This window comes from Melanerpes formicivorus, unplaced genomic scaffold (assembly GCF_026170545.1).
Source record: "Melanerpes formicivorus ecotype bairdi unplaced genomic scaffold, bMelFor1.0.p_v2 SCAF_3, whole genome shotgun sequence".
In the NCBI taxonomy this organism is placed as follows: Eukaryota; Metazoa; Chordata; class Aves; order Piciformes; family Picidae; genus Melanerpes; species Melanerpes formicivorus.
This window is the reverse complement of record NW_027142355.1, coordinates 40,375,394-40,516,022: the sequence shown is the minus strand read 5'-3', so window position 1 is coordinate 40,516,022 and position 140,629 is coordinate 40,375,394. Positions and strand designations below refer to the sequence as shown.

Here is a 140,629-nt window from a genome sequence, read left to right as displayed (position 1 = left end):
GTGACAGCAGTTTTCAGCTGCTTATTTATTCCCAGTTTCCTGCAGCCCACAAGGCAGCCACCTGTTTCTCATGTCCCTTACAATTCCTCCTCCTTTTGCCTGGCTACACATTCCCATGACCAATCAGGCCATGGTTCAAGGCATTATTCAAATCGCCTATCTTTATAAATTCCAGTATGCACAAAGTCACACCTCCATCCAAGCACACTCCGCTACCCTAAAGGCACAGAAGTTTGCTACTGGAGGACTGAAGGACGCAGGGAAATTAAGCATCTGACAAAATAACACAGTTGTTTCAGGTACAACCAAAAATAACATCCTCCCAGCTGAGGGTTCTGGCCCAAAAGGAAACTCCAGAGCCCTATGGACAGCCTGGCAAAGGAGACATACAGCAAGACTGTCATTCCCCCAGAGAAAGAATTATTTTGCCAGTGAAATACTCTCACAAACAGCATTTCAGAGTGAACTGTGTGTAGGACACTAGTGCAATAGTCTGCACTACTGTATGACACTAACATCCAGCCAAGACATCACCCTTCCCTCTGAGCAGCTTGGCCAGGAGTCACTCATGAGTCATTATTCTGAAGCACAATCTCAGGTTTGCTCCATTTTCTACATTGCACAAACAGGACAATACAAAAAATCCCATGCAAGGGGATTTACATTCTTGGACAATACCTGTCCAAATACTTGTGTGACAGCTTCCTTCCTCACCAAGCACTTCCTCCTCACCAAAAGCCAGTGTCAGCAAAAAAAAAAAGGGGGGAAAAAACGGGGGGGGAGGAAAGAAAGAAGCTATTTTCTCCTTAGGCTGGGGAATGGGAGATCATTTAAAGGAAACACATAAAGGGAGAGACCCAGGAAGTCCCATTTTACTGTTGAGGGGTTACCACCAGTCAGTGAAAACCTAGAATTTGACATGATCAAAGTCTTTGCCAGCTTGATTTCAAGAGAACTCAGAAAAACCTCACAGGTTTACTCTACCGCCACAGCTAAGAACAACTGGCCCTTACAAGAAAGAATGCTGCTAATATAACACCAGCTGTGGCCATATGCTTGTCCTGATGCCCAACAGGGGATGTGCCACAGGCTGGATCACTGGGACTCAAACGGCTCAGTTAACCTCAAGTGGCTGAGTTGGTAGTACATGAGACCCTTAACGGGCAGGTCGTGAGTTCAAGCCTGCAGTGGGCAGCAGTGTCCTCCCTCCTCTAGTCATGAGGTCTGTGGTGACAGGTTGGACTTGATGATCTTTGAGGTCTCTTCCAGCCTTAGGAATAATGAATCTACTGAACCTACTGACTGTTTTGAGCAAAGAGCAGATGAAACCTCTGCGTTAGCCACCTGAACCCATACAAGACTGGGATTACTTTCATCAGTACTGCACTCAAGGAAAAGCCTTTACATTTGCTGTGCTGCCAGTGTCCAACACACCCTGGAACAGCCCAGCCTCTTTCAACTGCATTGCATCTGCTAGTGAAGTCCAGACATGTACAAATCTGAAGGGTAGGATTACAGCTGACAACCTTCTGGTTCATGTACAATTTCTATTAAGCACCACTCCAAAAGCTCAATGTTGTGGGTTGGTTTTTTTTATTAAGAGAGCTCCCCAGTAATAAATCACAGCACAGGGAAAAGGAGCACTCATTCACGGAGAAGAACAATGTTCCACGTCAGGTAACATTCAACACACAATGAATGGAAAACCCCTGAATATCTGAAAGTAGACTTACAGCACAGAGTCTGTCTCCCAGGCATTAAGGAAGCTTCCTAGTATGTTCCTCCCAAACTTTAACAATATTTATCAATTTTCAAAGCTCAGCAAATGCTGTGACAATTAAAAGTCCCTATGACAACCTGAGTTACTAACCTCAAATCCTGAGAGGGGTCCCACTTTGTGACTCTGCAATGGTTGGGGATTAGCAAGGGGAGCACCAGCAGCGACAGTGCTCAGAAACAGCCACCACAGAACAGAACTCTCTGCAGACAGACAGCCACGCTGCTCCACAACCACTGCAGCTGAAGGTCCATCATGCACACAGCTGCCCAGGACACAGAAATCTATGGTACTTTTCCAACTGCAAAACACAGCACCTGGGGGAAATGCTTGGCAAACCACAGTTCAATCATAGAATCACGGAATGGTCCAGGCCAGAAGCAACCTCCAAAGGTCATCTAGTCTGATGTTCAGCTCTCTTCTCCAGATGGAGAAACTGAAGATACAAGGCACTCCTGTGGTGACATATAACCCATTTCCACACAGGTATAGACAGACACAGCTCCACAACCCCTTTGTGCAACAGCCCCTCTGTGCAACAAGCTAAGCAGTCCTTCTGAGGTTTTCCTTTCAAGTCTTCATGTGGTGGAAGAGAGGGGCAATGCTGTCCTACTACCATGATGAGCTGATGTGGATATGTGCTGAAACACAAGTGGAAAGGAAGCATTGCTATGTTCCCCTCAGTGACCAGAGTTTTTCCCGTTCCCTGTTTCTATTGTTACATTTCTATTCCTGCAACTCTTCATTTTCATCCAAACACAGTAAGGTCAAACATGCACTGACAACAGCTTTTCAATGGATGCACTCCCATAGGCATTTAGCTTTTGTGGAGGTTCTTATCCTGGTTTGTTTAGTTTCTTTGCCACAACACTTCTTTCTTTTTGTCACTGTAATTTTGTTTACATTACAGTAAAACACTGAGATCCAATCCCATTGGAAGAATAAACAGGCATACAGGAAGCAGAAAGACTCATTTCTCTTTGTTTGCACAAACTTTCCTTATATAAAAGGTAAAAATAAATAAAGGGAGAGAGAGTAAAAATAAACTGGGGGGGGAAAGACTACAGCAAGCACTGGCAGGCAAACTGATGTATAAAGGTCAGACAGAGAACCAGGGAGGTTTCCCCATGCCAATCCACATCACAAAGCCAGTAAAATTCAAATCAAAATGCACTCTGAGTTTTATAAGCCTCTTAACAGGAGACTTTAGGAACCTTATGAATAAGGAAGAGCCATTAATAAAGGCCACACAAGGAACAAGAGAAGTATTGCACATCAGTGTTCATAGTTTAGAGCCCTAATCCTGCAAGGACTTCTGGGCATCCATCAACTTAGTGCACAGGTTCATGCCAGAATACAAAAAAAGTTTTGAATAAAGGAGAAATCATTCCTCACATCAAAAGCTCACGTTATGATCTCTACTGTTGCAAATTAAAAGTCATTCTTTCCATTCATTAGCTTAACCAGAAGAGCTTCCTGATGAAAAAGGACTTGGGTTAAGGGAGCTGTTGTACCCTGCTGTTGCCTAAAGTCAACTGAATTTCAACTTCAAACTTCTGTTTTGCAATGCATAGGCTATGCCAAAAGCTTAGGGATGTGTCATGTAAACAAGCAGACAGAAAGCTAAATATTAAAAACATTAAGTGATGACCAAGGACCACAACCTTATGTGCTTATTAGACCATAGCAAGCAGCGTGAAGTCATTTACTCAGAGAAGGGAGGTTTCTGACTCAGAAGAGGAAAAAAAGACTACCGAGATCATTTGAGAGCCATACAATCGCACGTACTGCCCAGAGTAGCTAAGAAATGTGTTCTGTTTGTATTCCGAAACACCTAATACGTGGTTTAGACTTTAAAAACCCCGCAAGGGTCTGATTTGCGTAGTGTCTTCTGAGCATTTTCCTCCAAGGGCATTTCAGACAATGAAGCAGACAGCTGCTCCCTCCAGCTCCTGGGGACTTGGGAAGGAAAAAGGGCCCATCCCCACGACAACAGCACCGCCCGGCATCACACAACAGGTTTCCAGGCCACCACCACGGGCTGCACTCGGAGAACCAAGAGACCGGCCCGGCTCGCAGTCGTCCAGGACACCCGCTCCCGCCGGGGGCCGCCCGGCCCGGGTGGGGAGGGGGAGGCAGCGCTCGGCCGCCCGTTCCTGCCCCCCACACCCCGCCCAGCTCAGGCTGGCGGAGAGGCCCCGGCCGCCGACTCACCGAGGCCGCTGATCTCCTGGCGGAGGCCGGCGCGGCTCCTCTCCTCCGCTATCGCCCGCAGCATCTGCTGCAGGGAGCGGTCCAGGTCGCCGTTGGCCTCCTCGTCCCTCGGCCCGGCGCGGCCACCGCTCCTGGCAGAGGCCATGCTGCCGCTGCCGGCGATGATCTCATGTCAGGCCGCCCCGCGGAGGCGGCCGCGGCACCCGGCGCTGCTGCTGCTGCCGCCCCCGCCGCCCACCGCGGCTCTCCCGGGGGCCGCCCGGCAGCAACCGCAGGAAACCTTCCGGGTCCGGCTTCCTCCGGCTTGGCGAAGGGCACGACCCTCCCTGGCTCTCCCTCAGAAAGTTTCCCGGGCGCTGCCGGTAGCCCCCCGGGACGCCGCGATCCGTTCCATAAGCGCTACTCAACCGTGCTCGGCCGCTTCCTGCTACAGCAGCCGCGGGGGCGGCCCCGCCGGCTTCTGGCCCAGCCCCCGCTCCGCCCTCTGGGGCCGGGCCGGGAGCTGGCGGGGCTGCTCCCGCGGCGCTTGCTCTGCCGTCCCTCAGCGGGATACCCGCGGCCATCGCTTCTCCAACGCCCCGCTAGGGAAAAGTAGCTTTTCCTAGAGGGAGAACCGAGCTCGTCATGGGACCTCAGAGACATTGCGCCCTCAAATCCGTTACGCCATCAAATCCAACCGTCAACCCAGCACGACCATGCCCACTAAACCATAGAATCTATGGCTTGACTTGGAAGGGATCTTAAAGATTATCGAGTTATGGACTCCCTACCATGGGCAGAGACACCATCCACTAGACCGGGTTGCTCAAAGCCTCACCTAGCCTGGTCTTAAACACCTCCAGGGATGAGGAGTCCACAATTTCTCTCAGCAACTTATTCCAGTGTCTCACTACACTGGTCTTCTTGTAGTGAGAGCCCAAGACTGAAACCAGTATTTGAGCTGTGGCTTCCCTCAGTTTAGGAAGGAGGTTGACTTGCTGGAGTGTGTCCAGAGAAGGGCAACAAAGTTGGTGAGGGGCTTGGAATACAGCCCTGTGAGGAGAGGCTGAGGGAGCTGGGGTTGCTTAGCCTGGAGAAGAGGAGGCTCAGGGGTGACCTTATTGCTCTCTACAACTACCTGAAGGGAGGTTGTAGACAGGCAGAGGTTGGTCTCTTCTCCCAGGCAACCAGCACCAGAACAAGAGGACACAGTCTCAGGCTGGAGGTCAGGAGGAAGTTTTACACAGAGAGAGTGATTGCCCACTGGAATGGGCTGCCCGGGGAGGTGGTGGAGTCACCGTCACTGGAGGTGTTCAGGAGAAGACTTGACTGGGTGCTTGGTTGCATGGGTTAGTTGATTGGGGGTGTTGGATGATAGGTTGGACACGATGATCTTGAAGGTCTCTTCCAACCTGGTCTGGTCTGGTCTGGTCTGGTCTATTCTATTCTATTCTATTCTATTCTATTCTATTCTATTCTATTCTATTCTATTCTATTCTACTCACCAGTGCTGCGTACAGGGGCACGATCACTTTGCTACTCCTGCTGGCCACACTATTCCTGATACAACCAGGATGCTGTTGGCCTTCTTGTCCTCACAGAGCCAGAGAGATTCCCTGCCTGTTACAATGACGCTGACATGAAGTAATGAAGAGCTTGACAGAGCAGGGCTGCCCATCCTGAGCCAGGGTGGCTCCTCCCTTTGTCCGGCCCTCCTGCCTTTTAGAGCTTCACACACAGAGGATAGACACAAGGCACGCTTCTGCCCTCGGCCACACAGGCAGAGATTCCCCACCCTCTACAAGGGTGCTGACACCGAATTAAGTAATCAAGAGCCTGGAAGAGCCTTGGGCAGGGGTTGCCCATGTTGAGCAAAGGTGGCTGCTCCCTTTGTTTGTTATCCTGCCTTTTAGAGCTGCAGACTCAGACAGGCTCAGGACCAGACCGGAGAGCATGTTTGTCCTCAGCCACACAGCCAAAAATGTCTGCAGCTTTCAAGAAAGTCATTGAGCTAGGGACAAGGAAGCCTGCAGAGCCCCAGGCTGCACTGCGCCACGGTCCCGCGGGCAGCTGGAGGCTCCCTTGTCTGTGGACTGGCAGATCCTCCACACCACCTCTGCTGTGTGTTTGAAATCAACTTCAAGATAAAACTTTCTGATTCATGAACCATTGCCTGGTTCTTCTGCTTTGTGTGGTCTTTCAGGGGAAACTTTCTAGGCCTTCTCTTTTTCATTCTTACTACACCGAACTGAAAATGACAGAGAGAGGCTGAGCAATGACTTCTGCTAGCTCCCTCAGTGCTTGCAGGTACATCCCACCAGAACCCATGGACTTCTGGATATCCAGTTTGTTTAACTGATCTCTAACTTGATATTCCTCAGCCAAATGAAACTCTTCCTTTCTCCAGACTTTCTCTGCGACCTCTATGGACTGAGGGCCAGTCTTAGCAGTAAAGACTGAAGCAAAGAAGGCATTCGGTAACCCCACCTTCTCTGTATCCTCACCTGGGGCTTCCACACACACTTCCAGGCTGGGGACTCTAGCCTCAGCCCTGAGGTTATACCTGAACTATGATGAAAGAGTGTCTGGCTTGGTTTTTCCTATAGCTGTGTCTATGTTTGGTTATGGAGGCTGTTGACCCGGGCCCTAACTTACAGGCTGACCTCAGCTTGGCCATTGACCTGCCTTTTCACCATGGAGGTACCTTTTGACCTAGGTTCTGATTTATTCTGTTCCCTTGCTTAGGTTCTCTGGAGCGTAAGGCCCCCAAGGGCCCTGCCAACTTGGGAGTCTCCTCCTTGGACTTTCCAGCCTGCACAGTTCTCTGACAATAGATCCCTGGGTTTGTCTTATATAATAATATAGTTTGTGTCCTAATGTAAAATACATCTGCTGATTAACAAGTTGGAGAGGCTATGGATCAGAAGACAGGCTGGATGCATCATTTTAACTTAGGATGTGTGTTCTAGACAGCAGAAACCTCAACCAATGCAAAGCCTCAGGTTCATTATAAGTAACCAGTTGACTTAATGTTGTGAAGTATGTCTCTTGAATAGCAATAGTCAAGCTTTGCTACACCTACACAGAAGTCAAACAATTTTAGCCTTATTTATGTAAGGCTAATAGTGTAAGTCTGCAGGGCATAAGACCACATGATGTATCACAGGATGTTAGGGGGCTGGAAGGGACCTTAGAAGATCATCCAGTCCAATCCCCCTGCCAGAGCAGGATGACCTATACCAGATCACACAGGAGGGTTCTGAATATCTCCAGAGAGGGACATATCTGAAGATTAAAATGAGTTTGCAAGTTAGCAGACATGGACTTAGTTAATGCATTTGAATGTATTTCCAATGGATGAGTCCTATACTACATATGCCTACACAGGTTCTGACCTTGTCAAAACCTGTGTAGCTGCTTATAGCCTGTCAAAGAGATCCTTATTACTTATGTGCTTAAAACTCTGTATGTGCCTAAACTTTGGCCAGAACAGAATTTGTGATTCTGAAGCTTTGAAAGTCCTATTCAGCCCGTTACAAGCATGCAAATTACCCTCATGCTTTTAAGGTCTTTACTGATAATAGTAAAATCAGATTTATAACAGCTTCATGTGGCAAATGAATGCTATATTCACTTTGAACATACAGAGCATGAAATGTGGCTTTGTGCTGAAGAGATTAAGCCATTTGCTTTAAAAATCCTATTCATATTTTAATCACAAATTGGTGTATTTCCATCTTCAACTGTCTAATTTCTGCTAGGGGAATGCTTGTGACTCAGTGGGCTGTCCAGTGATTTTACATGCAGAAATTAATTGTGCCATCCATACTTAATTGCCTTCCTAACTGCATCAGGGCGTTTTGACTTAGGACACTAAGTATTTTGGAGCCTCCCATTATAAATTGTATTGAGTTGGTTAGCTGGAAAGATAATTCAGAGTTACTTCTGCAGTTTTCCAGAGTGCAGCATAGGATTAATTCTGCTCCCAAGATTAAATCTACAATTAAAGCTTCTGAAAGTTCTAACTGTAGAATGATAGAATGGAATAAGATTACTTTCTTTTTGCCAGCTAAAACTGTTCTTTGTAGCTATTCCTCTGAATGCAGAGCAATTAAGGTCATGTACATCAGGAGTTAGAGGTGTTCTACCACTTCAGTTTTCTTTTGTCCTTTCCCCTTTCTTTGTACTATTCTTGTATCCCTTTCACTGCTTTCATCAGTTAATTCCTACAGGGTATGCTGACTGGAAACCAGAGATGCTCAGACTTGCACTGTAGGAGTAGAAACCTGTCTGAACTCACATGATTATCTTTTAGTCCAGTCTGACTCTTCTGTTTTGCAACCCAAACCACTGAGCCTTCTGCGCCAGAGCTTTTTATCCTAGGTTGCTCCTGTGCTGCTCCTGAAAGTGTAATTATCTTAATAGGATTGAGATATGAGCTGTAGTCTTTATGATAACAGGCTTATGGGTTCTATAAGCCACTTGGGCACAATTCATGTTTCATTTTTTCCTATGAGATGCACTCATGTTGCATTCAGAAAGACCTCACTACTTAAGAACCCACCCCAAGCCCTCCATCAGTGCAGCAAACTTGAAATCCAAGTAGGAATTCGTTATTTTTTTTATCACATAGCTAAACTCTTGCCTAAAGGGGAATGGGGCAGTCCCTTGGTAAGGACATGCTCCTTGCAGGAAGGCAGGCCCTGCCAGTTTGGTTGTGGCTTTTCATTCAGGGTACAGGATTTCACTGAAAATCAGAACTGACTGGGAAGATGCTGCCAAAAGCAGAGGTATCATGGAGTTTGCACAGCTCAAGCATCTACTGAGATGTCTGTCCAAAGTAGTGACAAAGTTGGCACTGCTTGTCATTTGAGTGTTACTTCATGCCAATATATTGCTAAATTCCTTTAAGTGTTTATACTGTCTGTGTCTGGTCTCTGTGCCTCTGTGCTCTTTAGCCTGTATCTGTGTTTCAGGCTTTGAGTCTGTAAGCAGAAATGAAGAAATGGTCACTGCTTCTTGGGGACAGAGGATTTCTGAGCTGTGAATGTGCAAAAGCGTGCTCAAGCATTACCTATGTCATCTGAGATGACAAGTATGGTTGAAGACAGCTGTCTGGTGAGTCTGCAGTGATTCAGCAAGAGCTGACCTTGAGTAACACCAAGCTATGCCGACCTGCCTGCTGCTGCCAGGACCTCGTGTATTTGCTGTCCGTTTTGGATAATGCTGACGGCTTACTCAGGATCTGTTTGTAACCACAAAGAACAGGTTCCAGCATGCCTTAAGAGGAGACTTAAATCCTAAGAGGCTGTCATAAAGAGTATAAAAGAAATTACTCATTCAGAAAAGTGATCAAATTGTGCATAGCTAATAAAGAATGCAGTCATTAGCCTCTTAATTATTCTGGGAAAACATGTGTAATAACTTTCAAATGATAAAGTGCATTTTCAGCAGTATGTTCTTAATAATTATATTGGAATTTGGAAATGAGATTTCAAACTCCTGAATATCTGTATGCACTTCTAGACACATTAAAGTATTAACATTAATTGATATATTAAATAAGAAAGAACATAGGAGCAAAGAGCAAAAGAAACTGCACTCTCTGGAAGATCTGCTTTTATAGGCTGGATTGATGGAATACATGGCACAAGCAAGCAGATCTAGATAAAGAACTTGGTATGATGGGGGTTTTTGATTCATAGTCACTTAAGCAGATGTTCAAGATCAACTACATTTAGAGGACCCACAAGAAAAGGTGGAGGGTCTGTTGAGAGCTGTGAAACTTAAGGGCAGCCTTGGCTGCATTGACCATGTAATAAGAGTTTAAGATCCTCAAGGCATCAAAGAGGGTGCAAAACAAATTCACTACTCTGGATTTCAGGAGAGCAGAATTCATCTTTTCAGGGATCTGCTTGGCAGTGTGTGATGGGATAAAGCCCTGGAGGGAAGAGGGGTCTAAAAAAGCTGGTCAGTATTCTCAGACCATCTGCTCCAAGCCCACAAGAAGGCCAAGAAGAAAGAAGGCAGGCAAGAGTGCCAGGAGGCCACCATAGATAAACAAGGTGTTCTGGACTTACTTGGGCAAAAAGGAGAGTCTATAGGCAATGGAAAAAAGAATGGGCTGTGTGGGAGGACTATCAAGCAGGTGTCCAAGCAGCCGGAGATCAGGTTAGGAAATTGAAAGCTCAGATAGAATTAAGATTGGCTCTGTGTAAGATTTTCTTCAGGTACCTCTGTTAACAAAAGGAGGCTAGAGAGGGTGTGGGGTCTCTCAAAAAAGAGAATGGAGACCTGGACATGAGGAAAAGGCTGAGGTGCACAATGACTGCTCTGCCTCAGGGTTAATTGGTAAGGCACTGGAATGGTTTGCCCAGGGAAGCTGTGGATGCCTCCTCCCAGGAGGTGTTCAAGGCCAGGGTGGATGAAGCCCTGAGCAACCTGGTCTAGTAGAAGCTGTCCCTGCCCATGGTGATGGGGTTGGAACTAGATGATTTTTAAGGTCCCTTCCAACTCAAGCCATTCTGTGATTCTAAGAAAATTTAGGTAATTTTCAACACTTTACACCAGGATAACATTTTTCTCTACAGATCACTTGGCTGAAATCTGCTCAGACCCTCTTCTTTCACTGATGCCTAATCAGAAGTTTTCTTCACCGTCACAATTATTCAGGTACTCCTATAAATACACATTGCCTAAACACATGAATTAGGGCAATCATGTTTCAAATTAGAGAACTATTTGCTTAGAAAAAACAATTCTGATGAGAGGAAGTTGTTGGGTGAAATTTGGCCTTACTGGCTCAGGTTTGTAAAAAGAAGATGCCAGTGGGTTTCAATGAGGCCAGGACTTTGTCTTTTGATTTTTACACTTACTCACTACTTTTTCTCCGTACCTCTGTAGAAGGTAGATAATAAATGTCTTACAAGACATCAAGTTATTTACATCTGCAAGGAACAGAATGTGAAGAGAAAGTTCTTCACAGAAAGAGATGTTGGCCATTGGAATGTGCTGCCCAGGGAGGTGGTGGAGTCGCCATCCCTGGAGGTGTTCAAGAGGGGATTGGATGTGGCACATGGTGCCGTGGTTTAGTTAGTCATGAGGTGTTGGGTGACAGGTTGGACTTGATGATCTCTGAGGTCTTTTCCAACCTTATTGATTCTATGATTCTAATTTTGTGATGCAGAGGTTGTGTTCGATTTGCAAAATAAAACAAGCAGAAAGCTCAAGAAGTTATTGATGGTTCAAGCAAAGAGTATGAAATGTTGCTTCTTTCTCTCAGAGCCAAAATGTAATGACCTTTGTTTGTTAGAATTGGAGGAAGGAAACATGAAAACAGGAATTTTGTTTTGAATGGGTATCTTTAGCTGTTGCTGTACATTGGTGATTTTGAGTATCTTAGTCATGATGATGATATACATTCTTCTGCACACTAAGTCAAGGTTAGATGCTAAGATATTAAGCCCACTCTTCTGTCTTCATGAGATTTTCCTCTTCTACCAGTGCTAATGAGTCACCAGTGGTGAATTGAGAACATATAATTAGCCTTAAGCTGTGAAAATGGTCTCAAATGTTTAGTGGCTTGTAAAGCATTCTGTCAGTGCCCGGAGTGATTATTACTTCAGGGAACTCTTAGCCATACTCTTTTCAATAAATATTTGGAAAGGAATTTCATCCACAGAAAGTGGAAATTAAAGAAAATAGGTAAATGGTTCTGGCAATCCTTAAATCCTGATAAAGCCTGGATTTTCCATGAAGCCTTGGATTTTGCTAACCCAAGAAGAGTACACACCTACACAAAGTTGGTCCTTACTAAACACAGGACTCAGAGAGAGAAGGGAAGCTCAGCAGAGGGAAAGACAGTGACTGTGGAGATCAGGGAAAGCTCTGATTGTTTTTAAGATGGACACAGGAATCATAGAATCAACTAGGTTGGAAAAGACCTCAAAGATCATCAAGTCCAAGCTGTCACCCAACACCTCATGACTACTAAACCATGGCACCAAGTGCCACGTCCAATCCTCTCTTGAACACCTCCAAGGACAGTGACTCCACCACCTCCCTGGGCAGCCCATTCCAGCAGCTAACAACTCTCTCTATGAAGAACTTTCTCCTCACCTCCAGCCTAAACTTCCCTTGGTGCAGCTTGAGACTGTGTCCTCTTGTTCTGGTCCTGGTTGCCTGGGAGAAGAGACCAACCCCCTCCTGGCTACAACCTCCCTTCAGGTAGTTGTAGACATCAATAAGGTCTCCCCTGAGCCTTCTCTTCTCCAGGCTAAACAATCCCAGCTCCCTCACCTAGACTATAATATTAGTCTGGATTACTTTAGACTAAGTTTGCCTCAGTGGCTGGCACTAAATCCATAAGGTGTGAAAGTGCAAGAAGCTTTATGCTGGCCTTAGTGGCACAAATTGCCTATACTGGCTTATTCTGAGACAGAAAATAGCTTTTTTTTATGTGGAAAAAAAAAATAAATCCAAAATTCCAGCAATGGCTTTGAAAGAGAGCTGGACTAACTTAGCCTGTTTGGAGACCACCTGTATATAGTGAAAGAATCTGAAGAGTAGCAGGTATGTTTCAGCACAGGCCTTGGTTATTTACACAGGCATAATCAGTGACAACAAAGGACACAAGCTTCTGACAGAGCTAGAGCAGTGGGCTGAGAGGCAAAAAGCACAAGGACTCTTGCATTTTGTCACTGAGCTACTACACATCTGCACAAACCACAATGACAACTCTTCAGTACTACCCACTTTTTTTTGGAGCTCTGGGTTCTCCTCCACATAAGTGTGTTACCAATCGAACACTTCATTAACAGTTGCTAGCATGCTTTAATTCTCATCAGAAGCAGACTGTTAAGACAAAGGAAATGTTTTGAGCAAATAATTCTGAACTTAGCAGAAACAGTCAGCTTCTACTGAACAAGATTTCCATGGCCTGTTCTCACCTCCTAACTTTCCACAGCCTATTGATATGAAAGGATCTCAGCTAAGTTCCCAGCATTTCCTGTCAGCCTGGTATTTACAGCTGGGGGCAACACTCGGCTAAACTTCCCAGTGGGGTTGGAGTGGAACTAATGCTTTCAAGATCTATTAAGATGTCTGGCTTTAAACATTCAATCAATGTCCAGACAGCTAAAAAAATGCTATCCTAAATCATCAGAGCAAGTAAATATATGGCTGGCTTATACCTTTGTCTATCAATGTTCCAGAAAGTGTCTTTTAATATCAAAATAACATACTTGGTCTCATTTCTCCCTGTTAACATCACTGCTTGTGCTTCTCTCAATCAATCACCAAAATCTTTCTTCCTCATTGTCTCCATTTTACTTCTACTCTGTCATTTCCTTTTACTCTTTAGTAATACCGCTCATTCTTTTGAAAGCCACATGGTGCCAACTCCTCAAATCCCACATCTTCTATCAGTGCCTTATTTCTTCCTTTCCAAGACACTGTTCCTTGCCCCGAAGTGCCTGTTCTGCATACAATTCCTCAGGTGCTTACCTTTAATCATCAGATATTAAACAATGACCAGACTGAAGTGACAAACATTAAGTAACATTGGCTTATTCCCTCTGCTTATCGTGTGCATGAGCATGGTTTGGTTGGTACATGGGTTCACCATAATGATGCTTTAACTGGAGCTATAACTGCTATCTGCTGAACAAGCAGAGAATTTGCTGCTCTTATTTGTTCACCTTGCTGGTTTATAGTCATGGGTTTATCAGCAGAGAGTTTTCAGGACAAAATGATCCAATAGCTCATCTCCTGTTTGCCTATACACCACAGGCCATTGAGTTTCATGCAATAAACCCTGCACTAAGTTCAGGAAAACCGAAGGAAAATGTTAATCCTTTCACTAAAACATAAGTCTGGAATATATAATGTCTTATCCAAGGGTCCACCAATCTGAACTGTAATGAAATTAGTTTAGTCTTCCATTTTTATACAGATGTGCTGATAGTTTACATAAATCAGAAGTGATTTGAAAGACAGTACAGCCACTTTCTGAGGTTGGGTATTAATGGTTTTACCTCTAAAGGGGGCTGTGTGTGTGTGTTTTCCTAATGTGTCTAGACATTGTCACCTATTAAAGGCAATTAATATACAACTACACACATTTTAACAAGGAATAGAAAGGAATAGAAAAGACCAGACCAGGTTGGAAGAGACCTTCAAGATCATCGTGTCCAACCTATCTGCCAGCACCACCTAATCAGCTAAACCATGGCACCAAGCACCCTATCAAGTCTCCTCCTGGACACCTCCAATGATGGTGACTCCACCACCTCCTCAGGCAGCCCATTCTAAGGGCCAATCTCTCTTTCTGTGTAAAACTTCCTCCTAACCTCCAGCCTAAATCTCCCCTGGTGCAGCCTGAGACTGTGTCCTCTTGTTCTGGTGCTGGTTGCCTGGGAGAAGAGGCCAACCTCTGCCTGTCTACAACCTCCCTTCAGGTAGTTGTAGACAGCAATAAGGTCACCCCTGAGTCTCCTCCTCACTAGGCTAAGCAACCCCAGCTCCTTCAGCCTCTCCTCATAGGGCTTGCATTTCCTGACCACTCTCCAGCCACTCTGACCCCAGCCTGTAGCTCTACATGGGGTTGTTGTGGCCAATGTGCAGAACCTGGCACTTGGATGTGTTCAATCTCCTGCCCTTGGACTCTGCCCATCTGTCCAGCTTGTTGAGGTCCCTCTGCAGAGCCTCTCTACCCTCCAGCAGATCAACTCCTGCCCCCAGCTTGGTGTCATCTGCAAATGTACTGCTGATGGACTCAATGCCCTCATCCAGATCATCAATAAAGATGTTAAAGAGGATGGGGCCCAGCACTGATCCCTGGGGCACACCACTGGTGCCTGGCTGCCAGCTGGATGTGGTGCCATTCACCACCACTCTGGGCTCGGCCATCCAGCCAGTTCCTAACCCCTCAAGGGCTTGTGCCCTTCTTTCTCAATGTACAAAGAATTCCCTACATGGTATTTTGGAGGGATTGTGTGCCTTAGAAGTTTCTTTACTATTTGTAGACAAGCTTACTCTCTGCTGTGGGGTATCTGCATGACACCAGGAGTAAAGTGTTAGTGACAGGTTGTTCACTGGTCAGCTGTACACTCCCAAATTTTCCTAAGGAATGTTGGGCTTGAATGAGTTATCCTGTCTGTGATGGATTGAAATTACCCCCAAAACAAAATTTGCCAGACCAGCTCAGTTGCAAGCAAATGAAGCTATATTTACAAGCAAACTAAAATCTAGAAATATGAAATACAATGAATAAGCACAAAAATATACAATATTTACATGCATTGACAATTGATAAACAACACAAGAATCCCCCCGGACAAAACCAGGGGTTCACCAATAGCTTCCCCCTGTACAAGGGAAAAGAGAGAAAGAAGAGCAGAGAGTAGCTGGTTAGTACTTAGCCACAACAAAGAAATTCAGCCAAGGTCAGCAAGCCAGCAGAAGCAACCAACTAGTATCTGCTAGAGCAGAGAGTCAAGAAAGAGGAAAGTGCTAGTTTACACAATTAACTTTGTTAGTTATCAGGCCAATTGGATTATTTAGACCTTATTATTTTTCCTTTGCATCCAATGGTGATTTATTTACATTCTATCACTTTCTACTCAAAATCTGTGGAAAATTTCCTAGACATCAGCCTAAAACTACCACACTGTCCTGGGAACTATATTTTGCCAAGATTAACAGAAAAAGCAAGTCACTGTAAGTTAATTATTACAAGAGATGAGATGCTGTGACTGTTCTGAAACTTTAACAGCTTGTGTCCGTCTCTGCTTGCTGCTAGTGGGGAGGAGTGAGGTTAATGCCAGACTAGAGCAGTCAGAACCAGAAGAAATGGTTTATATCATGAATGGAGTCCAAGGTCATTTTCGGTTTCCCACATGTCTTGGTCTGGAGAGGGAAAGAGACTGAGTTCTTTTGAATATTCCTGTGTTGTGAGATTAGAGGCACAAACAAGGCCAAAGTATCAACAGCTAGACTATTTATTACATAAATGAAGTGGAAATAAGAATGGGAGAGGGAGAAAATAGAGAGGGAGGAGAGGAAAGGAATTATATTGCCACACCCCTCACCCTCCCAAAACAGTTTGAGTCTGTGGAGGAAAGGTGTTGCAGGAGATGTTGGGTCTGTAGAGAAAGGGTGCTGAGGCTTTGGCTGGAGAAGAGCTGTGGTCCTCTGGGCAGCCCGGGTCTGTAGAGAAAGGGTGCTGAGGCTTTGGCTGGAGAAGAGCTGTGGTCCTCTGGGCAGCCTGGGTCTGTAGAGAAAGGGTGCTGAGGCTTTGGCTGGAGAAGAGATATGGTCCCCTGGGCAGCCTCTTCAGCTCCATGAGTTGCAGCAGGCAGAACTTAGGACACAGAGAGAGGGTTCAGTCTGCTTCTTCCATGCTCCATGGCCTCTTTTCTCCAGAGCAGCCTTGTCCCAGGCTTTTCCTTCTCTCATGCCTTCTTTCTCAGCAGCATTGTCCTTCTGCTGTGTTTTCCTTCACCTGTGTTGTTGGTTCTATGTTTTTCTTCTGCCGAGCCAGTAGTTGCTCAAGTCTTTTATACAGTTTTTAGTCCTTAGGTATGTGTCCAAGTATTGCCCCTCAGGAAATCAGGGGCCAGGAAAACATACTTAAGTAAGTATCCCCAGGAAATCTTTCTGTGTATTCCTGTGTGTTTGGGCAGAAGTCTGGATGGAGGTGGGGAGGGAGGCTCTGCCTCCTCCTTCTCCATCTACACACCCCCACACTCATTACACATCAGGAAACAGGTGGTAAATCCATTGTCTCACCCTTTCCAGGGTACTTTATGGGTGGAGATTATCTTGTCTTATGCATATTCCCAAAGGTGGCCTCGGTCCATTGTTGTGAGGCCAGCTGTGGCCCAGTGATCGATGTTATATTTGCACCTTCCAGGAGTTGTTCCAGTGGTTCTGCCCAACACACATCAGCTATTGTCTGGGCAAGCAGCAAGTGATTTTATCTTTGTTGAGTTACACCAAGAGAGACAAACTTTTAGTCTCTCACACCACAGCACATCATTCTTTCATTTAGTGGTGTTCCTTAGCCAAATATTTCAGATTAAAAAGTGCTCCCCAGAAAAACTTAAAAGGTAGAGGCATCTGTTAGGTTTAGAAGCTGTTATGTGCTTATCTCAGGCAGAAGGCAAGGGGATTTCTTTTCCTGACGCAGCGTAATGGAAAAACAGGCAGTTGAGGAACTTCAGAAGGTGAGATGTCTCCTTCCACCAAAAGGCAGCTTATTTTAGCATATTTTACATCAGTGTGCTTAAAATCACCAATCTGAATCTCACAGCTCTAATTATTTGTAGAGCACTGAGTCATTTCTTGATGTCATGAACTCAAGCAGAAACTTCACTCTTGAAACGGGAGTTTGATTCCTAAGGCCAAAAGCAGCAGTGTGTTGCAAACATGTCTTTCTTTTTCAGTTCACCCAAAATGTAGTTGTCAGCTTCTCTCCTTGAAAATCCTTTATCTAGTAAGTGTTGCATGTCAGGAGTGCCAAGGGGTGCTGCTGTGGCTGCTTTGAGTCAGGCTTTACTGTGCATGTCAACTCTTCCAGTCCTAGCTGCTTACAGGAACTGCTGAAGCTTTATGAGATTCAGATGTCAAATGCATGGAAGCATTTCCTGCATCTTTCTAGCTCTTTGTGGAAAGCTTAAGGTAGAAAACACATTTCCTCTCAGGCAGAGGTAATGTGTCTTTAAGTGCAAGTATTGTGCCCCTGCAAACAGTGGTTCCACATGCTGTATCTACTTTGCAAACTCAATCAAATAAATGTAAAGACTTGGTAGGTAATTAGCTACTGCTTCATTGTCTGTTCAGGGATGCCTGGCTGTACATTAGCTCTGACAAATGCTTTCATTCAACAGTGTAATTGATAACCTCCACAGTTTCTCTTAATGAGCTGGTTTGATGTCATGCTTTGTTACTAGTGGCTTGCTTGCACCTTTGCAGATAAGCTTGGGTCAGGATTCCCATTGTACAGGCCATATGTTCTGAGGCATAGCTACAGCTCTAAGTGTTTGCAATAGGTAGAAAGGGGTAATTCCATTTAGGAAGATCATATTCATTTGTTGGGCAGCTTGAAAAGACTAAGGGTAGTATTTGCAAATAAAACTAAAGGGGAAAACACCATCTATGTAGGTTTGAATGCTCCAGTCTCCTACACAACTTCTAGGTGCTCTAAATTATGGTGGATCTAACTACTGTGCGTGCACAAAGAGATAGCCTCTGTCCTGAAGAGATTAAACTTGTTTCTTATGCATAAAGCTTTAGAAATTAGATGCCATGAGCCTTTCAAAAATCAGACATAGCAGCAATCAAGATAAAGATGCTGTCATTACAAAAGCATCTCAAGGTGTCAGATCTTTCCCATAACTTGAATGTCACCTTGCATCTCATACACAAAAATCTGCCTTTCATATAGCTGTCTGCAAGCCTCACTCATTTCTCTTGTCATCAGCCCCACCTCCCTCCCCCCACCACCCCAGCCCCATTCTCCTACGTTTTTTGCCAAACCTAGATTAAACCTCCAACCCACAAGAGAAAGGGAAACTGTTTACAGCTTAGTCTGTTCATTCCTTAAATGTTTTACCACATCTTTACTAGCAAATCAAGCAGCCATAGGACTGGTCCTGAACACAACTCTTCCATACTGGTAATAGTCACTAATGCAGCTTTTGTCTGGGGACATGATCCCCAGCTGTGGTCTGGGGGCAGTCATTTATGGGGCTGATACCTTGTTCTGAAGGGTAAGAGAGTTCAGCTGTCTGGATGACAGTTGTGCCAGTTTGTCTGAGGGAAGGATCTGTGGGGGTATGATTATTTACCACTAATGGATTCCTTGGTACAGGATATGGCTCCCCTCCCTGGGTCACACAACAATCCACTGGAAAAGTCAAATATGGATTGTGAAATGTAGTGCACCACAGCATGAGAGCATCCTCTCAATGTACCTGGTTCCTACCTCCCCTCTTCTCTGCAGGCAGTAATGACTCTTTCCTGTGTAGTGAACCAGAGCATTGAGGCACATCCTTCATATACCTGGATCCTAGCCCCCTCCTTATAGTCTTGGAACAAAACCAGTTACCAGTTGACCTTCTTATGACCTGGTACGCTTGGCCATGGCCCAAAGGGGACCCAAGATCCAGCAGTTTCTGGGCGCAATTGGTGGAAGAAATACTGGAACCTTAAAATGCATCAAGTTTTGAGCACTCCCAAATCAGAATATTCTATCACTTGGGCTAGGCTGAGATGGGAAAGTAGCTGACAAAAGTCAGTTATCTCTGTCCCTATAAACAGTGATCCAAAATGAGAGCCTCTGAGCTCTCCTGGGTCAGCAGGCTACATCCAACGTGCCCCTTGAATTTGGATATTTTTCAGGACCATCTGTCAGCAAAGTTAACACAAGGCCTGGGTGAGACCACCTCCACAAGGTTCAACTCCTGTCCATTGGAAAGTGCTGATGCAGTGTATCTTCTGTGAACTCAGAGGGAAATTTTTCCTTTAGCCTAGCCTCTTTTACCTCCTTAGCTACCAACTCTGTGCATCTACTTTTATGAACATAGGCAACTGTGTATTTAATTTGATCCAAGTATTTCTGTCTACAAGTATCTATGGTTTATGTTTATTCATCTATACATTAATTTAAGGTATCCTATGGTAAGTTAGCTTGAAACTTGTCATTCTCAAACCTGTAATGAAGTTGTTGGCTTACTTCACAAAATCACTTGTTGATCTTTAATCTGGTTAATCATTAAGTAGTGATTAACTCAACTTTTTTACTTACCCTACACTATCAATACATTTTGAACTGCTGTTAGAACAAAAATAGGTCAAATGATTAGCTGCAGTAGTGGCTTTGTCCTGGTTTATGTCTTGCCTCTGAGGCTGCAGAAGAGTTTAGAAAGAATTCAGGGTAAAAATACCTTCAGTAAGGGAAGTTCAAACTAGTGACCAACAGGACCTATTGAATATGTCTCAAGGCTCTTCACTATTACAGAATCACCAATGTTGGAAGAGACCTCAAAGATCATCAAGTCCAACCTGTCACCATAGACCTCATGACTAAACCATGGCACCAAGTGCCACATCCAATCCCCTCTTGAACCCCTTCAGGGAGGGTGACTCCACCACCTCCCTGGGCAGCACATTCCAATGACGAATGACTTCCTCAGTGAAGAACTTTCTCCTCACCTTGAGCCTAAACTTACCCTGGCACAGTTTGAGACTGTCCTCTTGTTCTGGTGCTGGTTGCTTAAGAGAATTCAATCAGGAAAGCACCAAGGAATTGCATCTTCAGGAACTTGTTATAGTTGACTTCAAGCACCATGTACCACCACCTCAAATTTGGAGGTACAATCACATAATTACACAGAATATTAGAGGTTGGAAGAGATCTCAAAAGATCAGCTAGTCCAACTTCCCTGCCAGAGCAGGGTCACCTAGAGTAGGTCACACAGAAAGGCATCCAGACAGGTTTTGAATGTCTCCCGAGGAGGAGACTGCACAACCTCTCTGGGCTTGCTATGTGCATACATAGTCAATAACATGGGCCAGGGTCCACTTTTGGGGGAGTGATTATTATGGCACAGTTTGCACTCAGTTAGTTACTTTGCCATTCAAATATGGGCACTTCCAAATTTCCCTACTAGGAGCAAGCTCAGAGCTGCATTATCTCACTTGTAGTGGCTGAGAGACTGCTGTTGGTCAGGGCTGAAAGCATGCAAATGTCTGTATTAATTTAATTGTATGGAAAATTACGTGCCAGTGCTCAGGTTTATATCCTCATCCTATATACTTACCGCCCACACAAATGTTATGTTTGTTCCTAACCAGTCTAGGCTATGGATTTCTATACCTGTTCAGTGCCTTTCTGTGGCAATATGAGGTGTAGAAAAAGTAGGTGAGGTGTAGAAACAACATCCTGAGCTTGGGAACAAATCAAGTCTCTCTCTGGTTGTGATTTGTACACAAAGTTCACACCAATACAGACAGCCATGGCACAGTGCACTTCTGAAACTGTTCTTTGGCCAGGATGTTGAAAGCTCACAGCTGAGTGGGGTTATCAAAAGTATTCCATACAGCTGGCAGTGATTCCTTTTGAAAGAATGATGACAAATGCCTTAAGTGTGAGTTATGGTTGCTGAACTCTGAAAAAGGTTAATGAGTCTCTGGTATCAGGCAGATAAAACTCTGCATTTCAGCAATACTGAAAATCTGCTAAAATTTTGAAGAGCTTACTGAGACTTCTGCTGAGTCTGAGGCATGAGAACATTTCTGCAGTAAAGTAAACCTCTTGGTATAAAGTATAAAATAGAATAAACCAGGTTGGAAGAGAACTTCAAGATCGAGTCCAACCTATCATCCAACACCACCTAATCAACTAACCCATGGCACCAAGCACCCCATCAAGTCTCCCCCTGAACACCTTCAGCGATGGCAACTCCACCACCTCCCCGGGCAGCCCATTCCAATGGGCAATCACTCTGTGTAAAACCTCCTCCTGACCTCTAGCCTGAACCTCCCCTGGCACAGCTTGAGACTGTGTCCTCTTGTTCTGGTGCTGGCTGTCTGGGAGAAGAGACCAACCTCTGCCTGTCTACAACCTCCCTTCAGGTAGTTGTAGAGAGCAATAAGGTCACCCCTGAGTCTCCTCCTCTCCAGGCTAAGCAGCCCCAGCTCCCTCAGTCTCTCCTCACAGGGCTGTGTTCCAAGCCTCTCCACAGCTTTGTTGCCCTTCTCTGGACTCGTTCCAGCAAGTCAACCTCCTTCCTACACTGAGGGGCCCAGAACTGGACACAGTACTCGAGGTGTGGCCTACCTAGTGCAGTGTACAGGGGCAGAATGACCTCCCTTCTCCTGCTGGCCACACTGTTCTTGATGCAGGCCAGGATGCCATTGGCCCTCCTGGCTGCCTAGGCACACTGCAGGCTCATGTTCAGCCTACCATTGTCTAGCACCCCCAGGTGCCTCTCTGTGAAAGGGTACAGCAGATATGCCTTTTCCTCAGTGTCTGCTATAATATACTCATGGATTTCATTATGGTGATGAAACAACTAGGTCAATCTGCCTTTAGGTCCATCTGATGCAAAGATTATTGGAAGCCTAATCAGAGTAAATGAATATACTATGAAGCAAAAAAAGAACAACTTCCATCCATGTGGCAGACAGCTGCATATAGAGGAAGGCCTGCCAAAGAAAGTGTTGTGTAGAAAATGTTAAGACATGACAGTAGAGTGTGTATAAAACCAGCTATGAAAGTCAGGAGAAAGCTTTGTCAAGTATTGGTAAGAGCAGGACGAAACATGGAGAAGCACAACTGCTGTGCTTCCTGATCAAAGAAGTGTTTAACTATTACTTCCTAGATGAGTTTTTACAGATAAACAAAATTGCTCAAAAATCTACATTCTTTGACATCAATATTTAATTCAAAGGGAAATAAACCTGCAGCTCCGAATTTCAGCTATTTGGGAAACAGCTATATCCTGTATGCTGAGAGACAAAAAAGTTTGTAGTTTCCAAACAACTGAAAGAAACCAGGACATAACTGATCATCTCTGGGCATATTCCTTCACTTCAGGAGGTTGATGGAAAATAGAATTGTAGAACTGTTAGGGCTGGAAGGGACCTCAAGGGTCATCCAGTTCCAACCCCCCTGCCATGGGCAGTATCACAGTATAACTTAGGTTGGAAAGGACCTCGAGGATCATCGAGTCCAACCTATCAACACAGTCCCCATGACTAGACCATGACACCAAGTGCCACGTCCAATCTCCCCTTGAATGCCTCCAGGGATGGTGACTCCACCACCTCCCTGGGCAACCCGTTCCAATGACGAACGACTCGCTCGGTAAAGAACTTCCTCCTCACCTCAAGTCTAAACCTCCCCTGGCACAGCTTGAGACTGTGTCCCCTTGTTCTGGTGCTGGTTGCCTGGGAGAAGAGGCCAACCCCTTCCTGGCTACAACCACCCCTCAGGTAGTTGTAGAGGGCAATGAGGTCACCCCTGAGCCTCCTCTTCTCCAGGCAAAACAATCCCAGCTCCATCAGCCTCTCCTCATAGGGCTTGTGTTCAAGGCCTCTCCCCAGCCTTGTTGCAGGGACACCTCACACTAGATCAGGTCACCCAGAACCACATCCAGCCTGGCCTTGAAAACCTCCAGGGATGAGGCTTCTACCACCTCCCTGGGCAACCTGTTCCAATGTTTCACCACCTTCATGGTGAAGAACTTCCTAATATCCAATCTGAATCTACACATTTCTATTTTTGTTCCACTCCCCCTAGTCCTATCATTACCTGACTCCCTAAAGAGTCCCTCGCCAGCGTTCTTGTAGGTCATCTTCTGCACTAGATAGGTAACTAAAGAATAACAGTGCTGAATCTGGCTTATAATTCTCCGAGACATTTCATGTCTACAGCATATAATCTGTAGAAATACCACAAGTGGCTTGGAAATGCTAGTTCAGACTTCATGGCAGAAAGTGCTGCCTCAGCAAGTTCACCCAAACTTTGTGCTCGGTTGGAAGCTGCTCTGGCATGTGTTTCACTGAAACCTATCCAGACCTGCACAGCTGGCACTTGTTCAGACCTGAGCAGCATTTATTTGGCTAAAGGGCACAATGGCTCTCCATGTTTTCTCATATTAGCTGCTTATAAAAATCAGAATTTATAGCATGACAAGATCACCAAGAATTGAGGTCAGAACTTGATCAAGCTCATTCTCTGGATAAGTGCATTTTAAAAGGCAGAAGGCATTTTGTCTTTTCCATTTTCTCTGACTGACACAGAGCAGGAAGTTCATGTGCTCTCCTGGCATTGAAGCTGAACTCAGAACACTATCTCTGCTACTGTCATCTGCATCCAGTTTCAAGGCATGGCTGCCTTCCAGTGATGGTTCAGCATTTGTCTCCCATCTTAACAGGATATTATAAGCTTAGCCTGTGGGCAGTGCAGGAAGTGTTTTCTTCCTGCTCTCATACCACCAGTATGATAAGCAGCCCAGAGCAGTACATAATTGCCTTATGACATGCATGCTGCATTCTAAGCATGGCTTTAGAGAAAGGACGCCATGTAGCTCTGCAGCATTTCAACTACTACCCTGCCTTACAACTAAGGCAGAAAATCAGTCATGCTAGACTTTGTGTTAGTTTGTCTGTGCAACACAAGGAACCTGAATGAAAAAGACCAAGTGGATGAGGCCCTCTATAGAGCAGATAGGAGGAGCTTTAAATTCACAAGCCCTGCTCCTCATGGGAGATTCCCATCACCCAGATATCACACTGTGTTAGAGGTTGGAAGGGACCTCAAGACATCATCAAGCCCAACCCCCCAACAAAGCAGGATCACTTAGGGTAGTGTGCACAGGAATGCATCCAGGTGGGTTTTGAAAGTCTCCAGAGGAGGAGACTCCACAACCCCCCTGGGCAGCCTGTTCCAGTGCTCCGTTCACCCTCAGCTGAAACTGAAGTTCACACTTTTTGTGCCTAGAACAAACAACACAAGAGAGAGGAAAAAACCCCTTATATTCCTTATTTTTTCACATAGATGGGATATTCCAGATGAGTGCATTTTTGGGTGATTCTTGGTTGTGTGGGTTAGTTGATTAGGTGGTGTTGGTTGATAGGTTGGACACGATGATCTTGAAGGTCTCTTCCAACCTGGTCTATTCTATTCTTTCTATCCCTCAGCCTTCCAATGACAAAATGAGTGTTTATCACCCTTTCACGACAATCAGATAGACATGATGAAAACCCTAAGAATGTGTGCAAGAATATTGATTATTCTGTGCTAAAATGAGTTTGAATTCAACATAGTAAGAGTCAGGGAAAGGTTATCACATTTACTGATCACAATTCACCTTGTTCTATGAATGAACTAAGAGTCCAAGAATGAACAAAAGCATGGACTATGACAGACATTGAAATCTGAATATTTCTGTGCAGTTTTGCAATTAAAATGCTTTCTTGCTATAAACTTTGAAAATGCAACTGTAATAAATTACTTCAATGCAAAACCAGCACATCTATCCACCATTAACATTGTTTCATACAAAGACACCTAAAATGAGGGCTTTTCCTTTATGAAAAATAAAATAGAAGGAAAAGAAGAAAGAGTGAAGAAAGAAAACTTCAAATGTGATCGTGGTTATTCTGCATTTTACTACACTGCAAGCAGACCACTGCAGTATAGTATTAGTGTAGTGGCTCCTGTTAGGAATGACACAGGTAAAAAAAGAAAAAACCTAAAAATACCACCGAAAGAAAAAAGTGGTTACATTAGAAGGTGAGCTTCTGAAACAGTGCGTTGTTTTATAGCTGTTTCACAAGCATCTTAAAAAATCAGCTGTGACATTTTGCTCCACCTTCAACAACCACCAAGCCCCAAGAACACTGAGTTTACTTTCCACACTTTTGTTTCCTCCCTTTGCCCAAGTCTTTCCAATACACCTGCATCCCTGTCCCAGTCATCAATTGTCTGCAGTGAGAAGGGTACACAACAGGTACAGATAGGAGACAGGTGTCAAGGCTGGAAACCCTACTGCTTAGGCTGGTAGAGCTGAATTGGTATTGGCAGCAGAGGGAATGCTCTCCAGGATGGTCTCAAGAGTACAGAACACCGCAGGGAGCAGTGCCTTTTCTTCTCAGTGCCCTGAAGAGCAGATGGATCTGACGTGTTTATTGCCTTAAGCTGGCTTGTTTGATCAGCACCTCAGATGGAGGTGCTTGACACATGTGCCACATAGAAAATACAACTAATCCATGCCCTGTTGTATAGCTTTTAGCATCTCTAGGTCCTGCTTTGAACTCTTCCCTTTGTTGTCCAACTTAGCCTGTGTATAAATGAGGAGGTATTTTCATTTAAATTAAGGGAAGACAGAAACAAATAAACTGTTACAAGTGCAAACTGATATGGTAAGCTTTAAAAGCATCTCTTGGCATCTTGGTCTTTTTGGTTCAGAGCTTCTTTCTGAGATAGGAAAAATGTCAGAGTGAATGCAGAGGCCAGGTTGAACCATACTGGCAATAGTGAAGCAAGGTGTTTAATCCCAGGCTGGATGAGGCTCTGGCCAGCCTGATCTAGTGTGGGGTGTCCCTGCCCATGGCAGGGGGGTTGGAACTGGATGATCCTTGTGGTCCCTTCCAACCCTGACTGATACTACGATTCTAAGTGGAAGAGGCCAAGCTTTTTTTCAGTGGTGCACAGTAATAAGGCAAGAAACAACAAGTTCAAACTTGAACAAGGAAGATTTCACTTCAACTTGTGGAGAAACTTCTTTACAGTGAGGGTGACAGAGCCCTGGACCAAGCTGCCTGGGGGGGTTGTGGAGTCTCTTTCTCTAGAGACTTTCAAAACCCAGCTGGATGCATTCCTGTGCAGACTACCATAAGCAATCCTGCTTTAGCAGGGGGTTTGGACCCAATGATCTCTTGAGGTCCCTTCCAGCCTCTAATATACTGTGAAAAGCTGATTTCAGCATGACTTACTCCAAGCAATGCAAGAAGGCACAGCACAGTCAGAGGAAAATGACATCACTCAGCTTTCACAACACAGGGTTAGATGTGGGCATGACTTGGATTTACAGATGCACCTGTGCTGCTCTAATTTTAGAATACACCCTGGGGCAGGCTGGGTGGTTAGTTATGGGCAGCGAGCCATGGCTGCAAACGTGGCCTGTGAGGTTAGCAGGGCTATTGCAAGAATCCCAGACCTGGCTTCTGCCTGGCCACGCTTGACCCACCCAGGTATGACACAGGCTGTAGGAGCACGTTTGTGCCTTGCAGGGCAGGGACATGGTCTTTTTTATGTACAGCATTCACTCTCTCTCTTATGTACCTATCTGATCACCAACAGTACCAAGGTGGGACATTTTTCTATGTGGGCTTTATTGCTTTCTCTTGATGACTACTAATAGCTCCACATCTGAAACAGATGTTTGTTTGTTTTTTTCTCTCCTTTCTGAGCTGAGATCCAAAGTGTTACACTGATCTCTCAGTCATGCCCAGTGGAAAAAACAAAGACCTAGTTTCCCCTTTCCTGGCTGTAAGGATGGAATTAAATGGCTGGGGAAGTAATAACGTAAAACCAGTCAAACCCTCAGTTCTAGTCCAAGAAATAAAAGCAGTGTCTAAGAATGCTGTGTGAAAATAAGATCTGGCTGGGTATGTGCTCCCTTTTCATTTGGAAAGAACTGCCAAACAGTGCTAGTTCCACGCAGCCTGAGCAGCGCTCTCAGCCTGCTGCTGTGCAGCTTTTGGATGATTTCAGTTTCTATAAAAAGATGATGATCTCATCCTCAGTACTTAAAGATGTATCACCCTGTCCTTCCCCTTGCCCAGCACAAAAGGAAATTTGAATTTATGAAGCCTGAAGGGACTATAAATGGATTGACCTAAATGACAGAAAGGCATTAGCTTTAACCCCTTCCCCACTTGCAGCCTGTTTGTGCTTGTGTCCTGGCAGAAAGAACAGTCCCTGAAAGCAGCCAGGAATTGAGGTTCATGCAAGGTTTGCAGGATGGGCTGCAGAGACACTGCATTGCTCCACTGCAGACAGCACTGCTCCCTCTGGGCTGTGCTATCACTGACCTGTGGCAATACTTGGGTGAAGTCGGTGGATAGCTCTAGACAAAGACAGGGGTAGACCATCTTGCATTCCCTGGATGGACTCTGAGAGTACTGGTAGCCTTCCAGGAGAGCTATTCTCTATGACAGATATTTATCAACGTTTTTAGAACCAGGAAAATGCACTTGAACCCTGAAGTCACATTCTGGAATGTCTACTGTGATATGACTTTCAGAAGTCCTATGACATCTTTAAGTAAATGAGAAATGTTTAGGGTGCTTAGGCTTTCAAACTATAGCTCTAAGGACTAGACACTAAATGCTTTTTAGGCTCCAGAAACCTCTTGATAATAAATTTAAATAGAGGATTTAAGAACCTAACTCGAAATATTTTGGCTTGAGGGGGTTGTTTTGGCCCCTGGGTGTGCAACAAGGCTGATTGCAGAGCAGCTGGTTCACCTTAGCTACCTGCTTGCAGTTTTTATAACACAAGATTGCTGTTGTTTTTTTTTTGCAGGGTCATTTAGCAGAATTAGTCTAATTCCAAAAATGTTTAAAAGAGAAAAAATTAATGTAGAAAAGACAGATACCATGTTGAGAAAAAATGTTGTGCAGAATGCTCTTTAACATCTTTATTGATGATCTGGATGAGGGCATTGAGTCCATCATCAGTACATTTGCTGACGACACCAAGCTGGGGGCAGGAGTTGATCTGCTGGAGGGTAGAGAGGCTCTGCAGAGGGACCTCGACAGGCTGGGCAGATGGGCAGAGTCCAAGGGCAGGAGATTGAACACATCCAAGTGCCAGGTTCTGCACATTGGCCACAACAACCCCATGCAGAGCTACAGGCTGGGGTCAGAGTGGCTGGAGAGCAGCCAGGCAGAGAGGGACCTGGGGGTACTGGTCGATGGTAGGCTGAACATGAGCCTGCAGTGTGCCCAGGCAGCCAAGAGGGCCAATGGCATCCTGGCCTGCATCAGGAACAGTGTGGCCAGCAGGAGCAGGGAGGTCATTCTGCCCCTGTACACTGCACTGGTTAGGCCACACCTCGAGTCCTGTGCCCAGTTCTGGGCCCCTCAGTTTAGGAAGGAGGTTGACTTGCTGGAACGAGTCCAGAGAAGGGCAACGAAGTTGGTGAGGGGTTTGGAACACAGCCCTGTGAGGAGAGGCTGAGGGAGCTGGGGTTGTTTAGCCTGGAGAAGAGGAGGCTCAGGGCAGACCTTATTGCTGTCTACAACTACCTGAAGGGAGGCTGTAGCCAGGAAGGGGTTGGTCTCTTCTCCCAGGCAGCCAGCACCAGAACAAGAGGACACAGTCTCAGGCTGCGCCAGGGGAGGTTTAGGTTGGATGTTAGGAAGAAGTTCTATACAGAGAGAGTCATTAGCCATTGGAATGTGCTGCCCAGGGAGGTGGTGGAGTCACCATCCCTGGAGGTGTTCAAGAGGGGATTGGATGTGGCACTTGGTGCCATGGTCTAGTCATGAGGTCTGTGGTGACAGGTTGGACTTGATGATCTTTGAGGTCCCATCCAACCCTGGTGATTCTGTGTGATTCTGTTTATTAATCAGAGCTGTGCTTTCCTTAAGTGTTTTATACTGCTGCCTTTCAGAAGCTCTTTCAGCTTTTGTGAGGGTGATGATTCACATGTCTGTTCATTTCTCCTAGCACTCCTTTTTCCCAATGTATGTTATATGAGGGGGCTTTTGCCAATTTTTTTTCCCAGAGGCATTTTTGGGACATGGTTGCTACCTTCAGCTTGCAGCTTTCACACAGCCTTACGTGTCTTTACTCACCAAAGTTTAGATTCATGTCTAGAAAACCATTGCAACTGCTAAGGCTTCCTCTTTAATGACACAGCAAAGATGCTGTGTCAATTTCTTTATACTAGTTTAACCCTCTCAAAACTCATCCCATTTTTAGCTTCAGTTTTATATTGCTTTTGTAATGCTTCTCTGTTAACTTCTGCTCCCTCTGTAAAAGAGCTTTGAGATTCAATCTTCAAAAATACAGAAATCCTCCAATGTCACCAGGCATTAGCTGCTTCTGCTTTCCACATCAGTGCCTGTATATGCTCAGACATTCCTGGAGGGTTTCTGCAGTGAACTTTTCCAGGGAAGTTCTCTGTATTCATTACAGCATTTTGGTTTTGAGGGGTTGCTTTTGACAAACACTCATTCCCTGCTCACCTTCACAGATGTACATGCGGCCATAAGAGACAACAGGCATGCAGTGACAGGCAGAGATAGCACAAAGGGTGGTAACACCTTTTTAAGGTACAACACCAATTTATGTCACCTAGGAGAGTGAGTGGAGCTTTGGTGTGAGGAGATGGTCCTCTCAGCAGTGATGTCAGTCAGGAACTGAAGGCAATACTACTGCTGATCATTTGCCTCAGCTCCCCCCTCTGTGAATGCTCACCACAGCTCAACTCCTCGTGTGTGTCTCATGGCTGGTGTTTCATGCAGGCCTAATCAGGGCTTTCACAGTATCACAGTATAACAAAGGTTGGAAAGGACCTCGAGGATCATCGAGTCCAACCTATCAACACAGACCCCATGACTAGACCATGGCACCAAGTGCCATGTCCAATCCCCTCTTGAACACCTCCAGGGACAGTGACTCCACCACCTCCCTGGGCAGCACATTCCAATGACAAACGACTCGCTTGGTGAAGAACTTCCTCCTCACCTCGAGTCTAAACCTCCCCTGGTGCAGCTTGAGACTGTGTCCCCTTTTCAGTGTCTTTGATGGCTCTTGGATTGGAAACACTTCCCTGTTCTGAAAGTCCTCATTAATGCTAGTTCTACAGAGCTGTGCTTCCCTTAATTTACACCTCTCAATGACTTTCTTAATCAGCTTCTAAAAGCGATGTCTCATAATATTCGGACATCTTTTTGCTACCTCATGACCTAGTCTGCTCACTGCCTCAGGTCTACTTTGCTTTGTCTTAAAAATGAAGGAGTCTTAATGCTGCACTTACCTAGTAGCATTTACAGGCTTATTATCCAGCCTGACAAGAGAAGACTCCCTGCTCTCACCAGGCTGCTTGCCAGAATGGCTCTCTTACTGTGTTCCTGTATCTTAATTTGTTTCTACTGAGGCAGTATGTGACCTTAGGGTTGAGCTTATGACCTTGACAACCACTGCATTTGTGGTCCCTAACCTCAAATTATCCACTTTGCACAGCTCTGTCCAAGCTAAACGTCCTGCTAGCACAGAAACAGGTAAGCATTTTCACTGTGACAGAAAGCAGTATGTCTTGAGCAGCGTGATTGCTCTCCTAGAAGAAAAACTGATTACAGCCCTTTTGTAGCAATCTCTCTCATCTGTTTGGAGTAAAGGGACAAAAAAATTCCACCCACTAAAGTTCTTGTTGTTTCCTTTTCTTCTCCTCTTTCGTTTTTTTATTAGCAGAAGCCATTTGTGAAAACTTAAAAGCTGTTTGTTAGGCTCATAAAGTCAGACCCAGATCTGCTGAGGTGTACTGGAAATATTAAGCATGTTTGTGCAGGTTCAACCACCTTCACCTGCATCCCACGTTCCCTTCTCAGAGTCAAAGTTATACTCTGCAGTTTCTATCTTCCAACATGATACAAACTTCTCCATATTTTCTTGCTAGAAAACAAATGCAGTTAATTCATACAGCAAGCTCAGCCAAATACCTTATTAAATATGAAAGTTAGGGCTGCCCATAAAAATATCTTGGGAAGTCTTTTGGAGAAAAATGACTCACTGTCAGCCCTGAGCACAGACAAGCTAAGAAACTCCAACTTGTCAGCCAAAAAGTATCTTACCTTAAACAAATCATATACCAAACAAATAGTTCTCCTGTCAAAATTTGGGTTTTTGTAGAAGTGTTCAGCAGCCTTTATGCAGGCAAGTGACTCTCTTTTTACAACTCCCACTTCCTGCCCACTGCCTCATCTGCTGCCTGCTCACATGATAACCTGCGAGTACCCTATACAGAGCACAAAGGGAAGGCAGCAAAGGACAAGAGAGTAGCACAGGACTCTTCTTGGCATGGTCTAACTTTACCTCGTGAATCATAATGCTTCAGGAAGTAGAAAGGAGGCAGTGAGACTTCATTTCAAAGATAGTAAAATGCCTTTCTATCCCTCCCTGTTCTGGCAGTGATGAGGCTGACCTCACACACAAAATGCAGAAACATGGAAGTAGTTAGTCTGGAGTTACACACACATGGCTGCTGCTGAAACTGAGGTACTCTGATTTTCACAGGGAACCTTTACAACCTGCATCTTCTCTTCTCCCAGGCAACCAGCATCAGAACAGGGGAACACAGTCTCAAGCTGTGCCAGGGGAAGTTTAGGCTCAAGGTGAGGATACAGTTCTTCACTGAGAGAGTCATTCATCATTGGAATGTGCTGCCCAGGGAGGTGGTGGAGTCCCCATCCCTGGAGGGGTTCAAGAGGGGATTGGATGTGGCACTTGGTGCCATGGTCTAGTCATGAGGTCTGTGTTGATATGTTGGACTCGATGATCCTCGAGGTCTCTTCCAACCTTAGTGGTACTGTGATACTGTGAAACTATAAGCTTCACAACTGCTTGAGATGAGAGTATCCCCCCCAAAAGCAACCTGCTCATGAGCCTCTTTCCTCAGGCCTTTTCAGAGGAATTTGTTGCCAGTCATGGTCAAAGCCATAAGCAAGAGCCTGCTCAGGAAAACACTGACTGGAAAAAGGCGTGTAGAGGTAGCACGAAGGGCTGAAGCCTCGCAAACCAAACCCAGTCATTAGCCTTCATGCTGTGGTGTACCAAGTGGAGAGGGCAGCCTCCATGGCAGATACATGTGCTACCAAACGCTGACTCAGGCATGAAGAGGCAGAAACCTCCTCCCTGAAGTCTTTGGGAGAAGCTGACAGAAACTCCATGATGACTGCTTGGAGCAACAGTTCAGACACCCAACTGTTCCAGAAATATGTGTCTTGTTAAGATGGGAAAGGGCTGGGATGTTCTATTACTGAAATTCCAATTAGCTAAAATGGGGCTAAAATTGGTTAATACTTAAGCTGATTCAGCCAGCCATCGTAGCCAGAAGAGTAATCATTTCAAGCATGTCCTCAGCCACACAATCATGACAGCCTGGGGATAAGCCAATTCAGAAGATGCATCCAGTGAAGCCCGTCAAGAGCTGGTTGACACACATAATTTGCTTTCTATTTTGGCTTCTCCCTCTTGAGTCAATCATTTCCACGTTGAGAAATTGGAGTGATACACTTAAAACACTGACTAACTGCCATTAACCACATAAAGGTGTATACCTCCCTTACATACCAGCAGCAAAACATTTTTCTTTTGATAGAGCCTCGGTACCTAGGCATGTGACCTCTCCAGTGTTTGTAGCTACCTCACTGTGGTAATGAACACATATAACTGCAGTTTTTAACCTCCTCTCCAAGTCATCCAGAAGATGAGTCAGCTCCCTTTTGGCAGCTGCTTCACAGGATTGACATGACACAGTGCCTGAGCTAATCTGCCTGGTTCTCTGCAACCCCCTTCCTCAAACTCAGCACTGCATTCACAGGTTACCAGTCCTGTGTTGAGCACACACATTATCCTTGTTCTGAACACAAACTGGGTACATATCCCACTCTTTACAGAATCACAGAGGCAACCAGGTTGGAAAAGACCTCAGAGATCATTAAGTCCAACCTATTACCTAATACCTCATGAGCCAGCAGTGCGCCCAAGTGGCCAAGAAGGCCAATGGCATCCTGGCATGCATCAAGAATAGTGTGGCCAGCAGGAGCAGGGAAGTCATTGTGGCCCTGTACTCTGCATTGGTTAGGCCACACCTTGAGTCCTGTGTCCAGTTCTGGTAGCCTCAGTTTAAGAAGGGCATTGAGACTCTTGAAGGTGTCCAGAGAAGGGCAACAAGGCTGGGGAGAGGCCTTGAGCACAGCCCTGTGAGGAGAGGCTGAGGGAGCTGGGATTGCTTAGCCGGGAGAAGAGGAGGCTCAGGGGTGACCTTACTGCTCTCTACAACTACCTGAAGGGAGGTTGTAGACAGGCAGAGGTTGGTCTCTTCTCCCAGGCAACCAGTACCAGAACAAGAGGACACAGTCTCAGGCTGTGCCAGGGGAAGTTTAGGTTGGATGTTAGGAAGAAGTTCTATACAGAGAGAGTGATTGCCCATTGGCATGTGCTGCCCAGGGAGGTGGTGGAGTCACCATCGCTGGAGGTGGTCAAGAGGGGATTGGATGTGGCACTTGGTGCCATGGTTTAGTAGTCATGAGGTGTTGGGTGCCAGGTTGGGCTTGATGATCTTTGAGGTCTCTTCCACCCTTGGTGATTCTGTGAAAAGAAAAAAAGACTTAAATCTGCAGGCTGACAAAAGTCTCTTCATACCTAGAAGAGCAGACACCCTCCTCTTCAAGATATCCCTTAGCTGCTTACTACAGATGGTTTGTACATTTAGAGAGTGTGTGTTTTGTTCTTAGTAGCATCTTTGACTTCTTCCTGTGGTTAGCATCTGTGTTTACTTTTTGAACCAACTGATGTGTTCTTGAAATGCAGTGAACCTTCCAAACGTGCCATTACCCTTGTAAAATATTTCATGTTCATTGCTAAACACACCAATTAAGCTTTGAGAGATGATTAAAGGTGCCATATGTTAGTTTATCATCCAATTCCTCCACAACTGTTCTTCACTCATCTGAGATCCTGGCACGCTGTGGCACATGTTTACCTGCTCCAGAAGCTGTTCTTCAGTTGGCTCTAACACGTAGTATATTTGGAAGTGCACAAAACCATTGTGTTTACATGGCTATGTTACATCATATATTTATCTACACATTCATCCTGAGTAATAGCCCTGTGGTACTGCACACTACTAGCATACATTGATTACCTTTCGTTCTACATTATCTGATCTATACTCCAACACATCTTCCTAAACAACCTTTAAACTAGAACGTGTCAAGTATGACATGGAAGATGAAGCTTCTCTGTCTGCCACAGTGCAATTCACTCCAGCAAATCACTTATCAACAGCCATTTCCTGTTTCTTTTCTTTTTTAGTTTATTTAATTACATTTGCTTTCTCTAACAAAGATATAATGTCCCATTTAAAGAGAGATTAGGTGCAGCACAGACGCTACACTGCTGGAGGGCTTGAATCTGCTGTCTAACACTGCCGCTGACTGCCTGTGACCCTTGGGATTTATTTCTTTAACTTTTAGGCCTTACCTCTCACTTTCTTCTCCTATCTTCCCTTTGTGATATCAGCTAAGACTACACATTAAAACAGTCTCTTGCTTACTCTGTGCATATGTGTTAATTAAAAATAGATTCTTGGGAAGTGATGAGCAAAGGAAACGTTCACATATTTTACATGCTTGGAAAGATAGGATAACGCAACCAGCACTACACAATATCACCTTGTAAAAGCTGATTGTTCTGCTCCTTCTTCACCCCCTCACATGATGCTGTGGCATACAGAAAGAGAGAATTTGTGAGTCAGTGAGAGAGAGTACGTTGATTGTCATTTGGAGAATCTGGGCGCCGTGCTCACTGCTGTTAGTTCCTTCTGTGGGTTGCTATTTAAAGATTTCTTCACGGCAGAAAGCAGATTTCTGCTCTTCAGAATTCTATCAAAGTCCTTTTTAATTTCCCTGGAATGCTCCTGATCGTTTTAATAGGTCACGTTGCCCTGAAATATACGAGGTGTCCTAACCCAGATGCTTCACAGCTTCATGTGACTTCTGGAAGCAACAGCTTGGGAAGTGTCAGAGCTGAGTAAGGGCATGCGAAAACAAAGGGATGAAAACAAAGCAGAACAGGAAGAAAACCCAAAGAAGGGGGCAAAAAAAAGAAAATAGCCTTTTGTTTCTTTGTTATTAAAAAAGAAGTAACACAGCAATAGCCACAAATCCACTGTTTTCAGTATGCTTTCCCTTTTAACCACACCTCATGCAGATTACACACCATTTGAAGAGCTAGAAGGTGGCGATACAGAAGTATCACTGTGGTGGGTTAATGCCCATTCTGAAAACAGGGTGGAGGGGTTGAAAGTGCTTTGCCCTCCCTGCAGGGCATCTTCCCCCTGGGAAACTGAGTCTGTTCCACTCCCCACTCCCTGCCCAGCTAGGGTATAAAAGGGAAGGTGTTGGAATCATGAGGTCTTCTTTTGGCTCCTGCCTCTCCTGGATGAGAGCTACTGTGGCTGCTTTCCTGCTCCACTGCCATGCAATCAGGCCTGATCCTTCCTTTTCCTTTCATGGAAAACTGATAGCAATACAAAGTTATACTCAGCCCAGTGAAGGTGCAGCAGTCCCACCAAACAAGAAAGGAGTCTTCAATAGCAGAAGAAAGAAAATCAGCCTTAATTTCCTGCTTTATACTGAGTGTGATGCTCATGGTCCGGGGTACACCTGTGAGCTAACTCAGATCAGCTATCTTGGCTGACTCAGAACTGCTAATGGTTTGCAGTGATGAGTGACCTGGGATTCTGGCTCAGCAAAACCAGGACACCTCCATATCACTTAGAACTCTCATTTCTCTTTCTCCTTGCCAGAGAAGCAGCAGAAACAGGGTCCTTAGGCCTTGACACTCTTTGGTTTGTGTGGAAAGGCAGAATAAGAGTTTAACTGGAGCACTCACAGTCCCCTCCTCAAGCCCATTCTTATCAGCATAAGTCCAAGAAGCCTAATGGTTTCTCATGGTGGCTGCAGGAGTAGGGTTTGGTTGAATGGCCTGGTACAGAACATGAACTACAGCTGCATATAGTCAGATATGGATGCCTTTCAAGCTTTTCTAAAGCCTCAGGGATTTAGATCCGAGTGGTTTGGTCTGCAATTAGTATGTGGCAGTACTGAATCTGAAAAAGAGTTTTTAAAGGCTGTTCTGGCAGAAAACAAGAAAAATTGGAATCCCAATGGTTGCCCAGGTGTGTGTCTGCAGGGAGTGCAAATCACTAGAGGGAGACATTGTTACTTCATAGCAGTTAGCAGCTCCCGCACCAAAACCAACCAGAGGCGACAGAAAACATCTGGTACAGAATGCAGCAGCCTTCTGATGTCCTCTGAGTCATTAATTTTCTTCTGTATGACACAGAGTACCCCTGCCTTTAGAAGAAAGGTAGGATAAAAGGCAGAAGGATTTTCTGAGGGGCTGGCAGCCAGCTGAATGCTGGATGCAACACCAAGAGCTAGGCTCTTCTGTACTTTGATCACTCACCTCACTCCCATTTGAGACTCCAACTCTTTTAGTCTCTTTCCATCTAGTTTTAGTCCATTTTTATACATGATGCAGTTGAGATGCAGAGTATGCACTTTCTTCCTATGAAAACCACATTACAACCTTCCCTGGAAGAACTCTGTTACACTCAAAGGTGTCACTTCCTGAAAACTGAGATGAACAGTGATTGCTTTTGTTAGGCAATAGCTAAACCTCCCCCAAAATCTTGATCAGTGAAAAAATAAACGTAACTGTAATGAAAAGCCAACTATTGCCTGCCGCAGAAGTAACTCAATTACAGTATCACAGGATCACAGTATCGCCAAGGTTGGAAGAGAACTCGAGGGTCATCGAGTCCAACCTGTAACCACAGACCCATGACTAGACCATGGCACCAAGTGCCACATCCAATCCCCTCTTGAACACCTCCAGGGATGGTGACTCCACCACCTCCCTGGGCAGCACATTCCAATGATGAATGACTTCCTCAGTGAAGAACTTTCTCCTCACCTTGAGTCTAAACTTCCCCTGGCACAGCTTGAGACTGTGTCCTCTTGTTCTGGTGCTGGTTGCCTGAGAGAAGAGACCAACCCCTTCCTGGCTACAACCACTTTTCAGGTAGTTGTAGAGAGCAATGAGGTCACCCCTAAGCCTCCTCTTCTCCCAGCTAAACAACCCCAGCTCCCTCAGCCTCTCCTCACAGGGCTGTGCTCAAGGCCTCTCCCCAGCCTTGTTGCCCTTCTCTGGACACCTTCAAGTGTCTCGATGTCCTTCCTAAACTGAGGGGCCCAGAACTGGACACAGTACTCAAGGTGTGGCCTAACCAAAGCAGAGTCCAGGGGCACAATGACCTCCCTGCTCCTGCTGGCCACACTATTCCTAATGCAGGCCAGGATGCCGTTGGCCCTCTTGGCCACCTGGGCACACTGCTGGCTCATGTTTAGGCAGCTGTCGATCAGCACCCCCAGGTCCCTCTCCGTAACGGCACAGTAATGGATACAAAATAAAGTGTGGTGGTTTGGTCCTGCTGGGGGCCAGATGCCTACCAAAGCCATTCTTTGTCACTCCCCTTCTTAGGTGGACAGGAGAGAGGGATAATATAACAAGAAGTCCATGGGTCAAGATAGAAGCAGTTTAATAGGGCAAAAGCTAAGGCCACACACTGGAGCAAGAGCAAACAAAAATATTGTTCTCTACTTCCCATCAGCAGATGATGTCCAGACACTCCCCAGGAAGCAGGGCTTCAACTGAGGCATTACCATGCTGAGATCTTTCTTCTGCTGATCAAATTACTAATGTGCAGAATCCAGGGTCTCCCACAGAATCTCTTAGGTACCAATGCAAAGTATTAAGGTTGTAAATTGCAGTAGAAATGTCATCCAACTATAATGAGTTTATCACCTCTTATTTTTACAAGGAGCAGAAATGCAGCGGGTTTTACTTCCCCTGCACTCCACATTGCTCCTGAGAATGTCAAAGCATAAGGAAAACAGTGGGGAAAAAATGAGGGTAGCCAAGCCAGATGGCAAAAAAGGCACAGAGAGACCAGCTGCAAGAGGGGGGTGAATGCTGTCTATCAGATATTATTATACTCTCTATCTGTTGACAAGTTCTGTGATGTCTGGTTGGTGTTGGCTTTTAATAATGAAAGTGGACTCACAATGCAAAGCATAAGGACTAGTGGCAAAGACTAGTGGCATTCCTGGGACACAGCAGTTGAGGCACATCACAACTAAGTGACTTGCCAAAGCCGCACAGAAAGCTAGAACAGAGCCAGGAATGGGAGTTCTCAAGGCCAAATTTAGCATCTTAGCCAGAAGTTCTCCCTGTGTGACACCCCTTTCCTGCTTCTCCAGGGCCCATGACATGGGGTGGAATTAGGACCAGTCAGAAGAGAGTTTCATCATTCCTGCCAAAACACGTGACAACGACTGAAGGAGATATTTGCTTCCCAAACACAACATGGAGAAGCCATTTTGCACACAGTAAGGACAGGTGGGAGGGAGGCAGCAGGGAGACAAAGATTTGCAGGGACAGGGGGAATAGAAGCAGAGATGAAGAAAGAAGCTAAATTGAGCATGGAAGAGGGGCAGATGAAGAGGAAGCTTACTGTTGCTGTGGGAGAATAAGAAGCAGCAACATATCCTACTGCAACCACTGTGCACCTAGAGAGCATGAGTTACAATTTATGAGCCTGGGAGTTTATGAGAGCTTTTCTGAGCTTACCTGTGCTTGGCCATACAGCAGAATTGCTTGGTGCCATGGTTAGTTGTTTAGGTGGGTTGGACTGGCTGGTGGGTTGGACGCAATGATCTTGAAGGTCTCTTCCAACCTGCTTTATTCTATGTAATTCTATGTAAAAAGGTCTCTCCACTCCTTTCCTGCAATGGTTACATTTCCTGGGTTTCCCTTTTGTTTTGCCTCAGAAAACAATATAAAGAAAAATCTCAAATTGAAGGGGGGGGAAGAGGGGGAGAGGAAGGGGAATCCTCCAACCCCCTAAAATAATCCAAATGTAGGGCAGGCACAAAATCACCTTAACTTGAGCAAAGCCTTTGACACTGTCCTGCACCACATCCTGGGCTCCAGGCTGGTGACACATGGGTGTGATGGGTGACCACTAGATGGATAAGGAACTGGCTTGATGGCCGCACCCAAAGAGTGGCTGTCAATGGCTCCATGTCCCAGTGGAGGCCAGGGACAAGCGGAGTCCCTCAGGGATCAGTCCTGGGACCAGGCTTGTTCAACATCTTTGTGGGTGCCATGGACAGTGGCACTGAGTGCACCCTCAGCAAGTTTGCTGATGACACCAAGCTGTGTGGTGCAGCAGACAGCAGGAGGGAAGGGAGGCCATCCAGAGGGACCTTGACAGGCTGGAGAGGTGGGTACAAGCCAACCTCATGAAGTTCAATAAGAGCAAGTGCAGGGTCCTGCATCTGGGTCGAGGCAATCCCAGGCACAAATCCAGGCTGGGCAGGGACTGGCTGGAAAGTAGCCCTGAGGAGAGAAACTTGGGGATGCTGGGGGAGGAGAAGCTCAACAGGAGCTCTCAATGTGCACTTGCAGCCCGCAAAGCCAATCAGCTCCTGGGCTGCATCAGGAGAAGTGTGGCCAGCAGGGCAAGGGAGGGGATCCTCCCCCTCTGCTCAGCTCTGGTGAGACCCCACCTGGAGTACTGCCTCCAGTTCTGGAGCCCCTATTACAAGAGGGATGTGGAGGTGCTGGAAGGTGTCCAGAGAAGGGCCACGAGGATGAGCAGAGGGCTGGAGCACCTCTCCTGTGAGGTCAGACTGAAGGAGTTGGGGCTGTTCAGTCTGGAGAAGAGAAGGCTCCCAGGTGACCTAATTGTGGCCTTCCAGTATCTGAAGGGGGCCTACAGGAAGGCTGGGGAGGGACTGCTCAGGATCTCAGGTAGTGATAAGACTAGGGGGAATGGAATGAAGCTGGAGGTGGGGAGATTCAGGCTGGAGGTGAGGAGGAAGTTATCACAGTATCACAGTATCACTTAGGTTGGAAAGGACCTCGAGGATCATCGAGTCCAACCTATCAACACAGACCCCATGACTAGACCATGGCACCAAGTGCCACGTCCAATTTCCCCTTGAACGCCTCCAGGGTCGATGACTCAACCACCACCCTGGGCAACCCGTTCCAATGACGAATGACTTGCTTGGTGAAGAACTTCCTCCTCACCTCGAGTCTAAACCTCCCCTGGCGCAGCTTGAGACTGTGTCCTCTTGTTCTTCCCCATGAGAGTGGTGAAGCCCTGGAATGGGTTGTCCAGGGAGGTGGTTGAGAAGAGGAGACTCAGAGGTGACCTTATTGCTCTCTACAACTACCTGAAGGGAGGTTGTAGACAGGCAGTGGTTGGTCTCTTCTCCCAGGCAGCCAGCACCAGAACAAGAGGACACAGTCTCAGGCTGCGCCAGGGGAGGTTTAGGCTGGAGGTTAGGAGGAAGTTTTACACAGAGAGAGTGACTGGCCATTGGAATGGGCTGCCCAAGGAGGTGATGGAGTCACCATCACTGGAGGTATTCAGGAGGAGACTTGATAGGGTGCTTGGTGCCATGGGTTAGTTGATTAGGTGGTGTTGGAGGATAGGTTGGATGCGATGATCTTGAAGGTCTCTTCCAACCTGGTCTATTTCATTCCATTCCATTCCATTCCATTCCATTCCATTCCAAGTGTAGTAATTCAGGCAACTCTGGAACAGTCATGGTTGTTAAGATCTCCTGATTTATGGGTTTTTAGTGCTTCCTAGTTCTTAGCCAGACATTTAATTATCTGAAGCAAATTTCCCTTCTAAGGTTTTGCTCCACAGCTCTTCAATGTGTTAAGTGCTACGTTGCAACATTAGCAGGCAGAGCCTTCATTAGTCACTGTGTATGGTTCTAAGTACGCACCTGTGGACAGAAAGGTCACCACTGGCAGGAAAAAAAGTAAAGCAATCCACGAACATCTCTCCTCAGAATGCTGGCACCGTAATTGATCTCCCCTGCTGTTTGGTTTTTATCACGGTAGTAGCAGCAGCTGCCAGTACTGCCTTAGAGGCTAGATTGCTGCCATCTGCAGGCATCGTGCAGAAGGACAGGAGAGATCATAGAATCAATTAGGTTGGAAACGACCTCAAAGACCATCAAGTCCAAACTGTCACCCAACACCTCATGACTACTAAACCATGGCACCAAGTGCCATGTCCAATCCCCTCTTGAACACCTCCAGGGATGGGGACTCCACCACCTTCCTGGGCAGCACATTCCAATGGCTAACAACTCTCTCTGGGAAGAACTTTCTCCTCACCTCCAGCCTAAACTTCCCCTGCACAGCCTGAGACTGTGTCCTCTTGTTCTGGTGCTGGTTGCCTGGGAGAAGAGACCAACCCCTTCCTTTCAGGTAGTTGTAGAGAGCATGAGGTCACCCCTGAGCCTCCTCTTCTCCAGGCTGAACAACCCCAGCTCCCTCAGCCTCTCCTCACAGGGCTGTGCTCAAGGCCTCTCCCCAGCCTCATTGCTCTTCTCTGGACACATTCAAGTGTCTCGAAGTCCTTCCTAAACTGGGGGGCCCAGAACTGAACACAGGACTCAAGGTGTGGCCTAAGCAGTGCAGTGTACAGGGGCACAATGACTTCCCTGCTCCTGCTGGCCACACTGTTCCTGATGCAGGCCAGGATGCCATTGGCCTTCTTGGCCACCTGGGCACACTGCTGGCTCAGCACCTTCCTGCACCTAGTGCCTGGCTCAGCTTCTTGCTGTCTGTGCACTCCTCAAATCTAGAATTCATTGAGAAGAACAAACTCAGGAGGCTTCCCTCAAAAAAAAAAAAGAAAAGAAATAACCAAGCAGCCAAAAACCAAACCCCAAACCACAGCCCAGAAGCTTTTATTGACCAAAAGTTCCATGCCTCTTTGCTCAGCAGGAAAACAACCACAGCAACAAGGAGGGAGAATAGAACACAGGCAAAAAAAGAAAGGAAACAACCAAACAAAAAGTGCTTCTGCCACAGATATTTTTCACCTTTTTTTTTCCTCCTCTCCTTTGTCTCTCACAGTGCAGATTTTAAAATGGTGAAGTTTCCCATTCCTTTGCTTTGTTTTTCCCCTCAGAGTGCAGCATCAGTCATGAGGTTCTTCTTTAATATCTGAAGGGAAAAAAAACACACCAACCAGATAGATAAGCAACAACCCAAATGTGCTCTCTCACATGGAGAAGTTGAAGGGATTTTGTGTTAAGTGGTTTATATTTCCCATTTAGACCTTCCTCCCTCCCTCCCTCCCAAACAATGTTCAGGGCATAACTCAACTTTTGACTTTCCTAGCCGTGAGGAAATTTCATTTCCAAAACAAAAGGCTGAAAATGAAAAGCCAAAGAGGAAATTCTCTTTCCCTTGCCTCTCTTCTTGCTCAAGAGGTTCTGCCTCTGCAAGTCTTAGAAATGATCAGTAGTGAGGAGCCACCCTGATCACAGCAGGTGGTGTCTGGCAGAGACCAGAACTTGGACATCTTTTTTACTGACCTCTTAAGTCCCCATTTGCAAAAGGAGTTAAAGGCAAGAACCAGCTCCAGGGTAATGGGACAGCAGCTCAGAAAAGAAAAGAACAGCTCCTTTTCCATTCATGCCATGGTCTTGCTCTGGGAAGTCTTTCCTTATCCCCTCTCCCTTCTCCTTTCAGTTACCAACAATGGCCTCTCCTTCCTCTTTCTCTCCTCTGGCAGAAGACAGAACTTTGCCATCTCTTTTACTGACCTCTTATGTCTTGTTTTGCAAAAGGAGCTAAAGCCAAGAACCAGCTCTAGGATAATGGGACAGCAGCTCAGAAAAGAACAGCTCCATTCCCATTCATGTCACAGTCTTGCTCTGGGAAGTCTTTCCTTATCCCCCCCTTTTCTCTTTTCAGTTACCATCAACAGCCTCCCCTTCCTCTCTTTCTCTCCTCTGGCAGAAGACAGAGCTTCACCATCTCTTTTACTGACCTCTTAAGTCCCCATTTGCAAAAGGGGTTAAAGCTAAAAACCAGCTCTAGGATAATGGGACAGCAGCTCAGAAAACAGCTCCATTCCCATTCATGCCACAGTTTTGCTCTTGGAATTCCTTCCTTATCCCCCTCCCTTCTCCTTTCAGTTACCAACAGCAGCCTCTCCTTCCTCGCCACCGCTCTCCGTTTCCTCTCTTTCAGCAAGCGATGTCAGCTCGGCCTCTCTTTGGTGCTTCTGGTATGAATTCTGCTCTCCTGGTGTCACTCCCTTTTGCTTCCCAGGGTGGGGCATGCATGCCAGTGTTGCTCCATTGGGCACTTGAAAATAAGGAGAAGAGTGCAGGCAAGGTGCATGGCTGTAGGAGAGGTGCTCTGTGAAGTAGTGTCCTGCGGCGCTAGCAAACGGCATTCGTGGGGGCAGCTGGTGGGGGAACAGAGCTTCCTGCATGTAGAAATCATTCCAGGGGACAGCTTGGTGGGCAGTAATGTCTGCTGAGGGGGGAAAAAAAGGCAACAAAGACAGAATAATGACCAAAAAACCCCAAACAAACAGCAAAGCAGGGTTGAAACCATGGAGTGTGTGTGCTGGGGTTAAAGGAGTACTCAGTGCAAATACAGCTATGCCTTACAGAACTGAAGGATAGGGCTTGGAAGGGACCTTCAGAGATCATCCCATCCAGTCTCCCTGATAAGGCAGGTTCACCTAGATCAGGCTGCAAAATATACACCCAAACCCTCACTAACTAGGTAATTTGGTGTTCTCCTTGTTAGCAAGCAGGTGAAGAAAAGGGCCTCCAAGGGAAGTCTGATCTGGACAATCTGAGCGGCTGGAGCACAGATCCTACTTCATCTTAGGGCCCCAGAAAGAATCTGTGACATTTGAGGGGGCCTGAACAAACAGGCATGTAAACAAAAACATCCAGGACAGCTGCAGAAGATAGTTACTCTTGTCTTTGAACAGTCTGTCTTTTGACTGTTCATAAATGGAGAAATCTTGAGTCCTGTGTCCAATTCTGGGCCCCTCAATTTAAGAAGGAAATTGAGACTCTTGAACATGTCCAGAGAAGGGCAGTGAGGCTGGGGAGAGGTCTCGAGCACAGCCTTATGAGGAGAGGCTGAGGGAGCTGGGGCTGTTTAGCCTGGAGAAGAGGAGGCTCAGGGGTGACCTTATTGCTCTCTATAACTACTTGAAGGGAGGTTGTAGCCAGGTGGGGGTTGGTCTCTTCTCCCACGCAACCAGCACCAGAACAAGAGGACACAGTCTCAAGCTGCACCAGGGGAGGTTTAGGCTTGAGGTGAGGAGAAAGTTCTTTACTGAGAGAGTCCTTGGTCATTGGAATGTGCTGCCCAGGGAGGTGGTGGAGTCACCATCCCTGGAGGTGTTCAAGAGGGGATTGGATGTGGCACTTGGTGCCATGGTTTAGTAGTCAGTCATGAGGTGTTGGGTGACAGGTTGGACTTGATGAGCTTTGAGGTCTGTTGCAACCTTACTGATTCTATGATCTCTCCTACAGTTTCTCCTCATGGCCTCAGCCTTACCTGCTCCAGCCAACAGACAGCCACAGCTGAGGGGTCAGCCTCTGCACTGCTTGTGTGACTCCCTGGCAGGGATTCCAGCATGCTGCTATCAGTCAGTGCCCTCCAGCCAGCAATGTCCCTTTCCCTCTGCTCAGGACCTTCCAGGTCAAGTGTGTGCCTAACAATTCATTGCCTTAATGGGGACTGGAAGAGAGCAGGCATCAGACACCTGTGGAAGTTGACTTTGGTGGTCACACTGCAGTGGCTTTCTCCAAAACATACTTTTAGGAGGAAAAAACTCAGGAAGCTCATAGCCCCCTCCCTGGAGGTGTTCAAGGCCAGGCTGGATGAGGCCTTGAGCAACCTGCTGTAGTGGGAGGTGTCCCTGCCCATGGCAGGAGGGTTGGAACTGGCTGATCTCAAAGGTTCCTTCCAACCTAAACCATGCTATGAATCCTGACTGTCTCAGGGCACTGTTCAGTAACTCCAAAGCAGTGGGATGCCAAATCATTTCAGAAAGGTACCTGAGGTTCCCCGTGGCTGCTGTACCAGGAGCTCTCCTGCAACGTGGGTTTGGGCATAGCCTTGTGTGGATCCTGCTGCCCCATAGGTTACAACTCCACTGCTGTCAGGTAAGTTGAGGAAAGCTGTATGGGACTCAGTGGAGGTTGTAGGAGAGAGCTGCATGCTGGAGAGTGCATTGCTGTCCAGGTGACTTGGCAGAGGGTGGAGCTGGGAGAACTGGTGCTGCTGGGAGTATTGGGGCAGCTGGTAACTCCCACTCTGGCTGCTGTACTGACAGTAAGGGATCTCTAGGCTGTCTGATGGCTCCAGCTGCCCAGGGTAATTGCAGCTCACTGGTGAACTAAAGCTGCAGAAAGCAAGGAGAGAGGCAACTCAGAGGCTGAAGTTGGGTGAAGAGCTACAGCAACCTGTACAATAAACAATTGCTGCCTTTTTCTCTAGACAGCTGTTCCAACTCTGACCTGACTCCAACCCTCCCTCCCAAATGTCAGGCACAGGATGAGGGCAACAAAACCCATTTCAGCCAAATGCTTTCACCAGAGGATGCTTTGAGCATCCAGAGTATTGGAGCAGGGATTACCATTCCTTCAGTTCTTCCCACTCTCCAAAGCTTATTCCAGTGCTTAAAAGATCTGAAAGATTCCTGTTCAGTGTGCTCCTGGACTGCACTTGCACATGAGAGGCTGCACTGAAAGCACTCTGATTGCAGTATTGCTTTTCTGACAGCAACTGCCCTGTCCTGCTGTGCTCCTGACACACTCTTCTCCATGCTGCATTTAGAAGACATTCTCACTCCACATCCAACCCCTCACTTAGGCTCTCACCTATTTCACAGAGTGCCTCAGGTTGGAAGGGACCCGAGAGACCATCTACTCCAACCTCCCCACCACGGGCAGGGACACCTCTCAACTAGATTCAGCTGCTCAAGGCTTCCAGGGAGAAGGCAGCCACAACTGGGTAGCATATTTCAGTCTCACCACCCTCCTACTGAAGAAGTTCTTCCTATGATCCAGTCTAACCCTGCTCTCACTCAGCTTCAAACCATTTCCCCCTGTCCTGTCTCTAGACACCCTGATGAAAAGTCCCTCTGCAGCCCTCCTGTAAGATCCCTTCAGCTACTGGAAGGCAGCTCTAAGGTTCCCCACCCAGAGTCTTCTCTTCTCCAGGCTGAACACCCCCAGCTCCCTCAGCCTATCCCCATAGCAAAGGTGCTCCAGCTCTTGCATCCTCTTTGTGGCCTCCTTTGGACTCACTTTCCTTGTCCCATGTCCCACCTTCACCCTCTCAAGGCTTCTCCCAGGGTTCAATTTTCCCATCACCCTCCAAGCAAATCTTGTCTCTTCATACCCTTGATTCTGGATGCCGTAAGTGAAGGCCTCCCTGGCGCCGTTTTGCTGCCTGGCCAGGCTGCACTCGCTGCTGGGAGCGTCCAGCATCAAGGGAACGATGTGACCGTGCGGGTTGAAGGACAGGCTGCGAGGCAGGCTGGCCCGGCGGATGGGTGGAGGGCTGGGAAAGGCGGGGCAGCATTCCACTCTGCTGGAGCTGGAGCTGAAGCCGTGCTCTGTTACAGCCCTGGTCTGAGTTGCTTCACAACGTCCCACCGCTTCTGCCACTGAGGGGTCTGTGGAGGAAAAGAGAAGCTGTCACAGGATGCTGGCACAGTCAAACCGACACGGAGCAAGCAGGGGGAAAGACAAGGAGTGGCAGAAGGGAAAAAACAAGATGCCAGGGAGATTGTGGAGGCTGACTGATGGAGAGAGAAAAAGTAATCAACCAGAAGCATTGCTGCTGGGAAACAGAGAGGAGCAGTAGGAAGATCTCCAGAACAAACAGAGGATGATATTTACAGGTTAAATAAGATTACCTTCACTAATTCAGTCTCTGCATACCAGATTGATTCAGCTCTCAAGGAGGTGACAGAATCACAGAATCAGAGACTGATAGAATCATAGAATCAATAAGGTTGGAAAAGACCTCAGAGCTCATCAAGTCCAACCTGCCACCCAACACCTCATGACTAACTAAACCATGGCTTCAAGTGCCACATCCAATCCCTTTCTGAACACCTCCAGAGACAGTGACTCCACCACCCTTGATGGCAGCACATTCCCCTGGCCAATTACACTTCCTGAAGAACTTTCACATGAAGCAAAGTACTCCCTGGACAAAAAAAAACAGGAATGGGTTCCCCTCCCCTCCCCAGCCATCTTCCATCTCTACTGTTCGCTGGGAAGAGTGTGCTGCAGAGAATCACCTTGCTGAAAAATTTAGTTGTGGTTTGAAAGAACTCAAAAATGTGCCTGTAGAGATCTGTTGGCTTGGTCAAGGGTTTTTTTCTCTCCTGGGTTGGCCTCTTGATGAGTCATGCCAAGGAAAACTAAAAGAAAGAAAAGAAAAAAAAAAAAGGCAGAAAAGAGAAGGAAAAAAGAAAAGAGACAGAAAAGAGAAGGAAAAAAAAAAAAGACAGAAAGAGAGAAGGGAAAAAAAAAGAAAGAAGAAAGAGAGAGAAGGGAAAAAAAAGAAAGAAGAAAGAGAGAGAAGGCAAAAAAAAAGAAAGAAAAAAAAAAGAAAGAAGAAAGACAGAAAAGAGAAGGAAAAGAGAAGAAAAAAAAAGAAGGAAAAGAGAAGAAAAAAAAGAAGGAAAAGAAGAAAAAAAAAGAAGGAAAAGAAGAAAAAAAAAGAAGGAAAAGAAGAAAAAAAAAAGAAGGAAAAGAAGAAAAAAAAAGAAGGAAAAGAAGAAAAAAAAAGAAGGAAAAGAAGAAAAAAAAAGAAGGAAAAGAAGAAAAAAAAAGAAGGAAAAGAGAAAAAAAAAAGAAGAAGGAAAAGAGAAGAAAAAAAAAGAAGGAAAAGAAGAAAAAAAAAAGAAGGAAAAGAGAAGAAAAAAAAAAGAAGAAAAAAAAAAAGAAAGAAAAGAGAAGGGAAAAAAAGAAAGCAAGCAAAAATAATAAAAAGAAAAAAAGTACAGAGTCAGCTGAAGAGCCTCAGGAAAAGGAAGCTGGGAGATGAAAAAGGAGACCAAGCCCATCTGGTTACTGGAATCTCGTTTGGTGACCAGTTTCCTCGGTCAGTGCTGGGAAAGGAGAGAGGGAGAGTTTCCTACAGCACAGCCTCTGTGGAAAGAGGGCAAGATAGGAACTGGAACGGTCAGAAGCACGCCTGTGCTGGTGCTCAGATGTTCCAGAAGCTTGCACACCAAGCCAGCCAACAAGAGTCTCTTTTTTTACAGCAAAATATTTCTCTCCTGAGCGGTGTGCATGGCACCACTAGAAATTGTTTCTCAAGCCTGGCTAGGCTGAAGCAGCACAAGGCTGAAGCAGCAGAGGTAAAACAACACTGCTCAGGTAAAGCTGGTCTAGTCCCACACACTTGAAAGCATCCAGGGGAAGCACGGTGAGTCTCCAGCTGGGCTTCACCCCTGCAGGCATACAGCATAACATCAGAATGTCCTCCACCAGGTGTGAATCAAAGGAGTTAAAGCATGAAACCTAAACAGAAAGTTGCCACAGCAAACAAAAGCAACCCCTAGGGAATTCTTGGATGGATGCCCAGGGAGCTGATAGGGAGATTCCACTTCAGCACCTTGCAGCCCTCTTTCTCAGACTCCTGTGTTATTTGTGCCTGGTTTATTGCATCTTCTCACATGCTTTTTTTTTTTGGTCAACTCATTGCAGCTCTGGAAAGAGGGAAAACGATGCTTCAAAGGAAGCTTGGAGAGCCCTGATTTGGGGCTCAGGTAGAAAATGAGAGCAGGATCTAGGGTGGCATCTCTGAAGCATTCACGTGCCCAGGCAGTTGTAGGTGGCTTGCTTTTCCTGTTTGAACAGACTGTTTCTCCACACTATTTCTGCTGGAGAAGAGAAGGCTCCAGGCAGACCTAAGAGCAGCCTGCCAGTAGCTGAAGGGTGCAAGAAGGCTGCAGAGGGACTGTTTGCAAAGGCCTGAAGTGACAGGACAAGGGGCAATGGTTGGAAATGAGAGAAGAGCAGCTTTAGGTTGGATATTAGGAGCAAATTCTTTAGCATGAGGCTGGTGGAACACTGCAACAAGTTGCCCAGGGAGGTGGTTGAAGTCCCATCCCTGGAGCTGAGGCTCTGAGCAACCTGCTCTAGTGGATGGTGTCCCTGCTGACTGTGGAGGGGAATTGGACTAGATGAGCTTTGGAGTTCCCTTGCAACTCAGACCTTTCTATGGATACAAAGATAATCAATTTACAAGGCAAATCCAACTGCTTAGTCAGTGGCTCTTGTGCAAACATCTCCTGGCAGTTTCCAGCACAATAATCTGTGACCTATGTGCAGTGGTGCCATTGTCCCCGGGCACTGTGGGCTAAGCTGTTCAGGGGCTTTCCTTGACAGCTGTGTGTTGAAGCACTTTAAGCAGGACAAGCCAATGACTCATCTGCAACTAGAGCAACTTGCTCTAGCTGAGGGTGACCCTGCTGACTGCAGGGGGGTTGACTGGATGACCTTTGGAGGTTCATTCCAACCCAAACCATTCTAAGAAACAGGAAGAGATGGAATAAACAACCACATAAACCAATGCTGTAAGTCAATGGATCACAGGTAAATATACATCTATATATGCATGCATGAAATCTTGGACAAGAAAAGCTTCAAATAACTGCCAGTGTCACTCCATGAACTGAAGGCAAACTGCCTAGCAAAAGCACAGAATGTTAGGGGTTGGAAGGGAGCTGGAAAGATTATCCAGTCCAACATCCCCTGCCAGACCAGGGTCAGCTGGAGTAGGTCACACAGGAACACATCCAGGTGGGTTTGGAATGTCTGCAGAGAAATAACTAATAATAAATCAATTCTAGGATTGAAGTAAGCTCAAGCTTGAATTTTTTTGAGGGACAAAAGACTCTTATGGCAGTAGTGTAGCTAATAGCAAAATCAGAAGCAATGAGCTGCTAGCAAGGTAGAGAAAATCTCAGATGCAGCTAGCTGGTGTGTTTAAACCTGCTTGTTTGGAGAGCTGCACACAAACAGTGGGGGGAAAAAACCACCACAACCACCACCAAACAACAAAGCAAAGAAACAAACGCTCCCCCTCCCCCCCCAAACATAACCCCCAAACCAACAGCCACAACCAGTGGCTAGAGCAAGGAAAACAATGGCAAGGGCAGCACTGAACACTCCCCAAAGGTGGCTGGTAACAGTTTGTACCCTCCTCAAGCAGGTGAGTCATTGGCTTGTCCTGCTTAAAGTGCTTCAACACACAGCTGCCAAGGAAAGCCCCTGAACAGCTCAGCCCACAGTGCTAAGAAGCTGGGTGCAGTTTAATCATCTGCTTCAGAGTTGTTGCAGAAGCAGCATGAAGATGGCCCTCAAAAGGAGCTGGGCTGCTGGAAGAAGAAGGTAGAGAGAAAGGAATGCGAGAAGCTGCACAAGCCCTGAGCAGACACGAGGGGGAGCGAGAGGCTGCGGAAAAAAAAGCTCTGAGATTAACTCTTAAAAAGACAAATGGATGAAAAATGAGTGGGTTTGAGGAGTACCCAGCTCTACGGGCACCTGTGAGCATCCTGAGCAGACACTCAGCTATTCTGCTGATGGTACCACACTGGGAAGAGTGGCTGACACCCAGCCAGGCCGTGCTGCCATCCAGTGAGACCTGGCCAGGCTGGAGAGTTGAGGGAGAGGAACCTCATGAAGTCCTGGATCATTAGAAAATGACTTGCACAGGACTGCCATTCATACTAATCACCCTTTCTATTCAGAATCCAATGAGAAGGGGAGAAATAATGGCATAGGATTTATTTAAGCATTAATTACCCTGGGAAGCAAGAAAATCCACAGAACAGTGCCAGCTGTTAGCACCTCTAAGGCTTGGGATATCTGTCCCTAAGGAAGTGATGAACATATATCCAAAACGATGAAGGGTTTCCAACTGTGCCAACTTGGAACAATAAAATCTATCTAGGAAATACCTTCGGGGATATTCCTGGCCCTAGGAAACTCTCTGGCACTGCACACACGGCTACACAACCCAACAAATCCTCTCTTTTGGTCACAATCGACCTGTGAAGGCTAAATGCAGCTCAGCAAGGCCAACAGCACACCCCACTGATTGTCAGCAACACTGCAGCAGAACTCAGCTGCCTCACACCCTCGGTGTCTTGCAGATAACAGCAAACTGCACTGGCTGGAGAAGTCACAGGATCACCAAGGCTGGAAGAGACCTCAAAGATCATGGAGTCCAACCTGCCACCACAGACCTCATGACTAGACCACGGCACCAAGTGTCACATCCAATCCCCTCTTGAACACCACCTCCAGGGAGGAACCTCCCCTGCAGATTTAAAGCTGTGGAGCAGCTGAGGGAGGCTCTACAACCCAAGGAGTTTCCTCAGTGCACCGGCTCTCATACAGCTTACTCAGCTGCAGGTTGCAGCCAGAATGTTGCAGCCTAAACCAGAATGTGGGATGTGTGTGTCTGCCATGAAGAGCAGAACCACAGAATATCTCTTGTTGGAAGAGACCTCCAAGATCACCCAGTCCAACCCTCAAGTCAGCACTAAACCATGGCCCTAAGTGCCAGGTCTGCACTCTGCTTGAACATCCCTGGGGATGGTGACTCCAGCACTGCCCTGGGCAGCCTGTCCCAGTGTTTGAGAACCCTTTCAGTGAAGAAGTTATTTCTTAATATCCAGCCTGAACCTCCCCTGGTGCAGCTTGGAACCATTTCCTTTAAGCCTGTTGGAAGTCATCAAGAAGAGGCTGCCCACTCCTCACTCCAACCTCCCTCCTGGGAGTTGTAGAGTGCAGGGAGGTCTCTCCTCAGCCTCCTCTTCTCCAGACTGAACATCCCCAGTTCCCTCAGATGCTCCTCACAGGCCCTTCTCCAGCCTCATTTCCCTTCTCTGGCCACACACCAGCCCCTCAATGTCCTTCCTATAGAGAGGGCCCCAGAACTGAACACAACACACAAAGTGTGGACTCAGCAGAGCTGAGCACAGGGGAGTGATCACCTCCCTGGCCCTGCTGGCCACAGTGCCTCTAATCCAAGCCACGATGCCATTAGCTTTCTTGGCCACCTGGGCACACTGCTCACTCATGTTCAGCTGACTATCAACCAACACCCCCAGGTCTCTCTGCAAGTTGCAGCTTTCCAACCACACATCCCTACATCTGTAGCTTACCATGAGGTTGTTGTGACCCAGGTGCAGGACCTGGCACTTGGCCTTGTTGCACTTCATACAATTAGCCTTGGCCCATGGGTGTCACCTGCCCAGGTCCTGCTGTAAAACTCCCCTGCTCTCTGGCAGATGGACACAGCCACCCAGCTTGGTGTCACCTGCAAGCTTCCTGAGGGTGTACTCAATCCCCTCACTCAGATCATTGATAAAGGTATTAAAAAGAGGACAGGCCCCAGCACTGCAGCAGCACAGAGGCACCACCACACTGGTATATAGCTGGGAGATGCTCCAGTAGCTAGCAGCTGTCAAACTTCTTTACTGATGGCATAGAGCAGTCACAGAACCTTCCCTAACATGCTTAGGAACCTACCAGCATCACCAGCCAACGCTGCAGCTATGCAAAATACTTGTGCTGACAGAGAGTCTCACCTGAGGAGGAGGCAAGGGGTGCAGGGTGTCCACCAAGCTGGCTGGAGTAGCTCCCAGCTGCGGTGTCTGCACTCAGCATGGCAGATCCATCATGAGCAACGGCAGGAGGTGGAGGTGCCCTGGAGGTACAGAAAGGGGATCAGCATGAACCAGAGGACAAGACTAGGCATTATGACAAAGCACACACTCTAACTGCCCTACAATGGGCAAGCCCTAGATCATTAGCAGGTGGAAAGGGAAAATGCTGGCTGAGTGAAAGAAGAAACAGTGCAAGGGATGCTCTATCACCAGCCCTGGGACACTGGGAGAGGACAGGCAGCAGGCACAGGGTGGTGAAATCAGACAGGTGGTTTCCAATCTTTTTATTGTTATATAGAATAGAATAGAGTAGAACAGAATAGAATAGAACTAACCAGGTTGGAAAAGACCTTCAAGATCATAAGTCCAACCTATCATCCAACACCACCTAATCAACTAAACCATGCATGGCACCAAGCACCCCATACAGACTCTTCCTAAACACCTCCAGTGATGGTGACTCCACCACTTCCCTGGGCAGCACATTCCAATGGCCAATCTCTCTTTCTATGAAGAACTCCTTCCTAACATCCAGCCTAAACCTCCCCTGGCACAGTTTGAGACTATGTCCTCTTGTTCTGGTGCTGGCTTTCACTCAGCTTCTCTTTTCATTCTGTTTTCTCCACAGGAAGACTCTAACTCCAGATTGCCATAAATGCCTCCTCTCTGGAAACTGATTTTCACCCAAGCCTGCTTGTTGAATGACCATCTGTCCTGTCATGTACACCTTGCCCCCCCAATAGATGTCCTCTGCTCACCTAGAAAAGGTTCTAGCTGGTATTCCTGTTAAAAGGCCTTTGTGAGATGGATCTGAACAAACATTACCTCCATTACCAAACAGAAAGCTCCATCTAAATGGACAGGAGTGGTGGGAGAAGGACTGGAATAAAACAACCCCCAAGTGCATACAAAGCACATGACCGCCACAGTCACAGAATCAAAGGGGTGATTCCACAGATCTTTCCTGTCTCATGCCCTCTACATGACCTCAGTAGAGAGACTGCAAGAGTTTGATCTTTGAGGTCTCTTCCGACCTTGGTGATTCTGTGATTTCAACGCTGCAGGTCAAGCAAAAGTGCTCTTAAGAGGGTCCATCAGGCTGCAGAATACAGAGAGCAGCTGATGAAGGTCCAACTCCACACTTTATATTTAAGGGGAAAATGGCAAAGGACAAGATTTAGTGCATCAGGTATCTGTTGTGGAGAGCTGAGAGCCTTACCCATAACCACCAGAGCCAAAGGGCACGGACAGAGACGATGATGTTGGACACTTGTTGTTGTTCCTCATCTTCCATTTCTCTACTTTCCGCCACTTTGCCCTGCGATTCTGGAACCAGATCTGGGAAAGGAATGGAAAGAGAACATTCAGAGAGGGCAATGACTGTTTCCACACACCACCAGGACAGAAGCCTGCAGGGGAGTTGGGCTGGATGACCTTTGGGGGCCCCTCCCAACCCAAACCATTCAATGAAACCGTTCATCCAAAACAATGCAACCTCAAGGAACATTCCTTCCAGGGAACCTCTAACATGCATTTAGAATAAACAATTTCATTTATTTAGAATAAACCAAACCAGGTTGGAAGAGACCTTCAAGATCATCGTGTCCAACCCATCAACCAATCCAACCCACCCAAACAGCTAACCCATGGCACCAAGCACCCCATCAAGTCTCCTCCTGAACACCTCCAATGATGGTGACTCCACCACCTCCCCAGGCAGCCCATTCCAATGGGCAATCACTCTCTCTGTGTAGAACTTCTTCCTGACCTCCAGCCTGAACCTCCCCTGGCGCAGCCTGAGACTGTGTCCTCTTGTTCTGGTGCTGGCTGCCTGGGAGAAGAGACCAACATCCACCTGTCTATAACCTCCCTTCAGGTAGTTGTAGAGAGCAATAAGGTCACCCCTGAGTCTCCTCCTCTCCAGGCTAAGCAGCCCCAGCTCCCTCAGCCTCTCCTCATAGGGCTGTGCTCCAAAACTCTCACCAATTTCGTTGCCCTTCTCTGGACTCGTTCCAGCAAGTCAACCTCCTTCCTAAACTGAGGGGCCCAGAACTGGACACAACCAGAAAGAGAAGAGCAGACATACTCCCCCCAAACACCAGAGTCCTTTGTTGTCCATCATCTCCTTAGCCACAGTTCTCAACACAGGAAGGTACATGGACCTGATGGAGCAGGGCCAGAGGAGACCCAAAAAATGATCACGGGTCTGCTACAAGGGAGCTGGGGGTGTTCAGCCTGGAGAAGAGAAGGCTCCAGGCAGACCTAAGAGCAGCCTGCCAGTACCTGAAGTGGCTGCAAGAAGGCTGCAGAGGGACTGTTTGCAAAGGCCTGCAGGGACAGGATGAGGGACAATGGTTTGAAATGAGAGAAGGGCAGATTTAGATGGAGTGTTAGGAACAAGTTCTTCAGCATGAGGCTGGTGGAACACTGCAACAGGTTGCCCAGGGAGCTAGTTGGGGCCCCATCCCTGGAGATATTCAAGGTGAGGCTTGACAAGGTTCTGAGCAACCTTATTGATTCTATGATTCTACTCAAGCACCTGCACCAGTCCCTGTCCCTGCCCAGAGGCAGCAGGCAGCACTGTCACCCACACTGCCGTTACCATGATCCGCTGCGGCGTCACACCGACTGCGGAAGCTATCTCCCTCCTCTTCTCGTTGTCAGGGTAGTGGTCCTCTTGGAACATCTTCTCCAACTCTTTTAGCTGCTCTAGAAATGATGCATTGTTCAAGCAGAGAAAGAGAAAGTATGTGATAAGAAAACAGTCCCAAAAAAACAAAGGAAAGAAAGAGCGAGGAAAACCAAAGTGAAATGGTTTGGGGTTTTTGTTGCTTTGGAATGCATGAACAGCATAAAATATCATAATAATAAAACCCACAACAACTGGCCCACAAAAGTAACAACAAATCTTCTTCCACAGTAAACTAAAGAACATCAGTAGTGATAATATCATGATAAGGCACTCAGCAACCTTTGTCTGAAGAAACTGTCCCTGGAGGTGTTCAAAAAGGGATTGGATGTGGTGCTTGAGGCCATGGGTTAGTGGTCATGAGGTGTTGGGTGACAGGTTGCACTTAGAATAGAATAAACCAGGTTGGAAAAGACCTTTGAGATCATTGACTCCAACCTATCATCCAACACCACCTAATCAACTAACCCATAGCACCATGTACCCCGTCCAGTCTCTTCCTGAACACCTCCAGGGATGGTGACTCCACCACCTCCCTGGACAGCACATTCCAATGGCCAATCTCTCTCTCTATGAAGAATTTCTTCCTAACATCCAGCCTAAACCTCCCCTGGCACAGCTTGAGACTGTGTCCTCTTGTTCTGGGGCTGGTTGCCAGGGAGAAGAGACCAACCCCCACCTGGCTACAACCTCCCTTCAGGTAGTTGTAGAGAGCAATAAGGTCTGCCCTGAGCCTCCTCTTCTCCAGGCTAAGCAAGCCCAGCTCCCTCAGCCTCTCCTCACAGGGCTGTGCTCCAAACCCCTCCCCAGCTTTGTTGCCCTTCTCTGGACTCCTTCCAGCAAGTCAACATCTTTCCTAAACTGAGGGGCTCAGACTTGATGATCTCTGAGGTCTTTTCCAACCTTACTGATTCTATGATCTCTCCCTGCAGAGGGAGATCCCCCACCCTCATTGTGCAGAACTTCCTCCTGCTGCGCAGCCTGAATCTGCCCTGCTCCGGTTTCACACCGTTGCCCCTCATCCTTTCACCACAGTCCTTTCCAAGCAGTCCCTCCCCAGCCTTCCTGTAGGTCCCCTCCAGCACCACCATACTGTGCCTTCAACACAGGGAAGGGAAGCACCAGCACTGGTGCCTGCCGCTGTGTTCCCCGGGGGTACCTACCTGCACTGTACAAGGTCCGTGACTTCTTCCTGACCCGTGGTAGAATATCTAGATTCCCAAGTAAGGTTTTTCTCCCCTTGCTTCCAGGTTTCAGGACTGAAGCCACCTTGTAGGACTGCTGAGTTGCAGCAGTGGCTGAAGCACATTTGAATGACTGGGGTGTAGCTGGGCCACACACATCCTGCTCGCAGACGTCTCCAGGGACCCCACCAGACGCCTTCCCAGTGCACACTCCACTTCTGTTGTGGCTGATGCCATCTTCTCTTACCAAGGTATCTTCTCCTTCTTCCTTTGAGGTTGTGATTTGGCATGCAGACAGTGCACTGCTCCCTGTGCCACAGCCACTGGGTGTATCAGCATCTCCCACGGAGTTCTCGGTGTTCAGAGATGCATCCTTCCTGCCCTCACACTCTACAGGAGAAAACCAATACCCCCCAAACACACCACATGCTCATTGTCTAAGCCAGATGTGCCTGGAGGGAAAGTATCAAACAGTTATGGGAGAAGGAAAATACAACATGCTGAAACCCAGCAGTGAAAAGGAATAGAGAGCTCAAAATAAAAGTGGCAGCAGGGCAGAGTGCTGCTAGGAAAGCAACAACAAAGAGGTGGAGATACTCAAGACGAAAAAAAGCCTCCTTTTGAGAGTGAACATGCCTGCTAAAATAATCCCAGGCACAGAGAATAAAGGGAAGGTTGAGTATTACAAATACAGCAGTGAGAGAAGGGCACTAGGGATCAGAAAGGTCTCTGAAATAAGGAGCAGGACCAAAATCGTTGACTCAAAGCCACTAAAAGGGCACTGGGGATCAAAAAGGTCTCTGAAATACGGAGCAGGACCAAAATCATTGACCTAAAGCCACTAAAAGGCACTAGGGATCAAAAAGGTCTCTGCAATAAGGAGCAGAACCAAAATCATTGACCTAAAGCCACTAAAAAGGCACTAGGGATAAAAAGGGTCTCTGAAATAAGGAGCAGGACCAAAATCATTGACTCAAAGCCACTAAAAGGGCACTAGGGATAAAAAGGGTCCCTGAAATAAGGAGCAGGGCCAAAATCAATGGCTTAAAGCCACTACTTTCTCAGCTCAGATGTACATTTCCCAGACAAGAAAAGCCCCCTGACTGGCTCAGGATGTCCTAATCTGTGAAATTTCTGCTACATAGAAAAAGTTACTACTTCTTAAGAACAGAAAATATAATAACCAAACACATTCATCTGCCTCTGACTTGAAAGTAGAACATCTGAGCAGGTTGTCAGCAGCAGAAGCATTGGAAGGGGTCCAGGGGAAGGTCATAAAGATGATGAGAGAGCTGGAAAACTTCCCCTATGGGGACAGGCTGAGAGAGCTGGGGCTGTACAGCCTGGAGAAGAGAAGGGAGACCTTAGAGGATCCTTCCAGTACCTGAAGGGAGCCTGCAAGAAAACTGGGAAGGGACTTTTTTACAAGGGCTTGTAGTGATAGGACAAGAGGGAATGGATTGAAGCTTGAAGAGGGCAGATTGAGACTGGAAATAAGGAAGGAATTCATGACATTGAGGATGGTGAGACACTGGAACAGGTTGTCCAGGGATGTTGTGGCTGCCCCCTCCCTGGAGGTGTTCAAAGCCAGGTCAGATGAAGCCTTGAGCAACCTGGGCTAGTAGGAGGTGTCCCTACCCATGGCAGGGGGGTGGAACTAGATGATCTTGAAGGTCCCTTCCAAGCTAAACCCTCCTGTGAATCTATGAACTGAGGCAGAAGCTCACTGTGCTCTACAGATCTCCTTTCCCACCATCCTCACTGCCTCAGAGCTCATCCTGCTCATTATGTGGAAAACTATTTCCCTGCAGCACCCATTCTGTCACTACCCTTCTGCCCCAAACCAGGGACAGCACTTTGAGCACAGTGTTTTGATCTGAGAAGACTTTGTACTGATTTTTCCCTATGTGCAAACACCAGCACATTGCTCCCATCACAAAATACATTTTAAAGCCTCCTGTTTGTGTCTCATAGCTGCAGCAGAGAAGGAGACTGACACGAAAGAGCTTTACATCATGGAATGGTCTGGGTTGGAAGGGACCTCCAAAGGTCATCCAGTCCAACCCCCCCTGCAATCAGCAGAGACATCCCTCACTAAATCAGGTTGCCCAGAGCCCTGTCAAGCCCACCCTTAAATATCTCCAAGGATGGGGCCTCAACTTTATCCCTGGGCAACCTGTTGCAGTGTTCCACTACCCCCATGGCAGAGAACTTGCTCCTAACAGGAATGATTCTCCAATCAAAATAAACTGCTGTCTTTATTTCTAAAGCACATAGCCAAGGCTTAAAAACAGCTTGAGATTACCAAAGCCAAGACCTGAAATGAAAATCAAGACAGGAGAAATACAGACCTTGATAGTATAAACCCAGGAGTCACCAACCCAGCCCTTTCTCCCACCATTCACGTGAGCAGAGACCAAACTCTGCTTCACCTTGTCCCACTCTTAGATAAGCTTAACCTTCAAGAGAAGGGGTTTTAACTGACTGGGAGCTGCTGAAAGGGGACAACCTAGAAGCAAAGTCCTCTTTTTCTTCTCATAACCTCCTTCTTAGCCACTCTTGGAACAAGTTAACCTCTCACACAGCAACAGCAAGGTTTTTAAGATCGTTTTGAGGGCTTGGTCCAAAGCAACATGACCACACACACCATCACATAAAGAAACATCTTCACAGCTCCATCCATGCAAGTTCAGACAAGGAGGAAGAAAACTGGACAGTGGGCAAAGGTGGCAAGGGCCAGCAGCCTGGAAACTTAAGAGGCAGCAGTAACCCCCTCAGTGTGATGGAAATGGAAAACCACCTGCTCCCAATCCTCACTTGCCAGGTGACACCAAGATCACACGGGTACCGGGCCGAGCAGCACCCCATTGCTCCCTGCAGGCACCGCAGACCTCAATAAGGGGTGGCTTTCCTGCCGGGCCAGGGCACCGCGGAGCTGCTCTGCCCAAGGCAACGAGAGGCGGCAGAAGCTGCCGACCCCTGCCGCGGCAAGCCCGCAGCAGGGATAATAGCCTGGAGGAGGCACCGGGGCTCTTATCCTGCACCGGGGCTGCTCGTTAGGCTCGTTGCTGGTGCCTTCCTCTTGCTCATAAAGGAGAGAGGGCACCCCGGCCCCGCAGCCCGTTCCTTACCCGGCGCCGCGGGAGGCTGCTGCTCCTCCGCACCCACCCCGTCCATGCCAGCTCGGCTGAGGCGCTCCAGCCCTGTCCGGTTAAAGCCCCTCCCGGCGGCGAGCCCCGCGCCGGGCGCGGACGGCTCATCAAGGCCACCTGTGCCGGCAGCGGCCCCGGGGCAGAGGCTCTCTCGCCAGCTTATCTCAGCCGCCCGGGCAGGGGCAGCTCCAGGCTCCGGCTGCCCTAGCAGCAGGCAGTGCCGCTGCCCAGCCGCGCCCGCAGGTAACGGGGCAAGCGGCCCCGGAAACTTCGCCGCTGGTACGGACCCGCTGGTCTCGGCAGCCCGTGGGGGCGGCTGGGGCTTCTCCTCGGACGTCTTCCCTCTGCTCCTGCGGGCGGCCATCGTCTTCCGCAGGCTGCCCTGCGGGAAAGCCACGAGGACTCCCTTATGGGCACAGGCTGAGAGAGTTGGGGCTGTTGAGTCCGGAGAAGGCTCTAGGGAGACCTTAGTATCACAGTATAACCAAAGTTGGAAGAAACCTCGAGGATCATCGAGTCCAACCTCTCACCACAGACCTCATGACTAGACCATGGCACCAAGTGCCACGTCCAATCTCCTCTTGAACACCTCCAGGGATGGGGACTCCACCACCTCCCTGGGCAGCACATTCCAATGATGAATGACTCGCTCGATGAAGAACTTTCTCCTCACCTCGAGTCTAAACCTCCCCTGGCACAGCTTGAGACTGTGTCCCCTTGTTCTGGTGCTGGTTGCCTGGGAGAAGAGGCCAACCCCTTCCTGGCTACAACCACCTTTCAGGTAATTGTAGAGGGCAATGAGGTCACCCCTGAGCCTCCTCTTCTCCAGGCTAAACAACCCCAGCTCCCTCAGCCTCTCCTCACAGGGCTGTGCTCAAGGCCTCTCCCCAGCCTTGTTGCCCTTCTCTGGACACCTTGAAGTCTCTCAATGTCCTTCCTAAACTGAGGGGCCCAGAACTGGACACAGGACTCAAGGTGTGGCCTAACCAAAGCAGAGTCCAGGGGCACAATGACTTCCCTGCTCCTGCTGGCCACACTATTCCTAATATAGGCCAGGATGCCCTTGGCCTTCTTGGCCACCTGGGCACACTGCTGGCTCATATTCAGGCAGCTGTCAATCAGCACCCCCAGGTCCCTCTCTGTTTGGGAGCTCTCCAGCCACTCCGACCCCAGCCTGTAGCTCTGCATGGGGTTGCCATAGCCAAAGTGCAGCACTCGGCACTTGGACTTGTTGAATGCCATCCCATTGGACTCTGCCCATCTGTCCAGCCTGGCAAGGTCCCTCTGCAGAGCCTTTCCACCCTCTAACTGACTAATATCTGCTCCTAACTTGGTGTCATCTGCAAACTTGCTGATGACTGACTCGACCCCCTCATCCAGATCATCACTGAAGATGTTAAAGAGCACAGGGCCCAGCACTGATCCCTGGGGGACGCCACTAATGACTGGCCGCCAGCTGGATGTGGCACCATTCACCACCACAACCTTCCAGTACCTGAAGAGGGCTACAAGAAAGCTGGAGAGGAACTTTTGACAAGGGCTTGCAGTGACAAAATGAGGGGCAATGGACTGAAGCTTGAGGAGGGCAGGTTTAGACTAGAGATTAGAAAGAAAATCTTGACAGTGAGGATGGTGGAGACACTGAAACAGGTTGCCCAGGATGGTTGTAGGTGCCTCCTCACTGAAGGTGTTCAAGGCCAGGTTGGATGAGGCCTTGAACAACCTGGTGTAGTGGAATGTATGCCTGCCCATGGCAGGGGGGTTGGAGCTGGATGATCTTGAAGGTCCCATTCTATGAAGGTGTCCTCTCTCCTTTCCAGAGGCCAGAGAGCCTCCATCTGATGGGGAGAAACCTGGACCCCACACAGAGGGTACAGAAGGGTTCCTGCTACATCTCAGGACATCTGTTGGGCCACACTGCAGTGAGGAGGGGGCTGAAATCCTGCTAATAGACTGCCTGTTGGTGTCATGTGCATGAGGTGAACCTCATTACCCTTTCTTTGTGGGGTGGCAGGAAGGCAGGCTTAGGTTTTCATGTGTTCCTCATTCTCCCCAAACTTAGTAGCTGCAAGAAATAATTATCACCTGCAGACTTTCAGGCCCTGTAATTGTGCATCCTCTCACTACTGAACAGCTGTGGAGAAAAGAAAGGCTCCTGGCAGAGTGGCAGCAGGCAGTTTGTCATCTCATGCCATTAAGCGTGGCACCTGCTCTGGTAACATTTAGACATTAAATTCACACATAGGTGTCCATGGGAGATGAAGGGCAGAGGCAAACCCAGCATGGCTTTTCTGACTCCCTTCTTCTCACATGCAGCTGATGGAGGTACCTGGGAGGCAACTTAGGTCACAATTCCAGAAAGCAAACCCTCTGCTCTTGCATCTTCTCTCTGCAGGCTTCCCTAACAAGCAAGTGAAGTGCAGCCAGCTGTGAACACAGCTTGTGTGTCTGCCAACAGCACAGACAGGGCTTGCTTCAGGGATGGGATTTGCTCAACTGGCTTCCACTGCACCAAGGCAGAACATCCTTCCCCCTCATCAGGGCTATTGGCTCAGCAGCAGCTCATTCCTGGTGGAGCACCATTCTCCTGCTCTGCATTTCTCCCCTGTCTGTTTCAAGGTTTGCTGTAGCAGTGAAGGTCCTGCCCCTGCAGATGCTTTCACCTGAGAGTCATTTCATTCAGTTAAGTAAGTGTAATCTGAAACACGTGAGCCAGCCTTTTGGAGGCTGTGAGTAGCCCAACAGTGCACCTGGGGCAGGCACCAAAGGCAAGAGACATGCTGGTGGAACATCACTGCTGCCAACATGGCATCAGCTAACCAACACAGCTCTGATCTTAGAGGAGATGTGACCTCTTTAATACTGGATAAAAGCACAAGGATAAAAATATCATAGAATGGTTTGGGTTGGAAGGGACCCTAAAGATCATCCAGTTCCCACCCCACTCCCCCTAGACCAGGTTGTTGAAGGCCTCTTTTCTCTATCTTGGTTGAGGCATTGGTCATTCTGATGACTTCTGTGTTGCATAAATCCATGCCAGCCTGGAACAAGTTTGTATTTTGGAACTCTGACCAGTCCTGGGTCATCTTGTGGATTAGAACTCTTCTTATGGCACTTACTGTGGTGACCACAGCCTGGTCACTGAAACAGGAAAGTGTGGATTGGAGGGGTGGATCACTGGCTACATAAGGAATTGACTGGATGGCTGTGCTCAGAGTTGCCATCAATGGCTCAATGTTCACATGGAGAGCAGTGATGAGTGGTGTCCCTCAGGGCTTGGTACTGGGACCAATGCTGTTTGGTGCCACCAGCATAAGAGGGGCATGGAGGTGCCAGAGCAGGTCCAGAGGAGGCAGTGAAGATCAGTAGGCTGCAAAGGTAGGATTGGACTCGATCTTTGAGGTCTCTTCCAACCTTGGTGATACTGTGAAAACCTCCCCTATTGAGACAGGATGGGAAGAGTTGGGCTTGCTCAGCTTGGAGAAGGCTCTGGGGAGACCTTAGAGCAGCCTTCCAATACCCAAAGGGGGCTACAAGAAAGCCAGGAAGGGACTTTTTACAGGCTCCATCAGGTCCATGTCCTTCCTGCACTGAGGGCTCGAGAGCTGGACACAGCACTTCAAGTGATGCCTCACCAGAGCAGAGTGGCAGAATCCCCTCTCTACATCTCTGGCCAGTCTGCTTTTGATGCAGCCCAGGCTGCCCTCGGCCTTCTTGACCACAAGGGCACATTGCTGTCCCCTGGAGAACTTCTTGTCCACCAGAACCAGGATGAAAACCTCAGCCACAAGGAAAGCAGCAGGCTGCTCCTTTTTTAACTGGAGAAGTGCATAAGTTTATTAGGACTAACAGCAACTTTTGTTTTGCTTTGGTTTGGTTTTAATCCAGCTAAAAATTATTCATATAAATAGGGCTGTAAGAAGCTCTACTAGAATACAGTGTAACTGAGGATTCCGAGGCAGAATGGGAGACAGGAGACAGAAAGCTGTGGAGAAATGAAGACAAGTTCAACTCTTCAAATATATTAAATGCAAGAAGGGCTACAGGTTGCTCTCTTTTGGTCTACTGATTCTTCTAGCAGATCTTGCATTGAACTCAACACTTTTAACACAGAGTAGGGGGGGGAAAAAAAAGAAGAAGAAGTTATTTTACAAGTTGTAAGGCATTATCCTCAAGGTTCTGCCCAAAAGCAGGACTGCATGTAAACTGGACTTAAAAACCCAGAGAGTTCCCCACAAGAACTAAAATCTCTGGTAGGCATTTTTGGACTTTTTTTTTTCTCCTTTTCTTTTCTTTTCTTTTTTTTTGTTGTTTTATCTACAGTGACTAAAATATCTCTCAGTGTTACCTCTTTGTTTTTTCCCTCAAGTGTGCAAAATGGTGCATGCAATACCACATCAGCTAGCAGAGGAAGAGCAGCAGGAAAAGTGCCACTTGGTTGCGTTTGCCTCAGCCAGGGTTGGTTTGGTACAGGTAATAAAAACCTCTGTGTCGTTGTTTTACTTTGAGTGGGAGGCACAGTGAGGGGAGACAAAAAACCCCAACCAAACCCCCCAAAAACCCCAGCTCATTGCAGCTGTTTTCACTGCCACGCTTGTTCAGGAGTGTTGTAGGTTGAGGACTGGAGAGAGAACTCCGCCAGAGAGTAACAGGGGCCAAAAGGTCCATCCCAGAGGGGTGGCCATAGGCAACTGCAAATTGTTATCCCATCCCAGAATCCTGCAACTCACTCTATACAAGCAGACCTCACAGAGAGATCTTCCTTTTCCCCCCTCCTCTCTCTTGGTTTGTGGGGGAGTACAGCCTTGGCTGGCAAGCTGCTTTCTCTATGAGGGGGCATTCAGGCCTAGGGGACCGAGCCTGGGGACACACACAGGAGTTTCCTTGATGGCCTTTATAGCTTTGCACTTCTGTTTGCTTTTGCAAATAGCATTTCCATTTAGCCTCCAATTCTGTGTGTGAGTGGTTTCATTTGCTCCTTGAGGGTAAAGCACTTTTCTGTCCTCCACCTTGAGGAGCTCAAAGCAGGACAAGGAGCTTTGTGAAACAGATTCTTCAGCTTGGTACTCCTGAAGGTGTGTGTGTGTGGGGGTGGAAATCATCACAGTGGCTTCCAAAATAACCTTTGGTTTAAATCCAGTGGATTTTTCTCTTAACAAGAGTTAAGTTTAGGTGACAAGGAAATATTTGTTCAGCTTAAAAAAAAACAACCACCAAAACAACCAACAGTAGGCTTAGCACAATCAAATAGATCAGTTGCTCTAAATGGAATTTACACTCTGTGGAGATCAATACCAGGGAGATACCAAAAGGAAAACTCCTCACCTCTCTTGTGCTTTGCACACAGCACCACCATCCTCAGGAACTCAGAGCTCTTTAGCATCAACACCAGCAAGAGGGTATTCCAAAGGCAGACTCCTCACCTCTACTGTGCTTTGCACATAGCACTTTCTTCTTCAGGAACTCAAGAGCTCTTAGCACACTTTTAGCCTCACACCATCCCGTGAGGTAGGAAAGCTTTCCCCCCGTATCACAGACGGGGAAGCCGAGGCAGAAGCCGGCAGGGACTCGCCCGAGGTCCTGCAGCTTCTCAGGGGCAAAACCAGGAATGTGTTTTTGACAAGTCCAATTCCCAGGCCTCTCTCTGACTAAAGTCCCTCCCTGCTACCACAAAGCAAGCAATACATGCAACTTTATTTTTTCTCCCCCTCTCCTACTGCTGCCACAGTCCTGGTGACACAGAGGAAGGGAAGTGATTTTTTTGCCTGATCCAATTCCTGCTTTCTTTGGCCAAAAGCACCCGGCTCTGTCAAAGTGCTGCAGTACTGCCCTCTGCAGAGGGGTTTGCTTCCGAGGCACGACATCCAAACTGTGGTTTCCCCGAGGCAGGGAGACTGTACAGGTCCACACAGAGTCTTATTTCTTGCAGAAGACCTGCTGCTTGGCATTCTTCACACGCTGCTCCTCCTTCAGGTTCTTCTGCCTTGCCTGTTTGCTGGAGATCAGCTCCACGTATTCTGAGGGGAACCAGCCTCTCTCCCGGTCTGAGAGTTTGACTCCTTCCATCCATCCTGTGGGGTGGGGAAAAGCACAACACAGAATCACAGGGTGGTCTGGGTTGGAAGGGGCCTCCAAAGCTCATCCAGTCCAACCCCCTCTGCAGTCGGCAGGGACATTCCCAACTAGATCAGGTTGCCCAGAGCCCTGTTGAGCCTCATGTTGAATATCTCCAGAGACAGGGTCCTAGACAGTCTTCACTTTGAATATATCCAGGGACAGGGCCCCAGCCACGGGGCAAACTAATCCCAACATCTTTTATCCTTCCAAAAAAGCCCCTTCCAACAAGGCCCAAAGATCAAAGAACAAGTTCCCCTTTCAGCTTCCAAATTACAGAACTGTAGAACTTTTTCCCTGTGAGAGTGTCAGAGCCCTGGAGCAGGCTGCCCAGAGAGGTTAGGGAGTGTCCTTCTCTGGAGACATTCCAAACCTGCCTGGATGTGTTCCTGTGTGGTCTGCTCCAGGTGATTCTGCTCTGGCAGGGGGGGTGGACTGGATGCTCTTTCCAGGTCCCTTCCAGCCCCTAACATTCTGTGTAATGCTTTGGGTTGGAAGAGACCTTTAGAGGTCATTTACTCCAACCCCCAAATAAAGTGTCCTACTGAAGATGAAGACTCTCTTCACTGGATCACACAATCTTAGGGGGTGGAAAAGACCTAGAAAGATCATCCAATCCAACCTCCCTGCCAGAGCAGGATCACCTAGAGCACCTCATGCAGAAATGCACACAGATGGGTCTTGAATATCTCCAGAGAGGGAGACTCCACAACCCGCCTTGGGCAGCCTCTTCCAGTGTTCTGTCACCCTCACAGTGAAAATGTTATTCCTCCTGTTTCCATGGAACTTCCTATGCCTCAGCTTCCACCCACTGCCCCTTGTCCTGTCACTGGGCATCACCCAGCAGAGCCTGGCTCCATCCTCTTGGCACTCACCCTTCATATCTTTATTAACATGAATGAAGTCACCCCTGAGTCTCCTCCTCTCCAAGCTAAAGAGCCCTAAGCTCCCTCAGTCTCTCCTTGTAAGGAAGATGTTCCACTCCCTTCATACTTTTTGTGGCTCTGTGCTGGACTCTTTCAAGGAGTTCCCTGAGGTCCCTCTCGAACTGAGGGGCCCAGAACTGGACACAGTATTCCAGATTCAGCCTCATCAGGGCAGAGTAGAGGGGGAGGAGAGCTTCTCTTGAGATATTAACCATAGCCCTTCTAATCCACCCCAGATTAGCATTGGCCTTCTTGGTCACAAGAGCACATTCCTGGCTCATGGTCATCCTTCCATCCACTAGGACCCCTCTTCAGCCTTTCATTCCAACTACCAGAGGCTTCTGATTGTTGTTGTTGAAGCTTTACACTGCTAGAGCAACTTCCTGGCCACAAGTGAAGAAAGCCACTGGTTGCTTCTGCTTACCATCATTGCTGTACTGCATCACCATGATGATATCTGCTTTCTCCAAAGCCAGCTCATCGTTTTCCCGAGCCTTGTAGGACTTTATGCACTGAACTTGTGGTGCATCTAAACAGGAAGAAAGATCAGAATGGTTGACCAGAAGAAAACAGTGGTAACACTGTGTGCATCAGCCCCAGAGATCACTAAAGAGTAGAGACCTGGAAGGGTCTCTACTGAAGAGACCCGGAAGGGATACTACAAGTCTTCTACCTGAGGAGTAAGAACAGGTGAAGTGCCTGGCACTGAGGGAAAGCCCAGGAGTATCTCCTCTAGCTACAATTAAAAAGGCAAATATTCTCCCTTGGAATCATTCTGGAATGTTTCACCTCACCCTGACCCCAACTCCTCTGAGCCAGCCCACTCCTACAGCTGTTGTAGCAGAGCAGTCTCACCAGGACATTCCAGGAGGTCCAGCTCTCCTCGCGGAGGAGCCAAAGCGGAGATCCACCTCAGCTTCTCACTGCTGGAAAACATCACAAGGTATATGTCAGGATTCAATGTCTGATGATGGGGATGGGGAGGAGGGGTGCATAGGTTTGCTCATGGGAGGGATTAGGGAGAATCATAGAATGGTTTGGGTTGGAAGGGACTTCCAAAGGCCATCTAGTCAAATCCTCCTGCAGTCAGCAGGGGCATCCTCCACTACATCAGGCTGCTCAGAGCCTTGTTCAGCTAGACCTTGAATATCTGCAGGGATGGAGCCTCAACTACCTCCCTGGGCAACCTGCTGCAGTGTTCCACCACCCTCATGCTAAAGAACTTGTTCCTAACAAGGCCATACTTGGGGGAAGGAGAGAAAATGGAAGTGGAGCAAGGTTGATGTTATCATAGTTTCATTCAGGGTTGGAAGGGACCACAAGGATCATCTAGTTCCAACCCCCCTGCCATGGGCAAGGACACCCCACACTAGATCAGGCTGGCCAGAGTCTCGTCCAGCCTGGTCTTAAACACCTCCAGGGACGGGGCCTCGACCACCTCCCTGGACAACCCATTCCAGGGCTTCACCTTATGCCATAAGATGAGTAACTATGATGCGAGGGGAGCCAGGTGGCTCATTAGGAGCTCGTTATGACAAGAGGATGCTTTTCAAGTCCTCTGCTCAGCAGCTGCATTTGATACTTAAACATTTTGGTAGCTGAGGGGACTACCATCAAGTTTCCAGGCAGTGTCTGGCTATGGCAATGGCAGAGAGTCAGGGTCAGCTTGAGGCCTTACTGTGTGTCTGTACGAAACAGGAACTCCACCCTCTTGCCCTGGTAGTTCTGGAGCAGGAAGAGGCGGAAGACGTTCTTGTTGGTCCCGTGCAGCTTCATCTCACACTTCTCCCCGCGCACGTCCGAGAAAGCAGCGTGATCAAACACGACAAATCGACCACCCCTGCAGGAAAGAGCAGCAACAAAACAAAGGTGGGAGTTTTAAGGTGGTGAAGGTTGCAGGAAAGTGAGGTTGTGTTGTTCCCTGGTGTCAGGAGAACAAGAAAGCTCCTGCTGAGTCTTCGTAGAATGGTCTGGGTTGGAAGGGACCTCCAAAGGTCACTTAGCCCAACCCCTCTGCAGTCAGCAGGGACATCCTCAACTGAGATCAGGTTGCCCAGAGCCCAGTCCAGCCTTTTATAGTATCTCCACTTTGAATATCTCCACAGATGTGGCCCCAAATACCTCCCTGGGCAACCTGCTCCAGTGTTCACCACCTTCATAGTAAAGAACCTGTTCCCAACATCCAGTCTGCTCTTCTCTCATTTCAAACCACTGTCCCTCACCCTGTCACTGCAGGCCTTTGCAAACAGTCCCTCCCCATCTTTCTTGTATCCTCTTTCAGGTACTGGAAGGCTGCTCTTAGGTCTCCCCAGAGCCTTCTCTTCTCCAGGCTGAACACCCCCAGCTCCCTCAGCCTGTCCTCGTGGCAGAGCTGCTCCAGCCCCCTGATCATGTTCATGGCCCTTCCCGTATTTGGGGCTCCAGACCTGCACACAGTACTCCAGGTGAAGTGTCACCAGAGCAAAGTGGCAGAATCACCTCTCTGGATCTGCTGACAACACAATTTTGATGCAGCCCAGGATGTGACTTGCCTCTGCTTCAGGCACTTTAAGGGTTGTTCTTGCTGGAAGGCTCACAAGGCCAGAGAGAGGGGACTCAATGAAAAGGGTAAAACAGCTCTGCCAGAACTCTATTTGGTAGCTTACTGCTTAAAATCAAACCCACCACCCCACAACCCCAACACAACCAAGCAGCAGCTCCCTTAGTTTTTTGCCAAAGGGTGATTTGCACCTTCACTAATGCTAGAATGGCTCAGGTTGGAAGGGGACCTCAGAGACCATCTACTCCAACCTAAGCTCACTGCTTGGTTTCTTTCCATTCTTAAGGTTTTGGGGTTGTTTGATTCTGGGTTGGTTTTGTTGTTGTTGCCATAGACACAGGTTTGCATCTGCTGGGAGGAAGGTATAACTGCTAAACATGGTTTTTCCAAGGACTGAGGGCTCAACTGTCATAGAATGGCTCAGGTTGAATGGGACCTCAGAGGTCATCTACTCCAACCTCCCACTCAAGAGGAGGGACACCTCTCAGCTAGACTCAGCTTCTCAAGGCCTCATCCAACCTGGCCTTGAACACCCACAGGGAGGAGGCATCCATAGCCTCCCTGGGCAGCCTATTCCAGAGCCTCTCCACCCTTGTACTGGGGAACTTCTTCCTAAGATCCAGTCCAAACCTGATGGATAAGTGATAGAATGAGGGGCAATAGTTTGAAATGAGAGAAGAGCAGATTGAGACTGGAGGTTAGAAACCAGTTCTTTAGTATGAGGGTGGTGGAACACTGCAACAGGCTATCCAGGGAGGTAGTTGAGGGTCTCACCACCCTCATACTGAAGAGCTTCTTCCTAAGCTCCAGTCTAACCCTGCTCTCCCACAGCTTCAAACCGTTCCCCCTTTCCCTACTGCTAGACACCCCGACAAAAAGTCCCTCTGCAGCCTTCCTGTGGGATCCCTTCAGGCAGTGGAAGGCAGCTGTTATTTACCAAGTAAGAGGAGAAGAAGAAATGGTTATTATTCAGGTGTTTCACATCAGAGAGCTGGAAAAGCAGAAGAGTAAGTGTTGCACCAGAAGATAACTTGTTACATGATCACAGTTGGGACTATCGCAGGATACTCACATCACGGAGGGTTAGGAGAGCGACTTGGCAAATGCAGAGGGAAAGGATTCTTTCAGCAAAGCACAGACCCAGAAAGAGACAGGTATTTGAGAAGGGGCAGCAAGAATTGTGTTGAGGCACTCACTCCTTGGGCCGAGACAGGAGCAGGCAGTCGTTGAAAAGGTGCAGGTAGATGGGGCGGGTGGTGACTTTCCACTTGGGACTCAGGGTGTTGAAGTCCAGGGCTGTCAACTCACCACACTTCACAAGTCGTCTCGACTGTGAGATGAGTGGAAAGATCTGCAAGACAGAAAGACTCAGGTCAAGGGGAGCAGTAGGCAGGAGCTTGGGATCTGCAGATTTGCCGTTCTCTGGAGGCAAGGTGCTTCCATCCCTCCAGCAGGCACCTCCAGCTGGTGGGTGTCACAAGTGATTGGGGAAAGGAAGCACCGACCAAGAGCTGACCCATGCATGATGCTCTGCTTCAAGAGCTCTGTGTCTAATGGAGAGGAGAACAAAAGGTCAGCACAAGTGACTTGGAGGAAAGGCACAAAAGGCATCAGGGCAGAGCAAGGCCCAGAGGATGTACAAGCTCACCTTGCACTCAAATTCTATCTTCTGGCTGAGGTAGATCAGCTCCTCAGTGCTCTTCATGCGCTGGACGTTTTCATTGCAATCCTTGATGAGCTGCAGAGGAAAAGAAAGGATCAGTGAGGTGGGATCAGTGTTACTCCCAGGGGCCTGTGGTGGTGAGAGAAGGTTCAGTTCTCCCTCCCCCACAGAGAAAGAAACCACGGCTGACTCAGTTGGAGGAGCAAAGGATATGAGCTATGTTTACAAGCAGGATGAGATGCAGTGAATAGATACACAATATGTACAGTATTTACAATATATACAGAGATACACAGCAAAGCAAGTAATACAGAACAAAACCCCCATGCCCCCTCTCTGCCCCTACCTCCTTTTTTTCCCAAAAGGGAGAGAAAAGGTCATTATTAAAGAAGAAATTCTGGTTAGGCTCCAAGCTCATGCAAGGATTACGTTTCTTATCTCAAGGTTAACAGGTCCCACTGCTGTTGCTCAGAAGCAGAGAGGCTGAAGAGGCAGAACAGACTGGAACTGAGGGAGACTCAAACTGAACCAAAACTTGAAGCTGCATTCTACCAGTCTACCAATGAAATTCTTTTAGACCTATCTTTGTTTTCATTGTCTTCACCAGAACGTTCAGCCAGAGTGTTCCACAACTGTCCCTTCCTTAAAGGCACAGCCTGAAATGGCCACGGAGCCCCTCAAGAGTCAGTGTGTGTGACAACTCCTTAGGCACCCTCCTGCAAACCAAGCATGCTCCCAGGGGAGCAGACTAAACTTCTCCATACCATTCTTCTTCCTTAAGGAAGTCTGTGTGACAAGTGCTGTTTTACCTATGGGATGCCGGAGAGAACTCTTTCCTAGTATCCAATCCAAACTTCCCCTGACAGAGCTTTAGGCTGTTCCCTTGTGTCCAGAGAGAAGAGGTATCACAGTATCACTAAGGTTGGAAGAGACCTCGAGGATCATGGAGTCCAACCTGTCACCACAGACCTCATGACTAGACCATGGCACCAAGTGCCACATCCAATCCCCTCTTGAACACCTCCAGGGATGGGGACTCCACCACCTCCCTGGGCAGCACATTCCAATGATCACTCTCTCAGTGAAGAACTTTCTCCTCACCTCGAGTCTAAGCCTCCCCGGCACAGCTTGAGTCTGTGTCCTCTTGTTCTGGTGCTGGTTGTCTGGGAGGAGAGGCCAACCCCTTCCTGGCTACAACCACCTTACAGGTAGTTGTAGAGGGCAATGAGGTCACCCCTGAGCCTCCTCTTCTCCAGGCTAAAGAACCCCAGCTCCCTCAGCCTCTCCTCACAGGGCTGTGCTCAAGGCCTCTCCCCAGCCTTGTTGCCCTTCTCTGGACACCTTGAAGTGTCTTGATGTCCTTCTCTGCTCCCCCTCATAAAAGAGCTGTACACAGCAATGAGGTCACCCCTCAGTCTCCTCTGAGCTCAACAAACCTAACACCCTCAGCCACTCCTCCCAAGTCCTGCCCTTTAGTACTTTCACCACCTTTGTTGCCTTCCTTTGGACACCTTCTAGTACTTTCTGCATCCAAACATTGCACTCCAGGTGAAGCCACCCCAGTGCTGAGTGTAGTGGAGCACCCCAGGATCCAGTTGGCCCTTTTGGCTGCCAGGGCACATTGTCTGTTGATTCACACCGAGGGTACTGTTAACCAAAACCCCCTGATCCCTTCCTGCAGGGCTGCAGAGCAGGTTGAGAGCCTCACCTTTTCCAGGGCATCATAGGCCTGTGTTGCTTGCACTTCCTCCTCAGAGCCAGGCCTAGTTCTCTTCAGGATATTCTGCATGGAACAAACAAAAGATGTTTATCACAAATGAAACAGGGGAAGCTGGGCACCTGTAGCTGAGAGGAGTAAGAGAAACAGGGAAGGAAAGCGAAGCAGTGGTAGCTGATGAGGTGTGGAGGCAAGGCCAGGTATTTGAGGTGCAGGATGCTACTGATGAGGTGCACTGAACAGGACACCCCTGGCATTCTAAATCATGTTAACTGTCATGGCATAGGAGGCACAGCCTTGCACACAGGATTATTCCTTCCCTGATAGTTCTTTTCTCTAGTCAGAGAATAAAAAAGGGCTCCAACAACCAAAAAGAAGAACTTCACAAAAAGAACTCCAAGTTAATTCATGAGGGACTTCATGGAGTGGTTTGGGTTGTAAGGGAGCTCCTAAGGTGACCCAGTCCAACCCCCTGCAGTCACCAGAGACACCCTCAGCTAGAACAGGTTGCCCCAAGCCCTGTCAAGCCTGCCCTTGAGTATCTCCAGGGATGAGGCCTCAATCACCTCCCTGGGCAACCTGTTCCAGTGTTCCACCACCCTCATGCTAAACAACTTGTTGCCAACATCCAGTGGTAGCTCATAACATCCACTTAGTAGTTCCCAGACTGGGAGGCATCTGTAAGACAATGTTGCAGGGGCAAAATAGAGGCAGGCTGCCTATCACAGGGCAGCCACCAAGGCCTTGCTTTGTTTTCTTAGCAGGAAGCCTAAAAGTGGACTGAAACATAAACCTTCTGAGAAGACTCTGTAAATTATTTATTGGAGTACAGATAAATTAGTGTTGAAACAAAGTCCTAAATGGTAAACAAACTGCATGGCCTCACAGGGGCTGGCACAGGCAGCTCTTAGTGCTGCTCTAATGCAAAGCAGGCATCTGCACAGTGATAAAGGGGTTTGGGATTGCAAAGGCAGGTTCACAATGTGGGCAACAGAAGCATTCCAAAGCAGGGAGAGCAGCAGGACAGGGAGGGGATTCTGCCCCTCTGCTCTGCTGAGACCCTGCCTGCAGCACTGCCTCCAGTTCTGGTGCCCCCAGCATAGGAGGGACAGGGAGCTGCTGGAGTGGATCCAGAGGAGGCCACAAAGATAATCAGAGGTCTGGAGAACCTCCCCTGTGGGGACAGGCTGAGGGAGATGGGGCTGTTCAGCCTTGAGAAGAGAAGACTCCAGGGAAACCTTAGAGCAGCCTTCCAGTAACTGAAGGGAGCCTGCAAGAACGCTGGGAAGGGACTGTTGACAAGGGCTTGTAGTGATAGGATGAGAAGGAATGGATTGAAGCTTGAGGAGGGCATGGAGAGTAGGAAAACAAATCTTGACAGTGAGGGTGGTGAGACACTCAAACAGGTTGCCCAGGGAGGTTGTGGATGCCCCCTCCCTGGAGAAGTTCAAGGCCAGGCTGAATGAAGCCTTGGAACTAGCAGGGGGGGACACGGCAGGGGGCTGGAACTAGATGACCTTTGAGGTCTCTTACAACCTAAACCATTCGCTGACTCTTGCCAAATTTGCCACAGATGCAGAACAAAGGACTGTGTGCAGTCCTTGTCTCCAGTGTTTGGAGAAGGGTCAGCTTGGGAGAAGCTGCAGGAGGGCAGAGGGTCAGCAGTTACCTGCAGGAGGAGCTTGAGCCGGGTGATGCGCTGGAAAGGGAGGATGAGGAAGGATTTCAGTGAGAGACGCTGGCACACTGGATCACTTTCCAGTCTCTCCAGGACTTGCTGGAACCCTGCATTTCCATTTCTGTGCAAGGGAGAAAGAAAGAAGACATCTAAGAATCAGAACAAACTGGGGGTGGGGGGAACAAAACAACAAACCAATCTTCCTAGTGTCAGATTTCAGTTGACTGTTGGAGCACTCCCAACAGCCAGGTTTTGGCCCTGGGGCAAGGAGGTATGGGGAAACTGGTTTCCAACAGCCATAGGGCAGCAGCCCAGCCATGAGTAGATATCTTCTCCTTCAGCCAGAGCCCTCTGGAATAAAAGCTACATGTTGATCCCCCTCTGCCAGCAGGGCACCTTTGACACACAGTGGTGGTTTGGATTCTTCCCTTACATTGAACGGTCCAGCTCCAGGGGCTGGAAACAGCTACATTCCCTCTCTTGTTACTCCTCAGGAGAGCTGTCTTCCCACTTAACATCTCTCTTAGCCCCTGGACACTGCTATCCAGTTTTCCATGTTGGGCAGTAGCAGATGAAAAGCTAATGGTGTGGGAGTGGTAGCTGCCACTAGAACAGCCAGGCTCCTGTGCTTGAAGAGGTCCTGGAATACTGCTTCCAGTTCTGGTGTCCCCAGCATAAGAAGGACACAGCTGTTGGAGCCAGTTCAGACCAGAGTCACAAAGATGATCCAAGAGCTGGAGCACCTCTGCTGTGAGGACAGGCTGATGGAGCTGGTGGTGTTCAGCCTGGAGAAGAGAAGACTCCGGGGAGACTTTAGAGCTGCCTTCCAATCCCTGAAGGGATCCTACAGGAAGGCTGCAGAGGGATTTTCCATCAGGTGTCTAGAGATAGGACATGGGCTAATGGACTGAAGGTGAGGGAGGGCAGGGTTAGACTGGATCTTAGGAAGCTCTTCATTACAAAGGTAATAGGACTCTGAAATAGGCTGCCCAGGAAGGTTGTGGCTCCCTCCTCCCTGTGGGTGTTGAAGGCCAGGTTGGATGAGGCCTTGAGCAGCCAAGTCTAATTGAGAGGTGTCCCTGCCCACAGCCATGGTTGGAGTAGATGATCTCTAAGGTCCATTCCAGCCTGAGCCATTCTATGATTCTGTGATGATTCTGTGGGGAAGAAGGTTGTAGGCCCAGCAGACATTCTCACAGAATCATAAAATGTTCTGGTTGGAAGGGACCTCCAAAGGTCTTCCAATCCAACCCCCTCTGCAGTCAGCAGGGGCATCCTCAACTAGATCAGGCTGCCCAGAGCCCTGTTGAGCCTCATGTTGAATATCTCCAGAGATAGGGTCCTAGACAATCTCCTGGAGGGCCTTTCTGTGTGGAACTGAGCCACCTCTGAAAAGAATCAATTGCAAGAGCAGAGCTCACCCAGTCAGCAGCACCCAGAGACAGTGCTTGAGGAGGAGCCTGGTGGGAACAGTGTCTTCTGGAATCACTGCACCTTCACTGCACTTGGGCTGCTATGAAGGGAAGCAGTGCAGAAGTGGCAAGGAACCCTTCCTCAGGACTGGGCATATGCCTGGTTAATGCTTGATTGTGCCCTTGGGTACAGAAGAGAAGGACTAAGAGATGTTCCACTCCACTACTCAGAGATAGAGAGACACGTGGTGTTCTCTGGCCCCAGGCTTTTGCATCTTAAAGACTCCTGGAGGGTCAGTTCAAGCTGCCTGGCAGCAGCCATGGTTTCCTTGAGTATAGAATCACAGAATGGTTGAGCTTGAAAGCTTTACTTTAAGTTCCAACTTTGCAGTCTGAAGGCCATTATCCAGGACAGTAATTTTTAATCTCTCCAGTAGAAGGCAGAGAGAACAGCATGTAATGGAGTCAGACATTCTTTCCCTTTCCTATGGGAGAGAGGAGCTTGCAACAGCTCTCTCCTGCTGTCCCCAAATGCCACCAAATTGAAGAATCATAGAATGGTCTGGGTTGGAAGGGACCTCCCAAGCTCATCTAGTCCAACCCCCTCTGCAGTCAGCAGGGGCATCCTCAACTAGATCAGACTGCCTCGAGCCCTCCTTGAACATCTCCAGGGAAGGGACCTCAACTGCCTCCCTGGGCAACCTATTGCAATGCTCTCCCACCCTCACGGTAAAGAACTTGTTCCTAACTTCCAATCTGAAGAAGGTCCCTGCCTGCTGTTCTAGAGGGTACAGTGAGAACACCAGCCTGTAGCTGCAGCATTCCCCATGATTTGGTTATAGAGGTAATCAGAAGGGAACAGGTTGCCCAGGGAGGTGGAGGAAGCCTCCTCCCTGGGGGTTTTTAAGGCCAGGCTGGATGTGGCTCTGGGCGACACGATCTAGCATCAGGTGTCCTTGTGTGTGAGGTGTCCCTGCCCGTGGCAGTGGGCTTGGAACTACATGATCCTTGAGGCCCCTCCCAACCATGACAGGTCTGTGAGTCTGTGAAGTAAAGGAGCAGAAGGGTGCAAGAAGTAGGAGGACTTACAGGAGGCGCTGGAAGGTCTGCTCCTGGTAGGTCTGGTTGGTTACGTAGGGCAGGTAGACCCTGCGGAACTCAGGGGCGTGCTTCAGAGCCACGTCACACACGTGGAAGGTGAACATGTCCTCCTCAAACTTCTCCTCCAAGTCAAAGAGGAAACTGCAGCACGTGGTTGTAGTGGCATAGAAAAGGAGAAGAAAATAGGAGCATCACTGAGTGAAGGAGGAATGGCTGCAGGCCTCGAAAAATCTAGGGGAGAGCATCGTGCCTGAGCAGTGGGAATGAAGAGCCAGGAAGAATGGGAGGCAAAAAGAGGTTCAGGGGATAGGATGGGATAGGATAGGATAGGATAGGGGAGGAGAGAATGGAACAGGATAGGATAGGAGGGAATAGGAATAGGATGGAATGGAATAGGATGGGATGGAATGGAATGGGATAGGATGGAATGGAATAGGATAGGATGGAATTAACCATGTTGGAAAAGACCTTTGAGACCACTGAGTCCAACCTATCACCCAACACCATCTAATCAACTAAACCATGGCACCAAGCACCCCGTCCTGTCTCTTCCTAAACACCTCCAGGGATGGTGACTCCACCACCTCCCTGGGCAGCACATTCCAATGGCCAATCTCTCTTTCTATGAAGAACTTCTTCATACTTCTAAATGCATGGTCAGGAGACAACTGAAAACAGAGACATCACCAGAACAACCCCACTAGAAAAAGCACAAAAGGTAGCAGCAAACCTTGGTGGCTTAGCAATTCACATAGCCAAACCTCACAGGAGAAAAGCAGAACAGAATCCTACAACAGAAAGGATTCTGTGCAGGTGGAGTCATGCCTACACTTTATGGACATGTGCTCAAGTGATTCATGTTAGGTTCTGTCAAGTGATGGCTGTAATTTACCTTTTTTTCCACTCCCCCCCCTTTTTTTTTCTGGTCAGGGCTCATGCAGCTGCTTCTTTCATCTTGTATTTGCCAGGAAATGACTTTGGTTTCAGTTGAGGTCAAAGCTGGTCAAGTTTAGTCATAGCAGAGCCCAACAGCAGATGGCTACAGAAGCCTTTGGAACATTTTGATCTTCTGCAGTGAGCTTTGTGCCACCATATCTGGAAGGTAACATCAAGACTTGCATTGCCCTGGCACCTATAATAGGTGGACATTCCTTTCAAGGACAGTGGTGGATACATTTATCTACACTGTAGATACATTCCTGTATCCACCTTGAAGGCCTGCCCCTGTGCTCAGCACTGGTCAGGCCACACCTTGAGTCCTGTGTCCAGTTCTGGGCCCCTCAGCTTAGGAAAGATGTTGACTTGCTGGAAGGTGTCCAGAGAAGGGCAACAAAGCTGGGGAGGGGTTTGGAGCACAGTCCTGTGAGGAGAGGCTGAGGGAGCTGGGGTTGCTTAGCCTGGAGAAGAGGAGACTCAGGGCAGACCTTATTACTGCCTACAGCTACCTGAAGGGAGATTGTAGCCAAGTGGGGGTTGGTCTCTTCTCCCAGGCAACCAGCAGCAGAACAAGAGGACACAGTCTCAAGCTGCACCAGGGGAGGTTTAGGCTGGAGGTTAAGAAGAAGTTCTTCACAGAAAGAGAGGTTGCCCATTGGAATGTGCTGCCCAGGGAGGTGGTGGAGTCACCATCCCTGGAGGTGTTTAGGAGGAGACTGGATGGGGTGCTTGGTGCCATGGTTTAGTTGATCAGATGGTGCTGGGTGATAGGTTGGACTCGATGATCTCAAAGGTCTTTTCCAACCTGGTTAATTCTATTCCATTCTGTTCTATGGCCTGTGACCATGCAGAACTGGAGTGAGAGATGCTCTTGATGGAAAGGATGGGCTGTGTCCTCTGGCCTTCATGGAAGGGGGTGGCCCCTGGAAAGAAAAGGCCAAAGCTCACCTGGCGCTGACGTCGCGGACGTCGTGAAGGCGAGAGAAGAGCCACTGGCGCTCCTGGTTGGTGAGCATCGCCTGCAGCTCTGCTGACCTCTGGAAGTGATCCACTGCCACGTTGAGGCTGCGCAGGTAGGAAGCTTCAGACATGATCAACTCAAATTTGGCCTGGAGGGATGAAAGAAAGGAGAAGAGCATCGGCACGCTGCACAAGGCTGGGAGGAAGCTTACTGAGAGCAGCGAGGGGCAAGGCAAGGAAACCTCCCAGAGCATTAGCACAGAATGGCTTGGGGTGAAGGGGCCCACAAAGGTCAACTAGTCCAACCTCCCTGCAGTCAGCAGGGACACCCTCCACTAGAGCAGGTAGCTCAGAGCCTTGGTGAACCTCACCTTGAATATCTCCAGGGATGGAGCCTCAACTACCTCCCTGGATAGCCTGTTGCAGCGTTCCACCACCCTCATACTACAGAACTGGTTCCTAACCTCCAGTCTCAGTCTGCTCTTCTCTCATTTCAAACCATTGCCCCTCATTCTATCACTTATCCATCAGGTTTAGACTGGATCTTGGGAAGAAGTTCCTCAGATCAAGGGTGGAGAGACTCTGGAATAGGCTGCCCAGGGAGGCTAGGGATGCCTCCTCCCTGTGGGTCCTCAAGGCCAGGCTGGATGAGGCCTCGAGCAGCTGAGTCTAGTTGAGAGGTGCCCTTGCCCATGGTGGGGAGGTTGGAGTAGAGGAACTCTGAGGTCCTTTCCAGCCTGAGCCATTGTAGGATTCCTTCTATGATTTTTCCACAACTCTGAACATCAGCACTGTAACTGCTTCTGAAGCACAGCTACCACACACCCCATACGACTTACAGGGGTAGAGGTGACCTCTGCATTCCACCACCTGCATTACTCACATCAGAAGTTTTGCTCTCCATTTTAACCACCCTTCTCAGGACTCCTTGCTGACTACAGCTCATCATCAGGGAAAACCTCACTGTAAGGGTGATGGATCGCTGGCACAGGCTGCCCAGAGATGGTGTGGAGGAGTCTCCTTCCCTGGAGACTTTCAAAACCCACCTGGATGTCTTCCTGTGCAGCCTGCCCTAGGTGATCCTGCTCTGGCAGGGGGGTTGGACTTGATGATCCCCCTGAAAGGAGGCTGGAGTGAGGGTGGTGTTGGTCTCTTCTCCCAAGTAACCAGAGATAGGAGGAGAGGAAATGGGTTTGAGTTGCGCCAGGGGAGGTTTAGACTGGACACAAGGCAAAACCTCTTTAGTGAGAGAGTGGTGAGGAGTTGGAACAGGCTGCCCAGGGAGGTGGTGGAGCTGCCATCCCTGGAGGTGTTCAAGAAGCTGTGGATGTGGTACTACAGGGGATGGTTTAGTGGCCATAGTAGCTGGGTTATGATTGGACTTGATGATCTTAAAGGTCCTTTCCAGCCTTAACGATTCTACGATCCCCAGAGGTCCCTTCCAAGCCCTCCCATCCTATGGTCTACTCTGTTACACCTCTCCATTACCTCTTGCAGCTTCTGCTCATCACGAGACATATTGAGTAGGATCCTGCTGCCCCTTATCATGGGGATGTCCTGCCAGAGGGATGCCGTAGAGGAGACTGACAGCCGCTGTAAGTAGGAGTCCTGGGGGGACAGCACTTTCCTGCGCAGCCTTGGGGAGCTTGGGAAGCTCGACTCCAGATCCTCTGCAAAAGAGTCCACTCTCTTCTGGCTTTGAATGGCCTTGTTCAGAACCACATCACTGTACTCCTGGTAGAGCAGTCTTGCTGTGGAGAGAGGCATGGACAGTTGTACATTCTAGAGCAGCTACTCACCCCTGCTTCAGCCTGGGGAAAGCTCCGTCTCAGACTGGGGACTCACTTCCCTGCCTCCACTGCCCACCACTAACTTTCCCTCCTTGTGAGCATTGGGCAGGAGCCCCCTCTCCTTTGTGCTCACTGCAAGGGTGAGGGATGATGGAGCACTACTACAGCACTTCAAACAGAAGGTACTCACAGGAGTTGATCAGTTTGGAGTGCCGGCGTTTGAAGTTCTCCACCGTGTCTGCAGGTTTCTTCTCTCTGTCAGAGAGTGAGGGTTTAGAAACCGGGAGTGAAGGAAGAGCACAGCACCAGAGATGGTCTGTCCCAGCCTTGGCAACACATCTGTCACAACAAGGACCTCTTTTCTCAACGAGCTCAACCTCTAGATGCTTTACCATAATCCCCCTCTCTGAAAGGGACAGAAATGCTTCTGCTGTAATGGGGTCCTCCCCCGGAGGGCCCAGACTGGAGCATGGGCCTGAGGCTTTAGAACAGAATAGAACAGAATCAATCAGGTTGGATAAGGTCTTCCCTGAGCCTCCTCTTCTCCAGGCTAAGCAACCCCAGCTCCCTCAGCCTCTCCTCACAGGGCTGTGCCCCAGACCCCTCCCCAGCTTTCTTGCCCTTCTCTGGACACCTTCCAGCAGCTCAACCTCTTTCCTAAACTGAGGGGCCCAGAACTGGACACAGGACTCAAGGTGTGGCCTGACCAGTGCTGAGCACAGGGCACAATGACCTCCCTGCTCCTGCTGGCCACACTGTTCCTGATGCAGGCCAGGATGCCATTGGCCTCCTTGGCTGCCTGGGCACACTGCAGGCTCATGTTCAGCCTACCATCGACCAGCACCCCCAGGTCCCTCTCTGCCTGGCTGCTCTCCAGCCACTCTGACCCCAGCCTGTAGCACTGCATGGGGTTGTTGTGACCAATGTGCAGAACCACATCACTGCACTCCTGGAGAGCAGTCTTGCTGTGAAGAGAGGCATGGATCGTTTATTACAGTCTTCTACTCCACATCATTGTCTGTGGCCCCTCAGGAACAACGGAGAGCATCAGCTAGCTGTGCTACACAGGAATGAGGACAAATTCTAAGGGGCCTTTGGGAGACTTACCTCAATATAACTGGTTCTGAACTGACTGGTGGCTCCCTGTGTGCCTTGTGAGCTTCTTCTTCTGAGGGAAGGGAAGGAATTTCTGCATGTAAGATAATCAGAAAGCAAGGCCATTAAGTCCATTTGTAGAGTCAAGCTACAACCCCAATAACACCCAGAGACAGCTCACCCTGGGCTGGAGTAGAGGTGCCCTCCTGACCTTTATTCTGGGGTCAGAAACGTTCTAGTTTCAATAATCCTTGGTATTATTTACATTTTGGACACACTTGCTCTTCCTACAAAGAAAAAAGGCTGCCACTTGCAGGGAGGACAGCAACTCTAAGAGCTTCTCTCTCCAGCAGCCCAAGAGAAGATGCTGCCTGTGGGACTTGCTTGGTGCTGCTTTTCCCAGCAGCAGCTTGGGTCAGGCCTAGAGGATCCACGGACCTCAAGTCATGTCTGAAAGTCTTAGGGCTTTCTCCTGTGGATGTTGATCCCCAAAAAATCTCTCAGTGACTTGTGCTGCAGAGATGCTGAACATCTAATAAGGTCACCCTTGTGAAGAGTCTTGGGAGGGATGGAATGGGATGGAATGGAATAGAATTAACCAGGTTGGAAAAGACCTCCGAGATCATCAAGTCCAACCTAGCACCCAACACCATCTAATCAACTAAACCAAGGCACTAAGTGCCCATCCAGGCTCCACCTCCAGTGATGGTGACTCCACCACCTCCCTGGGCAGCCCATTCCAAAGGCCAATCTCTGTTTCTATGAAGAACTTCCTCCTAACATCTAGCCTAAACCTCCCCTGGCACAGCTTGAGACTGTGTCCTCTTGTTCTGCTGCTGGCTGCCTGGGAGAAGAGACCAACCCCCACCTGGCTACAACCTCCCTTCAGGTAGTTGTAGACAGCAATAAGGTCTCCTCTGAGCCTCCTCTTCTCCAGGCTAAGCAACCCCAGCTCCTCACAGGGCTGTGTTCCAAACCCTTCCCCAGCTTTGTTGCCCTTCTCTGGACACCTTCCAGCAGCTCAACATCTTTCCTAAACTGAGGGGCCCAGAACTGGACACAGGACTCAAGGTGTGGCCTGACCACTGTTGAGCACATGGCAGAATGACCTCCCTGCTCCTGCTGGCCACACTGTTCCTGATGCAGGCCAGGATGCCATTGGCCTTCTTGGCCCCCTGGGCACACTGCAGGCTCATGTTCAGCCTACCATCAACCAGCACCCTCAGGTCCCTCTCTGCCTGGCTGCTCTCCAGCCACTCTGACCCCAGCCTGTAGCACTGCATGGGGTTGTTGTGGCCAACGTGCAGCACCCTGCACTTGGATGTGTTCAGTCTCCTGCCCTTGGCCTCTGCCCATCTGTCCAGCCTGTCGAGGTCCCTCTGCAGAGCTCTCCTACCCTCTCACAGATCAACTCCTGCCCCCAGCCCAAGACTCCAGCTCTCATTATCTACTATGGGAGCACCCACAAAGTGCTGCTTGAGTCATCTTCTGTTTGTGTCAAATGGGGCAAGTGTGGCTTTTTCTTTGCTTTTTAGAGGGATTTTAATTTAACTGTGTAAAATAAATCATCATCCATATAAAATGCATTTGAAGAAGTCCAAAGACTGAGCTGCAAGTGTAGGTCAGGGGAAAGACAGTCCTGATGTCTTAGATGTTTTCCAATTTGGAAGCAAGGATTTCCAGGTCAAACAGATGAAGAAACCTTTGTTCAGGTGCTGCCAAAATTGCACATCTTTTCCACACTCCCTTTTTTCCCCTCTGTGCCAAAAAACCAGGCACGTTGTGGAGCTTAGCAAATCAACTGAGGAGAAGCAAGTAGGCTTAAAAATCACAGAATGGGCTGGGTTGGAAGGGACCTCCAAAGGTCATCTAGTCTACCATGTAAGACAGAATCACAGAATTCTATGTGTGATTAGCTAGAGAACACAACAGAGAGCAGACAGAGATTAGGAGAGAGAGCAGACACCCCTCCTGACAGCAGATGCATGTTTGCCATCTGGTGACATCAATGATTTGGCCTCTGTGCAAGTTGGGACCTTGAGCTTGGCAACATTTGCATTCTTATCTGTCATCTCAAATCCCACGTTCTCAGGAAGCTCATCTCTTTCAGGAGGTCAAATTGGAACCCCAAAGGTGGCAGTTGCAAAAGAAAGGGAGGGAGCAAATAAACAAGGAGCTAAAACGTGTGGCAACAGAGACAGGCTGCTGAGGGGGTGTGCCTGAGTGTTCAGAGTGCTGCTGCTTGGAAGGGACCTCTGCAGCTCAGCAAATAGAACCCCCCTGCCAAAGAAGGGTCACCTAGGGCAGGTCACACAGGAATACAACGTCCAGGTGGGTCTGGAAAGCCTCCAGAGGAGACTCCGCAATCTCTCTGGGCAGCCTGCACCGTCACAGCAAAGAAGTTTTCCCTCATGTTGAGGTGGAACCTCCTGGGTTCCAGCCCGTGCCCCTCATCCTATGACCACTGAAAGGAGCCAGGCCCCTTCTTCTTGACAACCACCCTTCAGGTGATTGTACACATTAACAAGAGCCTCTCTCAGCCTTCTTTTTTCCAGCCCTAGGTCTCTCAGCCTTTCCTCATCAGTCCCTTTAGCATCCTCAAAGCCTCCCTTGGACTCTCTCTAGTATATTCCTGTCCCTCTTCAACTGGGGAGCCCAGAACTGGACACAGCACTCCAGATGTGGTCTCCCTAGGGCAGGGAGCAGCCCTGGCCCCACAAACAGTTTGCTCACAGTCCTATTCCACCATTTCTCCTGGTTTTCCTTGCTGCTTGGAAAAGGGCTGCCACCAGTGCAGCAAACTGCAACGGCCATGTGATGGCAGCAAAGGTGGTGAGCAGAAGCTCACCACACAGCTGCACCAAGGAACTCATCCCTGCAAGCAGGCCAAAATAGGTCAGGTTGCTGAACAAGGCTGACAGATCACTGAACATGGACAAGTGACACGAAGAGAAACTGGATGGGAAGTCAAGAGGTGAGGTAAGTTCTCTGCTGCAGTGTGAAGTGAGGGGACTGAGCCCCAGCCTGCAGCCCTGCTCATGAATGCTGCATTGGTTCCAGGGCAGCAGCGAGGAGCTAGGGGACAGCTGGGAGCAGGGAGCTTGGGGTAGGACAGCAAGGAGGCAACAGGGCTGGAGTAAGGAGTACCACCAGCAAGGTGCAAGAGCAATGGTGACCTCTCAGCTCTCCTTCCCCTCTGCCACCCTGCCTGTTTAATTCAACCCCAGTGTAAGGTGTCCCTGCCCATGGCAGGGGGCTTGGAAGCAGATGATCCTTGAAGCCCCTTCCCCCTCTGACAATTCTATCATTCTATAATCCCACATTTTTTTGGTATCTGCAATAAGCTGGGGAGGGGGAAGGGAGATGGAGGAGAGGACTCACCCTGCAAGATGTCTGGTGGTACTGATGCCCTCTTCAAGCCCTGACGGTGCCAGTCCTTGCTCTTCACTCGGCGTTTCATTGTGCTCTCCTGCTGAGCTGCTGGCTCCTGTGCAGCTGCCCTGCTGGTTTTTTTGTCTGGCCAACTGGATGATTTTTCCAAAGGTGAATGTCTTGGCATTTCTTCCTTTGGCTGAGCTACCCAGTGATGTTCTCCTCCTCCTTCCAGCTTTTGCTTGACCCTTCTCTCATCTTGCGTTTTCTCTGCGATTGCTGGCGGCACTTGGAAGCTCTTTGTGTCCACACCAAAGATGCTTGCCTGGTCCTCCCACCGTAGCTCCCCCGAGTCCTCCTCCCCTTGGCAGGTCTTCCTGGTGGTGGGTGGTGATGGAGGGCTGAGCTGGAGAAAGTGGATTGGGTTGGTGAATGCTAGCATGGGAGGCGGCTGGGCAGCGTCTCTGCTCTTGGAGTCCGTGGATGTCAGCAGGCCTTCCAGCGAGGGCCAAGCGGGGTGGTCAGGTGAGGAGCTGCCACATTGTATGTGCTGGTCTGCTGGGTCAGGGCTGGTGTCAGAGCAGCCAGCCAGTGCTTCATTCCCACCAGCAGAAAAGCTTTTGGCCAACAAACCGACCCCTGAGTCATCAGAAGCCTCTGTATCTTGGGTACCTGAGTCACCGAGCTCCCACTCTCTCGTTACTGGAACAAGGTCACCTCTCTCTGCTCCATCTTCCCCATCAGAGGCAGAGGCCACAGTGTGAGAGTCAGACACAGAGGCAGCAGTCCGAGGAGCATGGCTTAGAGTAGGGTGAGGGGCTAGTAACTTACTGTCACCCACCCCAGAGCTGAGATGTGGCCCAGAGTAAGGTACAGCAGCCAGTGGCTGGTGACTTTCGGGGGCTGGAGGTTGAGCGAGGTGATTTGCATTGAGTGCAGGGGACTGAGCTGGCCTGGGGCTTGGGAGGTGGGAAGAAGGATGAGGAAGCTGGTTGGCATCAGGCTCAGACACCAGAGGTAGGCTTGAGTGGGACTGAGGGGACAGAGGTTGTTCTTGGTGGTTCACAGCAGGGACTGGATCTTCTTCAGAGGGCCAAGTTAGGGTGCTCAGGACGCTGGAGATCCTGGAGCCAGGCTCTTTGGGGTTTACACTGCAGCCTGACTGCATTCCTTGGGCTCCCTGATCCATGTTTGCTGTGCTTCCTTTGCCTTGGGCAGTGGCACTTCTTTCTGGGAGGTTGTGCTGAATTGTCTCTAGGTGGTTTACAGGAGTGGAAGTCCTGCCTGGTGTTTGGGGTGGTTCCAGAGGCCCTGCAATGATAGCCCCAGGAAGGCTCTCCTCTAGGGTAAGGCAGCTTGTGCCGGTTACAGAGGGGCCAGGAAGGTCTTCATGAAAGCCTTCCTCAGAAGTAAGGAGTTCATGGGAAGTGCTGGCCTCTTCTGGATCAATACCTGGAGCAGGAGGTCCTCCTGATGCTGGCTCCTGCACTGCTACAGAAGCTGCTTGGTTGCCTGACTTCTCTACAGAGTCTAGCAGACTCAGGTTGGCAACAGGGCAGTCCTCAGGGGTGACAGAGGCTGTTCCACCAGCACAGCCTTGTGATGGGCCAGATGCTGAAGCCAGAGAGCTGAGCTCTGAGGGTAAAGCTGGAAGGAATTCCTGCAGCTCAGCCTCTCCCAAATTTCCTGCAATGGGATTAGGTGGCTCCAAGTCCTTGGGAGCAGAGGCAGGGTGTGCTGGAGCAGAAACCTCTTGGTTCTGTGCTCCATGGAGCAGTGCATCTCTGTCAAACTGCTGGACAGCCTTTCCATGCCCCTCCCTTCCATGCCCACTTCCATGCTCCCCCTCCTTGCCCACTCTTGTCCTGCCATCCCAGTCAGCCTCTCCACTCTCCTGACCACCACTGGAAAAGTGCCCTGAGTCCTCTGGGTCTTCCACCTGGTCAGAGCTGTGGCACTTGTGTGGGGCCACCCCTGGAGCTTCACCTCCTGGCTTCAGGTTATCTGAGGACAGAGGGCTGTCAGCAGGTGGCTGACATCCAGAAGGTGCTTCTGTGGTAGGAGCTTTCAGCAGTACATCCCCAGCAGGAGGCTGATCCCCAGAGCCAGGCTCCCCAGGAGGAAACACTGATCCTGTTGGCTCAGCCACTGAAGCACTCTCCAGGCCACAAGAGCCCACATCACCCCTGGCCACTGAAGAGATCTCTGACCCAAAAGCTGCTGAGGGAGGCTCCAGTTGGAGCTCTTCCTGCAGTCTGAGCTCTTCCCTCTGCAGTTGCTCCTGCTCATTTTGCTCCTGGGTTTTCCTCTCTTTGGGCTTCAAAGATTTTCCTTCCTCTGGCAGATTCTGCTCTCTGGGCTCTTTCTTCTCTTCTTCCTGCTGAAGGTTAGACACTGCCTCATCCTCTGCTGGTTCCTTATGCTGGGAAGCATTCACTTCCTCAGCTTGCTCAGCAACAGCCCCTCCCTGGAGGGCACTCTGTGCTGGAGAGGCAGCTCTGCCTTCTGGTTTGCTGTCACCATCTTCCAGCAGGCAGCATTTGGAAGTGGATGAGTTTTCTTTAGGAACCATTCCTTCTCCCTGGGCTTTGACCATGCTGCTGTTCCCTGTTGCATCCCCTGAGACACTTCCTTCTGCTGGTACTGTACTTATTTGGCTGTCATCTGGTAAGGTGGAAGACAAGTGACAGGCAGAAGAAGGCACCACATTCTCTTCCAAACCCTGAAGTGCTCTTAGGCTTTCCTTAGCATCATCAGAAGTGTCCTCTACTGCTTCCTCTGAGGTAGGCTGCTCAGCAGTTGCTGGTGCCACTTTTTGGCTGCTTTGCTTCTGCTCTGCACCAGCATCAACCTCCAGCAGACAATCCCTCCCAGAGCCCTTATCCAGGAAGGGTTCAGCTTTATAATGCCCCTCTGAAACAGTTTTACACACCAGGAAGCACTTAGGTGTCTCCCTCTGAGGGGAAAAGGCTTCAGCCAAAGGTGACTTCAGGTGCTGGGCATTAGGGTCTGAGCCATCAGAAGTCAGTTCTGCCTGGCACTGGGGAAACTCAGTGCTGAGGTCCACAGCCTGTAGGGTGCTGTTGCCTGAGGCTGGCCCATCCTGGTTGGTGCTGAGGGAAGAAGAGTCCTGGTTGCCTTCTAGGTCAACCAGCTCCACCTGGTTAAGTGTCAGAGACCAATCCAGAACACCCTCCTCTGACAGCATTTCTCCTTCCAAATCTGAGAGTCCCTGCTGAGGCTCTGCATCACCTTGCTCTTGCTCCAGTCCTGCTGGCCCCTTTGGCAGAGGGTTGCAGGATCTGCCCAGCATCTCTGCTGCTGTCCCTGGAGCAGGGAGGCAGCGCTCAGGAGCGCTGAGCTCTGCCCTCTCTGCAGAGTCGGAGGGGCTGGTGCTCACTCTGGCCGGTGCGGGAGGGGCATGATGCTCTCTGCTGGCTGCTGTGGGATCCCAAACGGCCCCGGTGGTGCTGCTGGCTTCGGGGGCAGTGCTGCCTCCCTCGCTGGTTTCCTCAGACTCCATCAGTGACACATCTTGCTAAGGAAAAACACAGAACAGAGAAAACAACACAGCAGAGTGACACAGTGGGTCTCAGTGGGGTGACACACTTTTAAAAGCAGGTCCTGATGCAGGGAGAGGCTGAGGGAGCTGAGGGTGCTTAGCCTGGAGAGCAGGAGGCTCAGGGCAGACCTTGCTCTCTACAGCTACCTGAACAGAGGCTGTAGCCAGGTGGGGGTTGGTCTCTTCTGCCAGGCAACCAGCACCAGAACAAGAGGACACAGTCTCAAGCTGCACCAAGGGAGGTTTAGGCTGGATGTTAGAAATTCTTCTCAGAAAGAGAGATTGGCCATGGGAATGTGCTGCCCAGGGAGGTGGTGGAGTCACCATCCCTGGAGGTGTTTAGGAAGAGACTGGATGGGGTGCATGGTGCCATGGTTTAGTTGATTAGATGGTGTTGGGTGATAGGTTGGACTTGATGATCTCAAAGTCTTTGCCAACCTGCTTAATTCTATTCTATGATGGATTAAAATCTTTTGAAGTGTGTAGAAAACACCCTAGGATTTATTTGCCCCCCCAAATGAGTTAAGATTTGCACCTTTCTTCCCATTCTTCTCCATACATCCAGCACACTGCCCACATTTCACAGAGGCACCAAGGTTGGAAGAGACCTCAAAGATCATCAGGTCCAACCTGTCACCACAGACCTCATGACTAAACCATGGCACCAAGTGCCACATCCAATCCCCTCTTGAACTCCTCCAGGGATGGGGACTCCACCACCTCCCTGGGCAGCACATTCCAATGGCTAACAACTCTCTCTGGGAAGAACTTTCTCCTCACCTCCAGCCTAAACTTCCCCTGGCACAGCTTGAGACTGTGTCCTCTTGTTCTGGTGCTGGTTGTCTGGGAGAAGAGACCAACCACCCCCCTGGCTACAACCTCCCTTCAGGTAGGAATAGGAACAGGAATAGGAATAATCCAGGTTGGAAAAGACCTCCAAGATCATCAAGCCCAATCTATCAGCCAACACCAGCTAATCAACTAACCCATGGCACCAAGTGCCTCTGTATGTAGGCAGCAGGACCTCACTGCAGCTGATGACAGGGATTCATGGTTACCAAGACACAGGCATGGGAAAAGGTAAATACCTTAACTAGGGCAAGGCACAAGACACAGGGTATGGGAAGGCTGTAAATCACAAAGGCTGGGAGGGCCTCTGGTGTGTGTATGTGTATCTACAAAGAGAAAATGTACCAGAGAATGCTCTGGGCTGGAAGGGACCTCCAAAGCTCATCCACTCCAACCCCCTGCAGTCAGCAGGGACATCCTCCACTGGAGCAGGCTGCTCAGAGCCTTGGTGAGCCTCACCTCAAAGATCTCCAGAGATGGGGCCTCAACCACCTCCCTGGGCAACCTGTTGCAGTGTTCCACCAGCCTCATGCTAAAGAACTTGTTCCTCACATCCAACCTAAAGCTGCTCCCCTCTCATTTCCAACCATTGCCCCTTGTCCTGTCACTGCAGGCCTTTGCAAACAGTCCCTCTGCAGAATTCTTGGAGGCTCCTTCAGCTACTGGCAGGCTGCTGTTAGGTGTCCCCAGAGCCTTCTCTTCTGCAGGCTGAACACCCCCAGCTCCCTCAGCCTGTCCTCATGGCAGAACTGATATCTTTATGGCCCCCCTCTGGCCCTGCTCCATCAGCTCCATGTCCTTCCTATGCTGAGGGCTCCAGAGCTGGATTTTGTGTTGTAAAACCCAAGCCAAACCTGGGATTTGTTCAGCAGTTTGGACTTCACACACACACATCCCCTGCAGTATCAAACAGTTGCAAACAGTTACCCTTTCCCCAAACACTGTTTCTGAGAGCTATGTCCCTTCCAAACCTTCACATCCTACTGCTGCTTGAGCCTCCCCTGCTCCATGGCTTGAAAAGTTCAGCTTCTCACACTCAGGCAGCTTTGAAAGCCAAGCTCCTCAGGAGCAGAGACTGTTCAGGGACACAAGTGGTCTGGGACACAAGCTGAGGGCTTCTGACAGTCTGAACAGCAAACTCAAGGCCACACCATGGTGGGAAAAGCTCTTGCAAACTCATAGAGGCACAAAGTGGTTTAGGTTGGAAGGGACCCTGAAGAGCATCTAGAGCCCAGCCCCCTGCCCCAGCCAGGGACACCTCCCACCAGATCAGGTTGCTGGAGGCCTCATCCAACCTGTCCTTGGACACCTCCAGGGAGGGGACATCCATGACCTCCCTAGGCAACCTGTGCCAGTTTCTCACCACTCTCACTGGAAGGAGTTTTTTCCTACTCTCCAGTCTCAATCTGCCCTTCTCAAGCTTCAATCCATTCCCTCTCATCCCATCACCACAAGCCCTTGGCAAAAGTCCCTTCCCAGCTCTCTCACAGGCCCCTTCAGGTGCTGGATGGCTGCTCTGAAGTCTCCCTGGAGCCTTCTCTTCTCCAGGCTGAACAGCCCCAGCTCTGAGCCTGTCCCCACAGGAGAGCTTCTCCAGCCCTCTGCTCATCCTCATGGCCTCCTCTAGACCAGCTCCAGCAGCACCAGGTCCCTGCTATGCTGGGGGCACCAAGGTGTTGTTCCAGATGTCCAAAACACTGAACTCCTCTTACTGAGCTCCAAGACCCATTTTCTACTTCCCTGGCTCTGTTGCAAGAGATTTGGACAGGTGAAAGGACAAGTTTGAAGCTGCATTTGGAGCAGCTCCAGGATGATCCTGGGAGACAGGGCAGAGGGAGGTACACAGCAGATCAACAGCAGAAGCTGCCAAGTGAGATCTGTCTCATGTTACTGCCAGGTGTTTTGCACACCTCAGGGAGAGCAGGAGAGAAGCTTAGGGAAGTGAGGCAGGAGAAGGGACAGGCAAACCTTCTGCAGAGAGGGTGGGGGAAGACTCAGCTATCCAGTCAGGGTAGCACTCAAGCTGCTCCTTGGAGGCTGGTGCACTGCACTGAAAGATGCAGATGGCTCTGCAACAGGGATTCCATGGAGGTGGGAGAGGAGCTATTGAAACAGGACTGGCCACACAGGCAGCCTACCTGTGGAGGCAGCCTATGCACCAGAGCACAGCAGCTACCAGAAGAGACTGCCTGTGAAGCCCTGCCATGTTATGGTCCCACTACAGGTCAGCTTGGCCCTCCACCAGGCCCAGGAGACCCCCAGGAGCTGGGCTAGCTAGAGCAGAAGTTCAAACAGCAGTTGTAGGAGGGCCAGGAAGAGAAGCACAGAGGAGCCCTACCCAGCAACACAGCCAGCCTTCCAGCAGGCTGCACAACACCCCCAGGAACCTCACTCTTGGGCTTCACAGAATGGTTTAGGTTGAGAAGGACCTTAAAGATCATCTAGTTGAACCCCCCTGCCATGGGCAGGGACACCTCCCACCAGCCCAGGTTGCTCAAGGCCTCACCCAGCCTGGCCTTGAACACCTACAGGAAGGGGTCATCTATGGCCTCCCAGGGCAACCTGTGCCAGTGTCTCACCACCCTCACTGGAAAGAATGTCTTCCTACCCTCCAGTCTCAATCTGCCCTCCTCAAGCCTCAATCCATTCCCTCTCCTCCTGCCACTACAAGCCCTTGCAAAAAGTCCCTTCCCAGCTTTCTTGTAGCCCCTTTCAAGTAGTAGCAGGCTGCTCTATGTTCTCCTCAGAGCCTTCTCTTCTCCACCAGCTCTCTCAGCCTGTCCCCTCAAGGGGGGTTCTGCAGCCCTCTGGCCATCCTTGTGGCCTTCCTGCAGACCAGCTCCATCAGCTCCAGGTGCCCCTTGTGCCAGGGGCTTGGCTGATCTCTCACATCTCTCTCCACCAGACGCTGAGTTTGCCACCACTGCTCTGGGCTCTGACTCCAGGTTCCAGATGGTGGGTCTGGTGTCCCCTGTTGAGATGAAGCAGCCACATCCTTCTCCCAGGAGGGGCTGGAAAGGGCAGGGCTGCAGCTCATTTGCCCCTTACTCATGGGTGACTTTGGGTGCACAAGCTTGCTGCAAGTGTGAGGAGGTGCAGCTGGCCACAAGCCAGACTGAAAGCAGGGAGGTTGTAGAGTCTCCCTCTCTGGAGATACTCCAAACCTGCCTGGATGTGTTCCTGTGTGATCTGCTCTAGGGGACCCTGCTCTGGCAGGGGGGTGGGACTGGCTGATCTTTTGAGGTCCCTTCCAGCCCCTGCAATGCTGTGACTCTGTGAAAGGGGCAATGCTTGGCCACACTGCAGGAGGAAGCTGAAGATTTGAGAGGGGAAGGGTGTGGGAGGTGGGGCAGAGAAGCCAAAGCAGGAGAGCAGCGGACAAAGCAATTGCTGCCATGCCCCATGCCCCCACCCCCAGCTTTCCCTGCTTACAGCAGGCAGAGTGGCTGTGACACTTCCTTTCCAGTGTGGGTTAATTCACCTGGATGGAGATGACAAACACCTCTGGTTTTAAATAGAAAGTACCTCCCCTGCCCTCCCCCCCCCCCCCCTCCAGCAATCAGGAAAGGAGAACCAACAAGTGCTGTCAAGCACAGACAAGCCCTTCAGCTAGCCAGGAAACAAGGCAACACAGCATGGAGTGAAGCCCTGAGACACTCCTGCTCCACAGCCAGGCAGAGCCCTAGCTTGTGGGGTGCTACCTTCAGCCTCCCCCGCAGCGCTGCCTGACCCCCGCTGGCCTTGGCACCCACCCTGGCACAGGCCTGCTCCCCAGCCTGCTCCCCCTGCCACGGGGGCTGGGCCAGCCCACAAGCCCAGGCTGCTGCCAACAGGCTGCCAGCAGAGAAAGCTCTGCCCTGCAACGATGGGCTGGGCCTGGTAACCCTGCTGGAGCTGCACTGGCAGCCAGAGATGCTTGGTGTTCCCTCGGGGCTGCCAGTCAGGGCAGGGGCTGCTCTCTGAGGCTCTCCTCCTCCTCTCTGTCACAGCAGTGAGAGCAGCTGCCTGTGAGAGGAGAAAGCCTCTCACAACAACCTCTGAGAGGTGTGGACAAGGACACCACACCTATTTTCTTACTGAAACACAGCCTTCCCCAAGCACTCCCTCACCTGGGCACAGCCTTGCTGGTGTAGGAATGCCAGAGCCAGCTTTAAGGGCTGCAGCCCGGGCAGGGCAGAGCTCTGTGGAGGCTGCAACACCCACCTGAAGGGCAACAGGGCTGCCCCAAGCCTCCTGCTGCCAATTCAGCTGGGCTTTACCACCTCCCAAACACTTCAGACACACTTCAGAAGGGGCTGGCTCCGAGCCTGCCTTTCTCCATGCAAAAGTCATTTAGAGACAGCTGCTGATGCCATGGACAGATACCCACTGCCTGCGCTCCCCTGCAGAGGAACAGCTGCCAGCCCTCATGCACCACTCCCAGGCTGCTCTGCCACAGTACAGCTCAAGGAGAGAGGTGAAGGAGTGAGGTCAAACTCTTCAGCTCAGGAAGGGTGCTAGAGATAAGAATGAAGGAGGGAAATAATGTTACATGCAGAAAGCTTTCACAGAGCCACAGCATGGTAGGGGCTGGAAGGGACCTCCAGAGATCATCCAGTCCAACCCCCCTGCCAGAGCAGCAGCACCCAGGGCAGCTCACACAGGAACACAACCAGCTGAGGTTTGAGCCTGCAGAGAAGGAGACTCCACACATCTCTGGGCAGCCTGCTCCAGGGCTCTGGCACCCTCACCATAAAGGTCTCCTCATGGTGAGGTGAGGTGGTCCAATCACTGGGCACCACCACCAAGAGCCTGGCACTTCCATCCTGACACCCCTCTGAGGAGAAGGTCTCCTCTAAGCCTTCTCCTCTCCAGACTAAACAGCCCCAGGGTCTCTCAGTATTTCTTCACAGCAGAGATCTTCAAGTCCCCTAATCATCCTCCTAACCTCTGTTGGGCTCTCCCCAGCAGCTCTCTGTCTCTCTTGAGCTGGGGAGCCCACAACTGGACACAGGATTGCAGCTGTGGTCTCAGCAGGGCAGAGCAGAGGGGAAGGAGAACCTCCCTAGCCCTGCTGGCCACACTTTGCTTGCTGCCCCCCAGGATGCCATTGGCTCTCTCGGCCACAGGGGCACATTGCTGCCCCATGCAGAACTTGCTGCCCACCAGCACTTCAAGGTCTTCTCCATGGAGCTGCTTTCCAGCAGGTCTGTACTGGTGTTTGGTGTTGCTCCTCCCCAGATGCAGGTACTGGTGGAGGAGAAGCTCACCAGGAGCTCTCAGTGTGCACTTGCAGCCTGCAAAGCCAATCAGATCCTGGGCTGCAGCAGGAGAAGTGTGGCCAGCAGGTCGAGGGAGGTGATCCTCCCCCTCTACTCAGCCCTGGTGAGACCCCACCTGGAGTACTGCCTCCAGTTCTGGAGCCCCTATGACAAGAGGGATGTGGAGCTGATGTTTTCTATGCATAAAAGGAACACATAAGCCTTGAACTTCTGGAGCCCTCTGCTATGGAAACAGGCAAGAATGGTGCCTGGTGCTCACTGCTGGAGCTCAGTAGAAAGGCTGCTGGCACTGAGGGGTGGTCAGAGGAAGAATTCCTGCAGTGAGGACAATGTACAGAGTCCCTGCAAGCTGCTCTGTGCAGGAGCCTCTGCCAGCCCTGGGGGCTGGAGAGGGGACCCACAGTAACACCTGCAGCACAAAAGGTGGCAAAGCCTTCTGAGAGGTGCCCTGGGAATGCTGGGCAGTGTTGGCTGCCAGCTGCCTCCCATGGACATCCCTAGAAACTAGAGGAGTTCCCAGTCTCTCTTTGAACTGATCCAAGACCTAGCTGGGAGAGTTAGCAGCAGAAATTTAGAGCCTCTTAGCAGGCTCTGGAGGCATGAGCCAGAATCCCACACTGCTGCTCTCTGAGCCCCAGATTAAAGAATGCTAACCTCTGCAGCTAACCGTTTGGACAGATGCAAATGCCAGCCAAACATCAAAGGGCCTGGAAACACACTTGAAAGCTTGGCCTTGCCCAGGCTGCAGAGTGGAACTCTTGCTGAGCACAGCTGCTGCCACAGTACTTGCACCACTCCTGAGCACAGTTAAGCTACAGACAGATAAGGATGAACAAGATTCAGCAAACTGGACTGGGACAGATTGTCCTTCCCTGCAGAAAGGGCCTCTAAAGCTCTTGGCAAACATGTACTGCAAGCTTTTCTGCAGCCAGAGCAAGCTCTGCTTTCCTGCTCCACTACCAAGGGCTGTCAGAGCCCTGCAGGACAGAAGACAGCAAGTTAGAGGATTTCAGTAGCATGAGATGACTGAAAATATGCAGAGCAAAATACACCCAGTCATCAGCACACTGGGCAAATGGTGCTGCTCTGCATCAAGAGGTGCACTCTACCCTCTGCAACCCAACTCAAACACCAACCAAAGTGGACTTGGCTGTCACATCAGGCTGGTGATTTCCACCAGCAAAACTTCATCAGCCACAACACAGCAGAAACCTGTAGGATGTCCAGGTCTGGAGCCCCTATTCCAAGAGGGATGTGGAGGTGCTGGAAGGTGTCCAGAGAAGGGACACAAGGATGATCAGAGGGCTGGAGCACCTCTCCTGTGAGGACAGACTGAAGGAGTTGGGGCTGTTCAGTCTGCAGAAGAGAAGGCTCCGAGGTGACCTAATTGTGGCCTTCCAGTATCTGAAGGGGGCTACAGGAAGGCTGGGGAGGGACTGCTCAGGATCTCAGGTAGTGACAGGACTAGGGGGAATGGAATGAAGCTGGAGGTAGGGAGATTCAGGCTGGAGGTGAGGAGGAGGTTCTTCACCATGAGAGTGGTGAAACCCTGGAATGGGTTGTCCAGGGAGGTGGTTGGGGCCCCATCCCTGGAGGTGTTTAAGCCCAGGCTGGACGAGGCTCTGGCCAGGCTGATCTAGTGTGGGGTGTCCCTGCCCATGGCAGGGGGGTTGGAACTAGATGATCCTTGTGGTCCCTTCCAACCCTGACTGATACTGTGATACTATGATGATACTCTGATGTATCTGGGTCAGGGCAATCCTAGATAGCAACACAGGCTGGGGATGAGGAGATTGAGAGCAGCCCTGCAGAAAAAGACTTGGGGGTGCTGGTGGAGGAGAAGCTGGACAGGAGCCAGCAGTCTGAGCTTGCAGCCCAGAAGGCCAACAGCAGCCTGGGCTGTACCAAAAGCAGCATGGCCAGGGATGGAGAGAGGGGATTCTGCCACTCTGCTCTGGTGAGACCTCACCTGCAGTGCTGTGCCCAGCACTGGAGCCCTCAACACAGGAAGCACAGGGACCTGATGGAGCAGGGCCAGAGAAAGGCCATGAAAATGATCAGGGGGCTGGAGCAGCTCTGCTGTGAGGACAGGCTGAGGGAGCTGGGGGTGTTCAGCCTGGAGAAGAGAAGGCTCTGGGGAAACCTAACAGCAGCCTTCCAGTACCTGAAGGGGCTGCAAGAAGGCTGCAGAGGGACTGCTTGCAAAGGCCTGTGGTGACAGGATGAGGGACAGTGGTTTGAAATGAGGGAAGAGCAGCTTTAGATTGGATGTTAGAAGCAAGGTCTTTAGCATGGGGGTGGTGGAGCACTGCAGCAGGTTGCCCAGGGAGGCAGCTGAGGCTCCATCCCTGGAGATCTTTGAGGTGAGGCTCAACAGGGCTCTGAGCAGCCTGCTCCAGTGGAGGATGTCCCTGCTGACTGCAGGGGGTTGGACTGGGCCTTAGTAGGTCCACTCCAACCTAAACCATTCTGTGATTCTTAGAACCATCAGCTGGAGATTAATAGAAGTTTAAAAATGAAAAAGAGCTTGAGACAGCAAGAAGAAGAAGGAGAAGGTTGGATTGGTTGCTGGGTTGGACACGAGGATCTTGAAGGTCTCTTCCAACCTGGTTTATTATTAAGAAAGCAATAAAACTCTTGAGCATGCTTGCCCTCATGTTGTGCTCCCAAACTGCACATCTGCAGCCTCAGCTCTCCAGAGTCTTTGACTAGCTGCTCACAATTTCAGCACTGAGGTTTAGTGAGAACTGTGAAGGACAAAAACAAACTAAGGAAAAAGAAGATGGAAAACCCCCAATAATGAAGCTTGCATCAGAATGCAAAATACCTGCCAGTGGCTAACAGTGGTGCAGGCTGGCCCTGAGAGCTGCAGCTCAGAGGAACTGCTGGGGCTTCTGAAGGGAGGGAGGGAAAGCCAGCTTGGGGTACAACCCTCCTGCAGGCCAGCAGTTCAGGGAGCAGACTGCTTTTGGCTGGGAAATGTACTTGGAATCACAAGATGTTAGATGCTGGGAGGGACCTCCAGAGATCATCCAGTCCAACCCCCCTGCCAGAGCAGCAGCACCCAGGGCTGCTCACACAGGAATGCATCCAGGCAGGTTCTGAATGGATCCAGAGCAGGAGACTCCACAACCTCTCTGGGCAGCCTGCTCCAGGGCTCTGTCACCCTCACTGCAAAGAAGTTTCTCCTCATGTTGAGCTGAAACCTTCTCTGTTCAAGTTTGTATCCATTGTTCCTTGGCTCATTAGTGTGCACCACCAAAAAGAGCTTGGCCCCCTCCACTGACACCCACCCCTCAGACATTTGTACACATTGATCAGATCCCCTCTCAGTCTTCTCTTCTCAAGGCTAAACATCCCCAGGGCTCTCAGTCTCCCTTCACAGGGGAGATGCTCAAGTCCCCCAGTCATCCTCATAGCTCTCCCTGGACTCTTCCCAGCAGGTCTCTGTCTCTCTTGAGCTGGGGAGCCCAAAACTGGACACAGGATTGCAGCTGTGGTCTCAGCAGGGCAGAGCAGAGGGGAAGGACAACCTCCCTAGCCCTGCTGGCCACACTTTTCTTGATGCACTCCAGGATGCCATTGGCTCCCTTGGCCACAAGGGCACATTGCTGCCCCATGCAGAACTTGCTGTCCACCAGCACTCCAAGGTCTTTCTCTGTGGAGCTGCTTTCCAGCAGGGCAACCCCTAACCTGGACTGGTGTCTGATGTTGCTCCTCCTCAGACACAGTACTCTGCACTTATCATAGAATCAGTAAGGTTGGAAAAGACCTCAGAGATCATCAACTCCAACCTGTCACCCAACACCTCATGACTACTAGACCATGGCACCAAGTGCCACATCCAATCCCCTCTTGAACACCTCCAGGGATGGTGACTCCACCACCTCCCTGGCCAGCACATCCCAATGGCTAACAACTCTCTCTGGGAAGAACTTTCTCCTCACCTCCAGCCTAAACCTCCCCTGGCACAGCTTGAGACTGTGTCCTCTTGTTCTGGTGCTGGTTGCCTGGGAGAAGAGACCAACCCCTTCCTGGCTACAACCTCCCTTCAGGGAGTTGTAGAGCAATGAGGTCTCCCCTGAGCCTCCTCTTCTCCAGGCTAAACAACAATGAACTTCCTGAGGTTTGCCTGCACCCAGCTCTCAGCCTGCCCAGCTCCTGCTGGATGGCTGCACAGCCTGGTGGGGTGTCAGCCCCCCCTCCCATTTTGGTATCACCAGCACTGAATCCCCTCATCCAGATACTGACCAAAACTGGGCCCAGGATTGATCCCAGAGGAACACCACTGGCCACAGGCCCCTGAGCTGACTCTCTGCCTCCTGTCACAACCCTGTGAACTCTGCTGCTGAGGCAGTACCCTTTGATTGAAGAAGCTACCAAGGCCTAGGAGACATGTTTGCTATGGGGAGCACACACACACACACACACACACAAAAGAGACAAGCAAAGGATTAAATATAAATAAAATCATCTAAGCAATGTAAATGTGGGAAAGCACCAGCAGGGACCCTTTCCCTATCCTCATGGAAAAACAGCTTCACACACCCAAAGCCACAGGAATTGTGTGGGAGCTGAAGAGGAAGGCACTAATGCAAACACATGGAAAACCTGTTGTTACTCAGGGTGTAAAAGCCTGCCTGGCCAACTGGCAGAGGTTTCTTCTGCACCATCACAACATTTGCTGGGTTTTATACAGCCCCACTTCCTAAAAGTCCTGTGGTTAGGGGAGAACTCTGGCTGACAGTCGAGAGAAATCCATGGCTGGGGTGAAGGGGGAAAAAAAATAAGGCCTGGAAAACAAAGTATGGCTCAAAAATGAGACCCTGCTGCTTGGGTTGCAGCCTTCCCTCCTGACTAATGAGAGCAAGGGAAACTGCCCCTTCCTCTTCTCCTGTCTGTCAGAAGAGCTGAAAGGCTTTCACTTGGGACTGATGACACTGAACTCCTTTGCAGGCTCTTTAGACCTGATCCAGTGAGCTTCCAGAAACCTGCCAGAGAAACAGGCTGTGCTGTAAGGGGGTAAAACAGATGAGCAAGCAAATGTGTCAGGCTCAGTTTAGAGCATAGAATCACCAAGGTTGGAAAAGACCTCAGAGATCACCAAGTCCAACCTGTCACCCAACACCTCATGACTAGACCATGGCACCAAGTGCCACATCCAATCCCCTCCTGGGATGGTGACTCCACCACCTCCCTGGGCAGCACATCCCAATGGCTAACAACTCTCTCTGGGAAGAACTTTCTCCTCACCTCCAGCCTAAACCTCCCCTGGCACAGCTTGAGACTGTGTCCTCTTGTTCTGGTGCTGGCTGCCTGGGAGAAGAGACCAACCCCTTCCTGGCTACAACCTCCCTTCTGTCTACCTGCAGACATCCTGCTGAAGTTCAGCTCTTCATAGTCCACATCCAACAAGATGCTCCTTCAATTCAGCTGCAAACCATAGAACAGTTTGGGTTGGAAGGGACCTTCAAGATCACCCAGTTCCAACCCCCTGCTATGAGGAGAGATATCTTCCACTTGACCAAGTTCATCAAGGCCTCATCCAACCTGGCCCTGAACACCTCCAGGGAGGGAGCATCCACAGCCTCCCTGGACAACCTGTTCCAGGGTCTCACCATCCCCACTGTAAAGAATTTCCCCCTCCTCTCCAGCCTAAATCTGCCCTCTTCCATCTTTACTCAGCCACCCCTCAGAGGCTGAGGGAGCTGGGGTTGCTTAGCCTGGAGAAGAGGAGGCTCAGGGGAGACCTTATTGCTATCTACAACTACCTGAAGGGAGGTTGTAGACAGGCAGAGGTTGGTCTCTTCTCCCAGGCAGCCAGCACCAGAACAAGAGGACACAGACTCAAGCTGCACCAGGGGAGGTTTAGACTGGAGGTGAGGAGAAAGTTCTTCACAGAAAGAGAGATTGGCCATTGGAATGTGCTGGCCAGGGAGGTGGTGGAGTCACCATCACTGGAGGTGTTTAGGAGGAGACTGGATGGGGGTTTAGTTGATTAGATGGTGTTGGGTGACAGGTTGGACATGGTGGTCTTGAAGGTCTCTTCCAACCTGGTCTGGTCTATTCTATTCTATTCTATTCTATTCTATTCTATTCTATTCTATTCTATTCTATTCTATCCTATCCTATCCTATCCCATCCTATCCTATCCTATCCTATCTGGCTGAACAGCAGGCATCTCACACCCACTCTGCTAACCATCCCACTACGCTCTCTGTGCCTCTTGCAGCTGGAAGGCATCTCCCTGGACCCTGGGTGAGCAGTGGGGTGCAGTTTCCCACTGCCAGGTATCACCTGGGCCCGGTGCAAAGGGAGGAAGACTTCCCCGTTGGCACCGGAAGCTCCTCCCCTGCTGCCCTCGCTCTTCCCCTTTCAAAAGGGAAACTCAGCGAGTCTGGCAGGCTCTGCCTTTAGAAAAACCCATGGTGCATTTTCTCCCACACTGGTTTTACTTCTTGCCCCATGAATTAGACTCCCCACAGGTGCTGCTGTAAAGGGCAGAAAGCCACTCCAGCGGCTCCAGCAGATCTGCCACTGGGGACCGCCTGACCTGCAGTCCATCCAGCACCCCCTGGGAATGAGGTCCTAAGAAACCCTGCACTGCCCTGACAGCCAGAACAGATTAAAGGTTGCTGCCACCTCCTGCCATGTGCCAGGGTGCATGTGACCACAGGTGAGCCAGCTCAGGGAGTTACCTTGCCAGGAAAACACCACAGGAGCAGAGTGACATCAGCAGCCAGAAAGGTGTGACAGGAGAGAGGAAAGGTAAACATGACAGCTCCCTGCAGCAGCTAGACATGGCATCAGCTAATGCTCTGGGCTGGAAGGCACCTCCAAAGCTCACCCAGTCCAACCCCCTACAGTCAGCAGGGACATCCTCCACTAGATCAGCTTGCTCAGAGCCTTGTTGAGCCTCACCTTGAAGATCTGCAGGGATGGGGCCTCAACCACCTCCCTGGGCAACCTGTTGCAGTGTTCCACCAGCCTCATGCTGAAGAACTTGCTCCTCACATCCAATCTAAATCTGCTCTTCTCTCATTGCAAACCATTGTCCCTCATCCTGTCACTGCAGGCCTTTGCAAACAGTCCCTCTGCAGCCTTCTTGCAGGCTCCTTCAGGTACTGGCAGGCTGCTCTCAGGTCTGCCTGGAGCCTTCTCCTCTCCAGGCTGCACACCCCCAGCTCCCTCAGCCTGGCCTCACAGCAGAGCTGTCCCAGCCCCATGATCATCTTCATGGCCCCCCTCTGGCCCTGCTCCATCAGGTCCACATCCTTCCTGTGCTGAGGGCTCCAGAGCTGGCTGCAGTGTAGATGCTGAGTTTGCTGCAACAGCAACTGCAAGAACTGGAGAGGAACAGGAGCCTGGCCAACGGGGCTGCTGAGCAGGAGTGCAAAGCCTGGACTTAGACCTCAGTTACAGTGAAACCACACCCAGAATCTACAAGCAAGTCCCTGACACCTCAGTGTAGGTGTCTCACCCTGGCTGCCAAGAGATTCCAGCACAGAAGCAGGTGCATGCTGGCCAGCCCACACAGGACAGAAGCAGCAGAGCAGGGAAATTTTGTCTGTGCACTCCTGGCCACTATTTTATTGCTTAATGTTTCCTTGTCTCATTCTTGTCACTCACTGCTGTCACAGGGAGCCCAAACACAGCACAGGGCTGGGGCTAAGAGGGCACTGTGGGGCAGACAGATCTTGAAGGAACCAGCCTCATGTGAGCAACTCTGAAACCATCTAACAAGACCCCAGAATGAAGGGGCCTACAAAGATCACCCAGTCCAACCCCCCTGCCAGAGCAGGATCAGCCAGGGCAGGGCACACGGAACACATCCAGGGGGGTTTGCAATGTCTTTAGAGGAGACAACTCCACAAGCTCTCTGGGCAGCCTGCCCCAGGGCTTTGGCACCCTCACAGGGAAAAAGCTTATCCTTCTCTTCTCTTGGAAGCTCCTCGGCTCCAGCTTGCCCCCAGTGCCCCCTGTCCTGTCATTGGCTATCCCTGAGCAGAGCCTGGCTCCATCCTCCTGACACTGCCTTGCCCATCTTTACCAACAGGAATGAGCTCACCCCTCAGGCTGCTCTGCTCCAAGCTGAGAAGCCTCCTCAAACCCTCTGCAAAGTCTGACATGGAATTACTCAGGATGAAGGGGGAGAAGAAGCTGGGCAGGTCAGGGTTTTAAATGGAGTAGCTGCAACCTTCTGAAGCACTTTCTGCACCCAGCTTTGCCAGCTGCCACCACCTCATTCCAAAGCTGCCAGCTGTAATTACAGCTCAGAGATGCGCTAGCTGAGGTTCAGCTTCAGTTCCTAACATTGTAATTCATAGATTCACAGAATGGGGTAGGTTGGAAGGGACCTCCAAGATCATCCAGATCCAAACCCCAGCCATGGGCAGGGACACCTCCCACTAGCCCAGGTTGCTCAAGGCCTCATCCAGCCTGGCCTTGAGCACCTCCAGGGAGGGAGCATCCACAGCCTCTCTGGGCAGCCACTTCTAGTGTCTCACCACCCTCACTGGAAAGAGCTTCTTCCTAATCTCCAGTCTAAATCTGCCCTCCTTAAGCTCAAAGCCATTGCCTCTCATCCTATCACTACAATCCCTTGTCAAGTGTCCCTTTCCAGCTTTCTTGTACCCCCTGCAGGGAATAGAACAGAACAGAATAGAATAGAATGGAATAGAATGGAATAAAATAGGTTGGAAGAGACCTTCAAGATCATCGTGTCCAACCCATCATCCAACACCATCTAATCAACTAAATCATGCAACCAAGCCTCCTCTAAGGTCTCCCTGGAGCCTCCTCTTCCCCAGGCTGAACAACCCCAACTCTCTCAGCCTGTCCCCACAGGGGAGGTCCTGCAGCCCTCTGATAATCTCCATGGCCTCCTCTGGGCCCACTCCAGCAGCTCCCTGTCTCTCCTATGCTGGGGCCACCAGAACTGGAGGCACTGCTGCAAGTGGGGTCTCAGCAGAGCAGAGGGGCAGAATCCCCTCCCTGTCCTGCTGCTCTCCCTTCTTTGGCTGCCACCCAGCACACAGCTGCTTGCTGGGCTGCCAGAAACCATTGCTGGCTCATGGGGAGTTTGTCACCAACTGAGAACTCCAAATCCTTCTCCTCTGGACTGCTCTGGAGCCACTCCTCACCCAGCCTGGATCTGTGCTTGAGACTGCACTGACCCTGGTGCAGCACCTTGCATTTGGCCATTAATTAACACAGCACATTGCAAACAGTTTAAAGTCAGACCCCAAAATAAACACCCCTGGAGCCCTACAGGTACCACCTTAGAAAGGATTAAGGACCAGCCAGATATTGGCCCTTGCTTGTCAAAGGGCAAGAATTATGCAGCACAGCTCCAAATCCATAATACTTTAGAGCACAGCTTTCATACCAGCTAGAAATGCTCCTAGCATTTACATAAGCCACTAATTACTTCCCCCCCACCTCCCATTTTAAGCATTCAATTAGTTTCAATTAAAAAAGGGACAGTTAGAAACATTTTAATCTCTCCTCCCTTCATTTTTTCCCTTCTAGGAATGAGAGGGCAGAGTTTTCTTCCCACCAGCAGCCCTCAAGATTTCCTAGAGCAGTGCTGCTTGCTGGCTCCATGGCTCTTCAGGTGTCAGCTGAGCAATGACTTAGGCCACACCTCGAGTCCTGTGTCCAGCTCTGGGCCCCTCAGTTTAGGAAGGAGGTTGACTTGCTGGAACGAGTCCAGAGAAGGGCAACAAAGCTGGGGACGGGGTTTGGAGCACATCCCTGTGAGGAGAGGCTGAGGGAGCTGGGGCTGCTTAGCCTGGAGAAGAGGAGACTCAGGGGAGAGCTTATTGCTCTCTACAACTACCTGAAGGGAGGTTGTAGACAGGCAGAGGTTGGTCTCTTCTCCCAGGCAGCCAGCACCAGAACAAGAGGACACAGTCTCAGGCTGCGCCAGGGGAGGTTCAGGCTGGAGGTCAGGAGGAAGTTTTACACAGAGAGAGTGATTGCCCATTGGAATGGGCTGCCTGGGGAGGTGGTGGAGTCACCATCACTGGAGGTGCTCAGGAGGAGACTTGACAGGGTGCTTGGTTGCATGGGTTAGTTGATTAGGTGGTGTTGGTTGATAGGTTGGACATCTTGAAGGTCTCTGCCAACCTGGCTTATTCTATTCTATTCTATTCTATTCTAACCCTGAGACTGGCCTTTGGCAGTGCTGAAGACATCCACTCTTGAGCAGCCTGCAGCTTCCTTTTCCTCAACCCTGTGGCATGTAAAACTACCTCCCTCTTTCCCCTCCCAGGTCCTACCCTATCAGATGGCCAAAGCAAAGGAGGCAAATGAGGTTGGTGTTCCCCAGCTTCACCCCGAGCTCATGACTCCAGCGTGCTGGTGAGGAATTGGAACATGAGGCAATTGAGCTCCTAACAGTCCCCGTGACTAATGGGGTAATAGAGGCCCAGGACAATTTCCTTCCCCTCTTTTATGATACCATCACAAAATAAAGGCAGCCCTGGCTGAGGAATGCAAAGCCCTTGGTGGACTTGCCTCCTCCAACCCACGCAAGCACGCATGCCGTGCTCTAATTGAAGCTGTGCCTACCTTAGCGTGGATGAGAACCTTCCCCTGGGAAGCTCTAGGCACCAGTGAAATGAAATCCCATTTACCTGCAACCTGCTTTGATCAGCAGGGCAGAAATAAACACCTCAGCAGCCCAGCTCTCCCCAGTCCAATGAGATACAGCACAGCTCCTCCACTGGAGCCTCATGGGTGGCTCTGCACTCTTAACGTCTGCCACTGCCCATCAGGCACAGCTAAAGGAGTTTATCAGACCTGGTGTGGCCTCCCAAAGCCCCTCCTGGCTGGAAAAGGAGTCCCCAGCCTTACCTCTGCCAGGCTCCATTCACTGAGGAACTCAGCTTTCAGCACAACTGATTGCTGACAGGTACTGAAGCCAGCACCTTGCCTCCCCTGTGTGTGACACCCAGCTGGAAAGCAGGGGCACAAAGTGAGCAACTTTCACAAGTCCCCAGCTCAACAGAACAGAAGAATCACAGAACCACAGAGTATCTCTGGTTGTAAGAGACCTCCCAGATCATCCAGCCCAACCCTTGACCCAGCACTAAACTATGTCCCTAAGTGCCAGGTCTACCTGCTGCTTGAATACCCCCAGGAGTGGTGACTCCACCACTGCCCTGGGCATCTCCTAGCATCCAGCCCCAAAGATCCCCTGGTGCAGCTTGGAACCATTCCCAGTAGTCCTGGTCCTTGCTATGAAGAAGAGGCTGTCCCCTCCTCTCTCCAACCTCCCTCCAGGTAGCTGTAGAGAGCAGTGAAGTCTCCCCTCAGCCTCCAGACTGAACAACCCCAGCTCCCTCAGCTGCTCCTCATAGCCCAGCTGTTCCAGGCCCTTCTCCAGCCTCACTGTCCTCCTCTGGACACACTCCAGCCCCTCAGTGTCCTTCCTGGAGTGAGGGGCCCAGAACTGCAAACAAGACAGCAAGACAAGGACATGACAAGAAAGGTTCCACCTCACAGCCAGCTGAGGTGGAGGCCAGGGCAGCAGTCCTTGCCTAGGAGAGGCAGCAAAGCAGGAGGGTTAACAGCCTGAGCCCAGCTACTGTTTGCTGAGCAAGGGCTCTGCCTGTCCCTGCTGGCAGATCCCGCAGCGCCAGCAGCTGGACCTGCCTGCAACTCAGTGCCAGGAGGCTGTTGAAGGGAAGAACAGCAACACACATCTTGATGTGCCCAATCTACTCTGTCACCCTTGGCAGTGATTTACACAGGAGGTAGGACACAGACCACAGCAGATGGAAGAAGCAGTTGCACTGAGGAAGAGGCACAGCAGCAGACAGCAGCATTACTGTGCCCTGCACTCTCAACTTCTGCCCAGCTCTTGCTCTCCTGGCACTTACCCTAAGAGAAGATGACAAAGATGCAGCCACAGAACAGCTGCTTCAACCTTTGCCTCCACAAACAGCTGCAGCTTACAAACACATTGGCAGCTACCTGGAGATGTCAAGCTGCAGGGTCCATGAGGGAGAGCTGCTCTCACCTGTGAAATACAACAGGCTGGAACAGGAACACACACCTTAGGAGAGAATCAGAGGAGGGTCTGGGGTGGAAGGGCCCTCCAAAGGCCATCTGGTCCAATCCCCCTGCAGTCAGCAGAGACATCCTCCACTACAGCAAGTTCCTCACAGCCTTGTTGAGCCTCACCTTGAATACCTCCAGGGATGGGGCCTGAATCACCTCCCCCTGGGCAACCTCCTGCAGTGTTCCACCAGCCTCATGCTAAAGAACTTGCTGCTCACATCCAATCTAAAGCTGCTCTTCTCTCTTTTCAAACCATTGCTGCTCAGCCTGTCACTGCAGGCCTTTGCAAACAGTCCCTCTGCAGCCTTCTTGCAGCCCCCTTCAGCTACTGAAGACTGCTCTAAGGTCTGCCTGGAGCCTTCTCTTCTCCAGGCTGAACACCCCCAGCTCTCCCAGCCTGTCCTAGCAGAGCTGCTCCAGCCCCATGATCATCTTCATGGCCCTCCTCTGGCCCTGCTCCATCACATCCCTGTCCTTCCTGTGTTGAGGGCTCAGGGCTGGACACAGCCCTGCAGGTGAAGTCTCCCCAGAGCAGAGTGGCAGAATCTCCTCATTTAAATGAACTTAGTGCACTCCTTCCAGGGTCACAACCAAACTGCCCAGTGCCATCTCTTCAATTCACTTCTCAAAGGCAGCATTTCAGTGAACCACAGCACATTTCAGGGCAGAGGCTGGCTTGCAGAACAGGAGGTTTCTGATGCTGCCAGGTTCCAGTGCACTGGCAGTGCAGCACATCTCATCTTTTCATGTTTCAAGAAAGACCTAGAACTGCTGGGGAGGATCCAACAGAGAGCCACAAGGATGATTAGGGGACTTGAGCACCTCCCCTGTGAAGAGAGACTGAGAGCCCTGGGGCTGTTTAGCCTTGAGAAGAGAAGACTGAGAGGGGATCTGATCAATGTGTACAAATGTCTGAGGGGTGGGTGTCAGTGGAGGGGGCCAAGCTCTTGTTGGTGGTGCACAGTAATAAGCCAAGGAACAATGGGTACAAACTTGAACAGAGAAGATTTCACCTCAACATGAGGAGAAACTTCTTTGCAGTGAGGGTGCCAGAGCACTGGAACAGGCTGCCCAGAGAGGCTGTGGAGTCTCCTGCTCTGGAGACTTTCAAAGCCCACCTGGATGCATTCCTGTGCAGACTGCCCTGAGTGATCCTGCTTTGGCAGGGGGTTGAACCTGATGATCTCTGGAGGTCCCCTCCAACCTCTAATGAGCTGTGATACTGTGATGTTCTTGTTTGCCATGGCTGTCAGAGCCAACCCATCTCTCCCCCCTGTTACTCTCAGATGCCCATTTCCCTACTTTGATGTCACCACTATTACACACTCAGCAGGTACAAAATGCTGCTGCCTACAGAATGAAGGAAAAATGGCTCTGGAATTCTAAGAACACCCACTGGGAAACTCAGCTGCCCTGACTTTTCTGTACATCCAGCTACAGCTTTAGACTTTTATGGCCCTGAGCCTCCCTTGTGACTGGTCAGAGCACACCACACTGACATAATTGGCATGCCTGGCCTTGCTCTTCCAGGATAAGGCACATTTCATTGCTCTAGCACATGGCCAAATTGCTCATCTTCCTTTCTTGGCACCCCCCTGAGAGGACACAGCTCCGTTTACTCATTGTGCAAGGGCAGGGAGATAAGCTGGGCTGCGAGGGCAACATCAGAGGAAGGCACAGGACTCAGACCCAGAGGAGCAGAGTTGGCTTGAGGGCACCCTCAGCAAGTTCACCAAGCTGTGTGGTGTGGCTGACACACTGGAGGGTAGGGATCCATCCAGAGGCACCTTGACAGGCTGGAGAGGTGAGCCCATGATAACCTCATGAGGTTCAGCCTTGAGAAGCCTCTGGGGGCACCTTAGAGCTGCCTGAAGGGGTCCTACAAGAAGGCTGCAGAGGGACTTTTCATCAGGGTGTCTAGAGACAGGAGAAGGGGGAATGGTTTGAAGCTGAGAGAGAGCAGGGTTAGGCTGGATCTCAGGAAGAAGTTCTCCAGTATGAGGGTGTTCAGACTCCAGAACAGGCTGTCCAGGGAGGCTGTGGTTGCCTCCTGCCTGGGGGTGTTGAAGGCCAGGCTGGATGAGGCCTTGAGCAGCAGAGTCTAGTCGAGTTGAGAGGCATTCCTGCCCATGGTGGGGAGGTTGGAGGTGATCTCTGTGGTCCCTTCCAATCCAAGCCATTGTAGAATTCAATGATACTACCTGCACCATCCACCCTGAGCCTCTTCTTGCCTACAGCTGAAATATGGTTTCCCAGGAGGAAAAAACTAAAGCTTTCTGGGGAGGGGTACAGATGGGAGTGAGAAGTGTGTCACTCCAAACTCACCCACAAGATCCATCAGATATGTTGTACTCAGACTTAGGCCTGAAGTACCTCCAGTTAGTCACAGAAAAAGAGAGCTGAGGAGAAGCACCAAACAATGGAAAGAGTTATCTGAGCCAGCTGCAAGACCAACAGTTAAGACTGAAACTTCACCATGCTAAATACTGTGCAGTGAGACACCAGCCCTGTCCTGCAGGGCTGGCAGTGATCTTGGGACACCTCCTCCAAAGCCAGTGGCAGAGGGGTAATGGATACACACTGCACCTTCTCAGCTTCACTGCTGCTCATCTGACAGTCCTCACCTGCAGTGTAACAGATAGAGATCTCAGAGCACTTTGGAAAGGAGAGCCACCCAAATGCTGCAGCTAGATAACATTTCACAGGTCTAGAGTTCACCTTGGGTTGTGGAAAACCCATTGTAAAATGTCTTCATCTGAACAGAAGCTCAGCCTTAATCAACTGCAGAAGGACAAGAGCCACTGAAAGCACAGCTTCAGCAGGAGAGCTTTACAGACATTGGTGTGGGTACAGCAGCCTTCCTTTGCCTGTGGAGTACCAGCTGGCACCTCCTCACAGGGCAGAAAACTGTTGCAAAGGCATAAGGGCCCAGGCATGATCTGTGCTACTCAAAGAATGGGCACTGCTGATCATTACAGCTGCAGCCTGGGCTGCAGCACAAGCAGCATGGCCAGCATGGGCAGGGAGGGGACTCTGCCACTGGGGTCTGCTCGGGGCAGACCTCACCTGCAGTGCTGCTCTGGAGCCCTCAGCATGGGAAGGCCATGGACCTCACCTGCAGTGCTGCTCTGGAGCCCTCAGCATGGGAAGGGCATGGACCTCACCTGCAGTGCTGCTCTGGAGCCCTCAGCATGGGAAGGCCATGGACCTCACCTGCAGTGCTGCTCTGGAGCCCTCAGCATGGGAAGGGCATGGACCTCACCTGCAGTGCTGCTCTGGAGCCCTCAGCATGGGAAGGGCATGGACCTCACCTGCAGTGCTGCTCTGGAGCCCTCAGCATGGGAAGGCCATGGACCTCACCTGCAGTGCTGCTCTGGAGCCCTCAGCATGGGAAGGCCATGGACCTGATGGAGAAGGTCCAGAGGAGGGCCATGAAAAGCATCAGGGGGCTGGAGCAGCTTTGCTGTGAGGAAAGGCTGAGGGAGCTGGAGGTGTTCAGCCTGGAAGAAGAGAAGGCTCTGGGGACACCTAAGAGCAGCTTTCCAGTAGCTGAAGGGGGCTCCAAGAAGGCTGCAGAGGGACTGTCTGCAAGGCCTGCAGTGACAGGATGAGGGACAATGGTTTGAAATGTGGGAAGAGCAGATTTAGATTGGATGTGAGGAACAAGTTCTTTAGCATGGGGGTGATAGAACACTGCAGCAGGCTGTCCAGGGAGGTGGTTGAGACCCCATCCCTGGAGATATTCAACGTGAGGCTCAAGAGGGCTCTGAGCAACCTTCTCTAGTAGAGGATGTCCCTGCTGGCTGCAGGGAGGTTGGACTGGATGACTTCTGGAGGTCCCTTCCAACCCAAACCATTGTATGACTCTATGATTTTGAGCTCAGTGCACTGAAAGTGGTTGCAATGGGCTTTTGTTTGCAAAGGCCTGCAGTGACAGGATGAGGGACAATGGTTTGCAATGAGAGAAGAGCAGCTTTAGATTGGATGTGAGGCACAAGTTCTTTAGCATGGGGGTGACAGAACACTGCAACAGGTTGAGGTCCCATCCCTGGAAATACCCAAGGTCAGGCTGGAGAAGGCTTAGAGCAGGCTGATCTAGTGGAGGATGTCCCTGCTGACTGCAGGGGGGTTGGACTAGATGACTTTTGGAGGTCCCTTCCACACCAAACCATCCTGACTCCATAAATGCTTGTGAGTACAAAGGATACATGCCAGTTTATGCATGCTTATTGCTGGTAGCTGCCCAGCAACACAGTGGGCAAAGCACCTTCTTCTTGCAACCTCCCCTCCCAGCAGTGCTGTCTGTGCTAGTTTAACACTGATCTGGGCATCTGTTTCTATTCTGAAGTGAATTTGGAAGGCAAATTGCAGCCACCTTGTGGCAGCTGGGACCAGCAGTCATGTCTGACAGAGTAAAGGTCTGCTTCTCACCCAGCCTTGCACCACCCATCCCCTGATTATCTCAGGGCTGCTGAGATCCAAACAAATCGTGTCCTGACATGATCAGGATCGTAATCCTCTGCTCCAGAGGGGTGTACTTTAGATCCATAAACTCTGCTGCTGAATTCATCGATGAAGCAGCAGCTGCTCCTCACCTCTCCACCTCCAGTCACACCCTGTGCAAGGCTGGATCTGCCCACAGATGGCACATGCAGGGGGTCAATGACCTTGCAGGCCCCACTGGGCACCACCTAGGCCTGACCCAGGCATGAGCAGCAGCAGGAGCTCCAGTGCTGAACACACTCTGAGCTAGGCCAGCTTGGATGTGACTCTGGGCAACCTGATCTAGTGTGAGGTGTCCCTGCCCATGACAGGGGGTTTGGAACCAGATGATCCTTCCAACCCTAACAATTCTATGATTCTCTGGGCCAGTGGATCTCACACACTGAGCAGCAGCACGCAGCTAGATGTTGCATCCAGGCAAGCAAGCAGCAGGTTGGCGTCTGAAGGTCACACACTCCTACGTGATCTCCTGCAAATAGGATATGTTCTCAGGAAGCTAATTTATGGCCAGCTCTGCTTCGATGCTGTATTCTGTGAGTGATTGACCTGATTCCAGGCCAGTTGGGTCACTAGATCAAATCCAAGTGGAGCAGCAGGAGCTTGCAGTCAAGGCTGGATGGCAGCAGGATTGTTCCTTCAGCAGCAGCAGCTCATGGTTCTGGGGGATTAACCATCACATGAAGCCATACTCTAAGCAATAAAAGTAACTCTCTGGAAGCCCTGCCTGCAGAGTCACCACAGCCAGGCACACTCAGCTGCTGCTCTAAACCTCACCAGTCACCCTATGACTGCAGCTCCAGGACTGCCTCTCTTCCTAGAATCCAGAGGTTAGCACCAGGAGCAGCTGTGAGATTGTGGTACAATAACCCATCATCCTCCTGAAATGTGTCATCCTGGCACAGCAACAGGCTCTGTAACCTGGCATGAAAATCTGCAGGGAGATTTTGTGGTTAGGAACCAGGCTGGACAGATTGAGATAAGAAATTAGTGAGGGTAATCAGCTGCTGGAATAATTTACCTGGGGAACCAGTGCAGTCTATCACCTGGTATCTTGAAATCAAGACTGGGTACTTTTCTAATAGAATTTTGGATATGATGCAGTGATAACCAGCTGGGAATGTAAATACCTGCCAGAGGTCACAATAAGGTGTCTGTCCCCATCTGCCTGATACCATGATCATCAGCTCTGTGAGAAGAGGGAAACAAGCCCACTCCGTACAGCCCAAGAGCCAAAACAACAGAGCACAACCCTGAATTCACTTCCAAGTACTTCACTGAAAGATACAACAGCAGCTCAGCAAGGAGCTGCAAAGGAATGACAAACCTTAGGCAGACGGGACTACTGAAACAGGGCAGCAGTGGTTAAACTCAGATACACAGTAGCCAAGCAGTCAACACAGGAGGTACTGAGTGACAGAAAGCAGTAACTCAGAATCAAATATTCATGGAGGGGAGGGGGAAAAGTGATTCAAATTCTGAATTTGAAATCCCTTGCAGGCTGCCTGTTAAAGTTTTGCCTGGAATAGTGAATCTGGCTCTCAATACAAACACATGTACTAAAATAGCCCATTTTAAACCAGACTCCAAAGTACAGTGCATAGAGTAAATAAATAAATAGATAGATGGATAAATAGATAGGTGGATGGATGGATAAATAGATAGATGCATAAACATAGATAGATAGATAAATATAGATAGATAAATAGACAAATATAGAGAGATAAATAGACAAATATAGAGAGATAGGCCAAACTCCAGAAAAATTCTTTACTTCTAGAAGCCACTTGAAACAAGAAAACTGTAAGAAAGGATGAGACTCAAGAGAACAAGAGCAAAACCATCTCCCTCAGCTTAACAGGATGCAAGGAACACTCTTCCCAGCAAAACCCACCAGGATGCACACCAAGGGTTCCCAGAGGAAGCATTTGAGTCCCACTGTCTCAGAGAGCAGGAACAGGGGGCTTCAGCAAGGGCACCAAACTCAAGCCTAGTCACCACCAGCAATGACACCAGCTAGCCCCCCTGACAGACCTGTCAAGAACACACAGAGCAAACGCTATCCTCAACCTCCACTGGCAAAATGAGCTTCTGCACGGAAGCCACATGAGCTGTCCAAGTATTCACAGCAACTGAAAATTCAGAAGAGCTGGGATTTGGTACAGCTTCCAGCTGCTGTTGGAAGTTGTACACACATTTTACACACAGCTATGGATGCCTCCTCCTCAGCCAACTCCATGGCAGGTCTGAAATCTGAGTCACCCATTACTCTTCCAAATCAAGCCACCTCCCCTCCCCCTGTTGCAACCCTTTAACAGGACTCTGACTTTATCTGTGCCACCTCCAACAAGTCACCTCGGTTATGAGAAACTCCAAAACACCAAAGAATCAGGTCACAAAGCTTTGCAACACGTTACAGATGCGGCTTGGCCAGAGAGGAAGGGCACCGACACGGAGAAACCAACATCGGCCACAGCCAGCAGCTCCTTGGCAAAGTCTGCAACAAGGCGACACAGATGAGCCGAGCTCAGATCCCCTCCCCTACCAGATTTGATCCAGGTCTTATCCGACCTCTGAGGATAAAGGAAGCACCAAGCACAAGGATAACGCAGGTGGCTGAAGGGAGGACGGGTCAGGCCAGAGCCACGAAAGTTCAGCAGACCCTCACCCACCCCCGGCAGGTTGTCTGGGGCGCCGAGGCTACCGTGAGAGCCGCTGGTGGGGCTGCGGGAAGGAGATGGGAAGCGAGAGGCGGGCAAGTATCTCGCCTTTCGTTCCCCTGCCTTCCCTCCGTGACAGGCCATAAAAGTCACAAGGCGCCGGCCCAGCAGGGCAAGGAGGAAAACAAGCCGGTGTCCAGAGTTCAAGCACAGCCCCGGGACTCCCGGGCCCCGGCCGGCGCTGGAAGCCCAGCGAACACCGTGGGATCGTCGCGCTGCTGCGTGGGAGGCAGCGCCGCTGCGGGAAGAGGCTCTGGCTGCCGGCAGCTGAGCCTGGGACCGGGCCTGCGCTCCGGGCCCTACCTGCCGCCGGCAGCGGGAGGCTCAGCGGGGGAGGGCTGCCGGGCGCTGCCGGCGGGGTGCGGAGCCTCGCCGTCCCGCACAGGCCGAGGCTGCGGCCGCCCCGGGGCCGGCGGAGCGGCGCCCCCCGCCGCCGCCCCCTCTGGAAGCGGCGGCCCGCCGGGGCTGACGCCGCGCCCCCCGCCCCCCCCCCCCGGCGGCTCGCGGTGCCGCGGGCGGACCCCCCGCGCACCCACACCTGCGCGCCGCGGGCCCGGCCGGCCGAGCAGCGCGGCAGGCCCACCGCCCGCCTCGGGAGGGGCCGGGGCGCCCTTCCCGGAGATCCCTCCCCCCCGTCCCCCTCGGGTCCTAAAATGGTGGAGCCCTGCCTGCCTCTCGCCCCTCCGCCCCGCGCCCGCCGCCCGCCCGCTGTCCCCGCCGCGGGGGACGGCAGCCGCCCCTCCGGCCCGGCCCGGCCCGTGCTGAGCGGGGCTCCGGCGCCAGGCCCGCGCCTCCCCCCGCCTCTCCCGGGAGCACGGCGACGCCGCTCCCGCCGGGCCGCGCCGCCCTCGCCGGCCGCCCTTACCTGCGCCGCTCTCACATCGCCGAACTCCGCTCCGGCTCTACCCGCCCCAGACGCCGCTCCTCCCGCGGCTTCCCCCCAGGCGCGGCAGCCGGCCCCCGTCTCCCCGCCGGCCCCGGGGCCGCAGGTATGTCATGAGTGCCGAGGCTCGCAGGTGAGCCGGGCACACCTACAGGAAGGCAGGCGGGCCGCCCTGATTGACGTGCGGGGCGCAGCGCGGCCGCCGGCGGGCCGCGCTCCGACGGCGCGGGGCAGGGCAGGGCGCAGACGCCGCCGCAGCCGCCGAAGGGCCAACGCGGGACGCGCCGGCTCCCGGCCCCGGCTCCCGGCCCCGGCTCCCGGCCCCGGCTCCCGGCCCCGGCTCCCGGCCCCGGCTCCCGGCCCCGGCTCCCGTCCGCGGCTCCTGTCGCCGGCTCCCGTCCCCTGCTCCCGTCCCCGGCCGGGCGCACGCAGCCCGCCGTGCCCCCGTGTCCGTCCGCCCGCCCGCCCGAGCGTGAGGTATTTTGACTTTGTTTATTCCTTTATTTTCGCTTTTGACTGCCGAGGGTTTGAGCGCCGGGGAGGGCTGAGCGGGGGGAGCCGTCCCGGCTGCCTGTGGCGGGACTTGGCCTCTCCAGCAGGAGAGCTCGGAGGTGCCGAGAGGACACACCGGAGCCGTTCGGATAAATGTAAAACACTTAAACACCTGAATTCAGAAGAAATTGAGCCCAAAAAAAAAAATAATCCCACGGGTAGTATTAAAAATCTGAAGCTGCAGCGACCACTCTCAGGCAACACAGGTAAATATCCCAAGAGGGGACTGGACACTTGGTGCCATGGTTTAGGAGCCATGAGGTCTTGGGTGACAGGTTGGACCTGACGATCTTTGAGGTCTTTTCCAACCTTATTGATTGTATGATCCCAAGGAGCCTTAACCTGCAGCAGAGCTTTCCCTGGTTGCTGTGCTCAGCTGTGGACTGAAAGGGGACAGCATCATCAGCTCCCGGTAAAATTCTGTCACTGGAGGTCCCTTCCAACCCCTAACATTCAGTGGTTCTGTGATAGGTGCAAGATAGTCCGCAGGGAAACTTCTGACATGCGGCAGAGTGGAACAGAGCTCGGTAGAGGAAAGGCATAAATAAAGGAGAAGAGCAAAGGGGAGGATGTCTGGGTCCCAGGCAACACTGTTTGGGAGTAGCAGGGCAAAGGGATCACACAAGAAGGGGCAAATTCAGAGATTTTAGGGGGTTCATTTAATAGAGTAGGTTGGTTGCTTCTCCAGTTCCCTCCCGCCCCCCCTTCCTCCCCAGTTTCACAATTTGCAGTGTAAATGCCTGGATTTGCTAAAGGAAGCACATAAATCCTGTACACTACCACAGGAGGGGTAGTTGCTCACAAAGAATGTGAGATGAGCGAAGGATTATGCCAGAGAAGAAAGCTTTACCTATCTCCTGTTTCCAGTCTCCTCAAACTGCTATCCAGTGCCATTTATTTGATAAATCTTTGTTTTCCTACTTGTTTCTTGGGTCTTGCAGGTGGCTTTATCCTCCCAGGGTGTGCTCCAAAGAGTCCAGCAAAAGAGAAGGGGGAGCTTGCCCCAACCACCAGAGAAATCCTGTGCCCCATACCCAGGCAATCCTCAACCTTCTCTGCTCTGACTTGTGCAGGGTTTCCCAGGCAGGATAACTCCCTCTGGAAGCAGCACACTGAAAGCACTACCCAGCCAGCAACAGCATTGTACTCATGCTTGCTTCTGCTTTCTGATTCAATTAGTGCTTTCATTTGTTTGTGTGGATGAATTATGGGCTCAGAGTGGATTAGCTTCTGCAGCTGAGATTCCTATTCCACATCACTGCATTTCCAGTCAGCTGAGAGGAAAGGGATGCTTCAAATTCCCACAAGCCAGGAGACTGGGGAAATCAGCTCTGCTTCATGTCTCTCTTGGGCTGGTGCTCGGAGCTCTGGGGCATTACATAAATAGGCGATGCCTCTTCCTACCACATTGTATGAGTTCCTAGCAGCTGGCAGTGGGCTGGAATTGGGCATCCTGACTGGAAAACGTCATCCAGAGAAGGACAATCCATTGTCCAGCAAGGGTTTAACCTTTACTGATCTCCTTGGCACCTCCAGCTGGGGCAGGGGCAGGTTTTGTGTTTGCTTTGGTGAATCATACCCGGAGGTACCTCGCTTTCCCTGCCCCTTGCACAGAAAGTTTGAGTGCCTAACTTTGCTGTAGGCATCAGACAGGGCTGAAGAAGGGCCCAAAAGTCATCATGTGCAGGTATCCCAATATATATACACATCCTTTTATGGGCCAACCTCTCCTTCTACAACTTAGTGGGAAATGGGCTCCTAATTTCTGTGTGCTAAATTAATGCAGGGCCATTCAGGTACTTCTGCCAGGGGCATGGGGGAAAGGTGAATGGAGAATAGGTCTGCCAGGAAGTTTTAAACACAAGGGCAAGACTTCAGACTGGCAGCCAGAGGTAAAGGTGCAAGGGCAAGGGCTTGTCTGGAGAGTCCCTGCCTGTCAGCTGTGTAAGGTGGCAAAAGCTACTGTCTGTTTTCATAGAATCAGAGAATCATTGAAGTTGGAAAAGACCATAACCCAACTACCATGGCTACTAAACCATCTCCTCAAGCACCACATCTACAGCTTCTTGAACACCTCTAGGGATGGCCACTCTCCCACCTCCCTGGGCAGCCTCTTCCAACCCCTTACCACTCTCTCAGTAAAGAAGTTTTTCCTAATGTCCAGTCTAAACCTCCTCTGGCACAACTTAAACCCATTCCCCTCCTCTTATTGCTGGTTAGTTGGGAGGAGACCATCACCAGACCCACTCCATCCTCCTTATCACATTCAGCAAAGGTGGCAGGATGACATTGGGAAGCCTTCCTCTGTGCTCTTAGCAGCAGCATTTTGCCCCAACTCCATCCTACCCATCCCTGCTCACTTGGAAACCACTGTGCCAGGAAGATGCTTCTTGCTAGCTGAGGTCCTCACATGGTCATGTCCATCTCGACAACCTTCATTATCACTATAAGCTGGGGAGGAGGTGACAGAAAGCAGCCCTGAGGAAAAGGACTTGGGGGTTCTGGTGGAGGAGAAGCTGGACAGGAGCAGGCAGTGTGAGCTTGCAGCCCAGAAGGCCAGTGGCAGCCTGGGCTGCACCAAAAGCAGCATGGCCAGGGATGGAGAGAGGGGATTCTGCCACTCTGCTCTGGTGAGACCTCACCTGCAGTGCTGCATCCAGCTCTGAGCCCTCAACAGAGGAAGGACATGGAGCTGATGGAGCAGGGCCAGAGGGAGGCCACGAAAATGATCATGGGGCTGGGACACCTCTCCTGTGAGGACAGGCTGAGGGAGCTGGGGGTGTTCAGCCTGGAGAAGAGAAGGCTTCGGGGAGACTTAAGAGAAGCCTTCCAGTACCTGAAGGGCCCTCGAAGAAGGCTGCAGAGGGACTGTTTGCAAAGGCCTGCAGTGACAGGACAAGGGGCAATGGTTTGAAATGAGAGGAGAGCAGCTTTAGATTGGACTTGAGGAGCAAGTTCTTCAGCATGAGGCTGGTGGAACACTGCAACAGGTTGCCCAGGGAGGTAGTTGAGGCTCCATCCCTGCAGATCTTCAAGCTGAGGCTGGACAAGTCTCTGAGCAGCCTGCTCTAGTGGAGGATGCCCCTGCTGACTGCGGGGGGGTTGGACTGGATGTCCTTCAGAAGTCACTGCCAACCTGGGTGACTCTGTGATTCTATGATCTGTGTTGGTGCTTGTGGTTTAGCTCAGCAGTAATGACTCAGAGCAGCCCTTCACTTTCCTTCCTTTTGTCGGCTACACACAAAATCCATTCCAGAAACCAATTAATGTCCCATGCACCAATCAAGATGATTCCTTGTTAATTAACTGCACACAAAAGGAAGTATTTGGAGACTCTTCAATGGCTGTACCATCAAGCTGAGTGCCGTTCTGAATGTATGGGCCCTTGGCACAGGAAATGGCCCTGAGCCTCGGCCATTCCCTGTGCCAAGGGTTGATACACTCAGCATTCTCCCTGAGACTTGGGTGTAGGGTTTGGGCAGGTTGTTTTGGCTTTCTCTTTGCTGGATATAGTCACACAGCATAGTGGAACTTTTCATCATCTTAGTTTTTGGCAGAGGAGGACAAAACAAAGCTGAAATTGGCCTTGTTCCACAGTCAGTGTCTTTCCCTGAGATCCATCCTGGATCTCCAAGTCTCCCATCTGTAATCACCTAGTGCCACCTGTTGGGAAGCTGTTCCTGATGCTGGCTCACATCTGTGGTCAGGTGTGGTGACATTAGCACAAATACCATGGTGTCACACATGTCCCTGTCCCTCTGTGAAGCCTCTATAGTGTCACATGGCTCAGACTGAGAAGGACCTCGGGGATCATCTCCTCCAACCTCCCCACCATGGGCAGGGACAACTCATAGCTAGACTCAGCTGCTCAAGGCCTCATCCAGCCTGACCTTCAACACCCCCAGGGAGGAGGCAGCAACAACCTACCTGGGCAGCCTATTCCAGAGCCTCTCCACCCTTGTACTGGAGAACTTCTTTCTGAGATCCAGTCTAACCCTGCTCTACCTTAGCTTCAAACCATTTCCCCTTGTTCTGTCTCTAGACACCCTGATGAAAAGTCCCTCTGCAGCCTTCCTGGAGGATCCTTTCAGCTCTGAGATGCCCCAGGAGTCTTCCCCAGGCTGAACAACCCCAGCTGCCTCAGGCTGTCCTCATAGCAGAGGTGTTCCAGCCCTTGGATCATCTTTGTGGCCTCCTCTGGACTCTTTCACAGCTCTGTGTGCTTCTTATGCTGGTCACATTGGAGGTGTGGTCTCAGCAGAGCAGAGTCAAGGGGCAGAATGCCCTCTCTTGCCCTGCTGGCCACACTCCTCTAGCTGCAGCCCAGCACACAGCTGCCTGCTGGGCTGCATGAGAGCACTGCTGGCTCCTGGGGAGCTTCTCAGCAACCAGCACCCCCAAGTCTCCTTCTCCAGAGCTCTCAACCCACTGTGCACCCAGCCTGGGTTTGTGCCAGAGACTGGCCTGACCCAGCTGCAGGACCTTGCACTGTGCTTTGTTGAACCTCATGCAGTTGGCACTGGCCCACTTCTCAAGCCTGCCAAGATCCTTCTGGATGAATCCCTGCCCTCAAGTGATTCCAGCACACCACACAGCTTGGTAAAGCAAGCAAGTCATTGATTACTTCAGCCATTCCCATCTTTGCTAAGCAGGGCACCTGATTCCCTCTGGAGTGGTCTCACATCATCTCTGGGCTGCATCAAAAGAAGTGTGGCCAGCAGGATGAGAGAGATGATTCTGCTCCTCTGCTCTGCTCTCATGAGACCCCATCTGGAGCACTGTGCCCAGTTCTGGTACCCCCCAGCAAAGGAGATACGAGGGGCTGCTGGAGAGGGTCCAGGGGAGGTGACAAAGATGGTCAGAGGGCTGCAGAACCTCTTCTGTGGGGACAGGCTGAAAGAGTTGGGGCTGTTCAGAGTGGAGAAAAGAAGCCTGTGGAGACCTTAGAGCAGCCTCCCAGTACCTGGAAAGGGAAGAGGGACTTTCTACAAGGGCTTATAGTGTTAGGATGAGGGAGAATGGATTGAGACTTGAGGAGGGCAGATTGAGAATGGAGATTAGGAAGAAATTCTTTCCAGTGAGGGTGGTGAGACACTGGAACAGGTTGGCCAAGGAGGTTGTGGCTGCCTCCTCCCTGGAGGTGCTTAAGGCCAGGCTGGATGAAGCCTTGAGCAGCCTGGGCTGGTGGGAGGTGTCCCTGCCCATGGCTGGGGGCTTGGAACTGGATGATCTTGGAGGTCCCTTCCAACCTCCTAAACCATTCTATGAATCTATGAATCTTGTTTTCCTTTCTCTCTGCCACACCTGTCAAATCCTTTTCTGTTCTCTTTGATGTCCCTGGCCAGATTGAATTCTGTCAGGGCTTTAGCTTTCCCCAGCTGGTTTCTGGCTGCACAAACCATTTCCTTATATCCATCCCAGGCTACCTGTCATTGCTTCCACCCTTTGTGGGTTCTCCTTTGTGTTTGATTTTGTCCAGGAGCTCCTTCTTCCTCCATCCAGGCCTCCTGGCATTTTTGCCTGATTTCTTCTTTTTAGGGATGCATTGGCTTTGAGCTTGGAGGAGATGATCTTTGAAAGTCAACCAACTTTCCTGGGCTCCAAATCTCTCCAGGGCTTTGTCCCATAGTGCTCTAACAAGGAGGTTCCTGAAGAGGCCAAAGTCAGCTCTTCTGAAGCCAAGAGTTTCAGGCTTGCTGAGCACCCCCTTCTTCACTGCCCTGAGGATCTGAAACTCCACCATCCCATGGTCACTGCAGCCAAGGCTGCCCATGAGCTTCACATCCCCCAAAGGGGAACTAAGGAGAATCTCCATCCTTTATTGGGGAAACACAGTGACCAAGGATGAGCTGATGAGCTAAGTGCCTTCTTTGCCTCAGGCTTTAGTAGTAGAACTACTTGTCTTCTGAGCTGGAACCCAGGGCCAGGGAACACAATGGAACCTCCATAATCCAAGAGGAAATGGTTAGTGACCTGCTACACCAGCTGGACCAACAGAAGTGGGGTTCACTCAGGGGTTCTGAGGGAGCTGGTGGAGGTGCTCACCAAGCCACTTTCCATCATCTACCATCCTTCCTGGCTAACTGGAGTAGTCCCAGCTGCCTGGAGCTTGGCAAATGGGATGCCCATCCACAGAAAGGGTTAGAAGGAGGATCCTGAGAACTGCAGACCTTGGTGCCAGAGAAGGTTCTCAAGCAGACTATCTTAAGTGCCACTACATCAACCAGATGATTGGGCTCCATCAACAAGGGAGGTTGTAGCCAGGTGGGGGTTGGTCTCTTCTCCTGGGCAACCAGCACCAGAACAAGAGGACACAGTCTCAAGCTGCACCAGGGGAGGTTTAGGCTGGATGTTAGGAAGAAGTTCTTCATAGAGAGAGAGAGGTTGGCCATTGGAATGTGCTGCCCAGGGAGGTGGTGGAGTCACCATCCCTGGAGGTGTTCAGGAGGAGACTTGATAGGGTGCTTGGTGCCATGGGTTAGTTGATTAGGTGGTGTTGGATGATAGGTTGGACACAATGATCTTGAAGGTCTCTTCCAACCTGGTCTGGTCTGGTCTATTCTATTCTATTCTATTCTATTCTATTCTATTCTATTCTATTCTATTCTATTCTATTCTATTCTATTCTATTCCATTCCATTCCATTCCATTCCATTCCATTCCATTCCATTCCATTCCATTCCATTCCATTCCACTCCACTCCACTCCACTCCACTCCATTCCATTCCATTCCATTCCATTCCATTCCACTCCACCTTTGGATGTCCCTCCTAACCTGGCCCATTCCAGGATGGATTGCAGCGACGGATGTGAGCCTGCAGAGAGATCTGAGCATGCCCAGCGTGGTGAGGAGGTATTGTTTGTCTGGAGCTCTGCTGCTATTGTTGGAAGAGGCTGACTGAAGCAGAATTGTTTCCTCTGAGCAAAGGCAGAGGATTCATGAAGTGAGCTTTTGTCCCTGAGTCACACAAAGGATCTTGTATGTAATCCACACTGTGAGATGGTTAATTTTCTTTGCATTGAATTAAGAATGGCACAAGCATAATTTTGCAAGTAAAACCTAACAGGAGAGGAACTCTATTAAAAAGTAGGCTTTTTACTTCAGGAAAATGTTGGTGTGTTACACTGGAGGCTTAGACTGTAAAGTGCCTGAGGGAGGGAACACATCCTCCTCCTGTGCTTGTAGTGCACTTGGCACAATGAGAGTCTCTTCTGAGACTGAATAGTTTGGGTTGGAAGGGAGTTCCAAAGCTCATCCAGTCCAACCCCCCCACAGGCAGCAGGGACATCCTCCACCAGATCAGGTAGCTCAGAGCCTTGTCCAGCCTCATCTTGAAGATCTCCAGGGATGGAGCCTCAACTACCTCCCTGGGCAACCTGTTGCAGTGTTCCACCAGCCTCATGCTGAAGAGCTTGGTCCTCAAGTCCAATCTAAATCTTCTCTCATTTCAAACCATTGCCCCTTGTCCTGTCACTGCAGGCCTTTGCAGACAGTCCCTCTGCAGCCTTCTTGTAGCCCTTTCAGCTACTGGAAGGCTGCTCCAAGTTCTCCCCAGAGCCTTCTCTTCTCCAGGCTGAACAACCCCAGCAGCTCCCTCAGCCTGTCCTTGTAGCTGAGGTGTTCCAGCCCCATGATCATTTTTGTGGCCCTCCTCTGGCCCTGCTCCATCAGGTCCCTGTCCTCCCTGTGTTGAGGGCTCAGAGCTGGGCACAGCACTGCAGGTGAGGTCTCACCAGAGCAGAGTGGCAGAATCCCCTCTCTCCATCCCTGGCCATGCTGCTTTTGATGCAGCCCAGGCTGCTGTTGGCCTTCTGGGCTGCAAGCTCAGACTGCTGGCTCCTGTCCAGCTTCACCTCCACTAGCACCCCCAAGTCCTTTTCTGCAGGGCTGCTTTCTGTCACCTCACCCCCCAGCCTGTGTTGGTAATGAGGGTTGTTCCAATCCAGGTGCAGGGATATACTGTTCTAGTTTGCAGACACAGGTATGTGTGTGCATGCTGGATTAGACTCCAATCTATGTGCATAAGAATCATAGAATCCTAGAATAGCTTAAGTTGGAAGGGACCTCAGAGATCATCTCCTCCAACCTCTCTACCATGGAAAGGGACAGCTCTCAGACTCAGCTGCTCAAGGCCTCAGCCAGCCTGGGTGGCACAGGGGCCTGGCAGAGAAGAGCCTGTGTGTGATGGAATGCATTCATTGTTTTATTCCATCTCCATTCTGCTCTGATTCTGTGACAGAGTCACAGGCTCACAGGATGTTAGGGGTGGGAAGGGACCTCTGAAGATCATCAAGGCCAACCTCCCTGCCAGAGCAGGACCATAGAATCTATAACAGGTCACACAAGAACACATCCAGATGGGTCTTGAAAGTTTCCAGAGAAGGAGACTCCACAACCTCTTTGTGCAGCCTGTTCCAGTGCTCTGTGACCCTCACAGTGAAGAAGTTCCTCCTCATGTTGAGGTGGAACCTCCTGGGCTGTATTTTATATCCTTTGCCCCTTGTCCTGTCACAGGGTGCAACTGAGCAGAGCCTGTCCCTGTCCCTGTCCCCTCCCTCCTGACCCCCAGCCCTCAGATATTTATAAACATTTATTAAATCCCCTCTCAGTCTTCTCACAGAATCACAGAATCACCAAGGTTGGAAGAGACCTCAAAGATCATCAAGTCCAACCCATCACCACAGACCTCATGACTAACCCATGGCACCAAGTGCCACATCCAATCCCCTCTTGAACACCTCCAGGGATGGTGACTCCACCACCTCCCTGGGCTGCACATTCCAATGACAAACGACTCTCTTGGTGAAGAACTTTCTCCTCACCTGCACTTCCCCTGGCACAGCTTGAGGCTGTGTCCTCTTGTTGTGGTGCTGGTTGCCTGGGAGAAGAGACCAATTCCCACCTGGCTACAACCTCCCTTCAGGTAGCTGTAAAGAGCAATGAGGTCTCCCCTGAGCCTCCTCTTCTCCAGGCTAAACAACCCCAGCTCCCTCAGCCTCTCCTCACAGGGCTGTGCTCAAGGCCTCTCCCCAGCCTTGTTGCCCTTCTCTGGACACATTCAGGAGTCTCAATGTCCTTCTTATACTGAGGGGCCCAGAACTGGACACAGGACTCAAGGTGTGGCCTAACCAGTGCTGAGTACAGGGGTTCTCCAGACTAAACAGCCCCAAGTCTCTCAGCCTCTCCTCATAGGGCACATGCTCCAGCCCCTGAAAATGTGGTTGCAAAAACTTGTGCTTATAAACTTTTCTTCTGGCAAGGGTTACAGGCTGTGGTGTAAGAGAGATTTCAGTGGGGCAGAAGACAGAACTTCATTTCTGAGTGGATAAATGCATTGTTGTTGCTCCAAGGAAGCAGCACACAAACTATTCATGGAATGGCATTCATCTTTAATAAAGACTTTACATAACCCATCCAAGTTCCTGATGGCATGGCATTCATCTTTAATAAATGCTTTGTGTAATGCTGACCACTTGGGACTCCCAGGAATTGCAGATTGTAGAACAGCGTGGGCCAGGGATGGAGAGAGAGGATTCTGCCCCTTTGCTCTGCTGGGACCTCACCTGCAGTGCTGTGTCCAGCTGTGTAGCCCTCAACACAGGAAGCACATGGAGCTGATGGAGCAGGGCCAGGGGAGGGCCATGAGAATGATCACAGTGTCACAGTATCACCAAAGTTGGAAGAGACCTCAAAGATCATGGAGTCCAACCTGTCACCACAGACCCCATGACTAGACCATGGCACCAAGTGCCACGTCCAATCCCCTCTTGAACACCTCCAGGGATGGGGACTCCACCACCTCCCTGGGCAGCACATCCCAATGATGAATGACTCTCTCAGTGAAGAACTTTCTCCTCACCTCCAGCCTAAACTTCCCCTGGCACAGCTTGAGACTGTGTCCCCTTGTTCTGGTGCTGGTTGCCTGGGAGAAGAGACCAACCCCTTCCTGGCTACAACCACCCTTCAGGTAGTTGTAGAGGGCAATGAGGTCACCCCTGAGCCTCCTCTTCTCCAGGCTAAACAACCCCAGCTCCCTCAGCCTCTCCTCACAGGGCTGTGCTCAAGGCCTCTCCCCAGCCTTGTTGCCCTTCTCTGGACACACTCAAGTGTTTCAATGTCCTTCTTAAACTGAGGGGCCCAGAACTGGACACAGAACTCAAGGTGTGGCCTAACCAATGCAGAGTCCAGGGGCACAATGACTCCCCTGCTCCTGCTGGCCACACTATTCCTAATGCAGGCCAGGATGCTATTGGCCCTCCTGGCCACCTGGGCACACTGCTGGCTCATATTCAGGTGGCTGTCAATCAGCACCCCCAGGTCCCTCTCTGTTTGGCAGCTCTCAGCCACTCTGACCCCAGCCTGTAGCTCTGCATGGGATTGCCGTAGCCAAAGTGCAGCACTCGGCACTTGGACTTGTTGAATGCCATCCCATTGGACTCTGCCCATCTGTCCAGCCTGGCAAGGTCCCTCTGCAGAGCCTTTCTACCCTCTGACTAACATCTGCTCCTAACTTGGTGTCATCTGCAAACTTGCTGATGACTGACTCGACCCCCTCATCCAGATCATCACTGAAGATGTTAAAGAGCACAGGGCCCAGCACTGATCCCTGGGGCACACCACTGGTGACTGGCCACCAGCTGGATGTGGCACCATTCACCACCACTCTCTGGGCTCAGCCTCCAGCCAGTTCCTAACCCAGCACAGAGTGTAGTGGTCCAAGCCACGAGCTGACAGCTTAGCCAGCAGTTTGCTGTGGGGGACGGTATCAAAATCCAAACTAGAGGAGAGTAGATTCAGATTGGATGTCAGGAAGAAGTTCTTCCCCATGAGGGTGGTGAGAGACTGGCACAGGTTGCCCAGGAAGGTGGTGGAAGCCTCATCCCTGGAGGTTTTGAAGGCCAGGCTGGATGTGGCTGTGAGCAACCTGCTGTAGTGTGAGGTGTCCCTGCCCATGGCAGGGGGGTTGGAACTGGCTGATCCTTGGGGTCCCTTCCAGCCCTAACAATTCTATGACGGGAAAAAAAAGTCATTGATCTGCTCTAGGTGGTCCTGCTCTGGCAGGGGGGGAGTTGGTCAGGATGATCATTCCTGGTCCCTTCCAACCCCTAACAGTCTGTGATTCTGTGAGGGTTAGAAGCCTTCTTCTGAAGCTGTGGGGCCATTTCTCATCTGTGCTGACACACAGCCTTTGCTGGGGGAGGTGTGGGGCACAGCAAGCAGTGCCAGGGGCAGCAGAAGGTATTTTCCATCCTGAGTCAGGCTATTAAATGTCCTCATTTTTTTGGGGGCAATTATGTACAGCTAAATTCGTTGTAAGAGTGACTCAGGCCCCTGGTATTTAATCTCAACTAGAGTTGTGAAACTTCCAAGTGACTGTGCAGGAGATGGGCTGCTGTGGTGACCTGTGTGTCATCCAGGGTTATGGCCCTGTGGTTACTTACAGCTTTTCTTGTGCTTCTTCCTGCTTATGTAGAAAAATGTCTCTGGGTAACACTTGGGAAGCTGCAAAGCCTTCACAAACTGAAGAGAGTCAGAAAATCTAATAATGGGTTGGGCTGGGAGGGAAAGGGACTTGGAAAGGGACTTCCAAAGGCCATCCAGTCCAACCCCCCTGCACTGAGCAGGGTCAGCTGGAGTAGGTCACTCTGACTTTTTTCCCTTCAACCAGCTCAAACCTTTTCAAACCAGTTCAGATCTGTTCCCAGAGATTAATGCGTGAATGGATCAAGTTGCTCACAGCCACATCCAGCCTGGCCTTCAAAACCTCCAGGGATGGGTCCTCATCTAGCAGGAGTATTCTGTGCAATGGTTTTGGTTTGTACTGCAGGGTAGGGGTGAGAACACTTCTCCTCTCTTGAATTATGTGCCAGAGGGATGGATGATTCACAGTGGTGTCTCTTGGATTCTTCTGACTGTACCTAATGCAGTCATGACATCTGTGTGGCATAGTGTCATGGATTTATAGAATGGTTTAGGATGGAAGGGGTCTTCAAGATCCTCCAGTTCCAACTCCCTGCCATGGGCAGGAACACCTCCCACCAGACCAGGTTGCTCAAAGCCTCATCCAACCTGGCCTTGAACACCTCCAGGGAGAGGGCATCCACAACCTCCCTGGGCAACCTGTGCCAGTGTCTCACCATCCTCCTACCCTCCAGTCTCAATCTGCCCTCCTCAAGCTTCAATCCATTTCCTCTCATCCTATCACTACAAGCCCTTATAAAAAGTCCTTTCCTGACTGTCTTGTAGCCCTCTTCAGGTACTGTAAGGCTGCTCTGAGGTCTCCCCAGAGCCTTCTCCTATCCAGGCTGAGCAGCCCCAACTCTCTCAACCTGTTCCCATGGAGGAGGTGCTCCAGCCCTCTGATAACCAGGGAGATGTTCCACTACCTTCAGCGTCTTTGTGGCTCTGCCCTGCACTCTTTCAAGCAGTTCCCTGAGGTCCTTCTTGGACTGAGAGGCCCAGAACTGGACACAACATTCCAGATGTGGCCTCACCAGGGCAGAGCAGAATGTTAAAGAAGGTTTTATTTCTTCAGCCTGGCGCCAGTTGATGTCCTCAGTATCTCCCTCTGCAATACTGGAAGAGGCCACAGGAGGGATATGGCAGCAAGGTCGTGGGGTCTCCATCAGAACGCTGAGGGATACAGGTGGGTTTGGAAGACTCTAGGCAAAACTCCATATGCAATTCTGGAGAACCCATCAAGCTTAATTAGGTCCCTGTAATGATTCCAGGACACTCATCAACAGCTAAAGAATGACCCCCTGTGGTCCTTAGAAGGCACAAAATACCTGTGAGTTAAAAAACTGTCCCCAAGGAAGGGGAATCTCTTCATCTACAAATGACTTCTAAACAGCTTCACTCATGGCTAGAGAAGTGGGCTCAAGAAATCCCCACAGGTTCAGAAAGGTGAAGTGCAATGTCCTGCACCTAGGTCAGGGCAATCCTAGATACCAACACAGGCTGGGGGATGAGGAGATTGAGAGCAGCCCTGCAGAAAAGGACTTGGGGGTTCTGATGGAGGAGAAGCTGGACAGGAGCTAGCAATGGGCACTTGCAGCCCAGAAGGCCAACAGCAGCCTGGGCTGCACCAAAAGCAGCATGGCCAGGGATGGAGAGAGGGGATTCTGCCACTCTGCACCAGTGAGACCTCACCTGCAGTGCTGTGCCCAGCCCTGGAGCCCTCAACACAGGAAGGACAGGGACCTGATGGAGCAGGGCCAGAGGAGGGCCATGAAAATGATCAGGGGGCTGGAGCAGCTCTGCTACAAGGACAGGCTGAGGGAGCTGGGGGTGTTCAGCCTGGAGAAGAGAAGGCTCTGGGGAGACCTCAGAGCAGCCTTCCAGTAGCTGGAGGGGGCTACAAGAAGGCTGCAGAGGGACTGCTTGCAAAGGCCTGCAGTGACTCCACCAGGACTCCCAAGCCCTTTTCTGCAGGGCTGCTCACAATCTCATCATCCCCCAGCCTGCCAAGGTACTCCAGAAGCATTGCTCTTCAGCTCAGCTCTAGGAAACCTGTGTCACCACTGTGTTGCACCAGCACTAGCCAGCAGTGGCAGGAGCTTTGCCTACTCATAGGCTTGGTAGGAAGCATCTGTAATTATTCATTCCCTCTTATATTCCAAGCTATATCTGGATTTCCTCTGGCTTCTCCCTTCAGTTCATGGCTCATGCCTCCTGGGATGAGTATTTTGAGTCATTTCCTTTTTCTCCCCCTCCTGCTTGTGACTTGGCCACTTGGCTGCTTCCCTCCCCAGGAATGCTCCCGCTGGGAGCTGGCTGCTTTGAGAACTGATGGCAATGAAGGTGAAACATCCAGAGCCTCAGAGCCTGAGGAGCTTCAGGATCTTCTCAGGTTCTTGAGAAAGGAGTTCACCCTTTCTTCACATGCATTAGTGGCTCCCTACACTCTGAGGTGGAAGATGCAGCTGGATCCCACAGTTGCTTTAGCAGCTCCATCGTGCATTAGGCAAATGAAAGCAAGTGCCTGAGGCTCAGAGCAGGACGTGACTGCCCTAAAGCAAACTGTGAAGGCTTTCAAACCAACCTCTGTGCTCAGAATAAGCCTGAGACACAACATCCCTGCCAGAAAATTCCTTCAAGGCTCTGGAAGAAGCACCATCAGATTTTGCCAGCTTCTTTCATCTTCCTAAGGCTGTGAGCAACTTAGGTTTGGTGATTTGAATTCCTCTCTTCGCAGACAGAAGGCAAAAATGTTTTGTTCCACTCCCCTGCCCCCCACATTCCCACTGCTGCTTCCCTTCTTGTGCTAATTATTAAAAGGGCTGGTTTGCTTTTACTCTTATTAACAAACCAAACCAAACAACAGCAAAACCAAACCAAAAAGCAGCCTGTGGTTCCTCTTTGACTCCTGATTTCAGTCAATCACTCTTCAAGTATTTTTTTCCCCCTCTTTTCTTTTTTTGGAAGGGAGAGAGAGGGAACCAAAACAAGCAACAAAACAAGTATCAAACACCACCACCACCACCACCCCCCCCAAACCAAAGCAAATAAAAAGCAGCTTCTGGTTCCTCTTTGAGCCTCATTTCACACACACCAAAAGAAAGGTTTGACCGTCTGTCCAGCGAATTGGGGAGATGTGTGCAATCCCTCTGCTGCATACCAGCTGTAAACTCTGCTCTTCCTGTTCTGCTTGGTGTTTCTGCCTGCCTGAAGGCACAGAGAGAATGCAAAGGTCAGCCCTCAAAGAAAGCAGGCAAGAAAAGCACACAGTTGCCCGAGCAAAGAGGCATCTTCGGCACAACAGCCAGGTGCAGAGCTGTGGGGAGAGGCTTCAGAGCCCCTGTTCTGGAACAGAAGTTCTGCTAAGGCTGGGAAAAGGCAGAGGGGAGGACGCAGGTGTGCCCAGATGCCTGCTTTCTGTAAAGCCAGAAGGATTTTACATGTGCTGTGGAGTGATCTGGGTTAAGTGAGGAGAGGCTGCCCTTCTGCAAGGGAAAACATTGACAGAATAGGAACTGATGCAGAGAAGCCTCCTCTGGGCTTCTGTGCTTGAGCCTGAACCACAGCCAGGAGCAGTGTTTTGATGAAGGTCAACTTGAGGTAGAGAAGGTAGCAGGCAGTGTATGAGCAGCAGCAGGAGAACTGCCAAGAGCTCTGACAAGCAAAACAGAAGTCCAGATGTGACAGAGGAATTACTTGGGGGGTGGTGGTGGTTAGAGAACGGTGATACCATCTCCAAATCACTTCTTCCTCCCAGCACACTCAGGAAATTCAATTCTCCTCTTTCCTCCTAGCTGTTGATCCCATTTCACCCTCTCCTGCTTACCCTTTCCCTTACATGGTGACCTGGTTCAACCATTCACCTCTGAGATACCAAAATGCCTTAAGAGTCATAGAATGGTTTGGGTTGGAAGGGACCTCCAATGGTCATCCAGTCCAACCCCCCTGCACTGAGTGGGGACATCCTCCACTAGAGAAGGTTGCTCAGAGCCTTGTCAAGTCTCACCTTCAATATCTCCACAGATGCCTTCTAGTACCTGAAGGGATCCTCCAGGAAGGCTGCAGAGGGACTTTTCATCAGGGTGTCTAGAGACAGGACAAGGGGGAATAGTTGAAGCTGAGGGAGAGCAGGGTTAGGCTGGAGCTTAGGAAGAAGTTTTTGAGTATGAGGGTGGTGAGACTCTGGAATAGGCAGCCCAGGTGGGTTGAGGATGCCTCCTGCCTGGGGGTGTTGAAGGCCAGGATGGATGAGGCCTTGAGCAGCAGAGTCTATTTGAGAGGTGTCCCTGCCCATGGTGGGAGGTTGGAGGAGATGATCTCTGAGTTTGCTTCCAAGCTAAGCTACTCAGTACTTCTAAGAATCCCCCTCACCTCTGGCTTCTTATCTGCATCAGGCAGCAGCTGTGCTAAGTGGCAGCCATCCCTCTGTGAAGGATGTCACACCCATTTCCACACATGTCCTGCCACAGCCCAAGAAACTGATGCTCTGGTCATTCTGAGGAGAAAGTAAGGACTGTAAAAGATGGAATAACATCAACCACCAGGGTGAAATGTTTTATTTTACAGAAGTCATTCATCCATTTGTCTATCTCAGGTGTTTCTAAAGTGCCATAGTATCACTGTAATATCTAAGCACCATTAGCACAACAGGAATTTACAGTCCTCTGCAGAGCTCACCCAGCTGGCAGGAGGATGTGGACACTGCCTGGTGACCACAGGGCTGGGATGGAGTTGGTCTGCTGGAATGATAGCAGCTTACTATTTTGCTGGTTTCCAGCACTCTCCCACTGTGATGCTGAGGAGCTGGCTGGTGTGAAAGCAAACCTCTTGGTTCTTGGCTTTTTGCTCATGCCCACAGCTCTGGTTTCTGAACTGGCTTGTGACTGTGCTGCCCACAAAGAAGAGGAGGAACACAGCTGGTAAAATCTGCAGCAGCAGAGGAAGGGTGGTGCCCAGATTCTCCTCTCCGACTAGATGAGGTCAGACATGCCAGGGGAAGTGAATTACTTCAGCCAAATGGCACTGAACAGAGAAAACTAACAGTGGCTGTGGAAAGGAACTCCAGCAATGTGCTTACACTGCTGAGCAATCCAATCCCAGCTGCTCTGACTACTGCCCTGGCAATGTGCTATCAACCCTGAGGCCGCTTTGATTTGGCTTTCAGTTTAAAAGAAGGTCATCAGGATCTTAGGAAAAGAGATGCACATCAAGCCTTCTAATTGACAGAGGATCGTTTAAGTACACCACAGCACTTCAGACAGCATGGAGAAAGCAAACCCAGTGCTCAGAGGACTGCTGCAAAGGCATCCTCGGGGGCAGCTGGCTTCTCAAAGCAGTATCTCACAGTAAAGGATTCCCTTCTAGTCGAACTCAGCTCCCTGCAGACCTGGCTTTCAATTCATCGATCTGCTACAGAGACTCTCATCAGGCTGCCAAAAGCAAAGCTGCATTCCCAAGCTTCCCTTCCCATGCAAACAGGGCTCCTCAGCCACTTTTGGTGCTGGAGATTTCTTTTGGGCAACTTCAAGTGGACAGTCTCTCACAAACTCTACAGCTGGACCACAGCATGGGCCTTCAAACCCAGTTAAAAATGAGCCCAGCAGCTGAGAGCTGTGACATCCCTCCTGAAACTCTGCCAGCAAATGAAAAGCTTGGTGCTATTAAAAACTTGATGCTTCTGGAGTCCCCATCCCTGGAGGTGTTCAAGAGGGGATTGGATGTGGCACTTGGTGCTGTGGTTTAGTCATGAGGTCTGTGGTGACAGGTTGGACTTGATGATCTTTGAGGTCTCTTCCAACCTTGGTGATTCTGTGGAACCAACTTAGGTGACCATTAGCCACATTTCCAAACCACTTGCCAGAAGTGGAAGAGACTGAAGTTGTTCACAGGAAAAGAAAAGAAGAAAGGAAGAAAACCAAGCAAACAAAAACCTCCAAACCAACAAACCACAAAACCAAGCGAAGGCTTTGGTTCCTGTGTAAACAAAACCCACTCCCATTTCTGCTTCCCTGAGCAGCTGCACATAAAGGTGCCTGGTTCCTCTTGGAGCTGCAAACAATTTCATGCTCCCTCTACAGCTTTTTTGTTTTGTTAATTATTATTAAACTCTATGAAAATAAACATTTTAGCAGCAGTTAAGTGTCTGGAAGTTGCTTGGGGCTTGCAGAGAGGCTGCGTGCAGTGCCTTGGAGAGTAGAGCAAGCCACTCCCAAGCACCTTTGGCCAGCAGCTCCTGAGGTCCATGGATCTTCTTAGCATTCCAGGAGGATGTGGACACTGCCTGGTGACCACAGGGCTGGGATGGAGTTGGTCTGTTGGAATGATAGCAGCTTACTATTTTGCTGGTTTCCACTAGTCTCTCACTGTGATGCTGAGGAGCTGGCTGGTGTGAAAGCAAACCTCTTGGTTCTTGGCTTTTTGCTCCTGCCCACAGCTCTGGTTTCTGAACTGGCTTGTGACTGTGCTGCCCACAAAGAAGAGGAAGAACACAGCTGGTAAAATCTGCAGCAGCAGAGGAAGGGTGGTGCCCAGATTCTCCTCTCCAACTAGATGAGGTCAGACATGCCAGGGGAAGTGAATTACTTCAGCCATTGGATTGGGATGCCCAGGAAGGTGGTGGAGTCACCATCACTGGAGGTGTTTAGGTGTTATTCTATTCTATTCTATTCTATTCTATTCTATTCTATTCTATTCTATTCTATTCTATTCTATTCTATTCTATTCTATTCTACTCTACTCTACTCTACTCTACTCTATTCTATTCTATCTCTTTTCCAACCTGGTCTATTCTATTCTATTCTATTCTATTCTATTCTATTCTATTCTATTCTATTCTATTCTATTCTATTCTATTCTATTCTATTCTATTCTATTCTATTCTATTTTCTCCTTCATCTCTTCCCCAGCACAGCTCTGGCTTTTTCACTGGCTTCAGTCTGTATCCAGAGACCTGCTAAAGCCAGGGAGCCAGCTGCACGATGAGCAAGGTGCATTGCCAAGCCAGTGCTGGAGGAGCACACCAGTTTGTGCTGTCACTAAAATGAGCAGCACCAAAACAGTTATAAACAAGTGGCAAGTGTTGCACTGCAGTTCATGAGATCACAGGATCACAGGATGTTAGGGGTTGGAAGGGACCTCCAAAGATCATCGAGTCCAACCCCCCTGCCAGAGCACAGGTCACACAGGAACACATCCAGATGGGTCATGAATGTCCCCAGAGAAGGAGACTCCACAACCTCTCTGTGCAGCCTGTTCCAGTGCTCTGTGACCCTCACAGTGAAGAAGTTCCTCCTCATGTTGAGGTGGAACCTCCGGGGCTGTAGTTTATATGCATTGCTCTTTGTGCTATCACAGGGTGCAACTGAGCAGAGCCTATTCCCTCCCTCTTGACACTCAGCCCTCAGCTGTTTATAGACATTTATTAAATCCCCTCTCAGTCTTCTCCACACTAAACAGCCCCAGGGCTCTCAGCCTCTAGTTGAAGCTGTGAGGGGCAACATCCTACAAGTGCCACCTGTGTAAAGCAATGTCACTGCACAGAGTGACACTAAGAGGTCATTCCTTGCAACCATGGGAGCCATGCATTTTTTTTACAGATACCTTAATACAACACTTCAAATGCAGATCTGAAACACACACCCCCCAAGTCATCAGAGGAACACTGAATGTCAGAGAATCAGAGAATGGTTTGGGTTGGAAGGGTCCTCCAAAGCTCATCCAGTCCAACCCCCCTGTAGCCAGCAGGGAGATCTTCCACTAGAGTAGGTTGCTCAGAATCTTGTTGAGCCTTGCTTTGAAGATCTCCAGGGATGGGGCCTCAACTACCTCCCTGGGCAACCTGTTGCAGTGTTCCACCAGCCTCATGCTAAAGAACTTGTTCCTCACATCCAATCTAAATCTGATCTTCTCTCATTTCAAACCATTGCCCCTTGTTCTGTCACTCCAGGCCTTTGCAAACAGTCCCTCTGCAGCCTTCTTGAAGCCCCCTTCAGCTACTGAAGGCTTCTCTTAAGTCTCCCCAAAGCCTTCTCTTCTTCCAGGCTGAACACCCCCAGCTCCCTCAGCCTGTCATCACAGGAGAGGTGTTCCAGCCCCATGATCATTTTCGTGGCCCCCCTCTGGCCCTGCTCCACCAGGTCCCTGTCCTTCCTGTGTTGAGGGCTCCAGAACTAGGACATGACACTGCAGGTGAGGTCTCATCACAGCAATGTGGCAGCATCCCCTCTCTCCATCGCTGGCCATGCTGCTTTTAGAATAGAACAGAATAGAATAGATCAGATTGGAAGAGACTTTCAAGATCATTGCATCCAACCTATCATCCACCACCACCTAATCAATTAAACCAAGCACCCCACCAAGTCTCCTCCTGAACACCTCCAGTGAATGTGAAAGTGAATGTGAAAGTGAAGCCCAGGCTGCCATTGGCCTTCTGGGCTGCAAGTACCCATTACTAACTCAAGTCCACCTTCTCATCCACCAGCACCCCCATTCCTTTTTCCACAGAGCTGCTTTCTATCACCTCATCCCCCAGCCTGTGTTGATAATGAGGATTGCCCTGATGTGAAAATTCAGATGTTTTGGTACAAAACCTGTTTTTCCCTGATTCTTGAGAGAATCCAAGTATATACAGAAGGTTTAGCATTTGGAGAAGCACCAACTAGGTGCAGTGTCAGCTCACACACATGTGAATACTTACAGAGGGAGGTTATTTACACACACACACACAGATTGAAAAGGGACTTGAGAAATACTGATATGGAATCAGCTCAGTTGTAGCACACAGCTGTTCTGTGAGCACACAGCTGTTCTGTCCTGCTCTGCAACACAGCTTACTCCAGTCCCCTTGAACTGTGGCTGTGAATCCAAATCCTGCAGGAGAGGATACCAGTACAAGCTCACAGGCAGCCTCTTGAGTTGTGCACCACAGCCTCAGCAGCAGCAGGTATAATTCTCATTACCTTTTGTTTCAAGCCTCCAGGTATGACAGTTTTCTTGCACCAGTGACTCACCTGTTCTGAGATTTCAGAAGAGGCCATGGCCCTATCTTGTAGCTGTCTTGCTCCTTCCAACCACCCCAACCACCTCCCTGAGCAACCTTTTGCAATGTTCCACTACCTTCATGGTAAAGAACTTTTTCCTAACATCCAGTCTAAATCTGCTCTTCTCTAGTTTGAAGCCATTGCCCCTTGTCCTGTTACTGCATGCCTTTGTAAACAGTCACTCTCCATCCTTCTTGTAGCTCACTTCAGCTCCTGGAAGGCTGCTCTGAGGTCTGTCTGGAGCCTTCTCTTCTCCAGGCTGAACCCCAGCTCCCTCAGTCCGTGCTTGCAGCCAAGCTGCTCCAGCCCCCTGATCATTTTCATGGCCCTCCTCTGGACCCTCTCCATCAGGTCATTCTATCAGAATGGATGGACATTCTATTAGAATAAACCAGGTTGGAAGAGACCTTCAAGATCATCGTGTGCAACCCATCAACCAATCCAACCCACCTAAACAACTAACCCATGGCACCAAGCACCCCATCAAGTCTCCTCCTGAACACCTCCAGTGATGGTGACTCCACCACCTCCCCAGGCAGCCCATTCCAATGGGCAATCACTCTCTCTGTGTAGAACTTCTTCCTAACATCCAACCTAAACCTCCCCTGGTGCAGCCTGAGACTGTGTCCTCTTGTTCTGGTACTGGCTGCCTGGGAGAAGAGACCATGTCCTTCCTGTGTTGAGGGCTCCAGAGATGTGTGCAGTGCTCCAGGGCAGGTCTCCCCCAAGCACAGTGAAATGGCAGAATCACCTCACTCTCGTCTACTTCCTTGTCTCTTAGGTACCTTTTGCACAGGCCTGGATCAGAAGCCACATCCTAGCTCACCAGCAGGCTCCAGCCCTCGACGCTGCCTACCACCCGTGCACCCGCTGGTGTGAGACCAAGTAGGAGTTGCGACTGAAGCTCTTCCCACAGTGGGAGCATTTGAAAGGCTTCTCCCCAGTATGGGTGCGACGATGCCGGGTGAGGGTAGAGTTGTCACCGAAGCAGGAGCCGCACTCAGCACACTTGTAGGGCTTCTCCCCGCTGTGGATGCGACCGTGTTGGACCAGGTGCGAGCGCTGGCTGAAGCTCTTGCCACAGTCGGGGCACAGGTACGGCTTCTCCCCCGTGTGGACGCGCCGGTGGATGACCAGCTTGGAGCTCTCGCTGAAGCACTTGTCGCAGTCGGCGCACTTGTAGGGCTTCTCCCCGGTGTGGAGCCGCCGGTGGGCCACCAGGTTGGAGCTGTCGCCGAAGCGCTTCCCGCACTGGGGGCACCGGTAGGGCTTCTCCCCCGTGTGGAAGCTGGCGTGGCGCAGCAGCCCGGAGTTCTGGTAGAAGTTCCTGCCGCACTTGGCGCAGACGTAGGGCCTCTCGCCGGTGTGGTTGCGCCGGTGCTGCAGCAGGTGCGTGCTCTGGCTGAAGCCTTTCCCGCACTCCTTGCAGCGGTAGGGCCGCTCGCCCGTGTGCAGGCGACGGTGCTGGAGCAGGTGGGAGCGGCGGCCGAAGCCCTTGCCGCAGTCGGTGCAGGCGTGCGGCTTCTCCCCGCTGTGAGTGCGCCGGTGGCGGCTCAGGTCGGAGCCGCGGTTAAAGCTCTGCCCGCACTCGACGCAGATGTGAGGCTTCTCCCGCAGCAGCGCTCGCTGGGGCACCGCCGGCTCTTTGCGCTTCCGGAAGGCGCAGCCGGGGCTCTTCTCCAGCCCCGTCCCTGGGGAGCTGAGGTTTGGGCTCGGGTGGGACGCTTCATGGTGGCAGCCTGGAGGTGAAGCTTCCCTCGTGAAAAAGTCCGGAATGGCCCCACAGGGTTGGGCTGCTTCTGGGCCATCTGGACGGAGGTGCCCCTCATTTTCACTCATGCTGCCATCACCTGCCGGGACAGAAGGAAAGCCCAGACACAACCAAGGCGTTAGGTCACGGCCCGCACTCCCTCTTCTTCACCCAGCTCAGCCACTGCAGCTGCCCACACGGTACCCGGCCAGCTGCTAGGTCCTCCTGCCCAGCCTGTCCCGGCTCTGCCGCTTCCAGGGGAGAAGCGAAGGCATCGGTACTGGCTCCATCCCGTCAGCTGTCAGCCGCCTGCGCGGCCACTCGTCACCCCCGAGCGACACCGGCGCCGGGGAGGAGCCCGCCCCCCGCGCCCGCCCCTATCGCCGTAGCTTCCACGCTCGCTGTCCGCCTCGGAGGGCTGGGCTAGAAGGAGCTGCTGGCGGCGGGGACGGGGACAGTGCACCAGGCAGCGGCGAGGCCTGGCGGCGCCACCCGCCTCCCTATCCCTGCCGTCCTCCCCCGGGGGCAGCACCGGCGGCGACGCTGCGGCTAAACCAGCCCCGGCCCCGGGCGCACCAATGCCGCCTCGGTCCGCTCCCTCAGCTGCCTCCTCTCGGGGCCGGCAACCCACCGTCCCCGCCTCGCCTCCGCCCGGCAGCACAGCCCCGGGCGGGCGGAGGGAGAGCCGGGCACAGCCAGCGGCCGCGGGGAGGGGAGGGGAGGGGAGGAGGGGAGAGGAGAGGTTCCCCCCGGCCGGGTCCGCCTCGCCGGCACTTCCTGCGCCTGCCGGGCGGCGGCCGGCCGATGCTGATGGTTGTAACCCTTCCAGCCCCAGCCCGCCTCGCTCTCCGCTCTGTACTGCGGCGGCGGCTCGACGTTCCGTACTGACCGGGCGCCGGGCTGCCGGAGGCCCCGGGAGGCTGGGCCCGGCCGCGGTGTGTGCTGCCGGCCGTGCCGAGGCCGGTCCTGCCGAGGCGTCTCCCTGCTGCTGCTCTCTGCCTGTCCCCGGGGCACTGCCTACCCTCTTGGTCTGCGCCCTGCCCTGTGCAGGGCCGTAGAAATAAAGATACCGCAGCAGAGCTTTGGCTGGATGCCACGGGGCACATAGCAGGGACTGGGCATGGCAGGATCTAACCCTCGGGGTGCAGCCCCGCTCGCTGGAAGATGAGCATCAGTGTTCATTCGGGGAGTATGGAGCAGTAGGAAGCAAAACCGACCGAGGAATTGTGTGCCTCATAGCTTTCCAGACTGCTCACCTGCCCTGCCCTGGCTTCCAGTTCTTGCAGCTCTATTCTGCAGCCTCTGCTGTGCAGCCTTCCCAAGCTTCCTCACACGTTGTTCTGCTGTCTGAATTGTTTTCTTCACACTCACAGGCACCTCTTTGTATCACAGCTACCTCTGCTACCACCCTTCCATTGCCTTACTCCAACTGCAAAGTGGAAGGCTCTGAGGAGACCTCCCTGTGGCCTTTCTAGGAAAGATCTGTAGTGACAGAACAAGGGAAAACGGCAGCCAGTCACTAGTGGTGTCCCCCAGGGATCAGTGCTGGGCCCCATCCTGTACAATATCTTTACTGATGATCTGGATGAGGGCATTGGGTGTCAGGATGTGGCTCAGTTGGTAGCGCATCAGACCCTTAATGGAAAAGGTCATGAGTTCAAGCCTGAAGTGGGCAGTAGTGTCCTCCCTACTCTAGTCATGAGGTGACAGGTTGGACTCGATGATCTTTGAGGTCTCTTCCAACCTTAGTGATACTGAATACTGAATTGAGTCCATCATCAGTAAATGTGCAGATGACACCAAGCTGGGGACAGGAGTTGATCTGCTAGAGGGTAGAGAGGCTTTGCAGAGAGACTTCGACAGGCTGGACAGATGGGCAGAGTCCAACGGCATGAGATTGAACACATCCAAGTGCCAGGTGCTGCACATTGGCCACAACAACCCCATGCAGTGCTACAGGCTGGGGTCAGAGTGGCTGGAGAGCAGCCAGGCAGAGAGGGACCTGGGGGTGCAGGTCGATGGTAGGCTGAACATGAGCCTGCAGTGTGCCCAGGCAGCCAAGAGGGCCAATGGCATCCTGGCCTGCATCAGGAACAGTGTGGCCAGCAGGAGCAGGGAGGTCATTCTGCCCCTGTACACTGCACTGGTTAGGCCACACCTCGAGTCCTGTATCCAGTTCTGGGCCCCTCAGTTTAGGAAAGATGTTGAGCTGCTGGAACGTGTCCAGAGAAGGGCAACAAAGCTGGGGAAGGGTCTGGAGCACAGGCCTGTGAGAAGAGGCTGAGGGATCTGGGGTTGCTTAGCCTGGAGAAGAGGAGGCTCAGGGGAGACCTTCTTGCTGTCTACAGCTACCTGAAGGGAGATTGTAGACAGGCAGAGGTTGGTCTCTTCTTCCAGGCGACCAGCACTAGAACAAGAGGGCATTGTCTCAAGCTGTGCCAGGGGAGGTTTAGGCTGGATGCTCTTCTCTCATTTCAAACCATTGCCCCTTGTCCTGGCACCGCAGACCTCTGCAAACAGTCCCTCTGCAGCCTTCTTGCAGCCCCCTACAGGTACTGGAAGGCTGTACTTAGGTCTGCCTGGAGCCTTCTCTTCTCCAGGCTGAACAACTCCAGCTCCCTCAGCCTGTCCCCATAGGGGAGGTCCTGCAGGCCTCTGATCAGCTCCGTGGCCTCCTCTGGACCCACTCCAGCAGCTCTATGTCCCTTTTATGCTGGGGGCACCAGAACTGGAGGCAATGCTGCA

At 50.4% G+C, this 140,629-nt stretch overlaps 5 protein-coding genes across 9 annotated transcripts in view; all 5 read right to left on the bottom strand.

Moving 5' to 3' along the window:
* KIAA0930 (KIAA0930 ortholog) overlaps positions 1 to 4,430 on the bottom strand; it is a 67,870-nt gene extending 63,440 nt beyond the window's left edge. For both annotated transcript variants that reach the window (XM_068170662.1, XM_068170669.1), the window contains exon 1: positions 3,992 to 4,430. In XM_068170662.1, coding sequence (XP_068026763.1) covers positions 3,992 to 4,136 — 145 coding nt within the window. In that variant the 5' untranslated portion in view covers positions 4,137 to 4,430. The remainder of the gene's footprint in view (positions 1 to 3,991) is intronic.
* A 37,679-nt stretch (positions 4,431 to 42,109) lies between these two features.
* NOBOX (NOBOX oogenesis homeobox) lies at positions 42,110 to 60,300 on the bottom strand. Its single transcript, XM_068170991.1, has 9 exons — positions 59,916 to 60,300; positions 56,764 to 57,174; positions 55,514 to 55,620; positions 54,131 to 54,249; positions 52,834 to 52,952; positions 46,611 to 46,887; positions 45,263 to 45,609; positions 43,371 to 43,712; positions 42,110 to 42,386 (listed from the first exon to the last, which is right to left on the bottom strand). Exons 1-9 carry the CDS (start codon positions 60,298 to 60,300, stop codon positions 42,361 to 42,363), a joined length of 2,133 nt encoding a protein of 710 aa, XP_068027092.1. The 3' UTR covers positions 42,110 to 42,360.
* A 3,436-nt stretch (positions 60,301 to 63,736) lies between these two features.
* On the bottom strand, positions 63,737 to 117,133 carry ARHGEF5 (Rho guanine nucleotide exchange factor 5). 3 transcript variants are annotated; one of them, XM_068170646.1, is made up of 15 exons: positions 116,486 to 117,133; positions 85,249 to 88,777; positions 81,880 to 81,961; positions 80,963 to 81,027; positions 80,471 to 80,733; positions 78,971 to 79,131; positions 77,075 to 77,227; positions 74,565 to 74,694; positions 72,887 to 72,961; positions 71,164 to 71,253; positions 70,712 to 70,866; positions 68,655 to 68,816; positions 67,832 to 67,902; positions 67,401 to 67,505; positions 63,737 to 66,007 (listed from the first exon to the last, which is right to left on the bottom strand). In XM_068170646.1, exons 2-15 carry the CDS (start codon positions 88,760 to 88,762, stop codon positions 65,853 to 65,855), a joined length of 5,181 nt encoding a protein of 1,726 aa, XP_068026747.1. In that variant the 5' UTR covers positions 88,763 to 88,777; positions 116,486 to 117,133; the 3' UTR covers positions 63,737 to 65,852. The 3 variants fall into 3 exon arrangements, with proteins under 3 accessions (XP_068026747.1, XP_068026733.1, XP_068026741.1); XM_068170632.1 differs by lacking the exon at positions 116,486 to 117,133 and adding an exon at positions 115,066 to 115,223; XM_068170640.1 differs by lacking the exon at positions 116,486 to 117,133 and adding an exon at positions 115,066 to 115,223 and having other exon boundaries at positions 85,249 to 88,773.
* Positions 117,134 to 131,630: 14,497 nt separating this feature from the next.
* On the bottom strand, positions 131,631 to 138,501 carry LOC137460026 (zinc finger protein 436-like). Of its 2 annotated transcripts, none has more exons than XM_068170651.1 (2): positions 138,461 to 138,501; positions 131,631 to 137,984 (listed from the first exon to the last, which is right to left on the bottom strand). In XM_068170651.1, the coding sequence occupies exon 2, from the start codon at positions 137,971 to 137,973 to the stop codon at positions 136,987 to 136,989; it is 987 nt and encodes a 328-aa protein (XP_068026752.1). In that variant the 5' UTR covers positions 137,974 to 137,984; positions 138,461 to 138,501; the 3' UTR covers positions 131,631 to 136,986. The 2 variants fall into 2 exon arrangements, with proteins under 2 accessions (XP_068026752.1, XP_068026751.1); XM_068170650.1 differs by lacking the exon at positions 138,461 to 138,501 and adding an exon at positions 138,089 to 138,254.
* A 1,815-nt stretch (positions 138,502 to 140,316) lies between these two features.
* Positions 140,317 to 140,629, bottom strand: part of LOC137459983 (guanylyl cyclase-activating protein 1-like) — a 9,018-nt gene continuing 8,705 nt past the window's right edge. The window contains exon 4 of the mRNA XM_068170631.1: positions 140,317 to 140,629. This exon is cut by the window's right edge and continues 2,627 nt beyond it. The gene's annotated coding sequence lies outside the window, so the exon portion shown is untranslated.

Excerpts from the sequence above, each read along its gene's own strand:
- NOBOX (XM_068170991.1), bottom strand. The coding sequence starts at position 60,300 with ATGGCCGCCCGCAGGAGCAGAGGGAAGACGTCCGAGGAGAAGCCCCAG. Across the intron at positions 57,175-59,915 it reads GCAGCCTCCCGCGGCGCCGG|AGTGTGAGGGCAGGAAGGAT; the intron begins GTAAGGAACGGG and ends TTTCTCCTGTAG. Across the intron at positions 52,953-54,130 it reads TTTGGCTCTGGTGGTTATGG|GGCACCTCCACCTCCTGCCG; the intron begins GTAAGGCTCTCA and ends CTGTACCTCCAG.
- ARHGEF5 (XM_068170646.1), bottom strand. The coding sequence starts at position 88,762 with ATGGAGTCTGAGGAAACCAGCGAGGGAGGCAGCACTGCCCCCGAAGCC. Across the intron at positions 74,695-77,074 it reads CAGACCTTCCAGCGCCTCCT|AAATGGAAATGCAGGGTTCC; the intron begins GTAAGTCCTCCT and ends TCCCTTGCACAG. Across the intron at positions 70,867-71,163 it reads AGATAGAATTTGAGTGCAAG|ATCTTTCCACTCATCTCACA; the intron begins GTGAGCTTGTAC and ends TCTGTCTTGCAG.
- LOC137460026 (XM_068170651.1), bottom strand. The coding sequence starts at position 137,973 with ATGAGTGAAAATGAGGGGCACCTCCGTCCAGATGGCCCAGAAGCAGCC.